The sequence below is a fragment of the Sturnira hondurensis genome, unplaced genomic scaffold, assembly GCF_014824575.4.
Source record: "Sturnira hondurensis isolate 20B ecotype Veracruz unplaced genomic scaffold, ASM1482457v3 Scaffold0014430, whole genome shotgun sequence".
NCBI classification, from domain to species: domain Eukaryota; kingdom Metazoa; phylum Chordata; class Mammalia; order Chiroptera; family Phyllostomidae; genus Sturnira; species Sturnira hondurensis.
In genome coordinates this window covers 2,393,626-2,515,521 of record NW_028087061.1, presented here as the reverse complement: position 1 = coordinate 2,515,521, position 121,896 = coordinate 2,393,626, and the positions used below count along the sequence as shown (strand labels likewise).

Sequence of the window (121,896 nt, the reverse complement as noted above, 5' to 3'; positions counted from 1 at the left end):
TACTAGGAGAGTTTGGATGTAATACGTCGGCTTTAGCGCAGGGCTAATATTTGCTTTTGGGACAAATTTTATTAGAATTCCGAAGAGCTGGCCATATGTTCTTGAGCAGATGGGGATGCAACAGCTTTCTGGCCGGAACTCTTCTCGCTCTTTTTTAAATGCAATCATTTCTTGGCAATTGCAGGTTCCGCAGAACAGGTGCTCTGCTGCTGGTGGTGACTAGTGGCAGTTCAAAGATCTTTTGGCTCCTTTCCCGACACCCTGTTTGTCACTGTCACTTTCCACCAGGCATTTGCCCCGCCGACCACGGTGAGGCGCACGCGGCATGTGTTGTCAGCTTATCCTCTCCTTCCCCGGTCAGCCTTCGCGCCTTTAAAAAGAACAGACAGTGAATTTGTGCTTCTGGTCTCCAGCTGTTGCTCTCTTCTCGCGAGAACTGCGTCTCCCGTCCTCCTCTCTCATCAGCCCCCTCCTTTGGGCAGGTTCCATATTGGGTAAAATCTCAGTTCGCGGAGAGTCCCGAGAGCTCTTCTCGCGAGAGTACAGCGGGAGGCTCCTGTTCGCTGCTTCTGGAACGGCGACTACTGGAACGGCAGCAGCTGGAGCGGTAACCCGTGGCGCAGCCCGGAGTCGGCCTGATCTGGGAGAGGGTGCAGGGAGATCGTGGAGGGCGCAGCCTTGAGCTCCGGAGTGTGTCCTTCCCATTAGCATAGCTTGTCCCCATCGCTGAGGCGCGTTTAGCCGCTGCGGCTGGTAGGGGCCGCGCGCGCGGGAGTCGGCAGGGTCGCGGCTGCGGCACCTGTGCAGGCAGCCGGTGCGGGATCCCCGCCTTGCAGCGTGGGGAACGAGGGCCAGGGAGCGGGTGCGGGTGCAGGCGCCGCCCCGGAGGGCCACCTCCTCCCCGCGCGGCCGCCGCTGGAAGATGTCTCAGGAAAGGCCCACGTTCTACCGGCAGGAGCTGAACAAGACAATCTGGGAGGTGCCCGAGCGTTACCAGAACCTGTCCCCCGTGGGTTCCGGCGCCTATGGCTCAGTGTGGTGAGTGTCACTGGGTCTGGGGCCGTGGTGGCTAGCTGGCCTTTATGTCCCAGAGGCAGGCCTGCCCCCACGACTCAGCGTTGCACCAAGCGGCAGGAATTTTCCTTGGGGGAGGGCATGACTGCCCTTGGACCCTTGTCCAGCGCCTCCTGTGCCCCTTGCACCTCTCACCCTGCACACCTAGGTAGGTGGTCGTCCGTGTGCAGGACGCAGGTCCACGGTGGGCAGTGGATGGTGGTGCTGGCGCTCGACCCTGGTTTGCACCCTGCGCGTTCCCTTCTTGGAAGTTGCTGCTCCGGGGGCAGGCACCCGGGGAGGATCTTTCGCGAGGGGGGGAGCCGGGGAGGGTCTCCCTAATAGCGTTGAGCAGAAGGACCCTCTATGGAGGTGCACCCACTCTGGGCGCCGGAGGTTGCCCTCTGAGCAGACAAGCCCGGGGAGCTGCGGGGAGAATCAGAAGGGCAAAGCCCGACCCCGGAGGCTGCCGTCTTCTGAGCAAAACTGACAACGCAGGGCGTCCTTTCCGGTTTTTTTGCAAGCCTCTGTCGAAATCCCATTTTGAGAAGGGTTCTTTTTGAATTCTCAGTACCATTAGGAGCAACCCATAGAGCTTAAAATACAGACTTTATCTCGGTGAGCACTGTGCCAGCTTGAGTGCCGCGTTTCCGATTCGGTTGAAGGCTTATTTCCTTTCCGCGGACTGGGGGTGGGTGATAGTGCCTTCGAGAGCCGTGCAGCTTGAGAAACTGGCGGCCTCACTGATTAGTCACATTCCAGTGCTCATTTAAGCATTGTTTGACAAACAATTTTCTCATTTGGAGCAAGTGAGATCGGTTGGACGCCCTCGAGATCAAAAAGTTCTGAACAATGCTGGGAGATATTGTAAATATTTTTTTATTACGATAATTCTTGTGAATAGAAGTTTTTAAAGCCCCCTGAGAGAGTTTGCAGGGGACTTACCTACATCTATAGCCTGAGGTACACGATGGTTTTCGTAAGGATGTGGAATATTTCAGTTTTAATTCACACTGTGAGTGTGTTTTAAATTACATTAATACCATAACATTTCCGGACCCAAAACATTCACTAACTTCACTAACTTCCCTTACAAAGTTTTATACACTCTATTTTAGATTTACAGTAATTTGAGAGCCCCTGATCTGAAAGATTCATGTAATTCATGCCCATGCAGCATTTGAAAAGGGGTCTGTAAAATTATTTGTTTTGAATCCCAGCCTTTCGAATGTATTAATCTTTAAATATAATTTCTGCATATTAATCTTTAAATATAATTCCTGCATTTCTTAAAGTCACATCATGAATTTCCTGTTTGGTAGAATCTTCTCGGTAATCGAGATTGTGCAATTGTGTCCAGCCAAGAGATCATATTGCATTATCTAGTTCACGCTGCTTGAACCGTGTTTCTGACAGCACCGTGCCTGACATCTTTTCCACATTTTTATATGCAGACAGCATATGTTTTAAGGGAATTTGCAACATTTTACTATATATGTGTGTTATTGATTTGCTAATTTCCAAAGATAAATTTGGATATTGCTCCTTTAATAGCTCATTAGTTTACTGTGTTTTTCATCCTTGAATTGACACATTAATTTTTGTAGTATCAGGTTTTTGTTACCAGTGATGTTTAAACTTTAATGGAATGAATGATACAGCAGAATAGTTCAACCATGGTGAGTTTAGTGAACTTGAAAAGAACTGCTTGCAAGATTTCCCTGCTGTTGGTGTGAATGGCTCTGTTCTGCATCTGGAGATCCAGATTTACAGTGCCATTAAAAGAATTCCGTGTTTCTTTAGTGTTAGTGTACTTTTCTGGCTTAGAAGCCAGAGATATCTGACACTTGGGAGTAATTAAGTTAAGCAGATTTTTTAAAACAGGTAATACTTTCACCTTGTATAAAATTCAAAAGGTATAAAAGTATGTTCAGTAAAACGTCTTTTCTTCTGTTCTGCAAAGATGCTACTCCTTTCCTCAGAGACAGCCATCCTTAAGTTTCCTGTGTGTCTTTCCAGAGAGGCAGAGTGTGTTCTTTTGGTATTATTTCTGTGAAGGAGACTTACAGTGTGACCTGTAGCCCACTGGTGGAGGAAAATACAACCAATACACGTCACAATTTGACTGTAAACAACTATAACCTGTTTTGGATTAAAAATATCAGAATTTAGATTTACAAGTAAGTGAGATATCATTCAGAGTAGTTATTTGAAGTTGTCCTTTCCATTAGCAACTTTTCACAGGTGGCAGAAAATACTTCCTTTTGTAACTTTTTTTAGAATTCATTTTGGTGCCTGTAATTTTTTTTCACCATCTTCATTCATCCTTTGAGTGCAGATTTGATTTTAGGAAATGACCAAATGCAATTGAATTCACATAATTTAGAGAATTTGTACTAAAATATTGTGAAAAAGATTTAGCAATCAGGTTGGTGATACTGTTTTATACCTAAGAGGAATCTCAACTAAAAAGGAATAACACAGAATTTCTTGTGTGACTTGTAGAACTAGGCCTGAAGTCTTTTCCCAAAAGTGTTGTTGAAAGTATTTTAAGCAATGTAACATGTAACATTAGGAAACTGAAATGTGTCAGTTTCCTAATTTTGATCTGATATACTTTGATGTGTAATTTAAAATTTTATTTTTTATAGTAAGGCAATTTTTATTATTTTAACTTATACTAAATATATAATAAAAAAGCACATAGAGCCAGTATGATAAGCCATCCATGAATTAAATAAAGATCAAGGAATCATACTAGACATTTGAGAATTACAGGGTTTTATAAATATGCCTTTCCTTTTTAAAGAGGAAAGGGAACTAAACTAAGTCTTGCAGTTTTAAGGAACTTTGTGCATTGTTTGAGGGGAAATGAAGTAAAATTGTTTAAGAATACATTGTTGCAAAGCATTGATTTTGTGGTTTTGGGACAGGAATCTTTGTGGTTATTTTAAGGAAATACAAACAGGAACTTAAATGCCTTTTCTCTGGGGTATGGTTTTCCAGACCCTTGCTGTTGATTAGAGGAGGTGGGAGGCACTGGTAATGTAAAATAGCTGAGAGTTGAGAATTGTTTTTAAATCATATTCAATTATTTATTCAGTGGCATTTATTAAGCACCAACTGTAGACCTGAGAGCAGACAAGACAGAGCGAGGTAATACCTTCCCCTCAGAGAGCTTACAGCCTGATGTGAATAGTAATCACATTTTATGGATTGCTTATTGTTTCTGGCATTGTGCCGTGCAGTTTATGATGTTTATCATCAGTATATAACGTATATAACAAGACTTGTAGTAAGAGGTTGACAGGTTTTACTAAGAAATCAAATCCAGCTCCCCAAATGCTTGTGGAACAAGATGGTATATTAATGAATATAATAAAAATAAATGAAGCTAATTTTTTTAAGATTTTATTTATTTATCTTTAGAGGGGAAGGGAAGGAGAGACGGAGAGAAATATCAGTGTATGGTTGCTTCTTGTGAGTCCCCTGCTGGGAACTGGCCTGCAACCCAGGCATGTGCCCTGACTGGGAATCGAACCTCGATTGTGTGGTTTGCAGGCCGGCGCTCAATCCACTGAGCTATGCCAGCCAGGGCTTGAAGCTAATTTTTTTAGTATTAATGCCATTCACCATTTTAAATCTTTTATTTTAAAAAAATTTTTAGGATGAGCCAGGGCACAAGTAGATAGAAATATGTCATTATTGAGTATGCAAAGGTGATTTCCTGGACTGATCAGTGAGAAGGGTTTGCCCTTTACTTTTCTTGTGGTGATAATAGGCCCAGGCTGATCTTTCTTCCCATTTGCTTTTCTTTGTAACAAAGGTGATGTCATTGGCTACGTGTTATCAGTGCTAACCAGTAAATTTAAATATTCATGTTGCTACATAAAGACTTTTAAGAAGGAGTTCAATCAAGCTGGCTATAAAGTCATTTTCTTTATCAAACCCCATTTTCTCACTGATACTTTCCCACTGGTTCCTGTTCTAAAATAAGGATATTCTGGGCCTCTAGCTTCTCAATTTTGCCAGTTTTAATTTCTCTCTTTTTTTAAATTCTCACCTGAGGATATGTTAATTGATATAAGAAAGGAAAAGGAGTGGGGAGGAGAGAGAAACATCGATCAGTTGGGTATGCGCCTGACCAGGGAATCTGCAGCCTAGGTTGGACCCTGACTTGGATTGAACCCGCAACCTTTTAGTGTATGGGGTGTCGCTCCAACTAACTGTGCCATCTGGCCAGGGCTGCCAGTTTAATTTTTTGATGCTAAGGAGTGCTCTGCTTTTGATTTCACTCTGACTTGTCCTCAGAAGGGATCTGTACGTTGACTTTGCTTTTCATGGGCAGCTGCGCAGATGGTGCTTGAGCCACCCCCCCCACCCCCACCCCCACCCCCCGCCTTAGGATTCAAAGGTGGAAGAATTCACTGAGTTTAATCACTCCCACTTTAGATTTAACTGGGATTTTAATGGGATTTTATACTTCATAAAGTATTTCCATCCAAAGTATTATCATTCAATTTTCCCTGGCTTTATGAAGGCTGGCATCGTTAGCTGAGTTATGTAGCTGAGGAGCTGGACTTTTTCATTGAAGGAATGGCATACTTGTCAGTGCTCCTTGGACTGATTCTGGGGTTTCCAGACTTTAAAAAGCTCCTTTCCTGTACCTGCTGCTGAGGTTGTGCTCTTTGCCTCCCTGCTCCTTCCTTTTGTGAATCAGGGTTGCTGGGTCACTTGTGATGGAGCTGTGATTATGGGCAACCAGTCCCACCAGTGCCAGTGCACGGCTGGTCTGCGGGGTGATGCCCTGACTCATTCAAGTCACGCCTCTTCCTCAGAATTGATGAACTGAAAAATGAATTCGTTGTGCAGATTAAATTTTTCCCTACAAAATTATTAGACAATGTGCACATAGTTAATTCCTGAATTTATGAATCTTGTTGGTTTGAAATTCTTCAATGTACATTTTGTAAATTTGGGACTTCTGTGTATGGTTGTGTTATGTAAGTATAGGTTATAAATAGAAATAATTGCCTCTCCAGACCTGTGAAAATACATTGGATTTTTGCTTTTTACTGTGAAATTTGGTACTGATTTGTTCCTATCCAAGAGTTACAAGTACTGTAGTGCTTAGCAAAAAAAAAAACCCCAAAACCTCATTGTAAACTGGGTTCTCTGACTTGAACTGTAGAGATTTCATCTCAGGTTTGCCATGTACTTGGAAGTCATGCACATGTTTCTTCGGGACAACAAAAAGATCTCTTTAAACTTTAAATTTTTTTTTTATAAATGAAGCTTTCACTATTAGAAGTAGTTTTTCTTTGTATAGTGCTTCCATAAATTAAGTACGTGTGTGTTAAAGATTTATAAAATTAACTGACTTTTCAGCCTTTTATTCTTTTAAAATTTTATGTTAGGGAAGAAGAAAATGATGGCCTGTGAATTCTGCACGTTTAAAAAATGGGTCCTGGGTTCTGACATGCTTGGTTTCCAGGTGGAATGTGGGGGAGAAAGAGGTACAGAAAGACCCCGAGTTTTGGCTTAGGACAATGAGTAGATTTTAGTGCCACTGTCTGAACTTAGAAGTATTACAGGGTATAGGGTTAGGAGGCAAAGGAATAGAAGATGTGTTCATGCTAATTAATCTCTTTGAGGATAGGACTCTGTATATATTGATACTTTGAGCACCTACTGGGAAAAACAGACAAAAATTTCTGCCTATAAGAAACTATATTCTAAGGGGGGGGTGGAAATAGAAATAGAAAATAAGTAAAATTGATAGCATGTCAAGTGATAAGTGCTATGGGGGAAAGGAAGCAAGGAAAGGAGAGGAAGTACTGGGGATGGCTCTGTTGTACTTTTATGTGGGGTAGGCAGAGTAGGCCTTGGATGAAATGACAGTTGAGCACAAACCTGAGGGAGGTGAGGTAGAACACCTGTTGGATGTGGGCGTGGAGGAAAGAAGGTTTCAGGCTGAGGGATCAGTCGGCTGGTGCAGAGGCCCTGAGGCAAAGACCCTTTGTTCTCTAGGAATAGCTAGTAGACCCGTTGGCTAGAGCCCAGTGAACCAGGGGCCGAATAGTCATGGTAGGAGGAGGTAGAGGGGCTGCACACGTGCAGGGGTCGTGTAGGGTCTTTTTTGCCTCTGTAAGAACAGTGTCTTTGACTCTTGGATGAGGAGGGGAGCCATGGAGGGTTATGCCCAGAGAAGAGACATGATCTAACTTATATTTTAACAGATCATTCTGCTCTGGGGGTTTTATTTCTGTTTTTATCAATTACAGATGCTAATTGTATTGTGTTAGCCAAAAAGTTTGTTTGTTTTTTTCTGTAAGATGGCTCTAGTAGATCTTACTTGTTTCCAACTTCCTTGAAAACAATTCTGTTAGATTGTTTTATGACACCTGTCATATCAGCGTGCATTTAAAAAAAACTTTAAAAAACCCTTAAAATTGGTGAATTTTTGTGTAACCATTTTAATATTGAAGATAGAAGAAAATATGCAACATTTCCAATATATTACATTTTGTTACTTCAAGAAAGGTAAAACCAACTGATGCAAAAAAATATTTGTGCGGTGTATGGAGAAGGTGCTGTGACTGATCAAATGTGTCAAAAGTGGTTTGTGAAGTTTTGTGCTGGAGATTTTTCACTGGACAGAGCTCCACAGTTGACTAGACCAGTTGAAGTTCATAGTGACCAAATTGAGACATTATTGAGAACAATCAACGTTATACCATGTGGGAGATAGCAGACATACTCAAAACATCCAAATCAATAAAGTTATTGGTGAAAATGAAAAATGGGTCTTTTTTTAGCAGTCGTTTTATTTATTTATTTCAAGGATTTCATTTACTTATTTTTAGAGGGGAAGCGGGGGAGGGGGGAGAAGGAGAGGGAGAGAAACATCAATGTGTGGATGCCTCTTACATGCCTCCCTACTTGGCACCTGGCCTGTAACCCAGGCATGTACCCTGACTGGGGATTGAACTGGTGACCCTTTGGTTCACAGGCTGGCCCTTAATTCATTGAGTCACACCAGCCAGGGTAAAAAAATGTGTCTTTTATTTTATGGAAAAAATTAAATGGTCTTTTTGGCCAACCCAATAGTGTAGGGTGGAATGGGAGAGTCAGGTGAATTGGTGCACAGCCCTGCCAATGCTCACAAGTCTCATTCCAGAAAGCTCAGAGTCCCAAAGCCAGTGCTTTTGGTGGGCCCTGGAAATTGAGGGTACTCAAGCTCTTTAAAAAGTATGGGCTCACCTCACCTTTTCAGGTTTGTGTTGCCAAAAGGAAGGGAGCGAAGAGATTATCTCTAGACTTTTGACAAAAGATTAGCCTTCTGGCAGATTAAATGTTTTCTAACATCATTGGGCTTCTAGGTTTTTTCTTACTATCAGGTCATATTTTAAAAGTCATTTTTACCTTCCCTCTACCTTTAAGGTCTCATTTATTTGGCCCTGTATCTACTTTACCTTCCTCCACCATTCCTTCATTATAGTAATTTTAGCAGAGGTGGGATTGTTGTTACCTGCTACTAATGTTTCGGCTATGAGGCCCCAGAACTTCTTTGTTAACTTGAAAAAATTTTATTTTATTTTTTAAAGATTTTATTTATTTTTTTTTAGAGAGAGGGGAAGGGTGGGAGAAAGAGAGGAAGAGGAACATTGTTGTGTAGCTTGTGGCTGCCTTTTGCATGCCCCCAACCAGGGCCCCAGCCCACAACCCAGGCATGTGCCCTGACTGGGAATCGAACCAGCGACCATTCGGTTCTCAGGCCGGCACTCAATCCACTGAGCTACACCAGCCAGGGCTGAAGAAATTCTATGAATCGAAAAATTCTACAAATATATGATCCTGTAAAAATCTGTAGGATTTATTGTCTTCTCTGCCTTCACAGGTACAAGTTTCTCCTTTCATGAAAGCTGTCCCACCTTTTACTGCTCTGGTTGCAGAAAATAAGTGTTCCTAAACACAGATTCCCATGGCAACATAACAGAAAGGTTGTAGGACAAATGTTTATTTTGTTTAGATCTGCTGTCTGAGTAACTTTAGGCCTTGAACATGTTAGCTCCTGTTACTTTGAATGATGTTGTTACAGATTTCCTTATTTTCCTGAAAACCTCCTCCCTTAGGCTGCGGAGGTGTGGTCACCGAGCCTGTGACATGAAGGAAGGTATGTGGCATGTGCGTCTCTCACTGTCAGCCTGCCTGCCCACAAGTACGCTTCGGTTGCTCGTCCAGTCCTACATCCAGAGTGTAGGCATCATGGAGCACGTGACCATAACAAAAAAAAAACACATACCAGTAGTCCCCTTTGTTTTCTAAAATTAATTAATTCAGTATTTCCAGTGTCAGGCTCTGTACTAGGTGATGTGTTTATTAAGATTTAAAAAACCACAAAAGCAGGAAGGGTTTCTGTTCTTGAAAGTATCATTCTACGAGCGAAATACTTATGTTTCCTCAGATTGCCGTGGAAGTCCTCTTTTGGAAAGAGCCTTTTTTCCTGCAATTTTTAAAAAACTTAAATTGCCATCTCAAATCTACCTTTATATTCCTAGGGCTTCCCTTGCAATCTTCTTTTAGAGTCTTCTGTTGTCTCTCTTGAACCTGGTGACATACTGGTCATTTTTTACATCTACAGCAACTTTATGCGGGGATACGTGTTGGAACTCAGTGTCAGAGAAGCCTTTCCATCTGATGATTCAGATCTAGAAAGTGATGACGTCAGCGTGGCCTACAAGAGGTCAGAACTACTTCTTTTGATCTGCCGAGGGCTCAGAAGGCTCTGTTTTAGGGGAAGGAAGGGACTCGGAGGGTAAAGGTCCTCTTAATCCTTAACCCAGCCCTATACTTCCACTTAAGGTAGTGTCTGCTGTGAGAGTTTCTCACAAAGTAATCTGCCCTACTCATGTCCTTCGACTGCCTTGTGGCACTCAGGTTGAGGTGTCTGGTTTATGTAGATGGATATTGAACTCTTTTTTACATTTCCTCATCCCTGTAGTAGATATAACTTTATTCCCAGAAATAATCACTTTATTCTTTTTTAAAAGATTTTATTTATTTTTAGAGAGGGAGAAAGAGAGGGAGAGGAACGTCTGTGTGGTTGCCTCTCACATGCCCCCCCCCCACCAGGGGTTTGTACAAACTTGTACAAACTTGTACAAAACTTGTACAAAACTTGCCTGCAACACAGGCATGTGCCCTGACTGGGAATCGAACCCACAGCCCCTTGGTTCACAAGCCGGTGCTCAATCCACTGAGCCACACCAGCCAGGGCTAATCACTTTATTCTTACTATCCCCAATAGCTATTTCTTTATTTCCTTTTCTGTCAAATCCTGCATCTAGGGCTTTAGCTAGCTTGAACCTTTTTGTACTTAGATTTTTGAATAATAGTTTCTATTTATGTTTTTTTCTCCAGACTGCCAAATGCTGGTGAAAATCTTAGTTATCTTCCTAACTTGGTATAATAAAATATGACTTCCTGATACTATTAGTATTGAATTTAAGTGAAATATTGATGTTGGTATCTTATATTGATGTATTTCTAATAATGTCCTCATCCCAAATTATAAATTTAGCTTGCTTCATTTTCTGATTCCTAGTTTGAGATCCTAAGTGCCTTTATGCTTTGAAATGAATAATCTCAGTAAATGATACTGACGGTAAAGGGAGCAAAAGGGGAAAAGTAGCTAACTAAGAGAACAAAGTATAATGGGCATCTCTCGAGCTGCGTGTACATTCCCTAGGGTACGTATTCTTACCTAGGGTTACTCAATCTATTGACATTTTGGGTGGGATACATTTTTTTGTTGTGGAGGCTGTCTTGTGCACTGCGAGATGTTTAACAGTGTCCCTCTACCCTGCCCACTAGATGCCAGTGGCAGCCCTCAGTTGGGACAGCCTAAAATATCTAGACATTAACCCATGCCCCCTGAGGGTACGTGGTTGAGAACTACTTGTGTATTCTGTATATTTGAATTGATTGTCCATGAATAAAAATGAGATCAGGTAATTTGAACCTTCTACCTGCACAAAATATAGAAACAATGTACTTTCTGTGCATATTCCTTACGAATCCATTCCTGAAACAGTCTCCACAGTGGCCTTGTTCATATACTGTGTGTCCAGGTTTGTACTTCCAAACTTAATCTCAAGAATATCTCACCCTTTGGATTTTTAGTCTGTTGAAATGTAGCATTTCATGATTTCCCTCGATTATTTTTCTACGCATTATTGAGGACAAAACACTCAAGAGACATGGCACTAACTATCCTAGGAATAGATTCACGTTGTAAAATTGTGTGGTTCAGCCTTAGGTATGTAGAGCTGGTATTTGAAGGAAGCTTATCATTGGTGAATGATAGTTGTCATGAAAATTACAATCAGGAAATGAGCAAATTATCTGAAGATGTCTATTACTCTAGATATTTAAGTCACCCTAATTTTGAAAGTTTGGAATATGTGTGTGTATACAAGGTCTGTCTGGAAAAAAGTCCAACCATTATTTATATGACAAGAACAATTTGTGCGACATGGATATCACCTGGCAGCCAAGGAGAGTAGACTGGAACGTGCATGTGTGAACAGTGACTTCACTGTACTAGTGAAGTTGGGGTAGTAGATGCCATTGAGTGAGCATGTGTACTGTGTGGCCGTCACATTCAAAATGACTGAGTGAGTATAATAACAAATCTGCATCAAATTTTGCATTAAGCTTGAACATTCTACTGCAAAAGCTGTCTGGATGATTCAGAAGGCTGCAGCTGTGGGCAACTGGTGATGGGCAGCTTCATCACGACAGTGCCCCCCCCCCATGCATCACGTCTCGTGCAGAGGATTTTGGCAAAACATCAAATCACCCAGGTGACTAAGACCCACTACAGCCCAGATTTGGTGCCCTGTGACTTCTGGCTTTTTCCAAAACTAAAATCACCTTTGAAAGGGAACAGATTTCAGACCATCGATGAGATTCAGGGAAATACGACGGGACAGCTGATGGTGATTGGGAGAATGTGGGAGGTCCCAAGGTGCCTGCTCTGAAGGGAACTGAGGCATCACTATGTACAATGTTTCTTGAATCTTGTATCTTCTTCAATAAATGTCTCTTTAATATTACATGGCTGGATACCTTCTGGACAGACCTCATATATATTTATGTTTGTATTTTAGACTTACAGTAGGAAAGGAAATCTTTTGATGTATATCAGACAATGTTAAATGTTCGCCAGTGTATAAAAGAAATAAAAAAATATTAATGTACTATATATATAAAATATTGATATATGTGGAGAGATGGGGCATTATGAGCTATAGTATTAATAGTAGATGGTTTCATGGAGGGAGAAGAATTTGAAGATTCTTTTGAAGGATGGGCAGTGTTTGGAGAGGAGGAGAGGGAACATTTTTAGGTTACCAGGAGAAACCGCAACTAAGAGACTTAGATTTGAGGTGAACTGGCCTAATGGAGGAATATCTCAGTTGGATGAACCCAGTTCTTAATGCTGGTTGCTCTTCAGGGTCACTTGTGGAGCTTTTAAACACACAGGTGCTTGGGTCCTACCCACCAAAATCAAGAGTAGGTCTGGGCCCTGACCAGTGTGGTTCCGTTGGTTGGGTGTTGTCCTGCAAAGTGAAATGTTGCAAACTCAATCCCTGGTCAGGGCACATGCCTGGATTGTGGTTTGGGCCGCCGTCAGGGCATAGACGGGAGACGGCCGATTGTCTCTCTCACACATTGATCTGTCTCTCCCTGTCTTTCTCACTCCCTCCCCTCTCTCTAAAAATAAATAAATAAAATCTTTAAAAGACTTAGGTCTGGAGTAGGGCTAAGGCAAACTGCACTTTTGTAGGCAGTAGAGAGCTGGGTTTGAAGTAGCGAGGAAGTGTCCCTACACTGGTCTGCCTGAGGGATGGAGTGGATTGCAGGAAGCACATGTGTTGCTTTGTGAAAAGTCTTCAGTAATTTTTTATGTGTCTCTGTTCATTCTGGCTCCCCACCTAGATTTCTCAGTTCCTTGAGGTCAGGAACTGTCTGCTTAGGTGTGTACTTATTAATCTTGCAGGATTTTCCAGGCACTGGGCTAGATGCTAAGGATAAACTGTAGCTTCTGCTCGCCCTCAGTCTGTCTAAATTGGGAAACAGATATAGACAGGAATAGTTTTTCGCAGTTCAGTGTCATTGCATTAAGTATTGGCGACATTATATTGCTGATTTTAATAGTTCTTATCTAATAATTGCTGATAAGTATGCCTATTAACTTACAGAAACTGTATTTGAGTTTCTGTGATCCTTAGCATGACAACAGGTGATCAAGGATATAGGCTCTCAGTTAGGTTTTGATAATCTGCCCATGCTACTGTAATTTCAGAGAAATACTCAACCTCAAATTTGAAATTAAGAGCTCTAAAAGATATTGGGACTTGACTATGTGATAAGCCCCATGCTTGTTCTTTTCATCTTGAAACATTTAAAATTACCCATTTTTTATAGTTCATAATACTTTCACATAATTATCTGGAGCCTCAAGTGTCAGTGGGAGATAAACAGGGCTGGTCACATCACCGTTCCATTGATTTGGGGATGGGTTCATAGAAGCTTGGGCCAAGGTCATCTGCTAGGAGGTGCCAGAACCTGAACCAGAACACAAGTCTTCTCACTACTAGTTCACTTTTCTCTTTACCAGACTGCATGTGTTTGTGCTTAATAGAATTTTTTGAGATCAGCTCATTAAAGTACTATAAACAGAGACATTCACTGGGATGCAAAAATAGCTTTGTTAAATAGAATTTCAGTTATTTTTCTAGAGCACTGATAAGATTTTGTCTCGTGTTCCCAAGAGTAAATGAGCTATCTTGGAAATTCCAGTATTTTTATTTAAAAAAACAAGTTTCTTTGGGTTGGTGAACACATAATATTGTATGCAGATGATGTGCTCTAGTATTGTATACCTGAAACTTACATAATTTTATTAACTAATGTCATTACAATAAGTTTAATTTAAAAAAGAAAAATACCAAATTGGTAAGTGTAATGCTTTAAAAATATGGCCATATTGCTTCTCGGCCTTTTGGCTAAGATCAAGTGTAAAAGTATGGCCATAAAATATTTTGAACACCTCCCTTAAAGAGATGGAGCTTAATTCTCCTCCCGTTGTGTGAAGACCGTACTTAGTAACTCAGCTCTCTAATGTGTGGAATGTGGCAGGAACGGGACTGCTCGCCAGAGGTTGGTCATAAGACGTTGTGGCCTTTGTCTTGTTCTTCCTCTGAGATCAGTTGCTCTAGGGCAGTTTCTCAACCTCAGTATTATTGGTGTTTGGGGCCAGATAATTCTTTGTTGTGAAGGATGTTTAGCAATATCTTTGGCAGCTACCCACTAGGTGTCAGTAAACCCCCTACCCCCACCCCAACACACACACCAGTTGTGACAGCTAAAAATGTTTGACATGTAAAAGGTCCCCTGGGGAGGGGGGTCCAGTTGCCCTCTGCCGAGAACCACTACTTTAGGGGAGGCCAGCTGCTGTGTTGAGAAGGCTCATGAGGCAGCCCTGTGGAGAGGCCCACGGTGTGGAGAGCTGAGACCTGTCTTCTCCACGTGCGAGAGCCACCTGAGAAGTGGATCCTCCAGTCTCAGTCAGGCCTTCAGGCAGCTGAAGCTTTGGCCAGCGTCTTGACTGCAACCTCAGGAGAGACCGTGAGCCAGAAATACCCAGCTAAGCTGCTCCCAAATTCCTGACTCACAAAAGCTGTGAGATGATAAATCTTGTGTAGGACGTGAAATTTGGCAGTAATTTTTATCCTGAAGTAGATAACTAATATTCTGAGCATTGCTGTAAAAAATATGTGCATGTCATAAGATGGGGAATCACAGACTGAGCAAACCCCCAAAGTTGTAAGTCACATTATTGCCTGTTACATACTGTGTAGCCATGTTTACAGCATGTATTTGGAAGATACTTTCCTGGATGTGAAGCTTATAAACACCATTACCCCCGTAAAGGCCTTTTCATTGTAGCAGCAGGGCGAAGTGGACTGATAGTGATACTAAATAGTTACAATGTAATATGTGGTTAGTTTATTTCATATTTCAGATTTTCTTGAAAGGAGTTAAAATTTATGATAACGGCAAAAACATTTGTTACTGAAATTTTCAAACACAAAAGTAAGGAAGGTGTATTGATGATGACAACATTCTAATGAGGATTTGGAAAATAATTGTTTTAAAAGAAACAAATAGGGCTTCCGGCCAAGATGGAGGCAAGGGTAGATACACTGTGCCTCCTCTCACAACCAAAATAAGGACAACAACTATTTAAAAACAAATAAAAAACTACAACCAGTACTGACAGAAAATTGAACTGTATGGAAGTCCAACAACCAACCCAGGAGTTAAAAGAGACACATTCATCCAAACTGGTAGGTGGGGCGGAGTCGGGCAGGTGGGCAGAGAGGGGTCCTGGCAAAAAAAGCGGTGGCTTGTAGACCCCAGGTGTGCAAGGTGACAGCGGGTGGACCCAGTGAGGCAGTGGATTGTGGAGGGGCGTGGTGTGCAAGGCAGTTGGCTGACCAGGTGGACCCACATTTGCGCACAGATAAACCAGGCAAAACTGGGGAGCGAGACAGACTGTACAACTCAGGGTCCCAACTCTGGGAAATAAGCCTCAAAACACCAGTTGAAAACACCTGTGGGGGTTGAGGCGCCGGGAGAGATTCCCAGCCTCACAGGAGAGTTCCTTGGAGAGACCCACAGGGTCCTAGAACTCGCACAAGCCCACCCACAGGGGAATCAGCACCAGAAGGGCCCAGTTTGCTTGGGGGAAGTGGCGGAAGTGACTGAAAGCCAACAGAGAGCAGAGCAAATGCCTGCTCCCTCTCGGACCCCTTCCCCACATACAGCATCACAGCCCAGCAGCTGGGTTACTCCCCCAGTGGGGTAGTGTTATAGAGAGAAAAAGTAGGTTTCTGGAGTAGAGGGATATATGTACCGAAAAATATTTCCAGTATGGTATCTACTGAAATGTGTATCAAGTATTATAGGTAAAGGGAAAGTACCAGTTAGTCTGAATTAGTTATTCAGAAGGCACATTTTGAAGGCTGTTACTAACTTGAATTTAAGTTGGGAAAAAGCCTGAAATTGTGTGATCAGTAGAAGAGTAAGTATTTCCATTGATGTGCTCTTCCTGTTAACCATATTGAGGGCTGCCTTTTCCTTATTAACATCATTTAGAGATTAGAAAAGCCACCTATAACCATTGAAAGAAATTATAAAATTGCTGTGATCTCCATAAATGACTCAGGGACTTGCCAGCTGATTGCTTGTTCTTCGTTCTTTGGGGAAAGTCCAGATTGTCTTTTGAGGAGAATCCTGGTGCCATCGTCACTGGTACTTTCATGTTTTGTGGACTTGGGCACTTGTCCGGCTTAGGCAGCACCTTACCTTTTAGGAGGGTGTCTCCCTCTACCTGCCAGCTCAGCTGACTGTCAAAGAATATTGATCTGCCTTTATCTTGTAACAGTAAATCTGCAAGCCAGGTGCCAGGCATGGAACAGGAGCACACAGTCATGTCCGTACCTATCAAAAGCTTGGTTGATGGGAATGGCCTTGGAGGGTTGTCTAAGGAATATGGAGTTTATCATCTGTCTTTCCAAACACACGCAAGATTTCCTCTCGGATTACGTCTGTCGCAGCAGCATGGCACGCTGTTTTATACTCCCCTCCCTCCGTTGCTGATAATGAACTGTGTTTTGGCTTCAAGAAAGTCTCCCCTGGTGGATGCTCTAAGACAAGAGCCACCTGCAACACGTATGGTATTTGCGTAACGATGTTGATAGGACATTTTTGCCACATTGTGTGTCTCCTTCATACACATGCACAGGAGGACTTTTCTCTGGCTTTATTGCAGGAGTAATTATGCCTCTCTTCAGTTCTCCTGACTACCTGGCTTGTTTTTATTATGTGGTTCCTCTGACACGTGTCTTAACTGCACAAGGCAGGCGGGTTTGTGGTGGCTTTAGTGGACTAGGAACCAAATTTGAGGCCCATCTCAACCCTATTTTTAGAAAGGTCCTCCTGATAAACACTTTGTGCTAACCTTGCCCACATTGAATTTTTACTTATTTTCCCTCGATCACTTATTATTGTGTTAAGTTGTAGGATATATTTCCTGGCTGCTTTAAATCCTTTGTGGAATAAAGCAGGGTGGTATGTGTAAATAAATTTAGAAGTTAAACAAAATTATATTAGGATTTATTAAGAATCTAGTAAGCCATTTTTTTTGCCAGTTGAGGGGGAGGCAAGTGTGAATATGTAACAAAACATTCAATTTCCTTAATGAATATTATTATGTCTTAGGCACCGTATCATGATCAGCAGTAGATGTATGACAGTGACATCCTAATATTATAATAACTACTTTTAATTATTTTTACATATGTTCCTTTATTTTTGTGAAATCACATCAATAATTTTATAAAATGTGAATTAACTGTAACTTTGGAAGATCTCATGTGAATTTACATCGGGGGGACAAACTTATTAAGCAATATATCCTATCCTGAATTTTAGTTTGGAGAATCTGATCATCGTAAAGATAATTTCACTTTATGATGCTGTTCATGAAAACAAGGTTTTATTTGTAGTTGTAGTTTTTAGAATGTGATTTAAGAGGAATCTTCCCAACTGGTAACACTAGTAAGTGAATCATTATAATGAGGGTAAAGCCAAAAGTTGGTCCTAGGGTTGTCCTCATCCTGGAAAGAGTCAGCATTGAAATTAGACAGACTTGGGTTTGAATCTCACTGCATATGAGTTAAATGACCTTGGGTGAGCTGTTCATGTTTCCGACCTCTAGTTTCTTATTTTGGAAAGTAAATATAACTATATCTTGTAAAGTTATTAGTGTAAGTGTTAAATATAGCCCAAATAACATTTGGCATAATCAGGTGTTCGATAAATTTGAATTTCTTCTCAAATGGTTTCTTCTCCATTAATTTATTTTATCAGGTGATTTTTTATTTATTGGGAATTTCTGCTTTGGGTAATTACAGTGTTCATTTTATTTTATAAAAGATTTTATTTATTTATTTTTACAGAGGGGAAGGAAAGGAGAAAGTATGGGAGAGAAACATCAATGTGTGGTTTGCCTCGTGCCCCTGGCCCACAACCCAGGCATGTTCCCTGACTGGGAATCGAACTGGCGACCCTTTGGTTCACAGGCCTGCATGCCAGTGAACCAAAGCACTGAGCCACACCAGCCAGGACCTACAATATTTGTTTTAGATAAGATTCGTGATTTCTCCCCTCTCCAAATACTGCTTTGATGAGTGATAGACCAGGAGGCTAGTTCAGAGCAATTGATTGCTTAGAGATGTGGGGGCAGGAATGGATTGTGTATTCCTTGCTTCAGCAGCTTTTGATATAGTAATTAGTAATAATAAGTAGAGAGCAGTTCTCTTTTGTAAGTAAAATATGTTTTAAAAAGTGGGAGAGTGTGTGCTTTGAAATGAAAATTATTCATCTGTTCTGTGGAAATCATGCAATTATGGAAGAAGCAGTGTGAAGGAAGATATCCATTGTATTAGTATTTATATTCTGTGTGTGTTTGTGAATGGAATGCTTATAATGCCCACCTTTAAGAATCAATGAGTAGATTTGTGGCACAGATATATGATGAAATTACTGTTAGTGATTGTTTAGTAAAATGGAAAATGCTTATGATTGAAGGATACAAATTTATATGAGGATGGACAGCAGAATGTGTACAGTTGTGAGTACATGAAACAGTTTATTCTTGTATTATTTATTTGTATTACAACTATAACCCTACTTTTGTCCAGCCCCTATTATGAGTATAGCCATGTGAGTATCATCTGAAGGGAATATTAAAGTTTGAGGGTCTTTTGTTTTAGGGTAGAAGAACAACAGAGATGACTTATGCTTCTAACTTTACTAATGCCCTTATTAAAAGATATAAGCTCATCTTTTTCTAAAAATCAGAAGATGGAAAAATATAAAAAGCAAAAATGTTAAAAGTCTGAGTATATCAGGCATTTTTTCTCTGCATACGTGTATACACACACATGAGCATACATCCCCCCCCACAGATAGATAGGATCATTCTTCTTGCTTTCTTTCCCATCAATAACATGACGTGTACATAGTAGCGCTGGAGGTTGTTAGTGGCTGTAATGAATGGCGCATGAGAATGTACCCTACTTTAAACTCTCCCCTGTTGGACGTCAAGGTAGTTTCTGGTTTTGTTCGTGTGGACAGGCTGCAAGGAAAATTTATGTATTTTTAACCTAATTTATACATAAAATTTTAAGCCCAATTCACATATATGTAATCCTCACCTGTGGACATGCTTATTGACTTTAGAGAGAGGGGAAAGGAGGGAGAAAGAGAGGGAGAGAAACATCAGTTACCTTTTGTATGCACCCGGACTGGGGACCAAACTCACAACCTAGGCGTGTGCCCTGACGGGGAATTGCTCCCGCAGCCTGTCGGTTTACTGGCTGACCCTCCAACCAACTGAGCCATACTAGCCAGGCCCCAAGTACAGATTTTTGAACCCATCTTTTTTTGAGAGTGGTCGGCTGTCTGTACAGAGTTGCACTGTATTACTGGGCATCTTTGCTTTCATGGATGTTTCATCATCCCAGTTAGATGGTGAGTTCTAAACATTAGGTGCTAAGTTTAATATTCCTTTTGTATCCACAAGGGGTTTCATGGAGGAGGTATTTCAGTAAATACTTAGGACATGAGGTTTTGTGTTTGTGAGGCGACACCTCGTTGGTTTCCTTCAAAGTATTCTGCTTTCACAGGGAGTGGTCGAACTTCAGAGATTGAAAACTTCTCCATAATGAAGTACCTAGAGTGAAATTTACTTCTTATGAAATTCTTTTCATTAGTACTCTCCTCTCGAGTTCAGTGTAAGATTACAGGAAAAACTTTTTCCTTTTGAAATGCAATTGTAGTAGGAAGCATTTTTCAAAAAGAAAAAAAAATCAGAGTCCATATAATTAGAATCTATTTTGAATGGACTGAACGCTGCTTAGCAAAGTTGAACTTGGTTTTCCATTTGGTATAGCGGCTAAGAGTTCATGCCTCAAACACACCGCTTGGGTTTGCACCTCAGCCCTCCCCTGTCCCCTGTCCCCTGCATCCCTGCACCTCGTGGTGCCTTGGTTCTCTCATGTGTGGAATGGGTATAACAATAATGCCTTCTCAGAAAGTTGTGAGAATTAAAGATGTTTATTCATGTAAAGATCTAAAAACAGTGACTGACAATAATAAGCAGTCAATAAACGTACATTTTTAACATTAATATGAGTTTCTTGTTAGATGCCATTGAATTTACATAAATTGAGGACCAAATGAAAAGTTAAAGTTTACCTTTTATACTTTAGATAACTATGACTATAAAATACTCTTATGCTTTCATTAAGCATTTATTGAGACTGTACCCAGTGGCGAGCATTATGCCAGGTTTTAGGTAATACAGTAGTGACAGTCCGCTCTCGGGACCCCAGGGGTGGGGGGAGGGCGGGCGTTGGCGATGTCTGGCGCTGGGCTTCACAGTGGGTGAGGCCCTTCGCTCCGTGTGAAGATTACATTTGATCCTAACAAACACCCTGCAGATTAGATATAAACATTATCTTCATTTTATATATGAGGCTGAGAGAATTTAATTAACTTTCTCAAGATTATATAACTACCAAACGACAGAGTGAATTAAAATCCAGATGGTCTAATGCTAAAAATCCAGCCCTTATTTAACCACTGTGCTGGATTGTAAATAAATATATAGTAATAAATTGTAATTGGGGTCTGTAAGGTACTGATTAATCCTAGCCTGCCCTTTGATTAATAGATACAGAAGTCAGATAGAGATCAGAATGTGTCTTTTATTACTGTAAAGCTGGTGTGGAGAATGCCTTCTGATGGCTGGGACATGCAGCACAGGTGGGTTTCTTATTTTTCCCCACTGAGTTGAATTTGCACACTAAGTCATGGGCAGCTCAGCTGGAAACCTGATGACATGTCTTGCTCTAGGAAGCCCGGCAGTCTCACCTGTGGAGGGGAGGAGAAGGTGCTCAGCTGGGCAGTCTCTGAAGGGGGTGGGGGGTGGTCGAAGGGAATGGGTCACACGGGAGCAATGGCCATCTTTAGCTTTCACCAGAGCCAGTGAGGAGTTTAGAGAAGAGTGTGAATTTACCTGGTATTTCCAAGAAGGGAGAAGTTACGGTTTCATGGGTTTATAGGAACTTGGGGAGTAGAAGAGAACGCCTCTCCCTTTATGTGGGACAAGGTAGGAAGCAGTGAAGGTGTTGTGACAGAGGGTAACTGTGTGACATCGCTTAGACACATCTCTGAAGGGATGAGTATGTGGCCCTGTGCTTCACGGAGAAGGATGCCGCTGGGGGGCGGAGCGGAGGTGCAGGGGTGTGGAGAGAAGAGCATTTCAGGAACCAGGAACCGCCTGCCTGCAGAGTGGAAGGAACTGACTGGCCGGCACGTCCAGCACACAGTGTCTGAGGGGAAGGAAGGGCCAGCACAGGAGCAGGATGGGACGGTCATCCGTGGTCACATCACCTGAGCCCTGTAGGCTGATAGGAAAATTCCATTTATTTTATATGCCAAGGAGTTCTTTGAAGGATTTGAAGCAGGGGAGTGGTGTCGTCTTAAGTTATACTTTTGAAAGATTGTATTGGATGCTTGTGGGAAGTGTATTAGGAGGGAGCAAAACAGGAGGCAGGGAGCAGTGTAAGGAGGCAGGCTGGCAGGGAGGATGACGTGGACTGGTATGGAAGCAGTGACATGAAGCTGAATTAGAGATGCACTTTGGAGATGGGGACCAAAAGACTTGCTGAGAGATTTGCGTGGGAGAGTGGGCAGGAGACAAGAGGAAAGAGAAATCAAGGATGGCATTTGAATGTCTGGCTTGAGCAACTGGATGGAAAGTGCATTTGGTGAGGTAAAGGAGACGGAGAGAAATACTTTTGGGTGTTTAGACCGTGGTTAAGTCTAAGGAGCTTGTGTATGTTTATATGGAGATGTCAGGTAGGCAGCTAGGCTCAGGAGATTTCAGTGAGAGACAGTAGATTGGGCAGTTTTCAGCATATAGATGGCATTTGATTCCACGTCATGGGTGGCGAAGAGATCATCTAGAAGGAGAGGGTGGGAGAGGGAAGAGAAGAGGGCCCAGTACCATGCCCTGGGGAGCTCCAGCACGCAGAGCTTCAGCGGAGGGACCACATGCAGTGGGATAAAAGGCGCTGGCGCAGAGGTCATAGGCAGCCAGCAAGGATGTACTGATGGGAGCGAGCTCCAGGATGGACAGTGTTGAGAGAAAGGGAACGCGGTAGCCATGTCCGTTGCTAATCCAGAAAAGTGGCCATTGGATTTGGTAACAGGTCGTGGAGGACACTGGAAGAGCAGTGTGGGCGGTGGAGGAAAGAGTGGGAGCTGAGGAAACGTGTAGGTTTGTGCTTCTCAAACTTCCAGGCTCTGAGAAACTCATTTCTGAGAGCACTCAGATGATACCAGTGCTGCTGGTCCAGGCAATAGTGGTTCTCAAATTCCAGTGTGTGTTAAAATTGTATGGAGGGCTTGATAAAATACAGATTACTGGACCCCTTTTAGATTTTCTGATTCAGTAGGTCTGGGGTGGCACCTGAGAATTTGCATTTCTTACAGGTTCCTGGGTGATACCAAATCTGCTGGTCTGGGAGATTCCACACCTGCTGGTCTCCAGCTGCACTTGGAGAACCCACTGGAAGATTTTAACTGTGATGGGAATATGTCAAGGGAGATTTTTCATTTGTTTGTTGAGGATAGGAAATAAGTACAGCATACTTATGCTAATGAAAATCATCTCGTAGATAGGGAGAAATTGGTGATGTAAGAGAAAGGGAACAAAGGAGTTAAATCCTTGAAAAGGTGAGGGAGGAGGGCTCTGAAGCATGTATTGAAGTCTTGGGTTTTTATGAGAAAGGGCTGTGTCCTTAGTTACAGCAGGAGAGAAGGCAGAAAACATGGGTCTGGTGCAGACAGGTTTGTAGGTGTAACGGTAGGTGGGGCTCCCCTTTGATGGTTTCTGTTTTCTCAGTGAAGGCATGGGCTGGTACTCCTGAGAAAGGAGGGTGAGCTGGAAGTTTGAAGAGAGAGACTGTGTCAAATGATGACTTTGTGTAGGAAAACCAACTTTACGGGGGGGATAGCAGTATTGAAAGCCGTATTTGAAATTAAGGCCAGAAATGAAGAGTGGAACCAGCCCTAACCACTGTGGCTCAGTTGGTTAGGCATTGTTCCACGAAGCGAAGAGTCACCAGTTCTGTTCCCAGTCGGAGTGAGTACAAGAGACAACTGATCAGTGTTTCTCCTCCTTTCCCCTCCCTCTAAAAATTAATAAAGTCTTTTTTAAAAAAGAGTGTAACCAATCTGTATGATTATGCTCTTCCCCACCCCCCTTCAACCACAGTTAGTTCTTGGATTCAGACATGGAGAATTAAATAGTCGAGCTCTCCCAGAGTTAGACTTTATCTAGGTGAGTATGTCAGAGAGAGACAGGTGCAAGAGAGAGGCAAAGGGAAACTGGGCCTAGAGTCTAAGCCAGACAAAAAGGGAAATGAAGTCGGGAGAGGGCTCAGGGTAGAAATAAGCATGATGAGGAGGTCAGTGCATTATCATTGTCAGGGTCCAAATAAACTAAAACTGAAGGGCATAGATTTGTGATGGAAAAAAGTGCTGGTGTTCAAAATTTTATAGGCAGGGCAGTTCTTGCTGGCAATAGAGGTCCAGAGTGTGACCAGAAAGGTGGCTGAATGAGGTGGAGTTTCCTGGAGAGGTCAGGGAACTGAGAGGCCAGGATGTGGAGGTGCCCACCACCTGGATGTTGACATTGCCAAGAGTGATGGCAGCGCTGGGGTGGAGAGGGACTTCGAGGTAGCAACTTCTAAATGAATGATGGAAAATTCCCATCTAGTGGGCAGCGTCAGCAGGGAGAGAGAGAAGGTTGTGACAGGGACTTTGATAAAACAGAGTTAATAGTCTGGAAGTGGTAATTCCCGGCAAGGCGGACAAGCATTGAGGTACCTGGATAGGAGGGAAAGAATGCCCTCTAGATGCCAGACTGTAAGAGAACTGGTGTTTTCAAGGTACTGCTTAGTTTCAGTTAAAGCAAAGAGACGGAGGGGAGGTTCAGACAAGGGGTTGGACAGGTACAAGAGTTTATCAGAAATCTGGAGTTGAAGAGCAAGGACATGGCGTAAGGATTTGGGAGTGAAGGTAGGGAACTTCTGGAGTCAGGGTCATGTGGGAGAGTTTGGTGGTAACAGGTGATCTGAAAGTCTTGGATGTCCATTAGGGGCATTTTTTGTGGATGTCATTTCTATGACAGCCCATTAGAGGCTGTCACAAGGGAGGACGAGGCATGATAGGATTAGCTCTAAAAATGGTAGAGTAACATACACATTAAGTTTGTTGAGGCAGATGTCCTATATGACCAACCTCTGCCTGCGTCTCTGACCTCATTCTGTGTGCTCCGCTGGCCTGCTCCCACACACACACCATCTCTCTCTGCCACTCCGACGTGCTGTAGTTTTTTACCTGTTTCTTTTCCCTTTTGTTTGCACGGGCTCTTCTGAGAGGTAACATAGCAATGTGGTTAATAGCATGAGCTCTGGATCCAGACTTCTGCTCTGCTACCTTGTAGCTTTGTGATGGTGGACAAGTTAGTTAACCTCTCTGTTCTTCAGTTTCCTCATTTGTAATGGGGGAATGGTAACAGTACTTACTTCATTAAGGATGTGGGTGATTAAAATAGTTAATTTTTTAAATCAGTGTAAAAAGCTTAGAACAGTTCCTCCTGTGCATAGACTCAAGTATTAATGTATTTTTCTAATACTCAAAGCTTTTTACCCCTATTTCTTTACATGCCTGTTACTTTCTCATCATTCAGTTACCTGAGCTCAGATGTACTTCCTCAGACATCCTAGCCAAAGTAGCATGACACCTTTGGGTTTTTGTTTGTTTGTTTGTTTTGCTCCTTAGCCCATCATACTGTTTTATTTAATTCTATCATTCATCACTATTTGGAATTATTTTATTATTCTGCTCTTCCCCTCTCCCCCCTTCCCCCCGAACTGTTCCCTACTGTATCTCAGCTTCTAAAAAGTGTCAGATACTTTATAGGTGCTCAAGAAGTTTTTGTACCAAAGTGGCCCCAAAACACGGTGCTTTCCAAGGCCACTCCTCTGATCAGGCAGCATACGGTGGCAAAGTGACCGTGAGACTTAGGCCAAGAAGGCAGATGGAATCTAGCTCCTTGTCTGTCAGTCTGTTGGCTCATGTAGATCAGGCGGCCTCCTTCTGTGCTGTTGGGACACAGCCACATTCCTTTTTAAATTTGGCTGCTTTTCAGCTACAACCACGGAGGTGAGTAGTTGTGACAGAAGCCCTAAGCCTCACAAAGTCTAAAATATTTACTGTCCGGCCCTTCGTAGAAAAGTTCACTGACCTCTGATTTAGATGCATAGAAAAAAAAAGACTAGAAGGAAACACCAAAAATAATAACAGAAGATTCGTTTGGGTAATGGGATTATAGGTCATTTTAGTTTTTATCTTTTTTTGTATTTTGTTATAGACCCATTTAATGTGGAAATGAAGTAGCCTTGTAAATGCTAATTTTGAAGTATTTAGAGCACATTTAATGACGGTTTTTTTCCCCCTTAGTGCTGCTTTTGACACAAAAACCGGGTTACGTGTGGCCGTGAAGAAGCTCTCCAGACCCTTTCAGTCCATTATCCATGCCAAAAGGACCTACAGAGAACTGCGCTTACTTAAACATATGAAACATGAAAATGTAAGTTCTTCATTCAAGGAAGAGTAAATTCTGCTCTTGAATAGACTAGAAAAGTTGTTTCAACTACTGCAGTGGAAACAACTGCATCAGAGTGTGTCAGACTTCAGAGCCTCTTATACTGGGGTGTCAGCGGGCACTGCAGTAGGTGAGGTAGCTACTCAGAAAGCCTTGGCATGAAATTGGTGCATCTTCCTGGACCTGAGTTTTACTCAAAGGTTTTTAGAGGAAAAGAATTTAAAAGGTTAATAAGAAAGGATATATTATGAGGTATAAGGATTTTAAGAGAAAATATTACAAAGAAAATTTGTATTCTTCACCTGATTTACTAAAGGCTGTCTTACCAGCAGCGTGTGAGAATCTGTGGCTCTTCCGTGTTGTGGTCATTTCGGTGGAGAAGTTTGAGGAAGAGCGCTTGGGCTTACCGATAGTTTTATCAGAGATGGCTGTTACTTTATGTACAATTTAATATTATAATTCTCCTATTTAGTCTGAAAAAGCGGCTTTACCAAATTTGGGCATTTTATTAATATGACAAAAACATTGTTTAGGTTAAATAACTTTTTTTCTGTTAATTTGGAATTTTGAGCACTTTGAGAACAATGCCACCATACAAAGGGATGCTTAAATGTTCAAATGTGGTAAATAAATGGGTCCAATTGGAAGATTAACTGACTTTGAAAAAAACAGTTGACTGATTATTTTCCTGTATTGCAAAATCAAGTTAAAAAGAATTTATGATTACTATATGAAAGGAACTGTAAATTTTGTAGCATTGTAGAAACAGTAATCATAGAGATTTAAAAAAAAATTTTTATTTGAGCCCTGGCTGGTGTGGTCCAGTGGATCCAGCATCAATTTGCAAACCAAAAGGTTGGTTGTTCAGTTCTGGTCAGGGCACATACCTGGGTTGCAGGCCAGGTCCCAGGTTGGGAGCTTGCAAAAGGCAACTGAACAGTGTTTCTCTCCTTCTCTTTCTCCCTTCCTCCCACTCTCTCTAAAAATAAATGAATAAAATCTTTAAAAAGTTTTTTTCACTTAATTTGAGAGGTCTGTTATTCCACTTATTTGTGCATTCATTGGTTGCCACTTGTATGTGCCTTGACTGGGGATCAAACCTGCAACCTTGGCGTATCAGGATGATGCTCTAACCAACTGAGCTTCCCCGGTAGGGCCAATTGTAGAAATTTTAGAGTCATTTGACCCTATTGATTGTTTCTGTGTAGAAAAAGATTCAAAATCTAAATTTACTGTCCAGACTTTTTCTGTTTTAGTAATTGAACTTTTTGTCCGTAGTAACAGAAAAAGAGCAGATTAGGGATACTTTATTCATTTGTTTCACGAACTATAAATTCTAAATTGAGGGCACTGAGACTTAAATTTGGAATTGGATTATAATCCAATTCCATTATAATCACAGCTGCAGCTTCCTATTTATTTTCATGTTTTATTTTAACGGCAAACTATTGAGAAAATCCTGTTTTCTACAGGTAACCGTATTTCTAGGTATAATTTTATATGAGTATCCACATGCGAACCTGAGTTTTTAAAAATGTCATTGCAGAGTTGCAGGCTTTCTAATCAGTGACGTGTTTACAAGAAATTGAGGTTGTGGGAAAAGCTGCCAAGAGAAGCTTTTTTCCAAGTTCTGCATTAGATCAAGGTGGCCTGGTAGCTTAAATAATAAGTTTACATTTGGTTTTCATCATACTCGAATGTGTATGCTGATTGTCATCACACATTAAATAAATGTGACAGAGGCATTATCATAGCTTTTTAAATATAATGAATACTTTGAACCCTGGCTGGTGTGGCTCAGTGGATCGAGTGGAAGTCTGCAAACCAGAGGGTTGTTGGTTTGATTCCCAGTCAGGGCACATGCCTGGGTTGCAGGCCAGGTCCCCAGTGGGGGGTGCATTAGACACAACCACACACTGATGTTTCTCTCCCTCTCTTTCTCTCTTCCTTCCCCTCTCTCTAAAAATAAATAAATAAAATCTTTTTTAAAAAAGGAGTACTTTGAAAATGGATTGCAAGTTAAACACAGAACCCCAAGAAACCTCCAGGAGGCCCTGGGATCCCACTGGCGTTGCGTATGCTAATTTAAGAACATCTGGTTTACCAGTACTATACTTTATTGCTTTGCTTTTCTCTATAGACAAATTAAGCCAGTGTTTAGGGCACAAATTATTTGGGGTCATCAGAGTCCATGCATTGGCTTTTCCAGTGATCATAAGCAACAATCTTAGTTTTATGCTTTCATTTTCTATAATGGGATAATTTCAAATGTAACTTATATGATATTGGGCTGGTTACATTTGGGCTATTTTGTATTTGTAGAAATGAGGAGGCTATAGTGATGGATGTAATTTTTCTTTTTTTTTATCTTTTTTAAAGATTTTATTTATTTATCTTTAGAGGGGAAGGGAAGGAGAGAAGGAGAGAAGTATCAATATATGGTTGCCTCTCGTGAGTCCCCTGCTGGGAACTGGCCTGCAACCCAGGCATGTGCCCTGACTGGGAATCGAACCAGCGACCTTTTGCTTCACAGGCCCGTGCTCAGTCCACTTAGCTACGCCAGCCAGGTGGATGTAATTTTTCTAATTTAGGAAAGGTTACAAGACTTTACAAAGGAGGGCTGACAGTATTAGAAAAACAGGGTTTTAATTTACATAAATTGTTTCATAAGCAAGTTAATAACAGTCCATTATTTTTATATTAATTAAGATGTTTGGATTTTTAACGGTATCAATGCAGAGGGTCACCTGTATTTAGATATTGGCGATTTGTGTGAACAAAAGAAAGGCACGTGGATGAATGTTTCATAGTTATCTATTGTCTTGGCAAATGTTTGAAGGGGGACTAGGAAAGGACCAAAAGACTTTGGTACAATATAGAAAAATTCCTGCATTTCAATCATTTCAGTCTGCAAACAATTGGTATGCATTTATAGTGTAAAACAGTTTTACCTAGTAAAGAACCAAAACTGCTAAGTAAGCTTATCTGAGGATTTTAAAAGGAATTCTTCTCTTACCCTCTTCTTCCTCTTTCTTTTTTAAAAAGTGACTGTTTGGGGCCGCCATCTAATTTTCAGGCAGCCACCTGGCCTCCAAAGGCAACAGCAGTAGCAACAGCTTAAAAACTCTTTAAAATTTTAAGTAAGTATTGGTGACAAAGAGTATTTAGAAACCAGAACACACATGTGATCTTTTACACAAAAATGTCTCCAACCCACAATTCATTGTTCATGTTACTTCTTTCATGGTAATGAATGACTGGTATACATTTGTCAAATGGATAACGAGAGCTAGGTGATGTTTTTTATAACATAAGAGTTACTCTGAGGCGAGTTAGCGGCCTCATTCTTGACTGGACTTGCAACCTCCATCTCCTTAACACCTGCTCTAAGGAAAGATGAGAGGGAAGCAGCCTGCCCGCCGCATCCTTGGCCGTCTGGGCAGGTGCTGCAGTACACACACTGCCCAGTTAGGGACACGGAGGTCTGCGTGTTTTGAAATGTCTTCTCTAAAAATTCGATTCCTGGGCTACTTTGAGGTGTCATATATGTCAGAATGAGTGAGAGAATAAGCCAACATGTGACTTGAATTAAAAGGAAAATTTCACTCAAGAAATGAGTAGGTTAGGGAATATTCCTACAGTGTTTGCTAGATCTATTTTATTTCTGGGAAACACCTTTTTACAGAATTTTTCTAATGATTAACACTCCATGAGTATGATTAAGAGAGAAGGGATTTTTTACAAAAGCCCACAAAAAATTTAAAATACTTTGATGTAACATGGGTAGTTTTAATCTTCTAAAGTGTGTGCCATTTAAGAAAATTAAAATTTGATAGGGCATTCACTAATATGCTCTGCTCTATTTTTTCCAAATTAATTAATTATACTTCTTGCAGCCATGTTTTTGAGTTATTTGAATAATTTACTTCAGCCTTATATCTCAGGTTTTGTTACTGGAAATAGCTGCTTCAAAAAGTTTGTCTCTGTGATTTACATTTTGTAATTCTTTGCAAAACTCTAAGGGTGTGGTCGCCACCAGTCTCAGAGGAGATACCTTCCTTTCGTCTCCTTAACAGACATTCACTGGAGCGCTGTGTCCGGCTGGGCCCTGCCCCCAGCGCCCGGGTTCTCGGAATGGAGGACACAAGCCGGTGGCTTGGAGAGACCACAGACTGACTGTGGGTTCAGACTCACAGCTGTTTGGTTCCGGATGCCTGTTGTGCTCTCAACTGGGAGTTGGAGTTTTCTTTGAAAATCTTTCAGACTTGTTTTGTTTTACTGCTTGGTTTTAACCGGGATCACTATTGCATGTGATTACCCGTGATCACTATTGAGTGATCCAGGGTAAATCTGACCTCTGGTGCTTTAATTTTATGTTGACCCGAGGATAATTTTTCACCAATCACAACTGATACAGTGTGAAACAATGTAAATTGTTTTAAATTTCTCTTGTATTGAGGAGTTGGGCAACTCATAAAAAGAATCGGTGATTAGAAAATGTCAGAACGGGTGGATGAAATTGGCTTCTAGAGCTCAGCTACCTTAAAATACAAGTGAGTATAGGGGAAAAAGTAGTAAAAAAAAAAAAAAACACAGAGATTTTAAGGCAGCAGTGTACCAAACTCAAGGAAAACAGTTGTGGAGAAGGAAAAAGAAAATGACCTCACTTAAATTTGAAGCATCATTTAGAGCCCTTAATAAGGTCATGGGTGGATGCATTATTGGTGGGAAGGTAAGTTAGCCTCATCTTCACGGAGGACGATTTGATGAGATTCAGATCCTTCCATATACTGGTACCCTTTGATCATGCAATGCAGTCCTATTTCTTAACATTCATTCTAGGGAAGAAAATATAAGATGTGCAGGATACACACACACACACACACACACACACACGGTTGCAGTGTTCCTTAACTGTCCAAAGATAGGAAACTGGGTAAATTATGGTACATATATACAAATAATAGCGTATATTATTGAAAATTATTTGAGGATGTGAGAATAGTCATATGTTAAGTGACAAGGCAGTGTATAAAAATATATGCATAGTATAACCCCAGCTTAATTTATGAACGTCAGAAAAATCAAAGGAAATATCTCAAAGTGCTAGTGATAGTTACGGGTAGTACAGTTATAAGTGGTTTTGGTTTTCGTGTATGCAGTTGTCTAGTACGGACCTGGCAGTACCTTACCTAGGCATAAGATGCAAAGAGTTGAAAAACTCTTCTCCTTGGATTCTAAGGTGGTCCCTGCCCACCCCGCTGCCCCGTCATATTGTTTTTCTTTTGAGTTCAGGCTCCCTGAAATTGCTCTAAAAGTCTGGTATTTGGATGAGTTGGAGTAACACTAATTAGAAATGCCTTTTCGTGACAGTGTTTTGAGCACTGGCGTATTCTGCCCTTACAGCCCTTTGTTCGAGTGTTGCTCGGTTGGCGCAGTGTGCTGATGCGGCCACAGTCATGGGTCGTTTTTAAGAAGGGCCATTTGGCTTTCGTGTGTTTCGTTTCCAAATACCCTTAAATCTGGCTGGGATGTCAGAAATGTATTCTAGTTCTTGTTTGCCTCCTCAGTGCCTAACTTTGTAGAAACGAGTGGTCTGGGTTTTAGTAGGGAAGGAGGGGAGTATATGTGGGCTAACCAGTACAATTCCTGGACCAGAAAAATTGCTCAAACGGCTTGGATTCCTGAGTATTAAGTAGCTCTTTGCTTTATCCTTGTATAGAGATGAGCTTTTTTCGTTTTTAAATGGTTTTATCTAAATCCTTGATAATGGTTAAGAAAATTTTCTTAATATTAAGAATATTATAAGAGTAATATCAAGAATATACTGAAAAAGTATTTGGGGTTTTTTTAATGTCAGTTTTGAAGTCTACATAATAACAAGAGAATTTTTATGGAATAATAACTGTACATCTAATAATATATTTAAAAAAGAAAATGATATCTGTATTAACAACTGTAGGAATATTTTTTCTGTTTCTTAATCAGACTATTATTAGTACATATGTTAAGTCAAAAGCCCTAAACCTTTTTGCTTCCTTATAAACAAATGGCTATATGTTACTAAATCCTAAGGAGTTAAATATTTTTAATAGTAAATTAGATTTTTATGAGACGCAATGTTAACAAGTAAAAACAAAAGCATAATTTGTTAGGAAATAAATTATAAATAATTTATAATAATTAAAAAATAATTTATAAATCACATATAAAGTATGTATGTGATTTTTGTTGTTATTGAACTCAGATAGTGGGATTTGGAATTAGTCCATAATCAAAGACCCAATGGATACTATGTGGCGAGTTCAATGTTTATTTACTGTTGGATTTTCATGTTTTCTTACAGGTGATTGGTCTATTGGATGTTTTTACGCCTGCAAGGTCTCTGGAGGAATTCAACGATGTGTGAGTAAATCTTTTGCACTCACCTTCCTCAGCTGGAGGATGACTAGCAGCCCGTTTCTCTTCCATTTAGCAGTATACAGGCTTCCAAAAATTTTTTATTTGTACCATCCAGTCCTTTTGGGGCATGGGATGGATACATAATAGGGATGGTGAGCGTATTTACATCATTTCAGACATGTTGTACTGCGTTCAGAGAGTCCGCGATGAGTCCTTGCAAGAGTTCGGTGGAGGAAAGTATAGGGAGTTTGGACTATGATTTTTGTTTTCAAACTGCCTGCCCCAGCTTTTAAGGGGACACCTTTATATTATTACATTTGCTTCAAGAAATATAATGGAGCCCTGGTCTCATAGAGGTTCTTCCTTCCTTTTTATTTCATTTGTATGTGGGAAATGGTGCAAGAACTGCATTCTGATCCTTGAAATGTTAGATTTCTGAACTGGGACAAGGGGTGGGCTTCATGTGTTGAAAAAGCTGATGAACTGTGCCACACTTCCCAGTTTTGTGGCCCTTCCTATTGCATCAGCCTGAGAGTCCCTGGAAAGCAGAGCTGGGAGTCTCAGTGGTGGTGGTGGGGGGGGGGGGTGAGGTGGGAGGGAGCGGTAGGGAAAATGAAGCAGGGAAGGAGAGAAAGCTGCTACCAGGATGTGTTATTAAGTTGGCCACCATTGTGGGCAACTGGGGTAAAAACTGCCATGATTGTCTAGGAAGCCACAGAGTGTACCTCAGATGAGCATTTACCCACTGGCTTCTGACCCCTTTTGGCAAGGGTTACTCCATGGGCCCTTGCATGTCCAGGCTGCACATGTGTGAGTATAAGACACATGAGTGCACTCATTTGAGTGCAAGATCGATCCCAGCAGGTGTTTCCGTATGCATATGAGCGCTGCACTGTAGCTTTCCCAGTGTGGAAGGAGCAGAGCTCCCTCTCAGAGTGATACATTTTTTTACCAAGGGTGAACCTACACCGACACATCAAAATCACCCAGAGTCCATAGTTTACCTCAGGGGTCACTCTTGCTGTTGTACAGTCGATGGATTTGTACAGATAACAGTGTATCATTATGGTATCATGCGGTGTATTTTCACTGTCCTTGGAATGATGGGTTTTGATATTCTGCCTAAAAGTGGAAGAGACGCTGACGTAGTGTGTTTGTGGACTTTGGAAAACATTTGAATCAGGTCTGAGCTATAGCCCAGAGTTTTAGGTACAGTGAGGATGGATTTATTTAACAAGGAAATTAGTGATTTCCTGACCTAGGCAAATGCTATATTTTGGCTTAATCATGCATTGTAGAACTGGATTATGAACCTGTTTCATCCATTGTACCACCTTTGGCTCCTTTATCCACTTGAGCACCTGTCAACCTCAAGCATACCCACTGAACTAAAGTTGCATTTATTTCTCCATTCATTCAACACATACCATGGCTACTGAGCAGGACTCTGTTCTTTCTTCTTAACTGTAACAGTACTTCCTTCCTTCCTTCTAGTTTTACTGAGATATAGTTGACACACAACCTTGTGCAAGTTGGATTCCTATTTATAAACAAGAACTGAGTTCATCTTTCAGAAGCAAATCTCAGTACTACTTGTTGAATATGTGCTGAGTGAAGTGTTGGAACTTGCTCCAGATGATCAAAACACTAGTCTTTGCTCTAATGAAATCAAAATCTTGGTAGGAGATTTTAAATTTAGAATGCTTTTGTAAGTTACCAATTGGCTTTATGACCTTGGACAAGTCACTTGGCCTCTGAGCCCCAGTTGACTTCCCTGTGAGATGATGAAAATCGAGATGGTTGACTTCTGAAGTGTTTTCAATCCCAGAGAATCTGAAAATAGTGATGGATCTCAGGTTGCCTTTAGGAAAATATTTTGTTGTTTATTCTTTATGATGTGTTTGTATCACTGAAAAAAATTAGTGCTTGTCCAGGATTGTGGTTATTTCAGTGTTTTCCAAAGTCATTAGAAGTTGCATAAGAGAACCCGAGATCATCACCTACAATTGCAAGGTTTGCAAATTTAATATACCTAAAGTGAGAGATGATCTGAACTGTATAATACCGCATACAAAATTGCATACATCCCAATTCTTTTGGCTCTAAATCTTTTTCTAATCACAGTTTTCTTGATCTAGAGCTATGATTATTATTTGAAATCTATTAACTCTTCTTATTGGATAAAAACAGTACTTTTATTCTTTGAAAATTGGCTGAGTGCTCAAGATAGGTAATACGGGAATAGAAGCAGTCTGGGAGGAAAATGAATGAGTTAACTGTATTAAGTTAAATTTGCAAATTTATTTCCTTATCAGAGAGGTCTGCTGAAATAGGGATGGAGAGTTGGTGAAACCCTTTGTAGATGTCTTCATTGATTCAAATTTCAAATCTAAATGAATTACTCATCCTTTAAGAAAATGCCATTTAGTTTTTGTCTCGGATCATCAATAAGATGCCCATTTTCTCAGATCAGCTAATAATAAAAAGGTAAAGAAGCTTCAAGGCCTAGCTTATATAGATTTGAGTCCTTCAAGAAATTTTTTCCTATTTAACTCCTTCCTAAGTCTGGGTGGGGACCTCCTCTGGGTGTTCTCTAGCACTTGGGAGTTCCCCTATTTAGCTCTAAATCGTGTTCTGTTGTGGTTATATTTTCATGTATGCCTTCCTCTCATCTAAACAGTGTCTTTCCACTGTTGCGTCCCCTGTGCTCAGTGGTTGTTGATGGGGTGACTGAGTGCACAAATAACCCTGTGCTGTCTTGTTTGTAACTGGTTGCCGATAGCATGTCCAGAGTATTCTTTTGAGTAGCTCTTTCGTTTTTATCCTGTGATGTAGACTGTCCAGTGGAGTAGTGAGTCTGGTTTGGTTGATGCACATACGGCAGGGGACACGTTTCAGTAGTCTCCGCTTCAAATGAAAATAGTTCGTTGTGAAATAAGTGGGCTAAGCCGCCTGCCTGGCTGAATGGTGTTTTTACCCCTTACCTTACAACAGTCTGGTCCGCTTACCAGGACAGGTCTTTGGTGTGAGTATGTCCATAACGTGTGTTCTCTCTCCTGGTCTTACAGTAATCCTGTGTGAGTTGTTGTGGGTCATTCAACCCAATTTGGTATTAATTGAGCACCTACTCTCTGCCAGACACTGTTCTAGGTACATTAGATACCACTGGAAACAGAAAAAGAACTGTCCTTGTTGAACATTGTACAGAGAAATAGCGATAAACAATGTGCAAATAAAAGAAGAAATTAGATAATACGGTAGCAGGCAGTAAGGCTATGGACAAAAAGGAAAGGTAGAGAAAGGAAGGGAAATTAGGAGTGTGAGGGCAGGAGGAGAGATGCAATTTTAAATGAGGCAGTAAGGATATGCCTCATTGAGAAGGTCAGCTTTGAAGCAGAAGTTTGAAGGAGTAGAAGAGTTAGACTCACTGGTGCCTGTGGGAGAGCAATCCAGCCAGAAGGAGCAGCCGGTGCAGAGGTCCTGCGGCGCCGGACTGTGTGATGTTGGAAACTGCAGCAGCGGGGCCTGTGTGGCTGTAGTGACGCCAGTGTGAACTGAGTGAGAGCAGACGAGAGGATGAAATGATAGTGTGAGAGTGATGATTGAGGCAGGCACGGCACGTTGCTGGGCTTTAACTGCAGTTTTTGAAGGAGTTTTTGCCTTTTGATAAGAGGAGTGACATGATGTGATTTTTAGTTTTAAAAAATCACTGTCTGCTCTGTTGAGAATAGACTGTAATAAGTTCCAAGGATCCTTGCATGTATACATTTCAGAGGTTTGTGGTTACAAGTTGTCAATCTCTGTGATTATTGTAAGTAGTTTCTTTAAATATGGAAGTGTTTTTGCCTTTTTATAATTGCTTTATGAAATAGTGCTGACAGTAGTAAAGATGTCAATCTATAGATATAAAAGAGATGTTTTTTCTATATAGGTTCTTTCTGGCTGTATTATGCTTTAAAAATATGGGTGGGTCCTGACCGGTGTGGCTCAGTTGGTTGGGTATCATCCTGCAAAGCGGAAGGTTGCAGGTTCTATTCTCGGTTGGGGCACATACCTGGTCGCAGTTTTGATCCCTGGTCAGGGCGGGTGCAAGAGGCAGCTCATTCATGTTTTCCTCTCACACCGATGTTTCTGTACCTCCCTTCCTTACCCTCTCTAAAAATAAACAAAATGATCAGTCAATCAATCAATCAATCAATGTGATAGGGGTAGGAGTCTCGCCAATTGGGTGTCCTCCAAAAAGTACTTAGTAAATGAAGATCTAGGAGAGAGCACTGTGTACCGAACTGAAAACCACTTACTGTGGACTTCGGCCTTTTTGCTGGGACGGTACATTTTAGTTGAGTCACTTTAAGAAATGGTGGTTTATGCCCTTTATAGTTTGATTTAATTTAAAGGAGACCATCTTCACAAGAAAAGTGCAGAACACAATTATCAGTAGCTGTCCAGCTGCCTCAAGTCAAACCTTCATCAGTTCACTTGAGATGTTATGAACGCTGACAGTAGCAGGCATGTCCTTACCGAGAGGTCATTGCGTTTGCTTTCCAGAGACTAGTACTGCAGACACTGTGTGGCTGTCATTGCTTCTCTTGGAATTGGCTTATTTACAATGTGCTCATCTATGTTTTCCTCCCACTCCCTTGTTCACAACTTTTAAAAGTTGGTATGTCTTTCATAAGCATTGAGAAACTTGGCACAATGCTTGCTTTTGTCCACGGTTGCAAGGTTTATTTTGGAAACCTTTCTGTGTGAGATGAGTTGAAATTCAACGATTGGTTGTCATGGATTGGTCTTGGAGCTTCGTGGAAACAGCATACAGTGATTTTGGTAGTTTCTGCAAGACCTTTTGCCAGGAAGAATGCTTTTCAGTTGATTTGACTGGAGCCTAGCAGCAGTACTTGAGAGTTGTTACCGGAGAGACGGATAAATCTTCTGTACTTACACAATGTTTAGACAGTCTCACCTTCCGTCTGGAAATTTTAGTGATACAATGGATGTGGCCTCTGATGGGGAGGGGCCTGGAGGGGAATTGCACAGTGGTGGAATATTCTAACTAAAAGTACGTTCTCTCGCTCTCAAGCTGTGTAGTCAGTGGCCTCCTGGCCCTATGGGATTTCTTGTCACTGGTAACCATTGAAATTCAGTAGTTACACTTGAAATTACTGTGGCTGCCTTGGTAATACTGCTCGACACCTTTGTGAACTAGCACAGACTTGTCAGAGCAGCGGTTTGCAGCCTTTTCATCTCATTTTAATTACTAAAATTCTGTAGCACACCAAAAAATACATTTTTTGCCGATCTGACAAAAAATTTTAATTTTGATCCATTCACGCCAGATGGCTATTGTTGTGTTGGCTGTTGTCGCTTTTTTATTTGACAGCGAAGGGAAAAGGGGTCAGTGCCCCTGGCTATAGAGTCGGGTACTGCGTGTTTTAAAGATTTTTGCAGCACACAGTTGACAATTGCTGTGACAGAGGGTTAAGATTTTTTAGATTTTATTCCAAGATAAATTAAGACAGATTCGGATAGAATCATCCAGAGCAATGTTTCCACTGTTTACCTTTCCTCCAAATTGTTTTTCAAGGTTGAAAGAATACTCTTATAAGAAAGAAATTGGATTCTGTCTTCCTCAGCCCGAGTCTTGTCGTAGTTGGTGTCTCGGACGTGGCAGCCATTGTCCGATTTTCTGGGGGAGTTCTGATTTCAAAATACGAATCAGTTATGCACAGTTTTCTCACTTGTCAGATTATGTGTCAACTTAGGGTTAAAGAATACAGTGACTGATTAGAATGGAGTATTCTTTGCTGGGGTTTTTTGCCAGATTTCTTTTTCATTAAAGGTTAACTTTGATAGTAAATTTTGAGAATGGATAAGAAAATTACTTCCCTAGTTTTTGTGATATTTATGAAACATATTTTTAGAAAATCATTCTCTTGACTTAAATTTTATGTCAACTGGGAGGATTTGGAGGCAGTATGTGCCGAGGTGAAGATCACAGTCTCTGAGATGAAACAGTTTTGGATGCATCCCCTGACATTACCAACCTTTTAACCTTGAGCAAGTTTATAGTCTTGTTCTGTCCCCGCGTCCTCATCAGTGAAGTGGGAGTACCAGTGGGACTGCCCTCCCAGACTGGTTGAGACAGCGGTGCCTGGCCCCGAGTGAGCGCTCTCTGACTCTGGCTATGCCATGCCGAGCTCGGAACATCCCTTAAATAAGAACTACCTTTATGAAAACATTTCAGAAAGTCCAGTGTACACTTCAGATTGCATGGAGAGCCCATCCTTTCCTCAAGGCAATATAAACATGCAAGTTTTAAAAATATGAAATGCTAAAAATCTTACCTTAAGGTCATATCTCGGCTAAATCCCTTTGATCTTCGTGGAACTGGAAACGGATCTTAGTAGCCCAACATGGAAATTAGAAAATAGAGAAAAAGTCCAATTCTTCTTTGAGGAAAGAAATGACTAAGTACAGTGGTGTGTGTATATGTAAAAAGAGGTCATACACATATTTATTCAGATAACACATTGTAGTAGATTTAAATTCACTGGCCTGGTTTCTTTCCCTCCAAATGTATTATAAAAAAAGAAACAAATGAAGTGAAATCAGCATTCTTTCAAGCTGAACTAGTATGNTGAGATGAAACAGTTTTGGATGCATCCCCTGACATTACCAACCTTTTAACCTTGAGCAAGTTTATATTCTTGTTCTGTCCCCGCGTCCTCATCAGTGAAGTGGGAGTACCAGTGGGACTGCCCTCCCAGACTGGTTGAGACAGCGGTGCCTGGCCCCGAGTGAGCGCTCACTGACTCTGGTTATGCCATGCCGAGCTCGGAACATCCCTTAAATAAGAACTACCTTTATGAAAACATTTCAGAAAGTCCAATGCACACTTCAGATTGCATGGAGAGCCCATCCTTTCCTCGAGGCAATATAAACATGCAAGTTTTAAAAATATGAAATGCTAAAAATCTTACCTTAAGGTCATATCTAGGCTAAATCCCTTTGATCTTCGTGGAACTGGAAACGGATCTTAGTAGCCCAACATGGAAATTAGAAAACAGAGAAAAAGTCCAATTCTTCTTTGAGGAAAGAAATGACTAAGTACAGTGGTGTGTGTATATGTAAAAAGAGGTCATACACATATTTATTCAGATAACACATTGTAGTAGATTTAAATTCACTGGCCTGGTTTCTTTCCCTCCAAATGTATTATAAAAAAAGAAACAAATGAAGTGAAATCAGCATTCTTTCAAGCTGAACTAGTATGGGTCATGATTCTTATACACTAGGTAGAGCCTAGCCTAATTTTTAAAAATAGGCCTCTTTAGCACTGATGTGGTTTTTATGTCCCTGCGTGCTACAGTGGTGAGTGGGTAAGGCATTGCGTCTAGAATATGTCTGGTGAACCTGTTGGGCTTGAATGTAATCATTCCCTAATCTTACCACGTGAACATAGGATTAATTGCCAGCACCACACCTGTGAGGAGTTCTAGATTGCCTCATCTTGCTTACAGGTAAAATGTGTTCCTCCTTTTTTTAAACTAAGTGCAGGAATGTTGTCAGTGAATAATGTCCTTTACCAGTCATTCCAGAAAAAGGATTATGATTTGAAATTTTAAAGATACTCTTATTTCAGAACCTACAACTTGGAGGAGTTATAATGCGGTGAAAACAGAATGATGGATTGAAAATACGAGATGCTTTATCATGGCCATACATTTAGTTATCCTGTGTATTTCTCGTGCAGTAACAGTTTTAAAGAAAAGTGATGTTAACACGATCCTAATATCCATTTTTGCTGTTTACTTTTTCTTTAGAGAACCTAGGAAAAGATATCTCAAGTAGGAGCGAGTATGAAAATTTTAGGAAAACAGATGACAGGTGATAAGTTGGAATAGTGGTGTTGAAGATGATCCCCCGTGAGAAGTTACTGAGCTTTTAGCTGTCACTGTGGTACTTCCTGGGTAGCCTTTTCTTGAACAGATAAGAACTTTCTTAAGATTTCTGGATTACTGTGTAACTCTCCCTTAATTTCTAGGTACCTGGTGACCCATCTCATGGGGGCAGATCTGAACAACATCGTGAAGTGTCAGAAACTCACGGATGACCACGTTCAGTTCCTCATCTACCAGATTCTTCGAGGTCTCAAGGTACAGGCAGTATTAGTAATGATTTTGAGACATGAAATTCTTTCCTTTTCTCTCCTCTATTTAGGGCTTAAGAAGAAAAAAAAAACTTATGGGAGCCCTCTAAAAAAAATTTAGAGCCCTCACAAAGCTACTAGTAACAATCATAGTTTAACGAACCCTTGTGTTTACTCAGTGACCACAGTCACCAGCATGTGGCCACTTTTGTGTCTTTTGTGTCCCCAAGCCCTGGATTATTGTGAGGCCAGTGCAGTCGGCAGCTCGTCCCGCCCGTCAGCACTGCAGTGTGTGTGCGTGTGTGGGACAGAGGTGATCAACTCTTGGTATAATCTGATATTTGGTTGGTGCCTTGTTGAAACTTTAAAAACATCCTCAGGGAAGCTAATTTGTTTGTGGGAGGGGTAGATAAACAGTGTTTTAAAATTAAACCATTTTTGACATTTAGCAGTTTTGAGTCCTTATTGAGCTCCAGAAAACCAGCTGGAGAATGAGGTTGAAAGCTTTATTTCACTCATGCTTCAGCTCTGAGTAGAGTTGATGGTCTGGACATAGCTGTGATAAATGTACAGACTACTAATAAGTACTTGTTCTGGTTTCTGGTCCCATTGTCAATACTACTAACTCCTATTGATTTATGAGAATGTACTTCTAATCATCAGGCAGCGTGGCGGTGGGGACGCTTCGTTTAACTGACTCTTTTCTGTTTCACAGTATATACACTCGGCGGACATAATCCACAGGGTATGTCTCGTGTTTTTATCGAATTACTTGGGGGACTGGGTGGGAGGGGCGTGGTGGCTCGGAGAGACCGTCCCAACCCACGCTTACTTCAGCCTTTGGAACATTGACTCACTGCAGCTTTACTCTAGGTTTAAACTGATTAGAGAGAGAAGGTGTATAGTTTTTACCTATTTAGCACTAATTGGGACTAGATAGTGACTGCTAAATGGAGATGGTCTGTTGATAGCTGGGTAAAGTCTTAAGTTTATGTTTGGATCTTCATCATTACTGCGAAGGAGAGCATTTACCACGCGTCGTGAAGTTGACCCTCTCCTCTCTGTGCTTGTGTCCCAGGACCTGAAACCCAGTAATCTAGCTGTGAACGAAGACTGTGAGCTGAAGGTAAGGTGAAGAGACCGTGGGAAGTATGTGTTTCACCTTGCAGTTATGTTTGATTAACCAGGCAAATTTGTCGGGAATGGTTTATAGGTTGTAACTTTTTAATCTGAAAACTCATGAATCCATATTGTCCTTAAGAATATCAAACCTTGACATTGAAGTCATAGATTTAGTAAGCTTTAGTTTTAAGTGGCATTAAAGGTGGTGTCCGGTATCTTGTTTTCATTCCAGAAGTTTAATGTGAAATTTAACATTTTATATAAAAGAAAATTATAATCTGAATATCAAGTAGGCAATCCTGAAGAGATTTTAAGTGCACATTTGACGAGTTTAAATATCCATGTAACCACCAACTCAACTATGATAAAGAACATTTCCATCACCTCAGAAACTTCCCCTGGGTCCCGTCCTAGCCAGTCCCCACCCCTCTACCCCTAGTCCTTGCTGCAGCCAGTGACCTGCTTTCTGGCACTGTAGAATAGATTTATCTTTTCTGGAGTTTCATGCAAATGAATCATACAGTGCCTATGTGTATGTGAGAGAAGCTTTTGCTTGGTATAATATTTTTGAGATCCATCTGTATTGTGTCTTTCAATAGTTCATTCCTTTTTTATTGCTGAGTAGTATACATTTTATGAGTACACCACAATAGGCATTTGCTTCAGTCTGAGTTTGGGGCAGTGTAAAGCTGCTGTGGATATTCATGTGCAAGTCCTTGTGTGGACCTTTGTTTCTGTTGCTTTGGGGTAAATACCTAGGAGGGGCATTCTTGCTTTGCCTTTGGTAATTTTGTGTTTCACGGTACGTGCTGTGTGTACCATGCATTCTGAACATGGACTCAGAAGTATATCTGTGAAAATGCTGTATGGGTCTCCCTTTTTTAAGGGCACTAGGATTTTTCCCTCCTGCTTTACACGTCTTAGGAGTTTGACTCTCAGTGCCTGACTTCTTTCCTTTCCCTCAGATCTTGGATTTCGGACTGGCTCGGCATACAGATGACGAAATGACGGGCTATGTGGCCACCAGGTGGTACAGAGCCCCTGAGATCATGCTGAACTGGATGCATTACAACCAGACAGGTATTGCTCACGCTGGTTACTTAGGGCCTGCTCATGCCGGCCTGGTGTTCAGGGATTCTCAGAAGTAGAGGTGGGAGGAGGAGGAGGAGCAAACCTCTGCTCTTCCCTCGGTGACCCTTTTAAAGTCCACAGGACGAAGATATTTCAGTTGCTCAGCTAGAGAAGGCGGAGTTTTAATACACAGCTTTCAGACGTTTTGTGATTTAACAATTGGGTTTTTATTTATTTAGATTTTTAACTTAGTCTCTGAGTATTTCTACTTGAGGGCAGTGGGTTCGTAATCTTAACCTCTCAATATTAGGAGGGAGAATCCACCGTTTCTGCCAAGAAGGAACTATTGCCCCTTTGTGAACAGTTTATGTCTCTGGCCTCAATTATGTTTTGCCTTATCCTGCCTACGAAGCCCATGAGTGTGGTAAGGTCTTAATAAGCTTACTTATTTCTATAAAAATGAGTCTGATTGTTTAATCTCAGATGTCTTCAGTACTCATTTGAGTGTTTTGCCCCTAGTTACAGTTTTATTTGTGGCCAAATATGATAGTAGTGACATTGTGTACACTTTATTTCTGTTTCATTTTGCCAGTTGACATTTGGTCGGTGGGATGCATAATGGCCGAGCTGTTGACTGGAAGAACGTTGTTTCCTGGGACAGACCGTATCCTTTAAAAGTTTTGGATTCTTATTTTTTTTAACTGTGTTTCAGTGTCTATGGAAATATATTACTTTTGCCTGTCTCTCGGGAAGGTTCTCAATTACTTGCCTTTAGAGTCCATATGTATATGAGCCCTGCCCTCTTGCTGAGTAGTTTCTTGCTTTGACAAGAAGGAGGTTTCGTTTTACTTCTGTGAGTTAGAGAAATTCCTCATAAGCTGGGAAACCCTTTTTTGCAGTGAGTTTCCTATTCATATTCTGCAACCTGAGCATGTTCATGAGAAGCTCTGGCTTTCAATGACTGGTTGAACCTGCCTGTACAAACACTTGATGAGCACAAATACCCAATTTATAAGTGAGGAGTATCTTTTGTATGTTTGGTTTACATGTTAAAAGCTATGTTTGGTCTCTGTAATGATACACCTGCTGACCCTCATTGTGTCTGTTTAAGCAAGAAGGGACAAGGCTGCCCCGTTGTGCTCCTTTTTTCTCTTTTTCAAGCACAACTCAGTTTTTACCCCAGATTGTAGCCAAATCTTAATTTACTTCCAGATTTGTTGTCTAGTTTATGGTTTATCTTGGCCTCCTTGTATTAACACTTTTCCTATCTGCTGCATGCCTGTTGCACGGCTTAGTAAGAATATCAAAATAGGCTTTGTTGAAACTGCCCTCACTTCTACTTAGTGAAGATGTTTACATGAGAAAGAATGTTGAAATATATCTAGAATTAGGTTTGAGGATTTTTGTAAAATCCATTCGACTAGCCTTCTGTGGGGTAGGCTGGGCCTTCAGAGGAGCCGCAGGCGCCAGGGTCCATCATGCGTGGAGACCTGGAGGCAGCCTTGGCCCCTCAGCAGAGCCGGCTTTGCAGGTGTGAGCCAGAATGTCCGTTTACTCTCTACGGTCTGGGACATGCTGCTGTGGTGACTGTGAGGTTCCGGGTCTCTACCCACATGTTCTAACTCTCTTCTGCCAGAGAAAATGTACTTTCCTAGTCAACTGAGAAGGCCTCTTTCCTTGGGTAAAGCTGTTTATTTTCCTCTGAATGTTAGTGGGTTGATAGAGTTCCGGCTCCTTATATTTAGCTCACCTATTGCTCCTCATCTCCAGATTTGAAGTTAGTTTAATAGTTTGCATTCCTCCTTTGCCTTTTGCTTCATTCACCTTATATCTGTTCATTAGGAATTTGGTATAAACATTGCAGTCAGAGCTCAGAGAAGTGGGGGAGATTTGTGTTCCTCCTTTTCCCTGGGTGCATGTCTCAGGGTCAGTCCTGAGCGCGCTGCTCTAATGCGTCCTCTGGGTGCCTCTCTCCCTCCTCTTCCCGTCTGTCTCCCCGTTGCCCCCAGTTAGTCTGAGGCACTCATACCTGCAGACACAGGGAGGCGGGTAGAGCACAGGTGGTGAGTCACACCCCGGGTTTAGATTGCAAGCTCTTTTACTCCCAGCTGTGTGGCTTCCAGCAAGTGTTCTCAGCTCTGTCTCTGAGTTTCCTGAACTATAAAGTGCTGGTAATAGTACCTAACTCCCAAGGGGGTGTGAGAATTCGGTGAGATGACATCTGGAAAGTGCCTAGAACAGGGCCTGCCAGGAAACGTTAGCCATCTTATTTGGGAAGCATTTTCTCCTTTCATCTTCACACTCTGTTGTCTCCCACAGCTCATTAAAGCATAACTTTCTGTTTCATTTAAATTTTGTGACAAGCAGTAAAGGGTGGATCTGATCAGGAGGCCGCTGGTAGGTTTTGAAGCAGTTGTGCCCCATGGGCCCACCTCAGAGACAGCTGCCTGCTCCCTGGTGGCCTGGCCTTTTAGATGCTAATTTGCAACCTGTGGGACACCTTTCCTTCCATGCATACTTCTTTTCTTTCTATAGCTTTAGATAGAAACCCTTGCATTTAAAATTTTTAGTTGGTGAGTCTTTTTTAATACCTGGGAATTCATTTCAAAGTTCTTATTTTAGTAATATGCTGTTTCCTGCTTGGCTCTTTCTGGGGCAGATATTCTCCGGGATCATAAAAGTCAGGTTCTCACAGGATGTATCACCAGATTTAAGGTCATGAAGATCTACTCCTTAGTAGAGTTTTATGGGTTTATCTGTTATACTTAGGTCTGATCCATTTTGAGGTAATTTTCCTTTAAAGATTTTATTTATTTATTTTTAGAGATAGGGAAAGAGAGGAAGAAAGAGAGGGAGAGAAACATCAACGTGTGGTTTTTTCCCATACGTCCCTAACTGGGAACCCAGCCTGCAACCCAGGCATGTGCCCTGACTGGGAATTGAACCGGCAACCCCCTGGTCCACAGGCCAGCACTCAGTCCACTGGGCCACATCAGCCAGGGCATTTTGCATCAATTTTTTATGTGATGTGAAGTTGGGGGTACGATTTTATCTTTTGCACGTGGGAATTTACTCGTCCCGTTGGACGGGCTTGGCCCTCCCGTCAGTGGTCCAGGAGGGACCGGTGCAGTACGTGGGTCCCTATGCCTGTCCTTGTAGCAGAACCACGCTGTTTTGATCGCTATAGTTCTGTGGTAAGTTTTAAAATCAGGAGGTGTGAGTCCTTCAATCTTATTTTCATTTTCAAGATTTCTTTCTTTCTTTTTTTTGTTTTTGTTTGTTTGGCTCTTTGGGCCCCTTTGGAATTCCATAAGAGTTTGAGGATGTGCTTTTCCATTTCTGCCAAAAAGCTATTGGAATTTCGATGGAGATTGCATCGAATTTTTAGATCACTTTGGGTAGTATTGACATCTTAACAATGTTAAGTGTTCTTACCCAGGAACAGGAGATGTCTTACCATTTATTTAGGTCATCTTTAATTTCTTTCAGTGATGCGTTGTAATTTTCAGTGGACAAGTCTTTTACCTCCTTGGTTAAATTTATTCTTAGGTATTTTATTATTTTACATGCTATTGTACATGGAATGTTTCCTCTATTTATGCTTTGTTCATTGCTGGTATGTAGAAACACAACTGATTTTTGTTCGTTGCTCTTGTGCCCTGCAGCTTTGCTCGGTTTGTTCACTAGCTCTAGTAGCTTTCCCGTGGATGTTGACCTTTTCTATATATAGGATCATGTCATCGGTGAAGAGATAGTTTTACTTCCTCGGTTCCAATTTATATACTTCCCCCTCATCTGCTTGCTCTGGCTAGAACTCCCAAATGCAGTGCTGAATTGCAGCGGTGAAAGTGGGCGTCCTTGTGCTGGGCTTATCTTGGAGGGAAAACTTTTAGTCTTTCACCACTGGGTATGGTTTTATCTGTGCATGTTCCTTAAATGCTTTTTATAGTGTCAAGAAAGCTCCCTTCTGATCTTAGTTTTTATATTTTTTATCTGATCTGAATTTTCAAGTTCTTTAGCCTTGATTTAGATTACATTTACATGTAATCACATCGATAGGCAGTTTTAGATCTCTACAAGTCTTTCTATTTTAGCTTTTCATTTTTTTGTGATTAGTTTTTTTCTTTAGAGATTCCTTGGGTACTGGTTGTTAATAATTCCTGAAGTTCCCCTAAAGATATAAGTAATACTAGTTTTTGTCTTGAGGCTAATTATATGTATTGTTAGGCTTGAAAGTTTTCTCATGTGTGACTTGGCAGTACCCTTCCAATGCACTCGAGATAGAGTCATAGATTTCGTGGAGGACGAAGCCCCTACCTGTACGTCTAGGTGACTGGGCGTGTCAAGTGCGCGCAGTGGAAAGAACTTTAGAGGAGAGTGAGGATCCAGGTTGTCTTCTCAAGTACAGTGCCAGCTTACTGTAAACAGCCCTTGGCTTTGAAAAGGGTGAGCCAGTTAGAAAGTGTCATTACTAACATTTAACAGTCTTCAGCCTAAGGAAGAAAGAAAACAAGTGTTGTAGTCTGTTAAACGTCAAATACTGCTCTCTCTCCCAGAGGTCGCAGCCTGTGTTTACTGTTACTTTCCTTTCCTAGGTAATCAAGTGACTGTCCTTCATGTGTAAAACTTTTTCTCCTTGTATTTTAGTAGAAGGGGTTCTCTTAAGACATTGACAGGAGGATAATGGGGCTGCCAAGTTGTAACCCCCTTGCCATCAGCTTGCTGCCCCGCCCCATGAATTTTCATAGTGTATTAAATTCACTCCTAATTCTGCTGAATTGTTTCCTCCTTTGATTGTTTCAAATATTTCATCAAACACTTAGGACATAAAAAAGATAAAGAATAACAAATGAACAACTGTGTTCATGTGACACAGATTGTGAGATAAAACATTGTCCGTGGAGCTGAAACTGCTGGTGTCTCCTCCTGTCCCAGCCTCCCCTCACCTCCAGACGTCGATTTCAAATACTCGCTCTCATTTTTAAGATTTTATTTATTTTTAGAGAGAAGGGAAGAGAGGGAGAAAGAGGGGGAGAGAAACATGGATTGGTTGCCTTTCGCCCACCCACAGCTGGGCTCCTGGCCCACAACCCACGCATGTGCCACGTGCCCTGACCAAGAATCAAACCGGCAGCCTTTCCATTTGCGGGACAATGCCCAACCCATGGAGCCACACCAGTCAGGGCTTTGCTCTCATTTTCAAAAAGCAGTTGCACTTTAGACACTAAAAGCCAAGTGTCTTAATGAATGCTAAAGAAGAAAAATACACTGGAACCTTGGTTCTTGAACTTAATTTGTTCTGAAAGCCTGTTGGAAAAGAGTTTTGTTCAAAAAATTAATCTCCTCTGTTGCCTGAGAGGCGTGTGGCTGGTCAGACAGGCATCAGCATGACAGGATTGTCGGTCGGGACCTGAAGTTTTGTTCAATGACCGAGACTTTTTTTTTTCATGAACACTTTGGCTGAGAACCAAATTGTTTAAGATGGGGAATCTTTGAGAACCAAGGTTTGACTGTATTTTATTAGGTTGTTATTTGCCCTCCATTCTGTAATTTAAGAATGTATTTTTCCAGAAAAAGCCAGAATTCTCAGGTTTGTTCACAAACCTAGAGGGCCTTAAGAAATTTTCTTTGCACGACAGTGAAAATTACTATTTTGATGACCAAGAAGACAAGCAGGTGGGCTAAGTCTCCTTCTGGTCCAGCCTTCTTGACCCCAGGAGGATTTCCTACCCTCCGGAGACTGGTGTTCTGGCTTTGCCCTGTATGGATTTTTTTTTTAATTGAAAAAGCAGTAGTAGTTGCAGGTAGACCCTGCAATTGGTCCTCTTAGTCATCTTCAACTTTCCAACCTGTGGAGCTTTCTAGAAGATGCCTAGAACACTTAGAGATGACCAGACTATCCCTCTTACTTTCCTTCCAGTTTTCCTACTGCCCTGAGGTTTTTTGCTCACCTCTTCCTTCTGGCTTCCATTTACTTTGGTTACATTCCAAGGACCTAATCTAAAGAGGAATAGTAGGCTGAAGTCATTGTTTTAGGAAGTGTCACCAGATTTGCGATTCAAATTTTGATACTTTGGGATCATTATAATGAAAACATTTTAACAGTGAAAATAATACCAATCTAGGAGGAAAAGGGGTTAAGCCTATTTTGAAGGATGGCTTGCTGTGAAAATAACTAATTGTTGTATTTGGTAAATTTTGCTTTGCTTTGCTTGTATAGCTACTTGAAGCTCCTTCTGGCCTTAACTGCCTGGACAAATTGTAGTGGCCTTACCGTAGCTGGCACTGTGGGAAGACTGACCTGTATTTCAGTGGATTTGCCAGCTCTTGGAGAACCTGTGGTGATGTCTGCTGAGGTTTGCATGCTTTCACTTCCTCCATGCAAGTGCTTTTAGCTACTGAGTCGATTTTATTTGGCACTGTGTGTTGACTAAGCCCCTAATACTGGCTGTCACGCTCCACCAACTCCCTTTGTCCACAGCCCTCACACACTGACGGCACAATACTTGTGTACTCTGCCTGGTGTAAACACTTCAGATGGGGTGTTGGAGAACTTGCAACATTAAATGGTACAACTTTTTTCGACTATTCTTTTATATAGAGACTTTTCACTGAGTCTGGTTCTTCTAGATTTTGAGGACAAGGCAGAGGGGGTGGAGCTGGGTTTGAAAAGCACGTTATAGAAAGTTTTTGCGAGTGAATCAGTGTTTACTGAGCTACTCTGTGGAAGGTGCTGGGGAGAAGGTAGTGCCTGTCTCCCGGACCAGAATGATCCTTCTTAGGGGAAGGTGAGTTACAGGAGTTCCTTGAACAAATTTCCACTCTGACTATAAAACAAGACAGAGTGACAGAAGTACTGTAATGGAGGTTTAAAGGAGTTACTGAGAAGAAGCAGTGACTCACTCAAACTCAGGACAACCGGGTGCTTTATGGCAGAGTTGTCATTTGAGCAGAGCTTTAAAGAGTAAATAAGAAGAGAAAGGCCTGACTGGGAGGGGAAGATGGAGGGGGTGCCTGTTTATGACTTGGATAAATAGAAAGTTGCAAGCTCAGAAGTGCGTGGAATGTTGGTTGTGAGTTTAAGCCTCATGTGCATCAAGGGATAATAGGTTGAGGCAGAGTCAGAAGAGAAGCCTGCCGCCAAGTTCCAAGGGCTAGGAACTGGGGCCTTGTTCTTCAGGCCTGAGACTGTCCATTCTGGCACATGGGACTTGGGGGAAAGACGTAGGGTCCCCACCTCGTTGTGGTCAGGAGCCACTAGGACTGGTGGGAATGGCCTGCCCTTCAGGTGTGTTGGGGTGGAGTGAGGGCGGCTGAGAACTCACAGTCCAGGTTTCTGTCTTCATACTGGAGCGTGAGACCTGACTACACTTTCAGTGGTCAGAAGCCTCCTAAACAAGACTGCCAGTCTCAGCATCATTTCTAGAGATTAGTTTATAGAACTACCTGTTGGAGAGTTCAGGTAGTCTAGATTTTCATATGCAGTAGTTTATCTTGTGGGGTAGTTGTCTAGTTAAGTTTATTTCTGAAGAGTGTAAGTGAACTAAATGTTTGTAAACAGAGTTATTTTAAATGAACAAAAAGGATTCTGCAGTAAATTCTGTTGTAATATAGTTGAATCGTTTTAGAGCACTGTGGTGTCTGTCCTCTCTGCTCTGTCCCATTGATGTATGCTTTAAATTTTTCTTCCCATCAACCCCATCAAGTAAGATAAGAAATAAATATTGAAATATTAACCTCCAGAGCATCTTGAGTTTTGCTGTTTGCAGATGACCACATTCTCTATTCTTAATTCAGAAATAACTTGTGCGGGTGGACCTGGTCATAATTTCCAGAACGCAGGTTGTTTTGGTCTAGGATGGGGTTCTGCAGACCTTTTCTTAAAGGGCCAGGTAGCACATAGTTTAGGCTTCGCAGACCCTGTGGTGTTCGTTGTGACTGCTCAGCTCTGCTCTGTCAGGTGAAGCAGTTGTAGACAATACGTAGATGCATGGGCATGGCTGTATTCCAACAAAACATTCTTTTCAAAACAGGTTGGGGTTTGCTGACTCCTGTCTAGCATTTTCTTCCACTTACACCAATTTCATATCTGGGGAAGAAAAAGAAGAACAGGGCAAGATGCCGTGATGATACTGCAAAAGTAATTCCTGTGACTTGCAGAGCCACTGTTTTTGAGTTGCACTGTGATGCCTTTAGATGTATAACCACGAGGAGAGATCATTTCTTCCACCTTCCTGTCCATCCTGCTCTGCCTTCTCCCCAAAATTCTGAATGCCCACCATGAGGCAGATGCTGGGCTGAGTGCTGGAGATAGGTAAGTGGTGAACTTGCAGAGTGGCCCCTTCCCTCAGAGAGCTCTGGATCGGTAGAGGTGGCAGGCAGTAAGCAAAAAAGTAGTCATAGATTGAGATAAGCACTGTGATATTTTCAGGCCTTGTGCTGAGGCAGAATGGCAGAAGTGGGGCTTCTTTATTCAGAGAGAGTTGGGGGAAGCCTGTCCGGGGAGGTGAAGACCGGAAGTAGAGAGCCTAATCATGCAGAAAACCTGACAGGGGTCAGGAGGTGTCATCCTCCCCTCCTTTTTCCTCGAATGTCAGTATAGATGTGGGTAAAGAATGTCAGTATAGATATTCACATTTTCACAGAGATTATTAAAAGCTATTTTGTAAGTTTCCCCCCACTTTTTTTTAAACTTTCTTTTTAGGCAAGGCTAAAAGCAGTGAGGGCAGATGAAGTTTTTGTCCTCGTTAATACATGCACATACTTTCTGGGTGTAGTTGGAAGACTTGGGTACCAGAGTGGAAGTCTGGGCATTGTGATCTGTTGTTCAGAGCCTTTGGGCTGTGTGAGGTTTGTTAATGCATTTGTAAGGCAGGCACTCCTGAAGATCAGGTGCAGTGGGGCGTGGGGCCCTCTGCTGGCTCGTCACTCACAGTTCTCTGCCTGCGGTGGCCAGTCCAGAGGAGAGGTGTTCTAGAGGAAGCTCAGTGGTTAGGCTCAGGGACCCACACAGGCACCTACCATACTCTGAGCTCTGTAGGTCAGGCTTCCTCACCAGAATATTTACAGGTAGGTTTGTATGTCCCTGGCTCCTGTGCCCTGCTGCTTATTTCTTATCTGTACTCTCTGCTTACTACTCCTCTTGGCTTATCTGGCTGCTAATGCTTTGGTGGAAGGTGAGGGGTAGGCGTGGACTGAGCCTGTGGACTGAGTAAGCTCTTGGGTTTTTCCCTGCTCTCTTTGTCAGCGGAGTATCCAGCTAAAGTTGCTTCCCTTTACTAATAGGGGATGTTGACAGGTGCACGAAATGAATGTGAGACGGTATGTGTGTAGCCCATTTTGAACCTTTATACAGGAGGAGCATGTTCAGCTTGGCGCGACCATCCTGCAGAAGCCTTGCCTAGAGGAAGTCACCATTTTGGCTTAGTTTGGGTTTTTAATTTTTGTTATTGGGGTATTTTGTTTGTTCGTTTTTGTTTTGTTTTATTTGTTGTTTTTCATTTTTATTTTGTCCCAACATTTTCCTTTATAGTCCACCATTAGATATTGATCAGTTGAAGCTCATTTTAAGACTCGTTGGAACCCCAGGGGCTGATCTTTTGAAGAAAATCTCCTCAGAGTCTGTGAGTTGATGCTTTGATTGTAATTTTCTGCCCTGTTGGGAGCCTCTGCCACTTGCCTTCCATCCGTCTGCACTATGACCCAGGTGTGTTTTTAAGCACACGTGCCCTTGGTGGGCTGGCTTCCAGGATGAGTGTGTGTGCACTCGCCGGGTCACCTGCGTGAGTGTGTCTCCTCCCGGCCTGGGTATGTACTTAGATCATGGGGGCCTGTATTGGGCTGTAGTATCCTGGTAGTAAGTGAGATTTGAGATTCTCATTCATTCCAAGAGGTTAATAGAACAATTAGGTCTCTGTTCTCCAGCCCTGACTTCATCTTTTTCAAAAGTTTCACATATACTCAAGGGCTCTTTTCGCTGTTTGGTCAGTGTTTGGTCCCAGAGCGTGAGGTTCACCATGCAGTAGTCTAGTTCATCACTGAAAGAACGAAATGTGCGTTGTCTGCACACTGTTGCCCTTTGCCAAAGCGCCTTGCTTCCTGTTGTTTTAGAATAGACCGCCTGCACAGCTTGTGTGACACGTCTGTTCAAACAGGGCTCCTCTCTGCCCCGTCTCCAGACCAGCAGAGGTTACACCCACTCCCGAGAGCCACAGGAGGAGGGTTCTAAATCCTTCCTCCCGCAGTCTGCCGACATTTACAAGTTTTAATAACCCAAGAAAAAGCTCAGGCTAATGCTTTCCTGCCTCCACGCAGGCATTTACAGAGAAGCTGTGGGACTGCGACTCAGGCTTCCTTTGGCTGTGATTTCCTGCTGTCGGTCATTTTCTTGGGCAGGAGATGTGAGAGAAATCACGAAAGCCCAGCCTTCCTCCCTTTCTCCCTCTGTCTGCTGCCAGGCAGTTGGATGAAAGGGAGAAAGAGCTGTGGAGCCAAGTGTCAGTGGTGCCTTGCTGGACTCTCCTCCCGGCATTTCTGACTGATGGGGTCCCTTTACCCAGTTGGGAAGACTGCTGGGTAGCTTGAGGCAGGCTTGAGCAGGTGAGTTTGAATGGTTCCTCATCTCCCTGTAGAAAAAAAGAAGAAGAAGAATTGCATCTGGTATGTGTCTGGTGCATTCCTAAAGGACCACAAAGCCCAGGGAATTTATGAATTTCCACTCTGAGGATGTAAGGGAACGTACTGGCCCTATTTTATTTTGTTTTATTTACTTATTTAGGACAAGGAAGCAAAGGCACAGAAAGGCTGTGGCTTGCCTGAGTCATGCTCTGAGTCACTTGGCAGAGCTCAGTCGATCCCAGATGTCCTGATAGTTTAGCTAAATCTTAATCTCATGTGATTGCACGCTGTTTTGAAAGTCATTGTCAGGCCACACTGGCAGCCTGAAGGAGGGGGTTGCCTTTTGCTTTATGAAATGCGGTAGAAGCTGCATTGGGGTGAATCAAAAGCTATGAGAAGATGCTTAGAGAAGACAGTACATTTTGTTTTAAATGTCTTTGCTTGGACAGACTGGCTAATAGGACATGAGGGTGGGGGAGTAGGGTAGAGAAGAAGTGGGTCTATTAATGAATAGGGCTGACGAGGCTAACATAGCAGATTCATTCCCTCTCTGGGGATGGCTACTAGCGTCTCCTCAGTTCCCTCTCCCACTCCCAGCCACCAGCCCCAGACGCATGTGCTGTTAGTTGCAAGAATTCCTAAAAGAAAACATATGGGTAAAATAGTATTTACCTGTCATTAATCCACCATTTGTTTTTCAGAAAGAAACAACACCAAGTGCCTGACCTAATATTGAGATGTCTTTATTTTTTGTGAAATAGGGCACATTATATATTACAAAGCTGATGTAAAGCTGGGCCTAATAAAATTGAGTACCAGAATTTAGAACTCGAACAGATAATATTGTACTGAGTATAGGAGTAAGAAAGGTTTGTTTGGTTTTTTCCTACATAGTTATGGCAAGTGGGTATAAGTAATTTAAACATTCAAGAAGGTAGGCAAGATTAAGTTGTTGTTAGTGATGCTGCCCAAGGAGCAGTTTATGTTAAAGGCACATGATACACAGAACACATATGTAAATAACACAGCTAGGTGAGTAAAAATACTTAAATATTTTAAAAATTAAAAGAAAGAATTATGGAAGGAATGTAGTAAACAGAACAACAATAGCTATTTTCGTTACTCCTGAAAGGTTGTGAAATAGCGTAGAAATTCAGTGAGCAAAAAGCAGGACGTTCCGATGAGAAGATGACAGTGATAGGGGCTGACGGAGAACGAGTTAGGACGTGCCGTGAGAGGGGGGAAAGGGGTGGCGATGGGTAGCTATGGGAATAGAATTTTTGGGTGGGTGACCCTGTACCTACAGTAATTAATGAAAGAACAGAAAAATCATATTAAGGGAGGGAAAAGCCCTTACACCGAATCACTCTCACGTCTTTCTCTAGAAGTTTATATTTTGTAACTCCCAACAAGAAAGCGATATAATAACCTATGTGACTGAAGGAGACAAACACAGAAAATGGACAGGCCAAGTGCAGGGCGGGGCAAATAGAGGGTTACAGCTATGAGTGTGTGAAGCACTATTATTTATTATAACTGCTATTTTTCAGATGAACAACTGTAAACTTCCGCTCCACAGGAAAGGAGAGAGAGATGGCAGGTTTCTGACTTTGTGGAACCCAACCGCTGGTCTGCTATCGCTGGTGTACTGTACTGGCGCCCTTGTTATTTCTCTTGGCATGCGAAGTACTGTTTGTTATGTCAATTGTTTATAGGTAAACCTGAACATTGTTGTGAGGATGTGAAAAGAACTTCATGTCCCCTTTCGAATATGCTGGCCTTGCGCATAGGGAGCCAAGAGGCAGGGCCCACCAGCCCTGCCCCGGGGGCCAGCCTTACGCGTGTGCTTGCAGGAGTCCAGCCCTAGGGAGTCTGAGTCAGGCAGTGAGCTCACGTGGAAAACTTACTGAGGGGAACCACAAAGCAGTGACATCACTCGACCAGGGTGCCCGTTGAAGACAGTGCAGCCACCAGAGGAGGGCGTCAGGAGCTAACAGGAAAGGGAATATAACAAGGTTTTTATTGAATCGTGTGGAGGAATTTTGAAATCCCATCACTTCTGCTTTAATAGAAACACATGATAAACGAACAGCTCTCATAATAGTTTGAAGGAAGGGGCATTGTGTTAAAACTGATGGCACGGCTAAAAGGAATTTGGGGTACAGCTTAGGTATGTGCTTGTCTTTATGGAAGACCTTGTGGTTCTGCCTTTGTCGAGAAATTGCCATGTTTTGCAGACTTCGTCCTGTCCGTTTGAGAGATGAAGTCAGTGTGGTCACCTGTTAGAGAGACTGGGAGAAGCCACCGTGGCCTGCAGCTTGTGACGCCCATCTCGTCTTTGCCATTAGCTTCTGACGTGCCCCCCATGTTCCTTTTCTTCACTCACTTGTGTGTTTGTGGCACGTATTTGAGATGCCCCACTACTAATATCTTTGAAACTTGACATTGCTTATCAGCCCATACACCCACCCATATCTGGAGGGGTGGTGGTGCCTTGGAAAATCACCAGAACCTGTGCCACAGAAATTTAACCTCTTCCTTAAATGGATATATCGTATATATTCTCTTTTCCTGAGTTGAGTCAATATTTTCTGAACTCTATTCACCTACAAGCAAGCAGGTTCTGGCCATCGGTACTTGAAAACAGTTCTCTGGCTGGCATCCTGGATCAAGGGGCAGTCTCTTTCCAGAAGCCTAAAACGCTTAATGTTCAAGATGATGCTAAAACCACAGAAAACTTACCCGCATGGCTAGGCACTGGCTACATGCCTAATAATTCTTCTGGTGTTCACAGAAGCATGCTTCACTGTGCAGGCTCGGGCTCTGCCTGGAGTGGGCGGGAGGGGTGGGGAGTAGGTTTTGTATTTGTTTGGGGTGGCTTTTGGCCTTTTAAAACTTGAGTTAAAAGTTATTTTTTTGCACTGTATGTTTAACAATGCCCTTGACTAGGCATCTAAGATATTAACCAGCTTCAGCAGATTATGCGTCTGACGGGGACACCCCCTGCTTACCTCATTAACAGGATGCCAAGCCATGAGGTGAGAACAAGTAGACTGCACAGGGACTGTAACTCGGGAGGCCACGTTCTCTCTTTATTGCCACCGTGTAACCAACCGCCCAGTGTTTCGTGTCCCTGAGCGCCTGCATGTGCCTGACGGCTGCCTGTTGCTGTTGCAAGGTGTTGATATTTGGGATAAAAAGTTGTCCAATCCTGTGGACTGAGAATACAGGTTACAGACTGGTCCATAGAAATGGTCTTACTTTTATATTTGGGTTTTATGAATTTAGTGCTCAAGAGGCTGTGTGTTTTCCCAGGTTCCGTGCTGCGGGTTAGGTTGCGCTCCCATCTGATGGCTTCCAGCTGGGGATGCTGCTGACTGAAGGCATTAGCACGCTTTCTGTTCATCACTTTTTTTTTAATGAACAAAAGAGGATTATTCAGTTTAAAAAACCTCAACTATCCAACCACAAATAAGTGCTATATTTAAAAAAATACATAAATAATATAGAATAACTATGAACACCTATGTAGGGTTTTTTGCCATTCTTTTTAAAAACCAGTTCGTAACCATGTGATCTAGCTCTGGTTTTATCATCAGAGATGACTGGGCACTTTCTTCTGAGGAGCCTTCAGTCTGGGTACCAGGCTGCCATCGCCGCGGCCCTGCCCTGTGGCTCCGCGCCCCTGCAGCCGTGCGTGGTCTTCCTACCTGTCTCTGTTTGCCTGGTGAGAGGGATGGCCGTTCTCTGCGCACCAGGTCTCTCACCTCTGTTTTCCCTCCCACCTTTTATCTTTCTGCTCAGGCAGGCAGGGAGTAGAGCCACGTAGACATTCAATGCGTAGAACTTTGTTTTTGACGGTAGGATTCTCAGCTGCTTTTGAAAGCGGGTCTCACCTGCTTGCTACAGGTATAATGAGAAGAGGGTGAAGTTGCCCTAGCAACCAGAACTTTTTCTCACCTTGTATGTGGGTGTGTGGGTGTATGTATACGTACATGAGTGCCTTTCCTGCTGAGGAATTGTAAGGGGTGGTTAAGGTAGATTCACAGAAGTTTTGCCTCAACGACTCAGATGGACTGACAGTGGGACTTCTTCACTGAAACAAGGGAGGTCATCCATATAGTTTAACACCTGATATCTGAGAAACACACATGAGTTACGTTTGTGTTTATGTGATGATTCTCAAGACCAGGTTTTGGTTTTGCCTTGATTAGAGCTGTCAGTTTTTGAAAGATGCTCAGAAATTGGGAAGTTGGAACATCCTGAGGAATGGAGAGCAGATTTCCTTCTAATGGCCACAGTCAGTGGTAGCAGCTAAGGTTTGGTGAGCTCCAGGGGCAGGCTGGTCTGTTACCGCGAGTCCTCGCTCAGTGCCACCATGTGGGCGCTGTCCCTAGTCCCTTCTACGGATGAGGAACTCGAGACTGAAAGCCAATAAGTAACTTGCCCAAAGTATTAAAGTCAAGATTCAAATCCACGCCTGTCCCACCCCAGGGACCAAACTTAGAACAGCTCCATTGGCGATGCAGAATCTAAATGGTGTTTGTGTCGGACTTTTAGTTTGAAGCTCTTTTATGACTTTCATTTGCATGAGTAGCACAACAACGGTAAGATATAGGCAAGCCAAATACTAATACTAATATTTTGAGGATGAGGTCATTGGTAAGTTACTTGGGGCTTGCCTGAGGTGTAGTTTTTAAGTGATGGAGAAGGATTTCTGCCTGGGCCATGTCACTTAAAATTCACTTATTGGTTTAGCATTTTTAATGCGTGTTTGAGCCTCTTAGGATAATGTACTAAGGTTATGTTTACTTTCTTCTTACCCAGATCACTTTGTTAGCAAGGTTAATGTCGATCCTTTAGAGGTACTGAGAGCACCTACCGAGACCAGCACCACTGAAAGACTGCCAGTCCTACATTCCTTTAGGAATACCAACTCCTGCTCCAGTTTTAGCTTTTAGAAAGTCCTGTCTCAGAGAGGGCTATTTCTTAGATACCTTGGCCTCATTTTTTAAACTTCTGATCCTGAAATCAGAAAGCTAGTGGAAGGGAGCTTAACTGGTCAGCATTCACATCCACTTGAAATATAACTGAGCTATAGCAGGAATAGAAATAAAGATGATGACCATAAATAAGGAAGTTAGGGTAGCAGTAAGAGAGAAGTCTTTGATGAGTATCAAAGACGGTCGTAAACACGGGAGCCAGCAGACTTTGTCAGTTCACATTTGTTCCTTGACCAGGATGCTTTGAGGGTGGTAACATTACTGAATAAAAAGCCACTTTGAAAACCCTTTGTTTTCACAGGCAAGAAACTACATTCAGTCTTTGACCCAGATGCCGAAGATGAACTTTGCAAATGTTTTTATTGGTGCCAATCCCTTGGGTAAGTTGACTGACTGTCCTCATGTCATGGATATTAAATTGGCTATGACGTAAGTTAGGGGGCTGAGGTCTGTGACTTGCTCACAACCGCTGTCATTTCTTACCCAGGCTGAGGGTAAGAGCAGGGAAGCACGGCCAGTGTTGGCGGACTACCCGGAGCTCCTGCAGCGGGCCCTGCTCCGCCTGTCACTTCCGGGGGCCGCAGGACCCGCCATCCTGTGTGCGGTGTGCACGCTTGCCCTTTCTCTGTCCTCCTCCTGCCCCTCTGAGACTGAGCCGGTCCAACTGGTGCGGCGAGTTCGCTACCTCAGGCATATTCCTGCCACCGTCACTCCAGGATTCTTGGCAAAGGGACCTGACACAGCAGCTGCAGGATGTGTACCACCTTGGCTGGAGAAGGAGCTGCTTTCTTCCTTAAAGTTGGGGACTGATGTTGCTTCTGCTGTCCCCCGAAAGTGGCACTGTCTGAGGCTCTGACGCCCTGAGTCTGGGGGCACAGAGGTTAGTGGCAGAGGCAGAAAAACCAAGGCTGAGATCCCCTCTGCCAGGAGGGGCACAGGGAGAGGCGGTGGTGGCAGTGTGCTGGGCCTCCTCACTCCCCAAGGGTCCCAGCAGCTGTGCCTCGGGCTCAGCTGACCCTTTCGGGGCTGACAGCCGCAAGGACCTCTTCAGAAGTTGGTGTGAAGGCCAAGTGGTGCTACCTTTAAGTACTTCATCCATCGTGATCGTTGACAGGGGTATCAGTGTCGCTGTGCTCATTCTTACAATAGCACAGATGCTCGGCTCTGTGAAGTGTTGGGCGAAGTGTCGGGCAGCTATGGATGGGCTCCCGTCAGCCCTGGAGATGGAGGGTTTGTCGCATCTCACTTCCAAGAAAGAACGCACGAGCTCATCCTGGGCGCACAGAATGCTCTCGGGTTGGTTCGGGTTTGCCCTGCTGTGTTCTCCCTGGCTCTGTGTGATCTATTGACGCGGTGTTCTCTAACCCAAAGGTCTGTGCGTAAGGCTGAAGCTCTCTGAGTCATAAATACTCCAAGAACTTGGGAGGTGATGTGTGTCCTGGTAGTTTTCTTGTCTGTCACTCTGGTCTGAATTCTTTTCATCGCATCAGCACATGACTTAGACACAGCAATGCTCCCTGTTGGACTTCCTGTTACTCACTGGATTTGCTCATCCGTGTTCCTTGGGGCAGGAGATGTGTGCATCCCAGGAGCTTATTTAAGTCACATCCATCCTGATAGGTGTCCTCTTCTCTGGAATCATAGCATTGAAACACTCAAAAGAACTGGATCCCACTCAGCAACACAGACTGCAGGGGAGTTGAGTGGAGGTTTGGACCATCTGGCTCAGCGCCGCAGCTCTCGGTGTTCAGACAGGCCCGCGCCCTGCCAGCGGAGCCACGCACCCCTGCAGGCTTCGGACCGTGGGCTCGTGCCCAGCGTGTTTACTGGGGAGGACCACACCAGTGTAAATATTAGCATCTGTCGGTCACTGACTCTGTTTCATATTACTTTTGAAACAGAAATTGAAACTCCAATTGCCCGTTCCTGGAGTATGTGTATTTGTATCTGTCAGGATCTTAGAGGAATCTTTTTCTTACCCCTGACCTTATTCCTTATCAAGGTATTGGTTATAAGGACATGGCACTTTTTACTCTAGGGGTAGCAAAGACCATATGATTCAAACTAAGCTGATAAAGTATATGTTTTTCTAAGAAGAGAAGAACATATATATCTGGGCATTTCTCCCAGGGCTGTAAAGTGTAAACTTGCAGACTCGAATCCACATGTGACACTGCACCTTGTTTCTGTGCCCCTTTGAGAACCACATTTCTTTGGGTCACTCTGGAATTTGGGCTGCAGCGAGGGGTCTTGTAGACCCTCTTGTGTACCCTGTAGTAGGTCTGTAAGGGAATGTGTCCTCCTCCTCAGTCCCTTGCCCGCCCCCAAAGCCTCAAAAACCTTGTTTCAGCCCTGGCTGGTGTGGCTCAGTGGATTGAGTGCTGGCCTGCTAACCAAAGGGTCGCCAGTTTGATTCCCAGTCAGGGCACATGCCTGGGGTACAGGCCAGGTCCCCAATAGGGGGCACATGAAAGGCAACCACACATTGATGTTTCTCTCCCTCTCTCACTCTCCCCACTTCCGGTCTTCTATAAATAAATAAATAAATAAATGAAATCTTAATTAAAAAAGCCTTGGTTCATCAAGTGATTCCTGTGGTCATGGCATCCTTCATGCTGCACTGATCTGAAACTCAAAACATCTTCATTTGAAAGAAGTAAAAAAAAATCACCATTTTGTGATCCCTAATGAAATACTTGCTGTGAAGAAAAATCAGTAGATTTCTCCTAAGTGAAAGGGTATTCATGTGGTTTCTTTGCCAAGGGCAACAAAGAAACAACTCTGATCAAATGTAGCATCATTCATAATGGGACAAATGCTCCATCCAGTACACAGGGTCCTGTGAAATATTCATGCCAAAAACGTTTGAGCCAATTATAACAAATTTTTGGATCTAACGTGGTTCTCAGGAAATACCAGGGGTAGAGGAACACAAGGGCATAGATGCATGATGGGTAGTCTAGAGACAACCAGACTGAATGTCTTTCGAGGTCAGAATAGGAAAGGAGGGGGGATTATTCCAGATTCAGAGAAACTAAAGAAACCCAATCAAATGCAATGTATGACCCCTCTTGGATCTTGGTTTGAATAAAGAAGGTGTAAATGATAACCCTGTGATAAGTGGAAAAATTTTAACTTGAACTGGATTTTAGGTGGTATTTGCGAATTATTGTCAGATGTGAAACAGTTTTATAATGTACAGGAAAGTGTCTTTATACTGAAATATTTAGGAGTAATGTATCACATCTATAATCTTAAAATGGTTTAACAAAAAGGAGAAAAACACTAAATATTAATTGTTGGATATGGGTGGTCAGTATGAGTATCCCACCATATTGTTTTTTATATTGACCTCTTTCGTGGTGAAAATTTCATGGGAATACCAGGTTTGTCACCAACACACCCACATGAAAACTTCAGTTTGTCTGAAGACCCACTTAATGAACCTGCATTTGCCTTATGTTAGTAAGTAAACATGAAAGGCAACAGAGAAATCGGAAAACTAAAGACCAGCCCTCCTTTCCTCTTCTGGGTCACTGCAGTCCTAGGCTTTCATCTGGGCACAGTTGGACTACAGGGGCAACAGTGTGGCGTGGGCATTCCACAGGCAGTTGTGCAGACGGAGTCCCAGGTATTCAAATAAATGCTTCAGTGATGTATTCTTTAAACATAATACAAAATACATCCGCACACACACGGGGAGAAGGGATAGTATGTTCTAGAGCTGACGCTTTGGAGAATTCTTTGTTTCTTTGTTTAGGTTTCAAGGGTCAAACTGTGTGTCTGCTTAATATAGTGTATTTTCTGGTAACATGTTAAAAATAAAAACTCTTATTCTTTCCTTCCAATCTGTGGTGCTGATAGCTGTCGACTTGCTGGAGAAGATGCTGGTGTTGGACTCGGACAAGAGGATCACGGCAGCCCAAGCCCTCGCGCATGCCTACTTTGCTCAGTACCACGACCCTGACGATGAGCCTGTGGCCGATCCGTACGATCAGTCCTTTGAGAGCAGGGACCTCCTTATAGATGAATGGAAAAGTAAGTCACAAAGGCAGCGTTATCATCTAGCTTGAGAAGTTAGGTTTGAAAATCTTTCCTAGGTGAGCCATTAACCAAACACGGTGGGAAAATAAAATTTCTAGCTATAGCCGACTTGTTTTTAAAACTTGTAGTCAGGGCCTCTCACGCCAAGTGACTGTGCTGCTGCTCAGATGGAAACTGGTGGCTGGTGATGCGCCTTCTCATCTGATTTTGCACACAGCCCCTCACATCTGCCCAGCTCTTTGAGGTTCTCAGAACCTTCTTTGCAACTCTGAGATGAGTAGGAGAAAGGGCATTTTTACAGTTGGGGCCAAGAGTTTATATCTTACCTGTTATCTTAGATCTAGTTAGGGACACAGCCAGAAATGGCACCTATGTCTCCTATGTTCTGTTTCTTATCTTTCCATAAAACACAAATTCAGATTTCCAGGTAAATCCCCAAAACCAGGATTATCTGTTGCTATAGTTGTGGGGTTATCTGTTGCTGTAGCCTGTTACTCCTGAGCTTTAAAGAGGAGGCTCTGAGTGATGAAAGACAAGAAAAAAAATGGTTTTCCATATGTATCCTTGACCTTCTGTGCAGCAATCCATTAGGATGTCACACACAACAGGTACTTGAAGTGGCCCATCAAAGCAGCAGCGTGGACAGGGAGGGGGGATCTTGAGCCTAGAAGTTACATTGCTTGTCAGCGAAGAGGATAATGTCAACCCTCACACCCTGCTTTTCCTTCCCAATTTCTAGGCCTGACCTACGATGAAGTTGTCAGCTTTGTGCCTCCACCCCTTGACCAAGAAGAGATGGAGTCCTGACCACCTGGCTTCTGTTCTGCTGATCCCACTTCACTGTGAGGGGAAGGCCTTTTCACGGGAACTCTCCAAATCTCATTCAAGTGCCTCTTGTTGCAAAGATCTCCCCCATGGTGGAAGAGGGGTGTGTGTGTGCCGCGTGTGCGCGCATGTGTGTTTGTGTGTGTGTGTGTGTGTGTGTGTCTGTCTTTGTGGGAGGGAAAGATAATATGAGCAAATATGATCACAGTGACTTTACGTGGGTTACAGGTGTTCCATGACAGCCTCTGCTTGCGCTTCTTTGTGAGAGTCAGCTCTGGCCGGCAAGAGCTGCCATCGTGTTAGGGTTTGTTAAATGCAAAGTGGAAAACAGTGAACGTCCCCAGTCATGCTGTTACTGTGTTGGCCTCTCCGATAGCCCCACCTTGGTGGTGGGGGGTTGCCTTGACCACGGTAGCACAGAGAAGGCTCACAGTGCTCACTGCTTCAGACCTGAAGTTGTTCCTCGATGATGCCTGCAGCGAAAAAGGACTAACTGGCTTCTGTGCACTAACTAGTCTAAGATGAATTTGCTTTGTATGAGTCTCAGAACTCAGCAGGTGTATCTGGAACCTAATATGTTTGTGCCTTAAAAGAAGAGAAGAGAGTGTAGATAGTAAGAGCAACAGACGAAGTCAGCCTGTTGGATGGCCACATGTGGAGCAGGGAGCCGTCAGAGGCACCATGTGTGCATGTGTGAGCATGCGTATAGTGCTCTTTCTCTACCCCGCGCCCCCCAGGTGTTGTTGCCATTTCTCTGCAGTATTACCCCACCTTTGGTGCAGAGGTTTCTTGAGTATTGGACCCCAGTAGCCAGAAGCCGGTTCTTGCTGTCTGTGAACTTCCTGTGTGCTCCTCCTTGCTAGCAGAGTGACGATTTGTTTTGCACGTCTTGCTGTTTGAGCATGCACAGCTGCTTGTCCTGTTTTTTTTTTTTTTTTCGGGAGGCCCTGGTGCCAGGCAGGTTTGCCAGCAAAGACTTGTTGGGTAGTTCAGAACCCACGTCACCTTGGCTGATGCTGTGGGCAGATGACATCGTCTTCTCTCAGCCCCCAGTGCTACTTTGTGTTGAACACAATTGATAATCCAGGTGCTTTTGATGTGAAAATTATGAAGAAATGGAACAGATGGATGTATAGCATTTTCTTTCTTGCCATCTGGTTTTTAACAAACTCTTTTTGGGAGCCATCGTGGGAAAGACAGGGCTTTTCCCAGGAATGTCTCAGACTTTGGGTGACGAGTTGTTCTCTTCACTCCCAATAACCAATGCTAAGAAATGTCGAAAATCAAAGTGAAAAATTCAAAATCTCATGAGGCCAGAAACTCCTTTTGCTATTTTTATCTAAAGATGGCTATATTTTTTTTTAAAGTAATGAGGTGTCTTTCCCACCCTTCTTTGGAAAAGGGTCTTCTTGGCAGCTTAACATTGACTTCTTGGTCTTGGTTTAGGGAGAAATGAATTTTGTATATTGCAGGAATCCTTGGAGAATGTGATTCCTTTTGATGGGGAGAAAGGGCAAATTATTTTAATATTTTGTATTTTCAACTTTATAAAGATGAAATATCCTCAGGGGTGGAGAAGAGTTGTTTCCATAATTTTCTGAATTTCAGGCATCTTGTGCTACATAAGGACCCATATATTTAAATCTTTTGTGAAATAAGAAAGTGGAAAGCCACTTCCAGTGTTGGCCATGTGACAATGTCTAGTGTTTCGGCCAAGGGGTTTCCATTTCTCTGGCACAGTGCAGTGCTCCATGCACTCCAGAGGGACAGGGTAGGACCGGGTCGCCTGGAGCAAGAAGAAAGGGGGCAGGCCGGTGGTGATGGCGCCTCACCCGGGGTTCTCCCCTTTAGAGGAAAATGAGTGCAGGGGCCTCATCTCTGTGATGCGCAGTTCAGATCCTCAGTCGGCCACAAGATGAATTGTGTGAGCCACGCTGGGTTGGAAGTTCTAGTGTGATTTCCTGCAGAGCTGCTCTGAGTATGTTTTCCTGAAGGTCTTTGCAGTTGTGACCATCCGCGTGTTAGGAGGCTGAATGCTCCCGGGAGCCTGGACCCAGCTGGCGCCTGAGGAAGTGCTCCTTGGTTTCTGGGAGCCGTGCTCCCATCTCCTGATTTCTCCGAACAGAAAGCAGAAGCGGGGATGAGGGGAACTGCTATTTTATCTGTATTCATGAACTTGGCTGTAATCAGTTATGCCATATAGGATGTCATACAATACCACTGGTCGAAATAAAGGCTATTTTTCAAATTTAATGAGTTTCTCAATTTTATTATATTTTCCTTATGGTCATTTTAATTTAATATTCAATATGGCTTTATATCAGTGTTCTTTCAGCTGTGGCCCGGCATGTTTCTGACAGATCTTAATATTATTCCTAAAATTTAGAAAACACAGAGCTCCTCGGTCGTGCACTTTATGGTGAAGCAGACCTGCATCTTTGCAGCTAATGGGCAGGTGAACACAACAGAGCGTGGCAGGCCCTGCGCTGCTTCCCCGGATGTCAGAGTGGCCTGGGACGGGGGTCAGCAGACCCTCGCCCACGGGCCACACCCAGCCTGCCGCCTGTGTGTGCGGTCGCTAAAAATGGTTTTTACATTTTCAGGTGGTTGAAATAAGAACAGTATTTCTACAGCAAGTGAAAAATAACAGTGTAAAATTCAAATATCAGTGCCCACGCATAAAGAACACAATCACGCATTTGCTGACATGTTGTCTGTGACTGCCTCTGGGCTCCAGTGATGGAACTGCGTACCTGCAACCAAGACCACGTGGCCCACAAAGTCTAAACGATTTACCTTTTCACAGGAGACATTTGCCAACCCCTGGCCTAGATTTCCAAATCCTCGTTTGTAAAACAAAGTTTTTTAAGTATATGTTTGGGTTCTGTTCAGCTTTGACATTCCAAGATGATCTGCAGAAAGTATATTTTTACTTTGAAGTTTCCAGAGAAGAGGTTGGGTGTGTACATTGTTTATAGACTTTTAAGCAAATGTAGTGTATGACTCTTGTCTGTGGCCCTTGACAGTATTCTTCAAAACTGCTGGATTGTAACACAGGGTTTAAAGGGCCAGGAGAGCCCGGCCAGGTAGCTCAGTTGGTAGAGCATCGTCCTGGTAGCCAAGGTTGCAGGGTCAGTCCCTGGTCAGGGCACATACAAGAATCATCCAACGGGTGCGTAAATTAGTGGGACAACAAATCAGTGTTTCTTTCTTCCAAGTCAATGACTGTGTATACGTGTGTGTATGTATGTGCATGCCACAAGAGGCCACAGCTGTTTTTAGGGTCTGCGTGGGTGTGCTTCCTTTCTCAGTGGCCTGGGAATGCGGACCGGTGATGCAGGGTGGATGGTATGGCGGGGTTTGTCCTGTGCTGTCTGGGCCCTGGCCGGCAGCAGGAATGATGGCGGCGGCGCAAGGCAGGCCGAGCACAGGCTCCCTTCCTTCTGCTTTCAGTGACTTAAAGTGCTAGAAGGCACCCGGTTGTCCCATGTGGTGCATCAGTCCCCGAAGGATCGGCCCGTGGCAGGAAATGTTTTGCCTTCACACACTAGACGTGAGCACACAGCCTGCCTAGGCTTCTGGGAGTGGAGAGCCGTTCGGCTCCAGGAGAGAGAGGGCACCAGAAAACGCTCGCCTAGAAGAACGCACATAACTTAGGGACCAGAGTTTCATAGTACGTGATGGAGAGAGGAAGTCTGATTGGGACTTTTATCGTGGAAACAATAAAATTATAAAGCTATACTCAATTTCAAATTCTTAAAATATACAAAGAATGAATCAAGTGTTTGGTTTTAAAGTGAAACCATGATTAGTATCCTACAATATCCTTCCCATTTGATTTTTGTAGCATAATCTTGGGAAATTTTTACAAAAATATTTGAGGGGCTTCCTGTTTCCTAAGGACCCCAGTCTTTTGATATAACATCTTTCTTTTTTGTGAGTATCAGTTGGCGATAACTTCCTCATCTTACCTTTTATTGTTAACTGGACTGAGCCTGGCAATTCACATTTTCAATGGCTTTGCTTGACATTTGAGCAGTTTTCTAGTATTGTTTATAAAGGTCATCAAATCCACTGTCTTTCACAAGATTTGCAATTATTGCAATTAATTTTCATTATCTTTGGTTGGCCAAAAAGTCCATTTAGTTTTTTTCTTAAATATAAAGACACATTTTTCATTTTCACCAATAACTTTGTTGATTTGGGTGTTTGAGCATGTCAGCTATCTCCCACCTGGTATAACGGTGATTGTTCCCAGTTAATGTCTTGGTTGGACCCCCGTCAAGTTCAACTGGTCTACTTGACCATGGAGACATGGTCTACTCAATCCAGCGAGACATCTCCAGCACAAAACTTCACAAACCACTTCCTGTACATTCAATCAGTCACAGCACCTCCATGCACTGCACAAATCTTTTGCATTTCAGTTGTGTTTGTCTTCAAAATTAAAATGGCTACACAAAAATTCACCAATTTTTTTTAAAAGATTTTATTTATTTATCTTAGAGGGGAAGGGAAGGAGAGATAGAGAGAGAGAAATATCAATGTATGGTTGCCTCTTGTGTGTCCCCCGCCAGGAATGGGGAAGTGGCCTGCAACCCAGGCATGTGCCCTGACTGGGACTCGAACCTCGATCGTGTGGTTCGCAGGCTCGCGCTCAATCCACTGAGCTAAACCAGCCAGGGCTCCAATTTTGGGTTTTTTTAATGCAAGCTGATATGACAGCAGTCACAATGCAGTGTAACAAAATTGTTTCAAATGTAGTTAAAGACAACTAAGTGCTACTAGAACCATCTTACAGAAAAAAGCAAATGAGCTTTTTGAGTAGCCCCTCCCTCTTTTGTGTCTTGCCACATACTTGCAGTGTGGTTGGGGACTAATAAGACGAGACCAGAGTCAGTGGGATAGACGCTGGTTCGGGTACTTAGGGAGAGAGGAGGGACTGATTTTGAAAGTAGTCGCTTCAGTAGTGAGTGTTTTCATGTGATGCTTTCACAAGGACTTGGCTGATGAGTATGTGAATAGCTAAGGTGCCCCCCCCCATTTTTTAAAAATAATACAGGTGTTTTAATATACATACCCTTTAAAACTTAGCATTTACACTTCTCAGAACTTAGAGGCCTCATAAATGTACATGGGAAAAAGTAAAAGGTTATTTAGCGTTATGTTCTTTGTGATGGCAAAACATTGGAAGCAACCCACATATCTGTCAGTAAGGCCTCCATGCCCGTCTGCACGGTGGGACTCCACACTGCTAGGCATGGACGGGTGCAGATGGGTTATGAGTGAGAAAATTAAATTAAGTGGCGCACTGGAGCGTACTGTCACCCTTTTTGTATTGACAGAGTGAAAATGTACGGCCAGGAAAAACCCCAGAGGAACACAAACCAAACTCAGCAATCACCACTGGGTAGTGGGTTTATAGGCGGCAACAGGGTAATTTTTTAATCAGAAAAATTGGGGTTTTTTAAGGATTTTATTATTTATTTTTAGAGAGTTGGGGAAGGGAGGGAGAAAGAGAGGGAGTGAAACATCAGTGTGTGGTTGCCTCTAGCACACCCCACACTGGGGAAACTGGCCCACAACCCAGGCATGTGCCCTGACTGGGAATCAAACCGGCTTTGGTTCACAGGCCTGCCCTCAATCCACTGAGCTACACCAGCCAGGACCGCAGAAAAAAACTGTTTTGATGATGAAGACTTTAACAGTCTGTGTGACCCGGGAACCAGTTTCAGTTCTGCCAGGCCAGAGCCCAGCTCTGCGGGGCAGAGACTTGCTGCAAGCGTTGCCCCTGCTGTTGGGCCTCTGGCAAGCAGAGCACCACCCGGCGGTGAGGCAGGATTCTCCTGCTAGGAGGGCTTGGTAGTTGTTTCCCAGTAGAAAAGAGTCTATGTTAAGGATCTGGAGCAGGATATTTCAATTTGGGGACTACTGACATCTTGGGCCAGGTGGTCCTTTGTTGCAGGGACTGACCTGCACATCGTAAGGTGTTCAGCGGCATTCCTGTCCTCTACTTGACATGACAGCGGCATCACCTCTCCCAGTTATGGCAGCCCAACAGCTCTCCAGACATCGCCAGTGTCCTCTGGGGAGCAAAAGCATTCCTGCTGGAGAACCACCCATCTAAAGCTCGTGAGAGCTCAGTCCTGCAGAACCCCAAAGCCTCTTAAAATAATTGGAGGTTAACACCTACTGACCTGTTAGCACCCAACGAAGTGGCCTGATATCTCACTGGGAAGTACAGATATTAAAAGCCTTTTTAAAGACTTGAGTATTTATTTGTCTTTTGGGAAGAAAGGAAAATATTAGGCAGTTCAGGAGGAAGTATATTCAATAGTGGATTAAGGCTACTCCATTTCTAAAAAAAAAGGCATTGAGTGAATAAAGTTATCCTTTTTTTTTTTTCAGAAGCTCTTTGGCCATTATCCACAAGCAGAATAGTGATTAAGCAGGATGACTGCCAGATTTTCTTAGGTAGACAGGTGATGGGTTACAGTGGGAAGAAGACTGGGTTTTGAAGCCGCACAGGCCTGGGCTCAAGTTCTGGCTCAAGATACTGTTGGGTGTGTGACCCTGGGGTAATAGTTTCTCGCTTTCAAGTGATTGTAAAGATGACATGAAATAACAAGACTCTATGTGCCTGATATGTTATGGATACACGACGCTGGTTTGCATCTCACTGGAGTTGACCTTGGGCATCAAGACTGTCCTGTTAGAGCACAGGAGTGTTCTGCCTCTGGAACCGTGTGAGTTCCTAAAACCAATTTGGAGGAGAGCTCCTGAAGATGAGATGGGCCAGAGGCTAGCTCCAGTGCAGGTTCCAGAAAACTGCCATCCCTGAAGCCAGAGGCTTCGGTCTGAGTGAGCACGCGCGGCCTGCGCGATAGTGTGATACTGCAGACCAATGTGATTCAGTTTAAAGAATGTGCTTTGTTTAGAAGTCACTAAGCAGTGAAGTGAGGAAGTAACCCTAAGTCCAATTTTGCTCTATGTCTATATATCTAGAGAGATTATCTACCTGTCTATCTATCTATCTATGTACACACACACCACCACTACCACCTTTTGAGTGCCATTTGAGGGGGAATATACGTATGTAGGAGATCCAAGATGTCAAAGGAATGAATGGAAGCTACACCAACCTACCAGGACCAATCTGTAATTACAACTAAATTGTAGATAAATCATCCAGAATAACCAATGGAACAATAGCTGGGACGAAGCCTTATAACCACAGACAGATCAAAGAAATCACTTCACCACAATATGACCACATACAATGCAGTGGAGATGTGAGAGGGCTGGCTGGGTTCCCACAGGCAGCAGCTGGAATGCGGAGGGAAATTCAGTGGCCAGAGGATTCCCCCTGAGCAGTGTGGGACCTAAACCCCAAGCTGGGTTTCCCCAGCCTATGCTGCACCAGAGCTGGGAAAGGAACCCAGATAACATCCAGCTGTGAAAAAGCAGCAGGCTTTCTGTCTGTCAGGAAGAGAGGGCTGGAGTCACAGAGAGCCTTTTAAAGAACCAACACACATAATTTTATTTGCAGCCCATTACCTTGGGCTCTGGCAAAGCGGGGACTGAGTGGACTAGGGATGCTGGAGCAGAGGCTGGGGATGGAGATTTGGGGGAGAGAATTGAGGCAGCATCTGCCAGGATCCCTGTGCTGAGTCATTCTCCGCACTGCAGAGGCCACCTGGTTCAGGCAAACCACTCCTCTCCAAGTGGTATCAGCCTGAGGGGAAGCAACAGCCCCACTCACAGGAATTATTCTGCCCCACCCTGTGGTACTTAATCCTGCTGATTGCAGATTGACTAGATTAACAATGGAAGGAGATAGCCACAGATTTCGGATCACTGGTAGCCTACAACAGGCTGTGGAGGGCCACACCGAGACCCCATCTCACGTCACTAGGGGTGGACCCAGAAAGAAAACACAGTGAAATGAATTCCACTGTGGTCTTCTTCATGATTTGCATTATTTTCTGTCCTGCATAGCTTTTTAACATTCATCTCTTGTCCTTCAAGTTTATACATATTAAGTCACTAGTTTTTATATTACAGTTTATTTCAAGTTTCATATTTTGCTCCTCCCTTCTCTTCCTCCAATTTTACCTTCTTTTTTCTTCTTCTTATTTTTGCTTTAAATTTTACTTTCTCTCTTTTTATGACTTTTTCCATTCTACACTCTTACTATTTTTCCCCATTTCAACCTCTCAAAATCACTTTTCTTGTCATTAGTTATCTCACATTCTTTTTCCTCTCCTTAATACCCTTATTCTCCCTCTGACTGCTCGTCAGCTGTGGATATGGTGGCTGTTGTTGCATTTCTCCAACTTTATTTCTAGATCTTCACTATTTTTGTATTTCAAATCTCAAATTTTACTGCTCCCCTCTCCTACTCCATTTTGCCCTTTCTTTTTTTCCGTCTTAAATATTAATTTTTCCCTGTCTTACTTCGGTTTTCATTCCTCCCTCTTAGTATTTCTTCTCCCTCTATCTTTTCAAAATCACTTCTTTTTCCTCTAGACATCTCTTAAGCTTTCTTTCTTGCCCCCCCTTTTATTCGCCTCCCACCTATGTTAATCTTTGCTTATTTTTGTTGATGGCACTGTGGTGGATTTTTTCTCCAATCTGGTTCCTATTTTTTCTACTCATGACTTTTTAAGAAAATTGTGCTGCTTAATCCAATACTATACAATTCCCTTCTCTTACTCCATTGTGCCTTCTTCCCTCCCTTTTTTATTTACAATGTAAATTTTTCTTTCTTCTCTTGTCCTTATTCACTACTCTTATTATTGCTTCTCCCTCTACCCTCTCAAAATGATTTTTTTCTTTTTTTAAATATATTTTATTGATTATGCTATTACAGTTGTCCCATTCCCCCCCTTCACTCCCTCTACTCTGCACACCCACTCCCACCCACATTCCCCTCCTTTAGTCCATGTCCATGTTTCACAAGTTCTTTGAAACATTTCCCATGCTATTCTTGCCCTCCCCCTATCTATTTTCTACCTACCATCTATGCTACTTATTCTCTGTATCTTCTCCCCCTCACTCCTCCTTCCACCCCCTGTTGCTGATCTCCATTTCTGTGGTTCTGTTCCTGTTCTGGTTGTTTCCTTAGTTTAGTTTTGTTTTAGGTGTAGTTGTTAATAATTGTGAGTTTGCTGTCTTTTTACTGTTTATATTTTTAATCTTTTTCTTAGATAAGTCCCTTTAACATTTCATATAGTAAGGGCTTGGTGATAATGAACTCCTTGAACTTGACCTTATCTGAGAAGTGCTTTATCTGCCCTTCCAATCTAAATGAAAGCTTTGCTGGATAGAGCAATCTTGGCTGTAGGTCTTTGGATTTCATGAGTTGGAACAGTTATTTCCAGCCCCTTCTTGCCTGTAAGGTCTCTTTTGAGAAATCAGCTGACAGTCTGATGGGAACTCCTTTGTAGGTGACTGTCCCCTTATCTCTTGCTGATTCTAGGATTCTCTCCTTCATTTTAATCTTGGCTAAGGTAATTCTGATGTGCCTTGGTGTGTTCCTTCTTGGGTCCAACTTCTTTGGGACTCTCTGAGCTTCCTGGATTTCCTGGAAGTCTATTTTCTTTCCCAGATTGGGGAACTTCTCCTTTATTTGTTCAAATAAGTTTTCCACTTGTTGCTCTTCCTCTTCTTCTTCTGGTACCCCTATGATTCAGATGTTGGAACGTTTAAAGATGTCCTGGAGGTTCCTAAGCCTCCCCTAATTTTTTTTGAATTCATGTTTCTTCATTGTTTTCTGTTTGGTTGTTTCTTTCTTCCTTCTGGTCCACGCCCTTGATTTGAGTCCCAGTTTTCTTTCCATCACTATTGGTTCCCCATGTATTTTCCTTAATTTCACTTAGTGTAGCCCTCATTTTTTCATCTAATTTGTGACCAAAGTCAACCAATTCTATGAGCATCCTGATCACCCGTGCTTTGAACTGTGCATTTGATAGGTTGGCTATCTCTTGGTCACTTAGATGTATTGGCTCTGGGGTCTTGATCTGTTCTTTCACTTTAGCCACTTTTTGGGGTCGGGGTCTGGTTGCACCTGTTATGTACTAAGGGGCAGAGCCTTAGGTGTTCACCAGGGAGGGGCAATCCAGTGGCTGGTTTGTGATGCTATATATGGGGGTAGGGTTAGAGAGGGAACAGTGGTGCTTGCTTTGCTCTCTCTTAGATTTCAGTCCCTTTTGCTGCTTCCCATAAGCAAATTGGGCCCTTCTGGTGCTGGTTCCTGGGTGGGTGGGCTTCTGTACATTCTAGGACTCTGTGGGTCTCTCCATGAACTCTCCTGTGAGTTTGGGAGTCTCTCCCAGAACCTCAACCCCCACAAGTGTTTTCAATCAGTGCTTTTAGGCTTTATTGCTCAGCACTGGGGCCTTGGGTTGCGTGGTCTGTCTCACTGCCCATTTTTGTCTGGTTTATCTGTGCATGAATGTGTGACCATGGTCAGCCAGCTGCCTTGCACACCTCACTGGGTCTGCTCGTTTCCACCCTGCACCCAGGGTCTGCCAACCACTGGTTGTGTACCTGGGTCTGCCAGCCACCACTTTTTTCTGCCGCAACCCCTCTCCACTGGCTGTTGACTCAGCCCCTCTTACCATTCTGGAAGAATGGTTGTCAGTCTTCTGTACAATTCTGGTTGGTTTTTTTTTTTTTTGTTTCTAAATTTTTGTTGCTCTTAATTTTGGTTGTGTGAGGAGCCACATTGTGTCTACCTACACCTCCACCTTGGCTGGAAGTGCCAACATCACTTTTCTTTAAGTTACTCATATATTCAGTTTTCCTTTCTTATAATCTTAATTTCTTTACACCTTTATTAATATTGGCTCATTGGCTGTTGATAGTGTGATTGTGAGTGGGGGTTAATTTTGTGCATGTGGGTATGTTTCCTGGGCTGTAGGATTTTGCTCTGGCAGCACCTGCACAACAGTATACAAAACATGGAAGGAAGACTGACTCTCAGCCAGCCGGAGGGAAGGACCCACCAAAGAATGACCCAACAACAACCAAAACCCAATTACAATGAGACAGACCACATAAAAGGCATAAAGGGGCCCTGGCTGGTGTAGCTCAGTGGATTGAGTGCAGGCCTGTGAACCACACGATCGAGGTTCAATTCCCAGTCAGGGCACATGCCTGGGTTGCAGGCCAGGTCCCAGCTGGGGACTCATGAGAGGCAGCAATACATTGACATTTCTCTCCTTCTCTCCTTCCCTTCCCCTCTAAAGATAAATAAATAAATTTTTTTAAAAAAGGTATAAAGGGCATCCCAAGAGTATAAAGTTCAGAAGATCAAGGAGACTGTACCACTAAATCCCACAGGTCTCCTACCACAGAAATACACCATGAAGACAAGGAGTCAAAGCAGATAAATCTAAGAAGTAGAAACAAACAAGAAGAGTCACCTACACTGGAGAGATAAGGGGAAAAATCCAATAAAAATGAAAGAAGAAAACCCCAGAAAGACTGCTAAATGAAATAGAGGCAAGCAAACTATCAAATATTAAGTTCAAAATAATGGTTATAAGGATGCTCAATGAGCTCAGTGAGAACTAGAAAGGACTCCAAACAATCTATAAGGACCTTACTGAAAACTACACTAGCATGTAAAAGGGCATAGAAACTATCAGTGAGAGCCAGGAAGAAATGGAGACTACAATTTCTGAAATGAAGAACACAGTAGAAGGAATTAAAAGCAGGCTAGATGAAGCAGAGGATCAAATCAGTGAGCTTGAGGACAAAATAGAAAAAAATTTCTAGACAGAGCAACAAAACAAAAAAGACTCAAAAAAGAACAAAGATGGGTTAAGGGAACTTCAGAACAATATAACATGTAATAATATCCACATCACAGGGATACCAGAAAGAGAAGAAAAAGAGCAAGGGATAGAAGATCTATTTGAAAGAAAAAGTTGTGACCAAAAAAATTTCCTAACTTGATGAGAGAAAATGTCACACAAGTTCAAGAAGCACAGAGGGTCCCAATAGAGATGACCCCAAAGAGGCTCACTCCAAGACACACCATAATTAAAATGACAAAATTCAAAGACAAAGAGAGAATCTTAAAGGCAGTGAAGGAGAAATAGCTACTAACATACAAGGTATCTTTGATAAGGCTATCAGCTGACCTCTCAATGGAAATACTACAAGCCAAAAGGGAATGGCAAGAAATATTCCAAGTAATGAAAAGCAAAGGCCTGCAGCCAAGACTAATCTACCCAGCAAGGCTCTCATTTAAAATGGAAGGTGAAATAAGGAGTTTCCCAGACCAAAAAAGGCGGGGGGGGGGGGGAGGCTAAAAATACATCTCCACCAAACCAGCACTGCAAGAGATACTAAAGTGACTGCTTTAAGAGTGAAAAGAGAGAGAGAGAGAGGAACACAGGTACAAAGGGCAAAATGGCAATGAATAAGTACATATAAATAATAACATTAAATGTAAATTAAATGTAAATGGATTAAATGCTCCAATCAAAAAATATAGGGTAGCTGAATGGATTAAAAAATAGGACCTGCACATATACTGCCTACAAAGGACCCACCTCAGAACCAAAGGTCTACACAGACTGAAAATGAAGGGATGAGAAAAAATATTCCAAGCAAACAAACATGAAAAAGAAAAAAGCTGGGGTAGTAATACTTATATCAGACAAAATAGATTTCAAAACAAAAACCATAAAAGAGACCAAAAAAAAAAGGACACTTCATAATACTTAAGGGAATAATCCATCGAGAAGACATAATTCTTGTAAATATAAATGCATCCAATAGAGGAACACCCAAGTATATAAGAAAAATCTCAGAGGACTTCAAGAAAGATACCTGCAGCAATGGATAAACTATTAGGAAGGGATTTTAGTACCCCATGGTCAACAATGGATTGATCTTCCAAGCAAAGAATCAACAGGGATATTGTAGTATTGAATGATTCTCTAGATCAAATGTACTTAATTGATATATACAGAACCTTTTACCCCAGAGAAACAAAATATACATTCTTTTCAAATGCACTTGGAATATTATCAAGGATAGACAACATAGTAGGACAAAAGCATGCCTCAACAATTCAAGAAAATTGAAATCAGCCCTGGCTGGTGTAGTTCAGTGCATTGAGCACGAGCCTGCATACTAGAGGGTCACTGTTTTGGTTCCTGGTCAGGGCACATGCCTGGGTTGTGGGCCAGATCTCCAGTAGTGGACATGCAAGAGGCAACCAGAAGTTGATGTTTCTCTCTCTCTCTTTTTGCTTCTCCTCCTCTCTTTCTAAAAATAAATAAATAAATCTAAAAAAAAGAAAATTGAAATTATATTAAGCATCTCTTGGATCATAATGGCTTATAACTAGAAACCAACCTCAAGGAAAAATATAAAAAACATTAAAAATTCCTGGAGACTGAATAACATGCTATTACATAATGAATGGGTTAACAATGCAGTCAGAGAAGAAATCAAAAAGTTTCTGGAAACATGAAAATGAACACACTATAATCCAAAACTTACGGGACATGGCAAAGGCAGTCCTGAGAGGGAAGTTCATAGCAATATAGGCCTACCTAAAAGAGACAGAAACATTTAAAATAAACAATCTAACCTCACATCTACTTGACAAGCCTTTAACCAGACTTACCAAGAAAAAAAAGAAAGAGGACCCAAATAAATAAAATCAGAAACAAAAGAGGAAAAATTATAACCGATATGAGAGAAATACAAAGGATTGTAAGAAATTACTACGAACAACTATAGGCCAAGAAATTTGACAACCTGGGCAAACTAGACAAATTTCTGGAAACATATAATATTTCAAAACTGGATCAGGAAGAAGTAGAAAGCCTTAATAGACTGATAACAACTAGTGAATTTGAAATGGTAATAAAAAACTCCTGACACACAAAAGCCCTGGACTGGACGGCTTCACAGGTAAATTACACCAAACATTTAGGGAAGAGCTAATTCCTATCCTTTTCAAACTATTCCAAAAAATTCAAGAACAGGGAAGACTCCAAAACTTGTTTTACAAAGCCAGTATTACCCTAATTCCAAAACCAGGCAGGTAAAGACACAACAAAGAAAGAAAACTACAGGTCAATATTACTGATGAACATGGATGCTAAAATCCTCATCAAAATATTGGCAAACTGGATCCAGCAGTACATTAAAAAGATCATACAGCCCTGGCTGGTGTAGCTCAGTGGATTGAGTGCGGGCCTGTGAACCGAACAACTGCAGTTCGATTCCCAGTCAGGGCACATACCTGGGTTGCAGGCCAGTTCCCAGAAGGGGATGCACAAGAGGCAACCACACATTGATATTTCTCTCTCTCTCTCCTTCCCTTCCCCTCTAAGGATAAATAAATAAAATCTTTTAAAAAAGAAACCATATTATTTTCAAAAATTAAAAATCATACACCATGATCAAGTGGGATTCATTCCAGGAATGCAAGGATGGAATAGTATTTGCAAATTGATAAATGTAATCATAAATGTAATCATAAACCCTTGTCTTATTCCTGATCTAGGGGGAAAGCTTTTAGTTTTTGTCCATTGAGTATGGCGTTGCTGTAGGTCTCTCATATATGGTCTTTATTACATTGAGGTATGCCCCCTCTATTTCCACTTTGCTGAGGGTTTGTATCATAAATGGGTCCTGTACCTTACCAAATGCTTTTTCTGCATCTATTGATATGATCATGTGATTTCTGTCCTTCAATTTGTTTATATTACATTTATACCACATAAACAAATTGAAAGACAGAAAGCACATGATCATATCAATAGATGCAGAAAAAGCATTTGGTAAGGTACAGGACCCATTTATGATACAAACCCTCAGCAAATGGAAATAGAGGGGGCATACCTCAATGTAATAAAGACCATAAATGAGAGACCTACAGCAACATCATACTCAATGGACAAAAACTAAAAGCTTTCTCCCTAGATCAGGAATAAGACAAGGGTGTCCACTTTCACCACTTCTATTCAACATAGTACTGGAAGTCCTAGCCACAGCAACCACACAAGAAAAAGAAATAAAAGGCATCTAAATTGTAAAGGAAGAAGTAAAACTGTCATTATTTGTAGGTAGTGTACATAGAAAACCCTATAGACTCCACCAAAAAACTACTCAACTAATAAGTGAATTTGGCAAAATAGCAGATACAAAGTCAATATTCAGAAAACAGAGGAATTTCTGTGCACCAACAATGAAATAACAGAAAGAGAAACTAGGGGAAAAAATCCATTTACTATAGCAACAAGAAAAACAAAGTACCTAGGAATAAACTTAACCAAGGAGTTGAAAGACCTATACTCAGAAAACTGAAGAAAGAAATTTAGGAAGATACAATTAAATGAAAGCATATACTGTATTCATGGATTGCAAGAATTAACATCATTACAATGTCCATACTACCCAAAGCAAGATATAGATTCAATGCAATCCCTATTAAAATACCAATGACATACTTCATGGATTTAGAACAAATATTTCAAAAATTTATATGGAACCAAAAACGACCCTGCACAGCCTCAGAAATCTTGAGAAAAAAGAATAAAGTAGGAGGAATCACAATACTTGATATCAAAATATATTACAAGGCCTGATATCAAAACAGCCTGCTACTGGCATAAGAACAGACACAAAGACCAATGGAACAGAAAGACAACCCAGAAATAAACCCAAGTCCCTGGGGTCAATTAATATTTGACAAGTGGGCAGGAGTATAAAATGAAGTAAAAATAGCCTCTTCAACAATTGGTGTTCGGAGAACGGGACTGGTACATGTGAAAAAATGAAACTATACCACCAACTTATACCATACACCAGAACAAATTCAAAATGGATAAAAGACCTAAACATAAACTGTGATACCATAAAAGCTTTAGAGGAAAACATAGGCAGTATAACATAGGCAGCAATATTTTCGCCAATCTACCCTCTAGGACAAGGGAAATAAAGGAAAAAACAAATGAGACTACATCAAATTAAAAAGCTTCTGGACTTCCGCCAAGATGGAGGCATAGGTGGAAACACTGTGCCTTCTCCCACAACCAAGTTTGGATACAACAAAAGTTTTGGTGAACTACCACACATCCAGAAGCCAGAATACCGAATTATACGGAAGTCCGACAGCTACGAACTGTTCAACGAGGACGGTAAGAGGCAGAACTAGCAGCAGAGCTGGGTCAGCCAGGGCAGATCTAGGAGCGCAGGCAGCCCAGAACTAGTCGGGGTGCGGAACAGACTGACCAAAGTCGCACACTCTCGCGCAGTGAGACAGATCACACAGGCCCCAGGGGGCAAACCCAGTGGTGGAGGGCTGACAGTGGTGGCACACCCGCGTGCGGAGGAGCGGGGCGCGTGGCCCTGGTGACGGTGGTGGCTGCGGTGCTGGTGGGGGTCGCGGCGGCGGCGGCGGCGGCGGCTGCGGCAGCAGCGGGCGCTGGAGAGAAGCCATTGTCCCTCTTTGACCCCGCCCCCACATACGACGTCACAACCCAGCGACTGAGTTGCCCTGCTCTGGTGAAAACCTAGGGCTCCGTTCCTGCTACTTAACAGGCACAAATAGCCCAAAGGATGGCTCAAGAAGAACTCAAAGTCCCAGAGCCAATAACTCTAAGCGACCAACAGATTGCCAGGCTCTCAGAAGCCCAGTTTAAAACACTATTTATTAGGATGCTCACAGAATTGGTAGAGTACAGTCACAAGTTAGAGAAACATATGAAGGCTAAACTAATTGAAATGAAGGGAGATGTCCAGGAAACCAATAGTGATGGAAAGGAAACTGGGACTCAAATCAATGGAATGGACCAGAAGGAAGAACGAAACAAACGACCAGAAAGGAATGAAGAAATGAGAATTCAAAAAAATGAGGAGAGGCTTAGGAACCTCCAGGACATCTTTAAACGTTCCAACATCCGGATTATAGGGGTACCAGAAGGGGGAAGGAAACAGCCACGAGTGGAAAATGTATTTGAACAAATAATAAAAGAGAACTTCCCCAGTCTGGCAAAGGAAATAGACTTCCAGGAAATCCAGGAAGCTCAGAGAGTGCCAAAGAAGTTGGACCCAAGGAGGAACACACCAAGGCACATCATAATTACATTAGCCAAGACTAAAATGAAGGAGAGAATCCTAGAAGCAGCAAGGGATAAGGGGACAGTCACCTACAAAGGAGTACCCATCAGACTGTCAGCGGATTTCTCAAAAGAGACCTTACAGGCAAGAAGGGGCTGGAAAGAAGTATTCCAAGTCATGAAATCCAAAGACCTACAGCCAAGATTGCTTTATCCAGCAAAACTTTCATTTAGAATGGAAGGACAGATAAAGTGCTTCTCAGATAAGGTCAAGTTCAAGGAGTTCATCATCACCAAGCCCTTATTATATGAAATGCTAAAGGGACTTATATAAGAAAGAGATGATGAAAAATATGAACAGTGAAAGGACAGCAAACGCACAGTTATTAACAACCACACCTAAAACAAAAGCAAACCAAGAGGACAGCTAGATCAGGAGTGGAACCATAGAAATGAAGAACACATGGAAGGTTAGAAACAGGGGGGTGGGAGGAGGAGAAGGGGGGAGAAGGCACAGAAAATAGCATAGATGGTAGGCAGAAAATAGATAGGGGGGAGGGTGAGAATAGTGGGGGAAATATAGAACCTAAAGAACTTGAGACACGTGGTTATAAACTAAGGGGGGGAGAAGGGTGGGGGAGGGAGTGTGCGGGTGGAGGGGAAAGAAGGGGGGGAATAGAACAACTGTCATGGTATAATCAATAAAATATATTAAAAAATTTTTAAAAAAGCTTCTGCATGGCTAAATAAAACATCATTAAAATGAGGATGAAAAGGGAACCAACAGTATTTGGTTGGTTTCCTTGGGAACCATTGGGAAAGTATTTTCCAATGATACCTCAGACAAGGTTTAGTCTCCAAAATATATGCAGAACTAACACAACTCAACACGAGGAACACAAGTAATCCAATGAAAAAATGGGCAGAGGACCTGAACAGACACTTCTCCAAGGAGGACACACAGAGGGCCTAGAGGCATATGAAAGGATGCTCAATATCACTAGCCATCAGAGAGATGCACAGTAAAACCACGATGAGATACCACCTCACACCTGTCAGAACAGCCATCATTAACAAATCAACAAACAACAAGTGCTGGTGAGGTTGTGGAGAAAAGGGGACCCTAGTGCACTCTTGGTGGGAATACAGACTGGTGTAGCCACTGTGGAAAATAGTATGGAATTTCCTCCACCAGTATGGAAAAACTAAAAATGGAACTGCCTTTTGACCCAGCAATTCCACTGCTAAGGTTATACCCTAAGAATCCTGAAACACCAAATGAGAAGAACCTATGCACCCCGATGTTCACAGCAGCATTATTTACAATAGCCAAGTGCTGGAAACAGCCTAAGTGCCCATCAGTAAGTGAGTGGATCAAAACACTATGGTACATACTACACAGCAGAAAGAAAGAAGGAGCTCCTATCCTTTCACCACAGAATGGATGGACCTGGAGAGCATTATGTTGAGTGATAAGTCAGGTGGTGAAAGACAAATACCATATGATCTCACCTATAAGAGGAACCTAATAAACAAAACAAATGAGCAAAATTGAACCAGAGGCATAGAAACAAGGAACAAAATGACAGGGACCAGAAGGAGGGGGGAGGGACCTAAGGGGAGAAAGAAGGGGAAGGGTCTAATCAAGGAACAGGTATAAATGACCCATAGACATGAACAACAAGGTGGGGATGTTCTGTGGGAGCAGGGGTGGGCGGGGCAGGGGAGAGCAATGGGAGAAAATTGGGATACGTGTAATAGAACAACAATAAGAAAAATACATATGCAAGACCACATGCCTGGCCTCGCCCCTTGACAAAGACCAGTGGTTCTCAGTGCTATCAGATCCAAAACTTTTGGTATGATTAATATTTTGTAACACCCCTTTCATGATCCTGAAGTTGAAATTCATAGCATACATGTACACACACAATTTCACAGAAAATACAATGATCTATATAAATGATGGATAAAGGAAAAAGATAAACACACTTCAATGTGCAAATGTTCAGGCATAACTACGTGAAAGAGGGTGTGGCCAGATGCCGGTGCCCAAACGCAGAGCCGCCTTGAAGGCACCACCTGCCTTGCGCTGTCGGCTCAAACAGCGCGCATGACTGCTGTCGGTCATGTGGCTTTCTGAAACGGTGAACAGATCTTAGGAAATTTTCAAAAGCACGTATCGTCCTTTTTTAAGAAATTCACTTAGTTGTGATGCTGGACATTTTAAGTGTATTAATAAATACAAAACTTTGTGTTTTATACATGAAATCAAGTTAGTCCAGTCTCAGGTAGCCAGGTTTTGCTGCCTGCACACGTGTCCTGCAGGATGCGTCTGAGTGAGGAATCCCACTGCATGGTGGCTCCCACCTGGAAACACCAGGAAGGCCCTGGGCATGGCGATGACCACTGGAACTGGCCCCACAGATTTCTGAAGCTCGGACATAGACAAAGTGCCTCAGGGCATGTAGAGCCCTAAGAAGGGAAACCTCCAAACTGAGGGACAGACCTGACTTTCTATCCTCTGTCCTCCCCTTCTTCCCCCCCTTCTCTACTAAAAAGCAGTGATTTTATTGAACCCCTATGGTATATTAGGCCATTTATATTTTTACTTGTATAATGTCTCCAATTCCCCTCCAGAGCTGACATTATACAGTATGGGTTACAACTGAGGCTGGAACTGTAGACTGCCCCGACGCCCACCTCGAAGGGCCTCTGGTTCATGGCTGCACGGCACTGACCTCAGACATGCCTCTCTCGGTTTGGAAAGAAGATCAAAGAAAGTTAATTCATTCTACATAGTTTCCCGAAGGACTTGCTGGCTGCTGCTGGCCAGGTAGAGGTGTCAAAAGGACACCACTCTCCTTGGCAGACACAGCTGGGCACTTGTTGCCTCATCTCCAGTGCCCACCGGGCTTCTCCCAGGTCCCAGCTCCATCTCCCTTGCTTCCTTACCCATCGGGATAGAAAAGCACCTCCAGGCTCCTGTCTGGAGAGAAGGGGGCTATAGAGGGGCTGCAACAGTGACCTCCCCCTCCCGTCGGCCTCACCCTCAGACCTTCGCATCACTCTCTCATTCTCTGAGCCTCTGCTCTAAGTGAACAACACCACTGTGTGTGGGATGGTCCCTCTGCCTAGAACCCCAGAGGGATCCTGCCTTCCCCATGCCTCCAGGCCAACTTTCCACATCAGTCCACCTGTAAATTCTCCCTGACAGTCCCCAGGGTAAGGTCAGGGGGCCCTTCCAGGTGCTTTTGTACTCATCCGCATTGATCCGTGGTAGTGCTGATCACACTGCTTTGTCAATGCCTGGTGTTTGTATCACCTGCTCAAGAAAAAAACAAAGCATCATGACATAGACTCTGGAACCAGTTTGCCTGAGTTCAAATCCCGGCCCCTCTACGTCCTACGGGAACAATCTTGGGCAAATTACTTCATCACTCTGCATCCACCTAACAGAGTTGTTGTGAAGATTAAATGAGTTAGAGCCTGTAAATCTGTTGGCACACATTAAATGCCCAATAAATGTTAGCTCAGGGGTAAAACTGTCTTGTTCACTATTGGGTCCCCATCACCCAGCATCACACCTGACAGAGTAGGCATGTCCAATCTTGATTTACTAAGTCAGAGAATTATTATCATCTTCTAATTATTTCAAATCACCTTGTGCTCTGCTTCCTGTTTGTACAATCAACGATCTTTAGAAGCAAAGATTAGCTAAAGAAAGAAACCAAATATGTTCAGATTATGTGCCCTGAGGAATGTTGCTTTGTGCATGTTCCCTGTTAAGAAGAGACAAGTGTTAGGGGAATTAGATTCTGACTCTCCTATGTTTTGCTGTGCCATTCGAATTGGATATAGAACAACTTAATGAATTGGAATAAGAATCAAAAGATCATTGGCCCTGGCTGGTGTGGCTCAGTGGATTGAGCACCAGTCTTCGAACCAAAAGGTCTCTGGTTCAATTCCCCACCCGGGCACATGCCTGGGCTTTGGGTCAGCTCGTGCAAAAGGCAACCAATCGATGTTTCTCTTGCACATTGATGTTTCTCTTGCTCTTTCTCCTTTCTTTCCCCTCTCTTAAAAAATAAAAATCTTAAAAAAAATCTACAACCTTTAAAAAAATCATCATTGAAGGTGGTGATGGCCATGACCCAGGTAAGTGCTACCATTTCCCCATCCACTACTTTAAAATGGAAATATTGAGGAAAAAGAAAGGGATTTGGGAGCCAGTGTGGCACCTTGTGCCCTCATACAGCTGTTTTACAAACACCCACTGCACCATTCGCTGTGTCGGGCACTGGGCACGTGGGACAAAAAGAGTCAGCCCATGGAGCTGACATTCTACTGGCGGGTAAACAGTTGTAAACAAGGACTCACGCCAGTTTCCTGGCACCCTTAGAACGGGATCTCTGAGCACCTGTTGCTGGTGGCCATTTCTGGGCCAGGTGTACCTTTGTTCCACATCCCTGGAACTCACCTGGCAGACGGTAGGATTTTTTTTTAGCGAGAGTCCTAGGCTTGGGTGTCCTCCAGGATGTTACCTTGACCTGACCAGCTGGCTCCTCCTGCCGGGCTGCCAATGCAGCCCTGTGTTTCTGGCCCTGAGGTGAAGTTATCACCCACCACGGTTGCACAAAGGTGCATTTCCCCTCGAGGTTGCTCAGGCATGACAGAGCCGGCAGCCCGGGCTCTGCCCGGTGACAGGCAATGACTGTTAGGCAATAGCCACTGACAAAGTGCTCAGTGGGAGTGTCTCCATTTGGAGGCTGTTCTGCCAGCCAGCCCCGCCCTGCTCCCCGGTGGGGGAACAGCCAGCCTCCCGCCCCCAGCCTCTCCCAGCCTCCTGGGAGCCAGGCGCCTGCCCCACTGTGTTTCTGTACTTGCACCAAGCTTGCTGGTATCAAAGCACTCACCACATTATTTTTTTCTAATCATCGTTATTCTTTCATGACACAAATAATGCTTGTTTATTGTTGAAAAAATGTAAATGTAGCTAGGCAACACCTATTACCCCGCTACCCAAAAACCATAACTGTTGACAGTTTGATGTGACTCCTAGAAAACCTCCTATATTTGTAAAAATACATAACTTGCAGAAAAACGAATGTACATCGTTCAGTCAGCTGTGCCAATAAGTGGTGCTGAAGCCAGCAAACTACTTTCCTCCTTCAGCCACAACTACTTCCAGACAAATCAAAGATGTAAATGGAGATGGGCTTTGGAACACGTCACAAATCCCAGAAAGTGTGGCGGAAGAGGCTGCTGAATGCGACTGCACGCAAGCGCAGACTTTTGACATGAGAAGCAGTTTGGCAGGATTCAGTAAGGGTGCCGGCTGCCCACGCCTTGTGATCTGGGATTCTACTTCTAGGTAATTATTCAGGAGAAACTTTCCCGTTTGGCCTCAAGGGGATGAATACACGAACTTTCCTTTCAACACTGTTTGTCATAGAAAAAAACCTGAAACGAATCTCAAAGTCCATCAGTAGGAAAATAAACTGTGGCCCATTCACAGCACAAAATATAATGAAGCAGTGAGAAAGAATGGGTTAGAATGGCTTTGCCTAACCCCGGATTCTGTCTGTGCCCCAGGGACAGTCGGCGACTTTCTGGTTGCCACAGTGTGGGTGGGTCGTGAGCCACTGGCATCTAGTGGGCAGAATAATTGGGCCCAAAATGCCACCGGCATCGAGGCTGAGAAGCCGAGCTGGACCGAATCAGCTTGGGCAGATCTCACCGAGTCTAGAGTGAAGAGGAAGCGGTGGAATGAAGCCGTCTGATCATTTGACAGACGCAGACTCAGGGCACAAGGAAGAAGCACGTATGGGAACAGCGCACAGCGGCTCTCCACGTCCGGCCCGTCCAGGCTTTTCTTCTCCCACTCTCCCCCCGCATTCTGCAAACAGCTCCCTGTTGGTGGTAAGACAGTGTGGAGCGTGTGCCCCTTGTCTGTGTTATGTGGACTGAATTGGTGGCCCTGGAGCTGTCAGGGTGAACGAGGTGCACAGTTCATCATTTCGATAGCGTGGTTCTGAACCCGTGCTATTGGAAGGAAGCGTGCTACTTCCTTTTTTGCTCTCCACCCTCATGAGGTATGAGTGCGAGACAGGGACTGTGACATTCGTTCATGCCTCCTCAATGTCTTGACAATACATTGCTAAGTAGGTACAGAGGAGAGAGAGAAATAAGACATGCATGCCTTCAAGAAACTTACAGTTCCGTTTTGTTTGAAAGGTAACTGGCAATTCAGGTCTGAGGCCTGGCTGAGCCCTAAGGCCTGCGGTCAGAGGAGGGGAGGGCCCTTGGGTGGGAGTGGCCTGGCAAAGCCAGGTCTTAAGGCCTGAGGGACCTCCCATCCTTGGCAAACAGGAATGGCATTCCAGACTGGCTCCAGGATGAGTAAGGCAAGTTTGTGAGATGGCTACATGCAGGATGTTTGTGCAGAGATGCCATGGAGGATCGGGCTGGCAGGAAACACGGGGCCCAGTAGGGACAAGCCCTGTCCAGCAGGCCACGAAGTCTAAGCTTCATCCTGGAGGCAACCGGGAGCTGATGCCTGGGGAGTGTCAGGAGGAGCGACTGCTCTAACCAGGAAGACCCACCCCAGCAGGGCTGCCTGTCACAGCTGAGCTGTACTGCTCACCAGCTGCCCAGCTGGTGCGCCCTCCCCAGGCTGACGAAAGCCAGATGCCCCTGGGGTGAGGGGGACCGCCCCAGGAAGTGTCAGGTTGGAGTGGGGGAGCACAGTCCCCAGGCCCAGAGGATGAGCTGGTGGTTCGTACCCCAGTAATCCCTACTCATCCCTGGTGCCACACCTTTGCGTGGCTGACAGGTGTGCTGGAGCCCCTTTGCTGTGGCTCCTTTTTTTAAAAAAGATTTTATTTATTTTAGAGTGAGGGGAAGAAAAGGAGAAAGAGAGGAAGAGAAACACCAATATGTGAAAGGTACATCGGTTGGTTGCCTCTCACATGCCTGCCTCCAACCCGGGGCCTGGCCGGCAACCCAGGCATGTGTCTTGTACCAGGAATCAAACCACCGGCTACTTTTGGTTGGCAGAATGACATCCAACCCACTGAGCCACACCGATCAGGGCCCTTTGTTGTGGCTCCTGGGAGCTGATTTTCTTCTCAACTCCATGTTTAGTGACATCAGGTTTGTAGCTTGAACTTGGTCATGATGGGATTTTTTTATGCCACAGACACTGACAAACACTATGCGCTAGGACTCCCCACCCCCCATGGCCAATCCACTGCTGGCAAGTAAGGGAGAAGCAGTCATCAGATTTGGAGAAGGGCAAGAAGGTAGATTCTTGTTTAGGGAGGTCAAATGAAACATTTAGGAAAATGAGTTTGGCCAAATAATGGAGGCACCATCAGAAGTAAATTCAGGTTCCTAAAAAACAAAGGCTGGTCCTTCAAAGGTACTATCCAGGCACTCTGCAGGGGGACTGCCTGGGCCTGAATCCTAGCTTTGCCCTGTGCCAGCTGTGTGACCTTGGGCAAGTCACTTTACCTCTCTGCGCCTCATGTTTGCCATCTGTAGAATGGAGAATGTTATTAACCCATCTCATAGGGTTCTTAAGAGGGTTTAATGAGTTACATGTACATAAAGCTCTTAGGACAGTTTTGGGCAAGTAATTAGCACTTTGTTAATATTCGTTAAGTACATAAAACAGAAAACTGAAGTTCCCAGACAGGCAGTGTCTTACCTAAGGTCACACAGCAAATTCCAGACAGAGCTGGAATCAGAGCCCAAGCCTCCACCGTGGCAAGTAGTCCTACTGGTCTTGTCTGGATTTCTTTGACCCCGACAAGAGTTGGGGGCTCCTGAGGATGGTCCATGTGTCCTGGTGTTGAATGTTTACATGGAAGGGGCGGATCAGGCAGACCCAGTGACCTCTGCCCTGGAAAGGCAGGTTGTTGAGGTGGCCTCCGGAGTATACAGCCTCCCCTGCCTGGCACAGAGCACACAGGAGCCCGGGCAGGGCAGCGACACTGTTCCTGCTGTTTGGCGGGTCACTGGGGCTGGGACTGCTGAAGGCATGAAGGTGAGTTTGGCCGACCTGTGCACAGTAGTGACAGTGTCTTCCATTTGTAAAGCCCCCACTATGCACCTGCCATTCAGCCAGTCACTACGTGTTGGGTTTGGGTTTCAGCAAAGGACACAGTAGATAAATCCCTACCCTCACAGAAATTCTGGTAGAAAGTAGAAAGATGATAAATAAGTAAACTGAGAGATACATAAGGGCTTGAAAGAAAATGAAGCCGGGTAAGGCAGGTGGGGTACGGCTGGGGTGGAGTCGGCAGGACTCTCAGAGGAGTGTCACTCTCAGAGGTGACATGAGCAGTCCTGAGGGACAGGAGGGAACACCACACACAACGCTGGCATCCCTGTCAGCCGCAGTCTCATAGAATCATTTACTGACGAGGAAGCTCAGAGACATGCAATTCACCTGCTCAAGGTCACACAGCTATGAGTGCTGGCTTGGGAATCAAGCCCAGCTCTGCCTCCCTGCCCTTGGCTACCCTCCACTGGCCCACAGGAGCTCAAGTTCACCCAGAGAACAGGGATGTCACAAAGCCCAGGTGTGAGTGGCAGGGGCCAGTGGAGTCCTGGGGTCTGGGGTGTGTACGGGGGGGTTCACTCCAGGCACACCTTTGAAGACCAGAAGGGAGAGCAGCAGCTGCAAAGGGCAGAGGGTCTGTCTGGCTTACCTAGAACCCCAGTGGGACAGTGAGGGCCATGGGCAGGGAGCAGCCAGCTTTGCAATGGAGTTCGGAACAAATTCTTGGTGGCAGAAGAAGTTTCCAAATTTGGACTGTGCCCCTGCTTCTTTCTCAAAGACCTTTGCCACCACACACAGGTCTGCGCACACAGCAGCACACGGAGGGCCGCACAAGCACACCGCTCCCAGGCCTCGCCTCGGGGAGCAAGGGAAGAGCAGAGAGAAGCCAAAAGCCTTCCAGAGCAGATTGCACCCAGCTACGCAGAGACACACGTTCCCGACGTTCCACGGGACATGATTCCAAGCAAATTCCCTACTATTGCTCCTCAATCCCACCCTCTGGCTCTTCAAACAACATCTCTCACTGCCTCTTAGTCCCACAAGACACACAAAAATCTTTGGTTCATCTGTTCACTAAGTGTTTACAGAGCACTGACTGCGGGCCAGCATGGTGCCAGGGCTCTCCAGTGACCAAGAAGCCATCCTTGCCCTCCTCTCATCATTCTTCCAGTGGCAGGGATGGCCATCTCACAGAGGGCAATACTATACACGACAGTGCAGGGATCCGTGCAGCCCAGCCTTGCTGGAGTGTCCCACCAGACTGCCCCAGGCCACATCTTCACAGGATTGGGCCAAGGGCCATCCTGCAGGCTGGGTGAAGGGATGTGGGTCCTGGGGTGCAGTGGGGCCTGAGGTGGGGTAAGAACCAGAGAGGTGTGTGGTGTGAAGGGGGAAAGTCTACTTTCTGGCACCCAAGAAGGCAGGCTGGTAGAGGCCACACTGGCAGAACAGTCCCTACCTCTGTCCTCCACCAGGGGGTGCTAATGCTGAGGGCAGGGAGAGAGGACCAGGTCAAAGCAAGGGGCTGAGAGGGAGAGAAAAGCTCCTACAGTTGAGGGCCCCTGTGAGAAGAAGGAGCCTGATATTTTGTTCTTGGGATGGATGTTCTGCTCAGGCCCTAAGTCGGCTGACCCACCCAAGCACCCCAGAAGGGAAGGTGCACTGGGGAAGAGTGGCCCAGTAAGCCAGAGCCCGCAAACTGCCCCCAGCTGTTCTGAGCTGGGTCTCAGTAGGGACTGGTCAGAGACTGCTGGGGATGGGGAGCAGAGGGGTCGAGGGAGGAAGGGGGCTGGAGGGGGCGTCAAATGTGGGAACAGAGTGGAAAAATTTGGAAGGCAAACACTCGCTCCTCCCCCAGAGATCCGCAGGGCTCCACGCTTTGCCCATTCAGGGTTGCTCCAAAGTTACCTCCTCAGACAGACCTTCTCTCACACACAGCTGGGCTGGGCAGGCAAAGCTGGACAATGCTGGGGAAGAAGTACCTAGCAAGCAGCTGCTGCAACGTGCCGGGCAAGAATTAGACACGTCTCATGTCGTCACCTTTTGCCCCCATGCTGGCCCAGGGAGATGGGTACAATTACTCACTCCTGTTTTACAGATGAGGAAACTGAGGCTTAGAGAGGCTAGCTAAGTAACTTAAACTACAGAGCAGCCCCCATGCGCAAGGCTTTCCCCTGCATCTCCCTACCTCCTTGAGATCTTGTTTGTTTCGTGTGTGGAGTTTTGAGGTGCGTGGAGGAACATGGGAGTGTCCGGGTTGGGGCCAGAGCTCCAGGGCTCCCGTGCTGTTTCATTCTCGTGGGGCCCCAGGAATGTCATGGTCTCTCGTTTGTACACGCCCTGTGACCGATTGTGGAGGGGATTTGAGTTGCTGGCCCTGCTGTTTGGGACACAGAGGCCTGTAGTGTTTGAGGAGCTGCCACATTCTTGGCGAAAGATGGAGTCTGGGTGTCAGGCTGGGGACAGGGGCAGCCAGCCTCATAACCATGCGGGGCTTTTGTTTCAGGTGTAAGAAGCCAGTCGTCAGTCCCCCAAACATGTCCGTGGCCTCCGGAGGCTCAGAGCCTCACCAGGGAGACACACTACAGTAACAGCCACTTCTTGGGCACTTCCCGGGTGCTGGACAGTCTAGCTGGTGGTTGAATGTGCAGGCTCTGGAGCAGGTTCGAAGACCACATTCTCACCTTCTCGGTCATGTGCGACTTCAGCAAATTGGGCGCCAGGCTTCGGTGTGGCGGGAGCTGGCCTGGCGCAGCTCAGTCTGGGTTTGCTCCTGTTGCACACAGACAAGGCCATCTGTGACCACGATGGGCCGAGACAAAAACAGGACCACTCCTTAGTCAAGTCTGAGCACCGACAAAATAAGAATATCATCTGGATCACAAAAATGTCCACTTATCCCCCATCCAGCTAATCGGAGTGAAGCCCGCTTCTTCTCTCCATTTTAGTTGTCCCTCCTGCTAGGTGAGGCTTATTAAAACACCTACCAGAGATTCACCTCCTTTTCCTAAGATCATCTAGTCCAGAACAAAGTCCTTCTTCCGTAAATCCTCCACCGGTCCCCGAACACCAGCCCTAACCCTATAGCAAGTCCTTTGGAACACCTCCTGATCTAGACCCCCCGCGGTCCCCTTGGTGCAGGTCCCTGTTGTGACAAGGAGTCATGGACCCAGCTTGCTCACCCACAGGTGTGTTTCTGGTGACCTTTGGCTGGAGGCATGGACGGGCCATACCTCACTGGGTTGCTGTCATACTGCACTTAGGGTGATATATCCCCAGGACTCTTTAAACATACTTGTCGCACTTTAATATCATTCCCATTTTACAAAGGGAACACTGGAACTCAGAAAGGGCAAGGTCACACAGCTGGTAGTACAGAGCCGGGATGGAAATTTAGGTCTCATTCCAAAGTTGGTTTCCTGCATTAATAGGGCACAAACCAACACTACACTGGCCCCGTGTCTGGGAGGCGCAGAGCAGAGGGGCTCAAAGAGGAAAGAACCCCAGGGGCTGTGGGAGGGGAGCATTCAGGTTCTCCTCAGTGACTCTCCCCTCTTCCTGGACTGTTCGTGACTTCCCTACTGGAGCCTTCTCTCCAAGGCTGTCAGGCTGCTGAGTAAACACAGGTCCAGCAGAGGCTGAGGAGTGGGTGTCGGTGTTAGCAGAGCCTGAGGCCTGAGTCACTTCCTGACCATTGCCTAAGAGGATTGGGGAGCCATGGCCTGAGCAGCCGGCTATGCCTTTGCAGGCCTGCGCCCACTTGGGCAATGGACACTTCCCTGGTATTCGTCGCCTTCCTGGGCTCACTTCCTCCACACTCAGGTTTTCAAGACACAGAGGAGAGGCTCAAGCTCCATCCCTACCCTGGAGAACTGTGTCCTCAACCCAGAAGGAAACCTAGTCTCCTGGATAGTTGCCTCTTGTCTGTGCCCAGTCCTGAACTCTGGCTTCTGGGACACTGTTCCAGCTTCAGAAACAGGGTGCCTTCCACCCCAAAGGTCCGAAACTCCCCTAGGCCTCCCAGGCACCTAGCCCCTTTCTTTTTCCTTCCACGGGGTTTCAGGGTCCCAGTCAGGGGTGGAGCAGGGAGGAGGGTGGGGAATATGTCAGATACTGAGGAAGACATGCATGGTTTGAGCAGTAGACAGGTCCTCATGATGTGGGCGGGGTGGATGATTTCAAACACGGGCCATTTCCTTCGAGGAGCAGTGCCGCTCAACTCAGAGACACCGCGTAGCCTTAGAGCGGAGAGCCTGGACTCTGAAGCCGGGGCCGTACTAGTTTCTTCAACCCTGCTCTGTCCCCTGCCAGCTGTGTGACCTTCAGCAAGTCACATAACCTCGCTATACTTCAGGTTTCTCATCTCCAAAATGAGGATAAACTCATACTGACTCATGGGCCTCTCACCAGGATTAAGGGGGTTGTGTTTGTACAACACTTAAGATAATGGCTGGCAAGTGGCAAACGCTAGTGTTCATTAAATAAATATTTTTTCACTTCTAATGGGCTGACTCTTCCACTCATTCTTCATAGGTTTTTGATACCCTACTCTGGGCCAGGTATGAATAAGACTGAATCCCTGCCTGCAATGCCTGTTGGGTATTTCTGTGGCTTCCCTGTGCCCCTCCCCCACAGATGGTCTTCAGGACTGTGTCTGATGTGCAGGACTTCGTGGGAGGGGCCGTGGCACCAGGTAGGAGGCCGCAGCTTACTGTGGCCACAGGCAAGTTCCTCTCCTTCTTCAAGCTACCTTCTCTCTGTTTAACAAAGTGAAGCAAGTGGTCCCCACCCCTTCCACAATCCCATCCCCAGGCCAGTGAGAGGTCGGACAAGTCAGGCTGGGCATCTGGACCTCTCCTGGCCATTCTTTGTCCCCTACCTGCCCCTGGGAGGCCTCTGTGATTTAATTTGACGCAGAGTTTTCTTCAGGCTACACAAGCCACCCAACACAGGTGGCAGAGGCCCTGGCTTGTCACCACTGTCTAGGCCATTAGGAAGCTAGCAAAATCTGTGTTTGAAACTGAAAATTTAAACCTAGACTGGATAGTTGATTATTATAGAATTACTGTTGTTAATTTTAGGTATAAAAATGATATTGTGGTATGTTTTAAAAATAATCTTTTTGAGATACAAAAATATTTATGGATGAAATGCTGTGATACCTGATTTTGCTTCAGAATAATGGGGGGAGAAGGGATGTAGATGGAATCAAAGTGACTCAGAGCGTTGATGTAACTGAGGGACATGGAGGTTCACTAGCACCTCACTCACGGTCCAGTGTGGCCCAGAGACCCTCTGAACTTGAGAGCTGGTTAGAGATAAAGTACCTTGTCTCTACCCCCACGGACTGAATCCGAGGCTGTGTCTGAACGAAATAAAGTGCTCAGGGGGTCCGTGCTCACAGTCAAGTGTGAGAAGCACTGTGCTATTTTGTCTATTTCTGTACATGTTTGAAACTTTCCATAATCAAAAGGTCGTTGGGTTTTGTTTCGTTTTTCCGAAATTGTCTTCAATACCCACGGGAGACCTTCCTGCAGAATCCGGGGCTGCGTAGAGCTGGGACACCCTGACTTTCCTCCCGCCGCCCCACGCGGGACCCCGCGGCGCCCGCCTGGAAGCACCCCTCCGTGCAGGTCAGCGCGCCTGCCGCCCAGGCTCGGCTGCTGTCCCGGCGGAAACCCGGGGTTGGGGGCGTCGCCGGTCGCCGCGGGCCCGCGCGGGCAGGGCGGCGCACCTGGGCCGGCCGGCAGGTGGGACGCGCCGCCGGCGGGCCCCGCCCCCGGCGGGGGGAGGGGCGGGCGGGGCGGGGCGGGGCGGGCGCTGCCGCGACCGCGACGGGGGCCTGGTGCTGGGAGCCCCGTGGGCCGCGGACGCAGCAGCCTCGCTGCGGCGGCCGAGATCGGGTGCGCGGGATGAGCCTCACGCGGAAAAAGGGCTTCTACAAGCAGGACGTGAACAAGACCGCCTGGGAGCTGCCCAAGACCTACCTGTCCCCCACGCACGTAGGCAGCGGGGCTTACGGCTCCGTGTGGTGAGATCCCCGGGCCTGTGCGCCCTCTGGGGCACTGGGAGCGGGGGCCCAGGGGCTCCCGGGGCGTCGGGGCGGACCGGCCGCGGCCGCCCAGGTCATGGGACTCAGGTGGAGCCACCCGAAGGTCGGGGACGGTTCAATGCACCTCCTTTGCTCTCCATACTCACCTGGGATGCCCCCTCTCCTGTTGGCCCCCCGGGTCGCGCGCCCACCACCTTGACCTTGGACTACAAGGCCCAGTGTCCCGCGGGCTTGGAAGACCCTCCCGCGGGCTTCTCCTGGGGCGACTGGGGGAAAGCTGGGAGGCTAAGCAGAGCGTGAGCGACAAGCCTCAGGCAGTGGCAGAGGCTGGCCTGGGACCACCCCCAGGTGCCGTCTCCCTTTCCCTGGCTTTGTGGGGTTTCTGTGGGTTGAATTAAGATTGGGTCTGGTTCCCCAGGACTTGAACCTTATCAAGGACCCCAAAGTTCTTCTGGGCGAATCCCCGTTGTCACAAATGGGTGCGCACTGATACCCAAAGAGGAAGAAGTGACTTGCCAAGTTGCGCAGAGTGAGACTGCGGCTCTGGATCCCGTCGGTGTTAACTGTGTCTGACCCTGGCGCATGGACCTCTCTCAGTGTGTCTGCGCCCTCTCTAGCCCCCAGCCCCACGGTGCTTCATCAGCTCCCTCACGGCCCTGGCCCTGGACATCAGTTTCTCCTACCCTAGGCTGCAGGCCAAGAGGGATGGGGGTGACGATGTCCTGGGAGATACCACCAGGATCTGGGGTGGCATTGCCCAGGGAGGAAAAGTGCTGCCTGTTGACCTGCCTGTGCCCCCACAGCTCTGCCATCGACAAGCGGTCAGGGGAGAAGGTGGCCATCAAGAAGCTGAGCCGGCCCTTCCAGTCTGAGATCTTTGCCAAGCGGGCCTATCGAGAGCTGCTGCTGCTGAAACACATGCAGCATGAGAACGTAGGCTGAGCCTGGGGCTGCTGCAGAAGGCGGGAAGCCCTCCAGTGTCGGGGAGAGGGCCTGAGAGGGTACAGAGAGCTCAGGACAGGGCCAGAAGAAGGGCAGCCTCCTCCTTGCTCCTCTGACCCTAGTTCCTCCCTTCATTATTAAGATGGGGTGCAGGACTTGCCCTGCCTACTTCCCAGGGAGGGTACAAAGGGTATGTTTGGCAGTGGCTCAGAATGAGCTCTGAGAGGTTCAGACTTAGTCTCTCACTTTTATTAGGAAATGGGCACAGAGGAACGTTGTAACATGTTCTAGATCTAAGAGCTGGTGCCCAGAATCCAGGTTACTGTTGTTTGCACATGTGATGCTGATAATAATAACTACGACAATGATAAAAATAGATACATACCGTATCGAGTATCTATTATGTGGCAGGCTCTGTTCAAAGAGCTTTGCGTAAACCAGCTTGTTTAATCCTCAAAGTACTTTTACTCCCATATACAGATGGGGAAACTGAGGCACAAAAGACCCACAGATTGCATGGGAAGTCAGTGGCATAGCTGGGATTTGAATTTGGGCAGCCTGGCTCCTGGTCTCAGTGCATAACCATTCAACTGTCATATCTGATAGAAACAGCTAGAAGACTAGTGACCCAGCATTGGGCCCGGCAGCTGGGCTTTGCTCTAGAATACCCAGATTGGGAGGCAAACATTTAAAATAATAAGTTTCAATTTTTTGCACACATTTTAAGCCCCATTCCTCTTCAACAATCCTCCCTATGGCCTCCAACCAGGAGTGAACTTGCCCCTGGCTCTGAACCAGCCCTTTGGCAGGCAAGAATAAATGTGGCAGAAGACCCAAGGTCAAGGGCAGGAGTCTATTGGCTGGAAAGCCCCTTCCCTGTTCCCTCCTTGATTCCCTTCACCACTCATGGCTCCCTGCTTCAGCTGAGAGTGGGTTTGTGCTGTGTGCCCTGAGTACCAGATTTGGGGCAGTGAGCACAGGAATGTCCACCTCCCCTTCTCCCCAGCCTGACTCTCCATCACTGTGCACCACAGGCTCTCTCCCAATTAGGCGGATTCCTCTCCCACCTCTGTCCCTTAACTGCTTCCAAGAAGGCTGGGAATCTGCCTCCTGCTGGAGATGGTGTATTAGAAGAGAGTGGGTGATCCTGTGCACGGCTCAGCTCCAGGGGAGGTAGGGAGATGGCTGAGCAGCTACCCAGCTCTTACCAGCAACCTTCTCCCCAGGTCATTGGGCTCCTGGATGTCTTCACTCCAGCCTCCTCCCTGCGGAGCTTCCAGGACTTGTGAGTCTGGCTGCACTGGGTTCCAGGGTATTACAGTCCTTACTTGCTGCTGGGGAGCCACTTGGTAGTGGGGGAGTCCAGATTCTGTCGTCTGGGAACTTCCTGCCCTGGCAGTCCCTGTGCCTTTGGGTCGTTGGGGTGCGATTCTCTCTTGAGAGATCCTTTCAAGCAAGGGTGTTTATTTTAGGGGCAGTAACGTTTTATGTTTTTATCCAATTTTTTGCTCTTTCTCTTCTTCTGCTACTCTTATTATGCAAATGTCGGAATGCTCACTGTTGTTCCAGAGGCTGCTTACACAATCCTTGTTTATTTGTATTCTTTTTTTCTTGTTATTCTGATTGGTTGTTTTTATGCTTCCCTATGTTCTAAAAGTTTTATGGTTTCAGATCTTACATTTTGAGTTTTTAATAATTTTGAGTTTATTCTTGTATATGGTGTAAGAATGTGGTCTAGTTTCTTTTTTTCTTTTTCTTTTTTGCATATAGCTGTCCAGTCTTCCTAACACCATTTATCAACTAGACTGTCTTTACCCCATTGTATTTTCTTGCCTCTTTTGTCATAGATTAATTGTCTATATAGCTGTGGGTTTTTTTGGGTGGGCTCTCTATTCTATTCCATTGATCTATGCCAGTACTGTGATGCTTTGATTACTGTAGCCTGATAGCATAGTTTGATATCAGGTAGCATAATACCTCCAACTTTGTTCTACGTTATCGATATTGCTTAGGCTATTTGGGATCTTTTATGATTCCATAGAAATTTTAGGATCACTTATTCCAGTTCTGTGAAAAATGCCGTTGCACTGAATATTTAGATTACTTTAGGTAGTACGGACATTTTTAACAATGTTAACTGTTCCTATCATGAGCATGCTATGTGCTTCCATGTATGTGTATCTGCTTCAATTTCTTTCTTCAATGTCTTAGAATTTTTCAAGTACAGGTCTTTTACCTCCTTGTTTAAATTTATTTCTAGGCATTTGGTAAGCAATTGTAAATGGGATTGTTTTCATAGTTTCTCTTTCTGATAGTTTGTATATAAAAATGCAACCAATTTCTGAATATTAATTTTGTAACCTGCTACTTCACTGAACTCATTTATCAGTTCTAGTAGTTTTTTTGTGGTTTCTTTAGGGTTCTCTATATTTAGTATGATGTCATTTGCAAATAAAGATAGTTTTATTTTTCCTGTTCAATTCAGATGCTTTTTATTTCTTTTTTCTTGCCTGATTGCTGTGGCTAGGTCTTCCAGTACTATGTTGAATAAAAGTGGTGAGGGTGGACCTCCTTGTCTTTTTCCTGATCTCAAGGAAAACACTTTGAGCTTTTCATTGTTGATTATGATATTGGCTGTGGGTTGGTCATATATGGTCTTCATCATGTTGAGGTGTGTTTTGAATGGGGTTTTTCCTATAATGTGCTTAGCATTTGGAATTTAATGTGACCAGCTCCTCTGGCAGGGTAGGGGTCTGGGTAGGGTGAGGGTGCAGTTTCTAAGTGAATGCTAACAGTAGTATGGTCAGTGATCTAGGCAATGTAGGTACGGGTAGAGTGCTGAGGCCTGCATGCTGCCTTGGGGGGTTTCACAAAGGCGGCAACATTGGGTGTGTAGAAGTTTGCCTTGGATAGAAGGGGATGAGGGCATCCCAGGTAGGAGGAACCATGGGGGCAGAAGCCATGGTGCATGGAAGAGGCTGGACTGTTTGGTCAATATTGAGAAGTTTAGTGTGGCTGGTTTGGTCAAGCTAAGCCTAGAGTTGATCCCATAGGCAGCTTCAAGTCCATGGAGAATTTCAGCAGGAAGATGACGTCAGATTGGATTTTGGAGATGTACTTGGGTGGCATGGAGAAAAGAACAGGGAACAGCTTTGGGAGGCAGACACCTAGAGGGGAGTGTTCAAGACCCAGCCCTTGACCTAGATAGAGTAGAGGTGATGGTGTGCCAAGAGCAGACCAAAGTCCTTTGGGATGCAGTGGCTGGGAGAGGTAGCACAGCCAGAATACAAGGGGAGGAAGAACAGATATTGGGAGAAAGATAATGGACTTCATTTTTGAAACTTCACTTTTGAAAAGCCTATGAACATTCAAGTGTTTCTTCAGAAGTTGCAAATAAGCCTGGAGCTCCCAAGAAGAAGGTCTGGGCTAGGAATGTGGATTGGGTTAGAATAATTGCCATGCATGATAGCCGAAGCCCAGGGACAGGCCAGTGCAGAGCACGACATGACACTGTTGATGATGATATCACCATTCAAGGGAAGGTGCAAAGGATGAGTAGATGAAGAGCTGGGAGTGTCTGATCAGGGACAGAGGGGAATAGGCAGAGAATCCTGAGGGAGTGTCAGACTTTGCAAAAGGTCAGACAGGTAGAGAGGGAGCCAGGGGTGGGCTGGGCCATTATTAGTGACCTTGATCAGAGCAGGTTTGGTGGTGGAGGCAGGGCAAGAGCAGATACCAGGTTGTCAGAGGCCTGGGCAGTGGGGTCAAGAGTGGAACACCTTTTCTAGAAATTTGGTGCAGAGAAAGAGGGAGAAGGGGGAGTTAGTTAAGACACAAGGTCATGGGGACGTAGTTCTAGCACAGTGAGGCTTCAGCAAGTGTGTGGGCCGAGTAGAAAGAACCAGGGTCCACATAGGGGAGAAAGAAGGAGGTGGGAAGGGGACTGTGCCTGGAGCAGGGTCTCGCAGGAGGGAGGGTGTGGTCAGGCGGAAGGCTTCCAAAAGCCACTGGCTCATGGAATGGCCTCCACCACATGTTGTTTTGTTTTTTGGGGGGGAGTGGGTAGCCTTTAATACTTTTTTCAATCTTTATCATCTTTTGTTCTGGACTTGGCTGTTATTACCTTGAGTACCAGTTACATTTTGCTGACTTCAGTCTTGGTTTGCAATCCTTCATGAGGGTGCAGTGGCTTAGCCATCTCCTTCCTTCTTCCATCCTCCTGGAAATTGCTTTAGTGTTTCCTTCTTGGGAGGATAGACATTTTCGGTTGTTCCTGGAGCCGTCTCAGCCAGGCATGAGTCTCTGGGATAGAGATTTGGACCGAAGCAGAAGGAAATATCAAGAGACATTTCTAACTCACAGCTCTGGCTCTCTGTGGGGCACAGAGGAGAGCAAGGAAAGAGCACCTGTGAACAGGGGGACACAGCTCCACTTGGTTTTCCTGAGCACGCTCCTGCTGAGACGCTCACCCTGAGCTCTGCCAACTGCGAGGCTGCTATGGCGAGGCCGGGAGCTGGGAGGCCCGTGTGGGGCTCTGGCCAGCTGTGGTCGGGCTACTTCTGCTCACCCACAGAGGTCCTTTTGAGGCCCCCGTTTTATTCCAGCCCCTTGCCTCCCCTCTGAGCTCAGACCTGGGCTGGGTGGGACTCAGGACTGGACACAAAGCCCCGTGCCTTGCAGCTACCTGGTGATGCCTTTCATGCAGACGGACCTGCAGAAGATCATGGGCATGGAGTTCAGTGAGGACAAGATCCAGTACTTGGTGTATCAGATGCTCAAGGGTCTCAAGGTGGGCAGGGCCTGGAGGGTGGTAGAGGGGGGTGAGACCTGAGGTTTGAGGGAGGCCCGGCCTTGGGGCTGGGAGAGCACGCTGTGGTGGGGCGGAGGAGGCTCAGGGGCCAGCCTGGAAAGCCTGCTGTGAGGCTTGGCACAGGACCCACCCTCCTCTCTCTCCCTCACACAGTACATCCACTCCGCTGGGGTCATCCACAGGGTGAGTGCTTTCTCTGCCACACTCCCTCCCACGCTGGAGGGGTTCTCCTCAGCCAGGGAGGGGAAAGGTAGAGGGAGGGCACCGTCCTTGGGGACATGGGATATAGATTTTTCAGGCCCAGCCTTGGCCTGGGAAGCCTGCTTCAAAGGAATTTCTGTGTTCGGGGGAACTTTGGGGGGAAATGCTGCAAACAAAGCAAGCCCTGGTGTTTCGGGCTCCAAGAATCAGGAGCATTTTAGAGCTGGCTGGGCCTGCGGGGCATCTTGTCCAACCCTCCAACCCTCGTGTTACACCTGAGGAGCCTGACATGCAGAGAGGGGAGGGGTTTGGTGAGGTTGCATGCTGGGCAGTAGCCAGGCTGGGAAAAGCTGCCATATCTACCTCTCAGCCTGATGCCTCTTGCTCTCCTGTCATCTAGGACCTGAAGCCAGGCAATCTTGCCGTGAACGAGGACTGTGAGCTGAAGGTGAGTGGCCCAGGCAGGGTCAGCCGGGTTGGGGTGGGCCCCTCTCGCAGAAGCCTCCTCTAGCTGCTCTAAGAGACTCTTCTCCTTAACACTCTCCTTGCCTATGTTCCCCGAGTCACAGATCTTGGATTTTGGGCTGGCGCGGCATGCAGATGCGGAGATGACTGGCTACGTGGTGACCCGCTGGTACCGGGCCCCCGAGGTTATCCTAAGCTGGATGCACTACAACCAGACTGGTCAGTGGTCAGCTGCCTGGGGACAGGCTGGAACTGGGGGTCTTCTCTGGCAGCTTCCCAACGCCATCTTGGTTACTCTGGGTTGACTGACTGCTGGGCTGTGGTCAGCAGTCCGGGTGACACTTCCTCCCCTCCCTTGGCAGTGGACATCTGGTCTGTGGGCTGTATCATGGCGGAAATGCTGACGGGGAAAACGCTGTTCAAGGGGAAAGATTGTATCCTTTGCCGGAAAAGCCAAACTCCATCCAGGGATTCATTTCTTCAACAGGCACTTTCTTATTTAAGTCTCTCTTTTCCTTAATGTGGAAGAGATAAATCTTCCCTGTAGAACAATTTTAAAGTGCAGACAAGCAAAGGGATAAAAAGTGGCCACCTGTCATTCCACCACCATGGAGGAAATGCTTCATGTTTCGGCATCACACACTGAGCACCTGTGTGTGCAGCACAGCTTTGAGGAGGGGGTGCGTGTCTGCCCCACCAGTCAGGGTGGGGAGACGACAAGGCAACCGATGAGCGTGACCAAGTGGGCCGAGGGCTGGAGGCGGCATGTCCAGGAGCATTTGCGGGAGAGACCCTTAACCTAGCTCAGCCAGAGAAGCCTTGCAGAGACCAAAGCATGAGGGGAATAGGCGACTGGAGGCTGGGTGTTTGCCACAGGGCCTGGGTGGGAGTGATGGAGAGCTGGCGGGAAGGGCAGCTTCAGATCCTTCAGCAAAGAGTGAGGCCGAGCCTTAACCTGCTGCCAAGACCTGGACCAGCTGACCCAGATCCTGAAAGTGACTGGGGTGCCAGGTGTGGAGTTTGTGCAGAAGCTGAACGACAAAGCGGTGTGTGGTGGTGGGCCCAGCTGACCGGGTGGGCGGGCAGCAGGCTTTGGGAAGGAGGGCTTACCTCTGCCTCCCTCTTGCCTTCATGCCTCTTTGGACTCTGACTTGAGCCTTCAGCCCTGCTGGGCCTTTTCTGGAATCCCTGCTCTGTGCTCCTAAAGCCTGAGCCCCAAAGTGCTGATAGTTGGGGGTTACTCACTGCTTTTCTGTCTTCCAGGCCAAGTCCTACATCCAATCCTTGCCACAGAGCCCCAAGAAGGATTTCTCTCAGCTCTTCCCACGTGCCAGCCCCCAGGGTAAGTCTCGGGCCTGGGCCTCTGCATTCTGTCCCGGGGGGTGGCCTGGCTCTCCCAGGCCTGGAGTGAGGCTCGTCCTTTTGCTGTAGCCACAGACCTGCTGGAAAAGATGCTGGAGCTGGACGTGGACAAGCGCCTGACGGCCTCACAGGCCCTCGCCCACCCCTTCTTTGAACCCTTCCGGGACCCAGAGGAGGAGACAGAGGCCCAGAAATTTGATGATTCCTTAGAACATGAGAAACTTACAGTGGATGAATGGAAGCGTAAGAGCTGGGGGCTCAGGCTCCGTCCTCTCTCTGCCTGCAGCTTTTCTGTCGTTCACCACCTTTGTTTTCATGCCTGCCTCTCTGCCTGCCCCTCCACCCTCCTGGAGCCTACTGCCTCCTTTCCTCTGAGTGGGTGTGGTCCCTGCGCGCATTTCTTCCTCCCCGCTGACTTACAACTCTATGCCGTGTCTGTGGGGACAGGGAGCCAGCTCTTTCTTGCCCTCGGCACCCTCCCCACCTTGAGCCACCCTGCCTTTCTCAGAGCACATCTACAAGGAGATTGTGAACTTCAGCCCCATTGCCCGGAAGGACTCGCGACGCCGGAGTGGCATGAAGCTGCAGTGACTTGCCCAGCTGACCCCTAGCTGAGCCCGGGGATCACCACGTGGCACCCCCTGCCAGACACTGCCCCTAGGACCGATATTTATTTGTCACTACTGAACCCTTCTGGGTTACAGCCTTCCAAGCACAGGAAGGCCCTTGTCCTTGTGTAGGAAATAGGCCTGGTAGGTGCAGGTTTCAATGATGTTGGTTGGGAGAAAGTGGTTCTGGTCATGGCTGACCACATTAAATGCCGGACTGGAGAATTGCCTGTGTGTGGGCTCCTTTCCTTGGCTCTATCGGCGCCAAAAGACTGAGCTGGGGCTGGGTCTACATCGGTGATGGTGTATCCATTTGCTAGGGCTGCCATAGCAATGACCACAAACCGGGTGGCTTGAAACAACAGAGACTCACGCTCTCACGATTCTCAAGGCTAGAAGCCTGAAATCAAGGTGTTAAAGGGCCACGTTCCCTCCGAAGGGTCTACAGAAGAACCCGTGCTTGCCTCTGTGCATAGCTTCTTGTGGCTCCTAGGGTCTTCGGTGTCCTTGGCTTGTGGCTGCTTCAGTCCACTTTCCGCCTCTGTCCTTACAGGGGCTTCTCTCCTGTGTGCGTTTGTCTGCCTTTCCCCTCTTATAAGAAGACCAGTTATTTTTTCCCCTATTTTATTTCATTTATTTTTGGTTGTACAACAATGTGAATACACTTAATGCCTTTTCCTTTTCCATTACCATTTATTCCCGTATACCCGTCGCCCGCGCTGCATATGCAGTCACCACACTGCTGTCCATGTCCATCAGTCCTTTTCCATCTCTTCTCCATCCCTCCACCCGCTGGCCTCCACCCCCTGCCCCCAGTCGTCAGCCTGCTCTCTGTGAGTCTGTCTGTTTTGCTAGAACACCAGCTATTGAATGTCGAGTCTACCCCAACCCGGTATGACATCACCTCAATCCTTACTCATTATATCTTTCCACATAGGGTCACTTCCTGAGGTTCTGGGTGGGTCTGACTTCTTGGGGAACACTATTCAACCCACTCCAGATGGCCGCGAGGGAGGGCCCTTTCCTGGGCCCAGAGCTCTGTCATGGAGCCAAATGCATTTGGCGGCTAAATCAAGAAAGTCTCAGAGGGAGCTGCAGCTGGTGAGACGCGGCCACAGGTTATTTTGGGGGAGTGATAAGCGATTAAGATATGAAACCACAGCAGGCGTGCCGACTGGGAGCTGCAGAAATGGGCTTTTTCAGGCTTCCCGCCAAACTGTTCTCATCCATATCTGCCAAGTTTTAACCTGGCAATGGCTGAGACCCTTCTGCTTAGGTTTAGAAAACTGGTCAAATTCCCACACACAGTCAGCAGCCTGGCCCCATAGTTCTCGCCCTGCGCCTAGTGGGGCTCCAGCGTCCCCGCGTACCGTGGTCCTGGTTAAAAGGCACAATCTGGGCCTCGCCCCAGGGATTCTGATTTGGCAGGCCTGGGGTTGAGGACCTAGAATGTGTGAATGAGGACCCTCTCCCCTCAACCCAAGCCTAGTGATTCTAATAGATACTGGGCCATATCTAGAGAAACATTTAGCTGACTTCTGTACTACTTAATTTGTCAAGAGGCCTAAATTAGGAACCCACAATGGGAGACTGAGATGTTCCTCTGTGCAGGACATCTACAGTGTGTGTTCTGTGCAGCTGCAGAGCTGCACACTCTCCTTTTATAGGTGTTAAAGCTGAGGCGCAGGAGGCCTGTTTAGGGTGGTGAGACCATTCTGTGCGACACTAATGCTGGACACCTGACGCGCATTTGTCACAATCCACTGAATGCACAACACAAAGAGCGAACCCTAACGTAAACTGAGGACTTTAGTTAATACTGGCGAACTGATACCAGCTCATCAGCTGTAACAAATGCAGCACACCAATGCAAGATAAGATGTTAATAGCAGGGGAACTGCAAGGACAGGGAGGGAGTGTATGGAAACTTACGTACTGTGGGCACAGTTTTCCATAAACCTAAAACTGCTCTAAAAGTAATGACTTAAAAAAAAGAAATGTCTATTCAAATAAACAAACAAAAAACCCCTTGAGTTCATACTATCCGCTCCCTGAGACTCAGTCAGAGACCCCCAGTGAGGAAGTGGTGGGCTCAGGATTCGAACTGGAGCAGCCCTGACCACTGTGCCAAAGGCTCTCAACCCACACTTGGATTCGAAGATTGCCCAGCCTTCCCTCCCTTCTAGCCTGGATTTGCTGCTTCCCCCACAGAGTGGCCCTGCTGTCAGTGAGGGAGGAGCAGGTGGTGGCAGGGACTGGCTATGTCCTGCCATAGCCCTGACCTTGCTGTTTACTGAACTGCACCAGGTCCCCTGAGTCTAAATCCCTCAGTTAACTGCCTTCTGAGACAACTCACTGGCCCCAGGGAAAAAAATCTAACCTTCAAAGCCCCCTCGTTCTCTGACCTCATCTACGCCTGCCTCCCCCCTTTTTATTTTCATGCCAGTGTGGCCTGCCATGGAGCCTGAGTCCCGGGGTACACCATGAGGCCCACCCTGAATATTAACAGGCTAAAGGCTCTGACAAGTCCTGCAATAAATGTTCAACATTGTTTAATCCAGACTTCCTAAATGTACTTAACCACAGGACCGCACTTTCTCCCGACAGCCATCACACACGGAGCCTCTGCTCAGTGCAGCCAGCACAGGTCCCAACACCGGGACTTCTTCCCGAGCCTCTGCACCAAGGCCCTTCATCCCCCTCCTCACTGAGGAACATTCTCTTTATTCTTCAAGACTTAGCCTCAGGCCTCCCTCCAGGAAGTTGTTTTCTAGCCAACCCCCTCCACCATCCCCAGGCCCTCTGTGCAGGACATCTACAGTGTGTGTTCTGTGTCCCCTCCCCAGGGCCCGCTGTGAGCCCTGCTGGGGACAGATAACTGTGAGTGCATGAATGAGCGAGAGAATGAACAGACAAATGAATGATGTCCTGGGTCCTGGTGGTCATTTCTCTGCCCCGACTGGACCAGCACGGTATCAAGAGCAGCCAAGAACCAAGCAGGAAGCAGAAGTGGTGGCCAGTCACTCCCCGCAGAATCTCAAGGCTTCTGGGCTCCCAGGCCTCTCCCGATCATCACTCAGTGTCCTCCAGTCCAGCCCAGAACTGCACTTCTGTGCGTCACTTCAGCCCCTTCCCCATGAGTACCTCAAAGCGGGAGAAGTTTCTCTGAAGGGAGGTCAGGGTACTGAGCAGCAGGAGGAGGTCCATGGATCCCAGCCTTAGCCTGTGGGCACATGGGCAGAGTGAAAGGAATGGAGCCATTCTCAGTCCGGGTGGGGGCAGAGGGGGTCAGTTTGGGGGCCCTGGGACCCCGTAATCTCACAGTTGGGCTGCACGAACTCAGGCAGGTCTTGTGCTTCCAGGTCTTGGTGGACGAGGCTGGGCTTTGCCCTCTCCAGCAGGGCAGCTCAAAAGAGAGCTAAGACGGTCCAGTAAGAGCAGCTATGTCCTCGACTCCCACCTCAGTGAAATGAAGGGTGTTCCTGCTCAATGGCTCAATGGCTTCTCTCCCACGGCAGCTGGGGCTTGGCAGTCCATGCCACCCAGGGCAGAGTTTGCCTGGCGGGCTGGGGTGGCACTGCTCTGAATGAGGGGCTGTGCATGCAGAGGCTGAGAGGGAGGCTCCGCGCTCCCAGCAGAGAGCCCAGGGGGACGCAGATGCCTCAGCTTTCACCTGGCACACTCAGAGAGCCCCCAAACTTCTCAGGCTCCCCTCAGGGCTACATCCCCCCGGGCTACGCAGGAGAAACTCCTGCCTCTCCCCACTCTAGGCTTTTGTGTCTTTAAATTCAGAAATAGCCCTGGCTGGTGTAGCTCAGTGGATTGAGCATGGGCCTGTGAACCGAAGGGTTGCCAGTTCGGTTCCCAGTCAGGGTACGTGCCTGGGTTGCAGGCCAGGTCCCCAGTAGGGGACACATGAGAGGCAACTGCACATTGATGTTTCTCTCCCACCCTTTCTCCTTCCCTTGCCCTCTCTGTAAAAACAAATAAATAAAATATTCTTAAATAGCAAAATTATTCAAGAAAATAATAAATTCAGAAACAGTCTCCTCCCTCGATCCCACTGTGAGCTCTTGCTCTGCCCTCCTCCCTAAATCCCTCTGCGATCTAAGCTCAGAGGATGGTAGTTTTCTTGTTTTTCACAATGGGCAGCCGAGGCCCAGGGCCATTCAACTAACATGCAGATTTTAGTGAGCTGTCCCTGCGATGCTTCACCCCCCCCACCCCCCGGCCCAGATTTCCTGGAGCAGGTGGGATTCTGACCTGACTCCCGCTGCAGAGTCTCTGCTCCCTGAGCGGCTGCCCTCACTCTGGGCCTGGGTGTCAGCTCTTCTCCTTGTTTGGGCCGTGGATCCCTTCTCAAAATAGTGTTTTCCTATGCATAAAATGAAATACACAGGGTGGCGAAGCAAGCTAGTCACGTTGGAATACAGTTGTGAAAATACCGTTTAAATGTGTGGTGTGGTAAGACATGGGTTCCTTTATTAACACATTAAATATAAGATCCAGGGGTGAGCCTAATAAACTACTGTGAGTGTGAAGTGGAAACGTGTGCAGACGACGTTTCAGGGTACACATGCCCAGACAAGGGAGGCAGAGGGCTCTGCGCTGGCCTCCGGCCCCACTCACACCACTGCAGCTTACTGCCCCGATTCAAATGCAGGCGAGTGGAAGCAAAGTTGTAATCAATCCCAGTCCAAGTTCATGGGCCTATGAATTAGTCTACAGTCTATGGTTTATGGATCCCAGTTAAGAACCCTTGTTCCAGACACTAAAATGTGACAAGGTGTCCTCTGCGATTTCTTAACTGACCCTCACACCCACCTCATTTGCTCATGCAGCCAGGTTGCACCCAGAGGCCTGAACACATGTTACCTCCCAGCCCCAGTGTCTCCTGGCCTCACTACCCAGGAATGGGTCTGCCTGGGGCATTTCCTAGGGAATTTGCCAGGCCTCTACATCTACTTTGCAAGCTGGATGGAATTCTCCCATCCCCACCCCAGAGCATTCCCAGTAAATGGGAATTTTACCGATGAAGGTATTGGGCCCAGAGTGGAAACTGGGGCCCAGACCCCCTCTATTCACCACTGTGCTTTTCGGTCCACTGCAGCCGTGGCGTGGGCATTTACTGAGGTTAATGTGCAGTTCTCACCCCCCGCATTACTGCCCCTGTCTCCCCAACCACCGAGGCACAAAGATAGCCAGGCCTAGGGACAGATTTGTGTTAACTGGCCAAGAGAAGAAGCTACCGGAAGAACACTTGTTTCTCTCTGCTTTCCCAAAGGTCTCACCCTCAGAATATTTCGCTAGGACTCAAGGATGGGGAAAGGTTGGGGGTGAGTGACGGAAGTACATTTGAGGAGCCATATGGCTTAGCTAGGGCATTTCTCCCGACTGGAGGGAGGCAGAGGCCCGTTAGTGCCCACATTCTTTGGGGACTACGCCCAGCTCCCCATTAACATCTGGCAAAACTCAGGAGGAGGCTGCTGGGTACACGTAGGGAGGCTGGCCTTGGGCATAGGGCTCCTGGTCTTGGCTGAAATTCCTGTGTCCTGAGTGTGTCCCGGGGCAGCAGAACCATGGATGTGACAGAGCCCTGTGGACTGGGACAGTAGGGGTTTTGTGACAGACACAGCTGGTTTCCTACCCATCGATTATTATCTCTTCCTCCTTAAAGAACCCACATTTTGTTCGGGCTGCCACTCGTGCAGGAGGGTGGGCCTCTCCTGCAGCTGTGCCTGGCAACCCGTGATTGTTCTAAACCAAGTGAGCCAGCGTTTCCTTTGCTAGTGATTGGTTCAGGGCTCAGTTCCGACCCAGAGGACTTGGGGGAGGTCTGGGAAGGAGGTCGAGGTGACCTGCATCCGCTCTCCACCCTGAAGATGGTTGTGGGAGCTCTGCGGTGCTGGTAGCCTTTGGGGACCATGAGAAAAGAAACCTAAGGATTAAACAAACCCACACATTGAGGATGATAGAATGTAACGGTGGGCATGTCCTGAACCCTTGGAGACACCAGGAAGCTGTGAAACCATTTCAGGGACTGCCTGCCTCCAGACTTCTTAGGTGAAATAACTAAATACCTTTGCAGGAATTTACCTGAGCCACTATCACACAGGGTTCCTCCCCCACAAAGCCCATAAATTCTTTGATGCAGCATCTCAGTGGCTTTAAGTACAGACTGATGATGACAGGGGCTTTCTCATGTTGTGCGGTCCTTAAAATCCTGGAACTTGAGTGTAATTCCAAGGAGACCCAGTAAAGACTGCAGTTGGATTTCCTCCAGCCCAGCAGGACAGGGCCTTGGCTTTACAAACTCAAGCTTGGCCCTGCCTCTCCAGGTTATCCTCCATCACGAGAGCAACATCTCTGTCTCACCCTTCTCTTTCCTGTGTGCTATATACTCAGTAGTTAAGTGTAGGGAGCTTCAGGCACACTGCTGGCTGCTCTGCCATGAACCTGACGTGTGACTTTGGGCCTCAGTTTCCTCATCTTTATAATGAGGATAAGACTAAAGAAATTAATACAAGGAATGCACGTCAAACGGTGCCTGGCCCATGGGAAGCACTCGCCAGGTGAGAACTGTTTATTACCTTCTCTACCACAGCCTCCTCCCCTGTGCCTACCACATCGCCTGACTTCCTCACTTCCTCCTTCCCAGCAGCAGTTTTCTCCACTCACCTGGTCTCCTTCACCTTACATCCTCTTCTCAGTGCCTCGGTCCTTAAAGGGTCTGGATCCAGTCACTCCTGGCTGCTATTACAACGCTGGTATATGCAACCTCTCATGCGGGACTGGGAGGCCGCAGGGTGATGCACTGAGAACCTGGGCATTGTGGACAGAAAGACCTGGGGTTAAGAGGAAGGGAAGTTTAAGGAAGTGGCTTACGTGACTCAGGGTGGGGGTGAGGGTTGGGGAGTCTGACATTGGTCGGGCATGCTGCCAGGCTGGAAATTTATGCAGGATGTCAGTATTACAGACTTGAGGCAGAACTCCTTCTTCTCTGGGGAACCTCAGCCCTTGCTCTGAAGGCCTTCAACTGATTGGAGGAGGCCTACCTACATGACGCAGGGTAATCTGCTGTACTTGAAGTGGGCTGATTGTAAATGCTAATCACATCTACAAATTCTTCACAGCATTATCTAGTCTAGTGTTTAACCATACAGCTGGTTACATAGACTAGCCAAGTTGACACGTAAAATTAGCTATCACACCGTGCATTCCGTCATAGCATGTTTTAATCCTCTGGGACTTACTATTTTTCTTTATGGCGGAATAATAGAAGAGCCTACCTCGAGGGACGGATGAGGATAAGCGCATAGAGTGCACGGGAAACATCAGCTGTTTGTACTATTGTCGTGGCTGCACCAGGAGCTGCTCAGAAACATGTTGACAATGACAATACTCTGAGGAGTGCCGGGAAACACAGCCCTGCTGCCGCACTCACGATTTTGGTTGGGTTGCGTGGGTGCCACGCAAAGCCATGGCCGTGTTCTGTGCTTATTCCCATCTGACCCCTCAGCCAACAGATGGCTCCCGAGCCTTTAAGTTCACATGAAAATCCCCAGAGAAACACATCTTTAGGAATTCTCTACTCTCAGGTTTGTGGGGCGAGGAGGAAAGTTTCTCCACTGGGTTTCTTCGTCTTTGAGACAGTGTGGGGCTTGGAGCAATATGTCAGAAAAAAATTACATTTCTCTTCTTCAGCAGGCATTTCACACTTTATACGAACTGCATATTCATGGCAGTAAACAGCCAAGTAGAAATCAGACGACAGCTCAGTTTTCCTGGAAATCAGCAAGTCAGTGGAGCTGCCAAACAGAAATTTCTGCATGGGAAGTACTACTAACATTCAGGAAAGTTGTTTTAAGTAAGAGTGATTTTTAACAAGGGAAATTCTTTCTTTCTTTTTGTCCCTCCCTCTTTATCTTCCTCCCTCCCTCCCTCCCTTCCTTCCTTCCATTTTGAAGCCAGTGTTGCCCACTGCCTGACTCTTTCTTCTAATGCGTTCAGCCTCAGCGTGAGTTTTTAAAAATAGGTGGGATGACATAAGGGTCTCTCTGCCTCTTTCTGAGCTCTTTCCATTGTTCCAGGCTCCCTGGTCTGCTTGTCCAGAAGTGGGCTTGCCTTCTTCCTCCCATTTCCCGTCCTCTCCTATAGCACGGCCGTGGTCCTAGCCACCTCCTTCAGAGTCAGGAGCACAGTGATCCAAAACACCTGCTCTGCACCCAGTGTCAAGCTGTACCTTTGAAAGAAATATTTGTGTATATGCACATATACATATATGTACATTTTAAATACATTTTTATTTTAGAATAGTTTTAGATTTGCAGAAAAGCTGCAAAGCGAATACAGAGAATTCCCATATACCACTCACCCAGTTTCCCTATTGTTAATATCCTACATCGATGGCATGGTTCATTTGTCACAAGTAATAAACCAATGTCGACATATTGTTATTAACTGACATACGCACTTTATTCAGATCCCTTAGTTTTTACCGAGAGTTCTTGCCATCCCAGGACCTCTCCACGATGCCACGTGTCTCTTTAGGGTGTCACAGATTCTCAGATTCTCCTTATTTTTGATGAATTTAACAGTTTTCAAGAGCACTGGTTGGGTATTTTGTAAAATGACTCTCAATTAGAGCTTGTCTGGTGATTTTCTCATGATGAGGCTGTGATGACGTATGTTGGGGATGAAGGCCGCCAGGGTAAGGCGCCATTCTTATCGCACTGTCCCGAGAATACGTGTCTCAGTGTGATTTACCGCCGAGGTAAGGTGGTCTTTCCCAGATTTCTCCCCCCCTAAGTTGGTTTTCCCTCCCTTCTCATACCATACTTTTTGGGAGCAAGTCACTAAGCACATCCTACCCTTAAGGAGGGGAGTTACACCTCCCTTGAGGAGGGAGTACCTATTAAGGTTATTTGGACTTCATCTGTATGGGAGATTTATTCAGCAATTGATTTATATCACGATGGAATTATGGATATTTATTTAATACTTTAGGTTATCATCTAATAAACACTAAAGTAAAATATAAATGATAAATCATAAAAGTTTTCCCTTTTGACTTGATGTGTAGATTTTCTTCCTTTTGTGTGAATTGAGTCCATATCCCTGAATGGACCTGGAGGTGTGCCCACAGTCGAAGGAGAGTCCACTCGTCAATCATGAAACCCCCGGGGCCCTCAGGTTAGTGGGAAATATTTTTCACTCCCCCATTTGGATGCTGGCCAGCCCACAAGGTCCTCTTTGGAAGGGCATCCTGAAGGCACTTCCCTCTCTTGTCTGTCTTCTTGCTTGTTGACATTCTCAGTCTTTTCCATTCCTATGCCCACCCACCCTTGGTAAAGAATTTGGGGGACCTTCATTCTATTTGCATGAAATAATAAAGCTAAATACAAAAAATAACATTTCTAGGCATTATAGCTATTCTTTGGCTGCATGTTTTCGAGGTGGACTGTTTGGGGTACTTTAAATACATTATTTATAATCTTCACACTAATTGCAAGGTAGTTATTATTCCCATTTTACATACACAGAAACTGGATCTCTGATAATCTAAAAAATCCCCCCGAGGTGTTCTTCCTACTGCATGGTTTGCTCCCGCTCAGCAGTCTCCTTCACTAGTTCCTCTTCGTCTCCCCTCCCTCCTGTGCGGCCCCGGGCAGGCCGCTGCGTCTGAGCCTGGGTCTCTCATCAGGCAACACCGTTGGATGAATTCAATGAGATGCCCGGAGGGTCTTCCGCACTCGCCACAGAGTTCAATAAATAGCATCTGTTTTTACTGTTAATTTCATAAGAATCAAATTAATGTTTTTTTAAAAAAACTCTTTCTGTTCTTGGTTCTATTTATTCTCACTTCGAACGATCGCTTCTACTCTCATGGCTTTAAATATCACCTATATGCCAAGAACAGCAAATGTCTATCTCACCTTGGATCTTTCCTCCAAATTTCAGGCAAGTCAACATCTTCATCTGAGTATTTTAAATCAAAATTAGAGATTCTTCTTCCAGTAGTAGTGGAGTAACCTGTATTGTATTATAATGAGTATAGACTGTGGACAAAATTTTAAAAACAATTATTTGAAGGGACTGGACAGAACAAAAGCAGGCAGAAACTGGAGACCAGCCAGTCACTGATAAAGGAAGGTGCAGTGGTTGAGATCATGATTCTTACAAGGATTTTGCCGGAAGGCAGTACCCAGAGCCTGCGCTGTGAGGTGGCCAGAATTCAAGCATGAAGTTGCTAGTCTTACTGGTTTGACAAGTCAGAGAATGGGTTTTAGAAAGAAATCCGAGAAAGGAAGAAGCCACGATGGCTTTCTTAAAGTGCAGACAAGACCTGACCAAATCCTTGGCTGACCCCTGATTGATGCTGGGTGTACTCCAAGGACCCAGGAGAAAACAGCCAGAAAAACAACTGGAAGCTGAGAGGACTGAGCAGAAGTTTTAGCTGCTGCCAATCTGAGGGGACAAAGAATTGGAATTTTATGCCTTCCTGCTTAAAAAGAAATACTCTTTAGGTAGAAGACAAAAGAATGTAGATTTTCTACAATTTAGCATCTACGATGCCTGGTATGAGAAACTTATTAGACAGGGGAATGTGACCACAGCCAAAAGAAAAGCAGGCAATAGAAACTAATTCTGAAATAACTCAGACATTTAATTAGTAGACAAAGATTTCAAAGGGCCTATAATAGGTATGTTCAAGGACTTTAAAAAATACATACCCATAATGAATGAACAGATGGGCAAATTCAACAGAGACCTAGACACTACAAAAAAGAACTGATGGCACTTCTAGAATTAAAAAGCACAATATCTTCAGTTAAAAAATCACTAATAGTCTGAATAGATAGAATATTGGAGATGGAAGAAAAATAAACTTCAATAGAAATTTAAAAAATGTCCGCCAGTTTGGAGAACAAAGAGAAAAACTATTTGAAAAAATAAGCAAAGCTTCATTGACTTGAAGGACAATATCAAGTCATCTAACACACATGTAGTTCAACTTATAGAAGGAGAGGAGAGAGACAGTTGGACAGAAAAATTATTTGAAGAAATGATGGTCAAAAATTTGCCGAATTTGATGATAAATATAAAGTGACAGATCCAAGAAACTCAGCAAGCCCGAAGCTTGAGAGATACAAAGAAAACTACTCCTGAAACACCTCGTAATCAAACCACAAAAACAAATATAAAGGGGAAAACTGGGAAGTGACTGAGAAAATCAACATGGTGCACCCGGGACCAGTAGCAGAAAAGTCAGCTGAGTTCTTATCAGAAATATGGAGGCAAAAACAATACAATATGTTACTCAATGTGTAAAACGGGTCAGCCTAGAATTGAATATCTAGCAAAAATATTCATGAAAAAGGAAGATGAAATGAAGATACTTTCACATAAAGAAAAAACTATACCATTTATTGCTATTCAGATGTGTACTATAAGAAATATTAAAGTCAATTCTTAAGGGAAAATGACAACCAGTGGACATTTGGACCCATAGGAAAGAACTAAGAGCACTGGAAATGGCTAAGTGTGGGAAAACTATAACATGTATGCATATTTATGTATATGTGCTAGTTATTCATTTTTACAAGTTTTTATTTTTAATTACAGTTGATATACAATATTATATTAGTGTCAGGTGTACAACTCAGTGACTAGACATTTGTGTAACTTATAAAGTGATCAAATCTAGTACCCACCTGATAGCACACAGAGTTATTATCGTCGGCACTGACTGTATTCCCTGGGCTGGACTTTACACCCCTGTGACTACTTTGTAACTGCCAGTTCGTACTTCTTAATCCCTTCCCCTTTTTCACCCATCCCCCCAACGCCCTTCCACCTGGCACCGATCAAGATGTTCTCTGTATCTATGAGTCTGTTTCTGTTCTGCTGGTTTGTTTATTTTAGTTTTTAACATTCCACATAGAAGTGAAATAACCGGCATCTGTCTTTCTCTGGCTGACTTACCGAATTCAGCGCGATGATCTCTGGGTCCATCCATGTTGTTTCATGTGGNAACAAGCAAGCAAAATGTAACCAAAGACAGTGAAATACAGAACGTGCTGACAGGGTCCAGAGGGTAGAGGGGAGAGAAGCACAGAGTAAAAGGGGATGGACTCACATGAGTAAGTATGAAAGACACATGGACAATAACTAAGACGGGGGCGGAGATGGGAGGGGGGTAGGGAGCACTGGGGGGGGGTGCAGGGCTGGGAATACAAGAAAGAAAACTGTACTTGAACAAAAGTTAAATAAATTTAAAAAAAAAAGATGTTCTCTGTATCTATGAGTCTGTGAGTCTGTTTCTGTTCTGCTGGTTTGTTTATTTTAGTTTTTAACATTCCACATAGAAGTGAAATAACCGGCATCTGTCTTTCTCTGGCTGACTTACCGAATTCAGCGCGATGATCTCTGGGTCCATCCATGTTGTTTCATGTGGCAACATTTCATTCTTTTTGTTCCTTATGGCTGAACCGTATTCCATCGCACACTTCTTTACCCATTCATCTGCCAATGGGCTCTTAGGGTGCCTCCTTTATTGGTTTCTTTAAATACCCCAAAGTGAAAATGCTGGGTCTTTTTTCGTCTCTTGTTATCACCTTGGTTTCACAGCCTATTTTGTCTGGTATAAGTATTGCTACCCCTGCTTTTCTTTTCATTTCCATTTTCATGAAATATCTTTTTCTGTCTTTGCACTTTCAATCTGTGTATGTTTTTCAATCTGAAATGAGTCTCCTGTGGACTGCAGATTTAAGGGTCTGCTTTTGTTATTGCTGGTTGCCCCCGGCCTGTGCTTCCCTGTGCATCAGTTCAAACAGCCCAAAATAATGGTAAACTCAAGTGGAGACAGTGGGCCACCTTGCCTTGTTCCAAAGGAAGTGCTTCTGCAACAATGTTGCAATGAAGTATGAATATTTACTGATACTTCTCACATACGCTTTATCAGGTTAAGGAGGTTGGCTCTTTTCCTTATTTACTAGCTTAAAAAAACTACATAAAAGGGTTAAATTGTATTGAACGCCTCTTCTATGAAAAAATCACGTGGTTTCTTTGCCTTTAAATCAGTTAATGTAATGAATGTATTAACAGATTTTCTAATGTTCAACCATCCCTAGAGATTCCCCTGGTGAATCCTTCTTGGTCACAACACACCCACACCCCCCCCACACACACACACACACATGCACACACACCACAAATGCTGTGTTCTTAGTTGTTTCCTTTCCCTCTCGTGTTATTTAATGATAAGGAGGTTATAAAACGACTCCAGGAATTTCTCTCTTTTTCAATTTTGCCAGAGCTTTTCTAACTTTCTACCTTTTTAATCCTTCTTTTCATAAAATCAGTGTTTGGCTTTGTTGATCTACTCCATATATACTTTTAAACTAGTTTCTGCTCTTAGCTTTATTTTTTTAAGTTTTATTTTACTGTTCTTTTTCTAACTTCTTAACTTGGATACTTACTGTATTTTTCAGACTGTAGATGCACCTAGGTTTTAGAGGAGAAAAATAGCAAAAAAATTTTTGAAGCAAAAAATGTGGTAAAATATTTAATAACATAAGTAACATGATATTTCAGCAACGTAAATGTAAACAGAACTCAACAGCAGCATTAACAACCATTATTCCTCCCAAACTCGGGGGTGAAAAAGTACATCTTATAGTCTGAAAAATACGGTAGCTCCTTAGTTTTCAATTTTTCGCCTTTTCTAATGTATTTATTTAAGGCTATAAGATATAATATGTAATATCTTAACTATTATTTTCAAATATTTATTGTGATTTATTCTGGGGCCAATAAATTACAGTTGACCCTTGGAGAACGTGGGGGTCAGGGACATTGAGCCCTGCACAGCTGAAAACTGTGCGTCACTTTTGACGCCCCCCGAAACGTAACTACCAATAGCCTACTGTTGACTGGAAGCCTTACTGCTAAAATGAACAGTAAAATAACCCATATTTTGTGTTATGTATGTTACATGCTGTATTCTTACAAGAGAGCTAGAGAAAAGAAAATGTTATTTAAAAATCATAAAGAGAAATTATGCTTACAGTACTATATTGTATTTATTGATACCGTAAGTTTGTATCACCTGCTTATAAAGTGAATTACCTGTCAGTATCTACATCAGTACTGTCTTATGATATAAAACACTGTGGATGTTACAGCTATTACCAACACTAGCCACCAAAAAAGAAAAGATGTGAAAAAGCAATTTATATTTACATGCGTTGATAACAAAGAAGCAGCAATGTGACTGGTTGCTTTATGGTAGCTTAGCGTGACCCACAGAATTGCTTTGCAGTGGCTTAACCCACACATTCATGAATGAATCACTGTAAACTTTTTATGGCAAACAGTATTACAGACATGTTCATAATATAGTATTGGGAATATTCTTACATTGAAAAAAAACATTTCCTGTAATGATACACTGATATACAGTTTCTCCAGTTACTGGAGAGGTACGTGGTAATGTAACCCTTTGAAAGCAAAGTTATAAAATGGTAAGAAAACTAGCACTTACCTTTACATGAAATCCCACTTACCTTATGCCTGTGAGAACGGGCTATCCACTTCTGCACGAGTCTCGCACATGGTGCTCCGCAGGACAGACACTGAAGCAACAATGATGACACAGAAGTGTCTCAGACCACCCCTGCCATACAGGTACTAGATTTTCACACAAGGACCCCCCACACACACACATACAGTTAATACGTTTATTAACGGTACGGCATGATGACTATTTACTATTCCTTAAGTGGAAGTGGATCATTATGAAAGTTTTCATTCTCAGCATCTTCAGGTAGAGGAGACTGAGGAGGAGGAGGAGGAGGAGGTCTTGCTGTCTGCGGCATGCGGGGGCGGCAGAGGCAGCAGGCACACTCCATGTGACTTCATGGAACACATAGAGTAATTTTGGTCTGACTTCTTTTTCCTTCTCGTTTCTCTAAGAATGTCTCCAGGCAGCAGCAGCAATCCTCCCACCTTCTGCTTTAGATTCAGTGTCTGTCTCATAGGAGGGCCCACAAGGTAGAAGTCAAAGGCAGCCTTGAATAACGGGGACCCTTCTGCCAGACTGTCTAATGCCAGTTCGTTTTCTAGCTCTGCTTCTCCTACGCCTTCTTCCTCATGGTCTGGCACTGGCTGGGAAGCGCTCTTCTCTTTCAAGTCATCCCTGTTAGTTCCTCAGGTGCAGTGTCTATTAGCTCTTGAATTTCTCCAAGATCCATATATTGAAACCCTTCACCTTCACACACAAACCTTTAAAAAAATTTTTCACATCCACAATCCCTTTTGTGGCTCCCTGATTAATTCTGTTGTAAATCTTGTGAGGTCACACACAGCACCTGGACAGAGGGTTCTCCAGCAAATTTGCTGCCTTGGTCTTGATGGCTTTAATGACTTTGTTTATGATAAAGATGCATCTTCAGTGGTGTGATCCTTCCAGACTTTCATGATCTTCTCTTTATTGGGGTTCTCCTTCCATAGCAAAAACAGTCCTTCCCACCAGTATGGTATGTAACGAACTTCAAAGATTCTTATGACCCCACCTTCCCCAATCTAGAGGCTGAATTAGAGGCATTGTGTTGGGAGCAGGTAGACCACTTCAACATCTTTGGCTGAACGCATGGGGTTCTGGGTGGCCAGGGGCACTATCCAATAGCAGAACTTTAAGAGGCAGTCCCTAATTGGCAAGGTGCTTTCTGACATCAGGGACAAAGCATCAGTGGAACAAATCCAAGTTGCCTTAATGGGATCTGGGAACTCACCTGCTGCCTCGGCTGGCAGAAGCTGCTCCTCCTGCTGTCTTGACATTCTTTTTTAAAGCCAAACCTTTTTCTAAAATTGTCAAATCATCCTTTGCTGACATTAAATTCTCCAGCTTTAGTTCATTCACCTTCATTTCGCTTTTTCTAGAATCATATTAGAGTCTATAGGTCTGCCTTTCTTACAGGGATTCTGCACCCACGTAAAAACTGCATTTTCAATATAAAGTGAGGTTGTTTCTCCAAAAGTGCAAGGCTCTCACACCCGCGGTCATAGCTGCGGTGACAGCTTCATGAATTTCCTTTCCTTTCCTTTTTTTTTTAAACCATGGCCCTTATGCTGGATTCGTTTATCTTGAAGCGGTGGCCAACCACAGCGGCAGTCCTCAAGCTGTGGTACACATCAAGCACTCGGCTTCTTCTTTTAATGTCATGATGTTTCTCTGCTTCTTGGGAGCACTTCCAGCACCACCAGGGGCACTTTGCATGGGTCCCATGGTGTCATTCAAGGCTGGTGGTGTTGCACTAAATATGAAAAATGCGTGAGACCACTTTCTACTGCCATATGAAATTCATGGAAGCAATGAACTGCTCACACGCAGATGGTTAGTGTCACATGGTGGGTTGAGTGGGGATGCTCGCTGCATTTGAGCTCAGTGCGACAGCAACAGGAGGTGGCTATTAAATTACCACAGGCCGACTTAATACTGCATCTTTGCACTGCTTACATTTATTTTGCTGAAAATGGCACCATGGACAGTCTGCGTTTGTGTATGTAAGTTTTGGTAAGTTTTAACTTTTTATAATAGGTTTGTGCATGCTTTATGGTAATAAATGATAAAATAGACTAGTCTCTACATATATTTGTGTATTCATGATATATCTAATTTTTTTCTTTCATTCTTTTTTTTGATATTTCTAGGTTATGCAGTTTGCCAAATTTTCCAAATTGTTGCAAGTCTCCAAGATTTTCCCAATATATTTATTGAAAAAATATGTGTATAAGTGGACCCATGCAGTTCAAACTCATGTTGTTCAAGGGTCACCTGTATTTATAATTTTTTACATTCCAAAGATGAGATTTTTAAAAAAGATTTTATTTATTTATTTGTTTTTAGAAAGAGGGGAAGGGAGGAAGAAAGAGAGGGAGAGAAATGTTGGTGAGAGAAAGAAACATTGATCAGTTGCTTCTTATATGCGCCCAAACTGGGGACTGAAACTGCAATCCAGGCAAGAGCCCTGACCGGGAATTGAACCAGTGACCTTTAGCTTTGCAGGATGATGCCCATCCAGCTGAGCCACACCAGTCAGGGCCTAAACACCAGATTTTAAATTTACCTTTTTGTTGTTCATTTCTAATTCAATCCCATTGTATTAGAATCCCATTGGATGCTAGTAATTAAAAAAAACAACAACTTTATTTTCTAGAGCAGTTTTAAGTTCACAGAAAAATTGAGTAGTTAGATACTCAATAGAGGGTTTCCATACCCTCCCTCTCTTCCTCCCCACAAAGTTTCCCATAATATTAACATCTTGTGGTACCCTTATTACAATTATTGAACCAATATTGATGTGCTCTTATCCTAGTTAAAGATCGTAGTTCACATTAGGGTTCGCTCTTTGCGTTGTACATTTCCATGCATTTTGATAATTGCATAGAGTCGTGTATCCACACTACAGTATCTGCCACACGGAACAGTTGCCCTGCCCTCTGTGCACCATCTGTTCATCCCTCCTCCCCTCCTGCTGCACCAGGTAACCATTGATATTTTTACTGTCTCTATCATCTTGCCTTTTCCAGGGTTAAACTCACACAATAAGTAGACTTTTCCCAGTGGTTTTTCCATTTCGCGATATACATGGGAAATTTCTCCATGTCTTTTTTGTGGCTTGATAGCACATGTCTTTTTAAAAAATTATTAATATTTATTATTGATTTTAGAGAGAGAGAGAGAGAGAGAGAAAGTGTGGGGGTGGGGGGCGGACAGAAACATTAACTTGTTGCTCCACCCATTTACGAATTCATTGGCTGCTTCCTGCATGTGCCCTGACCAGAGACCAAATCACAACCACCCAGTGGCAACCACCTGGCCAGGACTGATAGCACATTTCTTTTTCCCACCCAATATATTCCACTGTCTGGAGGCACCACAGTTTGTTTATCCACTCACCTGTTGAAGGACATTTTTGTTGCTTCCTGTTTTCATCTCTGTGTTGCTGCAGATCTGTGTGCAGATTTTTGTGTGGGCATAGTTGCCATGTATTATCTACTAGCAGAGTGTACCCCAGGCAGGCTGTCCCTGCTTGTCGGGATTGCTTTGTACCTCACTGGCATTGGAAGAGGGCAGCTGCACTGCACTAAAGAATAGGAACCTCATGTGCCTCTCCAGGTGCTAGGTGACTACAAGGGCATGTAGGTCAAGGGATCCTAGTCACCATGGCTCCCCAGCATCCAGCTCTTGTCATTCTTCCACTAAAACACATGATGTGCAGCAATTGGACTATCAGACTCTCCTTTGAGCAAGAATCTGTGAAGCCATTGCTGTGCACGATGCTGCCCTCTCTGTCAAAGCTGGTAATCTCGGGCCCAGACGAGCACATTGTGACTTCTGAGTGTGATTCACAAGATGAAGATGAAAACCACTGGTCTTGTGGTGTCTCAACTCTCTTACATTTAGGAGATTGCAATGGGTGGTTTTAAATATCAAATGCTACTGAGTAATTACAATATCAACAAAATATTTCTTAAACTGACTTAAACTTAAGTCTTAAACTTATTTCTTAAGTTTTCCAAATTTATTTATTAGTTTCAGGTAAGGCTTTTTTGTCCATTCCTTACTTAACAGTATATTATGAAGATTCCCTAAGTTTCCTAATGTAAAAATAAAAAATAAAAAAGTATTATATATTCTTATTCTCCCCTTTATTACACAGAATGTATTGTTTCCTACTAACACATATTGCTAATCCGAATTTAGGAAAATGTATATCAAATCACACTTTAGCGTACTTTGCCAAGTGTCTTTTCCTTCAAATCTTCACCTAAAAATTGAATGATATTGTTCTTGAAAATATCAAATACAGAAGACATAACAGGTATGTTATTCCAGTTGTTTGTCTTTTTCTAATCACTCAGGAAATTGCACATTTCTTGTTAAACTTATTTCTAGAAAAAAATTTTAAGTTAGTATTTTAAATAAAACTTCTTCCATTAATCTACTGATTATTGAACACTAGTTTTGTATTCAGTCACCTGACTAAAGACTCTTTTCATATACAGTAGTTGCCTTTAGTCCTAAAATCTCTCAAACAAGCAGTATCTTGTCCCACTC

The 121,896-nt window shown here is 44.5% G+C and overlaps 2 protein-coding genes across 4 annotated transcripts; both read left to right on the top strand.

Annotated features, from left to right (window-relative positions):
• The first annotated feature begins 479 nt into the window (after positions 1–479).
• Positions 480–65,418, top strand: MAPK14 (mitogen-activated protein kinase 14). 3 transcript variants are annotated; one of them, XM_037063314.1, is made up of 12 exons: positions 486–1,038; positions 25,792–25,921; positions 32,283–32,341; positions 40,383–40,494; positions 41,203–41,232; positions 41,566–41,613; positions 42,575–42,689; positions 43,273–43,344; positions 56,256–56,335; positions 58,602–58,680; positions 62,165–62,338; positions 63,084–65,418. In XM_037063314.1, the coding sequence occupies exons 1-12, from the start codon at positions 923–925 to the stop codon at positions 63,149–63,151; spliced, it is 1,083 nt and encodes a 360-aa protein (XP_036919209.1). In that variant the 5' UTR covers positions 486–922; the 3' UTR covers positions 63,152–65,418. The 3 variants fall into 3 exon arrangements, with proteins under 3 accessions (XP_036919210.1, XP_036919209.1, XP_036919208.1); XM_037063313.1 differs by lacking the exon at positions 56,256–56,335 and adding an exon at positions 52,224–52,303 and having other exon boundaries at positions 488–1,038; XM_037063315.1 differs by lacking the exons at positions 56,256–56,335; positions 58,602–58,680; positions 63,084–65,418 and adding an exon at positions 52,224–52,303 and having other exon boundaries at positions 480–1,038; positions 62,165–62,326.
• Positions 65,419–94,132: 28,714 nt separating this feature from the next.
• On the top strand, positions 94,133–103,001 carry MAPK13 (mitogen-activated protein kinase 13). Its single transcript, XM_037063312.1, has 12 exons — positions 94,133–94,364; positions 95,189–95,318; positions 96,554–96,612; positions 100,008–100,116; positions 100,291–100,320; positions 100,739–100,786; positions 100,908–101,022; positions 101,166–101,237; positions 101,770–101,849; positions 102,067–102,145; positions 102,235–102,408; positions 102,674–103,001. Exons 1-12 carry the CDS (start codon positions 94,246–94,248, stop codon positions 102,754–102,756), a joined length of 1,098 nt encoding a protein of 365 aa, XP_036919207.1. The 5' UTR covers positions 94,133–94,245; the 3' UTR covers positions 102,757–103,001.
• The last annotated feature ends 18,895 nt before the right edge of the window (positions 103,002–121,896 follow it).

What these genes read in the sequence shown, in the direction of transcription:
- MAPK14 (XM_037063314.1), top strand. Translation starts at nt 923, where the DNA reads ATGTCTCAGGAAAGGCCCACGTTCTACCGGCAGGAGCTGAACAAGACA. An exon ending in AGATTCTTCGAGGTCTCAAG is followed by an intron (nt 40,495 to 41,202) that starts GTACAGGCAGTA and finishes TCTGTTTCACAG; the next exon opens with TATATACACTCGGCGGACAT. An exon ending in ACGAAGACTGTGAGCTGAAG is followed by an intron (nt 41,614 to 42,574) that starts GTAAGGTGAAGA and finishes CCTTTCCCTCAG; the next exon opens with ATCTTGGATTTCGGACTGGC.
- MAPK13 (XM_037063312.1), top strand. Translation starts at nt 94,246, where the DNA reads ATGAGCCTCACGCGGAAAAAGGGCTTCTACAAGCAGGACGTGAACAAG. An exon ending in AACACATGCAGCATGAGAAC is followed by an intron (nt 95,319 to 96,553) that starts GTAGGCTGAGCC and finishes CCTTCTCCCCAG; the next exon opens with GTCATTGGGCTCCTGGATGT. An exon ending in GATGCACTACAACCAGACTG is followed by an intron (nt 101,023 to 101,165) that starts GTCAGTGGTCAG and finishes CTCCCTTGGCAG; the next exon opens with TGGACATCTGGTCTGTGGGC.